The sequence below is a fragment of the Varanus komodoensis genome, unplaced genomic scaffold (assembly GCF_004798865.1).
Source record: "Varanus komodoensis strain SLA01 unplaced genomic scaffold, ASM479886v1 scaffold27, whole genome shotgun sequence".
Taxonomy (NCBI): domain Eukaryota; kingdom Metazoa; phylum Chordata; class Lepidosauria; order Squamata; family Varanidae; genus Varanus; species Varanus komodoensis.
The window spans coordinates 7,681,093-7,823,830 of NW_025335701.1; the positions used below are offsets into that span (position 1 = coordinate 7,681,093).

The window sequence follows — 142,738 nt, forward strand, 5'->3', positions numbered from 1 at the left end:
AATAAATAAAAGCTGCGAAGGATAAGGAGCCCACCGGCCCGGGACGACCCGCCTCCCCTGGAGGTGCCTGCTGGTGTGCAGGGCTGGCCCAGTGGCCTCCATGCCTGAGACGACCTCCAGGGGACCTCTCTGGGAACCCCACCAAAGGGAGCAGGGTAGGTGGGCAGCGGCCTTCCAAAAGGTAGCCTTTCTCTTGTGGCCCCTGATTGAGGGAAGAGCTTCCTGGAGAGGTCCACCTGGCGTCCACTTGGTGTCTTTCCTGATCCCAGCCTTCTCCTTTTCCCAGGTTATTTACTCTGTGTTACTATACTGTAAATCTCTGCATTGTTGCCAGGGTGTATGTGGGATTTTTCTTCCCTTTCATTGTGTAGTTTCAAACTTTTGTGCTGCATTTTATCATTTCAATTGCTGTGAACCGCCCAGACAGGTTTGATGCTTGGGTGGGACAGAAATGCAATAAATGCATTGATTAAATAAATAAACATGATCGGGTGAAGCAGCCAGTCCATGCCAGCGATGCTCAGCCCTTGCTCCTGGGAAGCAGGCTCAACGATCGGGGTGAGGGCCCACCAGCTGCATGCAGCCCCCCTCCTTTTCTGTGGCCCTCGACACACCAAGAATGCTCTCGGTTAGAGTGTGATCTAGCTGAAAACGTGGCTTCTTTTGCTGCTGCAGCACCAAAATCCAGCAGTAACTCAGCCGCAAGGAGCTGGTTTCAGTGGCAGAAGTGTGTGCAAATTCTTGTCCATGGTAGTTGGGCAGGGCGCCCCAGGAGTTGCCAAGTGTGCTCAAGATGGGGCAGAAAGTGTCCCGCATCTGCTGCCCCGGGTGACATCCTCCTCTGCCCACAGTGGCACGATACATTTCGCCCAGTGCTACTTAGGAGTGTCTGTCGCATGAGGGGACGCATCTATGCTCGGCAGGACATGCCTGGAAGAGCAGGCTGCTGCCTTAGGTAACCTTGGCTGAGTGGGATGGCAGGCTTTATACCCACGTTGCTTCATGCGTATATTTAGAAAGGTTTGTGCAGAGGCAGCAGCGGTGAGTCAAACCCTTCCCGATGTGGCAGGAGCCGAAGGCTGGGTGTGGGACATGCACTGTTCAAACTGCAGCTCCTGCTCAGGGCGTGGCCTTTGGACGGGACATTTTAATTCCTATCCTTGGAAACAGAGGACTAGGGCTGCCACCCGACCCATCAAACAGTGCCATCGCCTGCTGTTGAAACTGCGAGAACAACTGCATGCGGAGAAAGTATTTCATAGCATGGCAATAAGCTACTTTGCTGCTACGAGTCGGTAACTTTCTCCCCACAGCCTCTCTTTTCTCTTCCCAACAGATCACAACAAGAGAATAATGTGAGGTTGTTAGCAAGATGCTTCTATGAAGTTCACATCGTCCAACTGAGGGTTCCATGCCAAGACCAATTCCAAACCAAGTCCTCCCTTTCTCCTCCAAATGGAGCTGTCTCCATCCTCAGGGAGGTAACTGCAGCTTATGGACCAGATGGCAGGAGTGGTGGACATTACTGAACTGGCCTGAGGATCTGATTTCCCATCAGACCACAGAACTGATAAGGTCACGCCCCTCCCTCTCTGATCCTCCCTGTTCTACAGTGTCTTTCCCTGAACCAGGAGCAGTCCAGCTGGCTTATCTTGAAGTCCATTCACCTTGGCATTTCTGCAGTGTTCTGACTCCAGCTCTTCTTCCAGTCCATATTCAGAATCTGGCATTTTTACTTTGCAATGCTGTGTTTTGGGAGAAGCAGGTCCAATCCTTAGACTTTCCCAACATGGCATTCTCCAGCTGTGCTGGTCTGCAATGCATGTTCCCAGCCAGCATGGCCTCAGGGAACTGGACATGCTGATCTGGAATTATGCTGACCGGGGATTCAGGATTTGCAGCCCAACATGTCTGGAAGACATCAGGTTGGAGATGGCTGGCAATATAAATAATGGCTGACTAATGACTTCTTATGCTACTGTTAAAGGTGCAGCTCTAGAAGGTGGTTCAAGGCGTGAAGAAGGCAGACAGACGACGTGATAACCCCCACTGACAGTTCACAACCCAACAAGAAATCATGGGTTCTTTTGGTGGGTTGTTCATGGTGAAGAAAGCATGGTTTGTTAGTGCACCTGGGTTCCGACAACATGATATCCCACAGCTCAGCAACAACCCACACTCAACCCTTATTGTGTGCCCTGAGCCTCATCTTGCAGACCTTCAGATGTCCTGGCAACCAACTACCACCATCCCTGTCGGCTATGCTGGATAGGGATGATGGCAGTTGTAGCTGAAACATCTGAAGGATCCCTGGTGGCCCACCCCTTTTCTAAAGTGTAAGCACAGTTCTGCCACACCGCGAGGCATTTTGCTTTAAAGGAAGAACATGTATGCTATAGCCATTTTTCCAAACTTGACATCATCACAGTGACAAGAGCCTTAGTATGAAATAATAATGCCACCAGAATTGATGCTCACATGCTTTAGGGTGCTTTCTTGCTTTGATCCTGATTGCTGGAATCAAGGAGCACCTTCCCCCATTCCCCTAAGTAAATGATGTCCTAGATTCCTCTCTGATATCTTGGATTTTTCAGTGGCACCATCTCAGGTGCCAAGGAACTGGCAGAATGTCACCTTTAGGGCATCCACTGTCCATACTAGGTCTCAAGAACTCTGGGAAACTGCATTCCAGATCTTTCTTTCCTGAAGATAGGGCAACGTTGTGAGCATGCTCAGCAATCTTAGGTGCCCCTATCCCAATCTTAGGTGTATCTTAGGTGCAAGAAGCCCTGGGACATGTGGTTCCAAGGCACCTCGTATCTAAGCCTAAGACTTGGGCACCTTAGAAAAGTTCTTTTCCGAGGTCCCCTGGGAGCTGGGGTGCAGCATAACAGCATGGTTCAGTTTCAGAACTGGGCTCGGGAAAACACAATTTTCCAGTTTTGGGGATGCACCTCAGCTGGCCAAGACCAGTCCCAAACTGAGCGGAAAAACATTTGCCCACCAGTAGCACGAAGCACAGATGTGATGGACGACGCAGTTATGAGAGTTCCAGACTGGTGTCTTCTTGAGCTGGGAGTGGGGATGCACAGTGGCATGGAGAATGCACGTCCGACATCCGATCTAGTGCTCCCACACACAAACGTCTTCCTTACGCAGTTTACCAACCTTGTATGAGGAAAAGGCACCCACGAACAGATCTGTGCTGCAGAGTGCAAGCTGGATGTATTTGTGAAACAGGAATCAGCTCTGGATGCCTTGGCGGGAGACCAGTGGATCCGTCAAAGGCCAGCTCCAAGCCAGGTAGGGCCCCTGCCACGGGCCACGTCATCCTCAGTGACACCCTCTCACTGCCGCCGTCACCATTCCCTCCCGTATCTCGGCCACGGCTGCCACTTCACAGGCAGAGGGCCCGCTGCCACGCACACAAAGGCTGCCGCTGCTCTCCCTTCTCGCCACTTCTGCTGTCTGGGCCAGAATGGGAGTCGGATGAACAGGCAAGGTGGAACGGGGAAGAGGAGCAGCTACTCCAGGAAGCTTTTTGTCCGTGGGCCCCACCTGGACGTGGGCCCTAGCTGGCTCCACCCCTTCCCTGAGCCTGCCAAATTACTAGCAGGAGCACGGATAGGCTGCAGGCGGATGGGCAAACCTTGTGCTGTGCGGGTCTGGTGTTTCGCATGTCTTCTTCAGCTTCTGGGAAGATGCAGCTGGGGACTCTGGAATGGGCAGCGGGCCTCCTCCGGCCATAGCAGAGCCATTTCCAGAAAACCACCATGCTGCAGGTCCCTAGGGATCGTAAATTGAAGCAAAATTAGGCTATGCACACGGAGCACCTCAGGCAGTGTGCATCAATCAGCAGAGAGTTCTCTTGCCTCCATTATCCCTTCGTCGTTAGGGCTGGCCAATTGCCATGTTTTAGGCGGGAGCTCTTCAGCAGGCCCTCAATTATCAGCCTGCAGGGGCTGCCTTCGGGGCAGGACTTCGGGGAAAGCGGGCAGGCCCCACTCAGCAGAACCAGCAGCAGGGCCTGAGAGGGCTTATCACATTTTTAAAAAACCGGAGCCATATCCATGATCATCTCAATGGGGTGGGGGAGGACAAGATTCTTCAGGCCAGCAACTAAAATTCCACAACGGCCTCACTGTTCCCGCTGTTACAGAAAGCAAAAGGCAGTGCTAAAGCAGAAGAAAAAAGAGACAAGGCCAAACAGTGACAACCCAGTTGGATGAAGAACTTCCCAAGTAGGATTTTTTTTTGTCAGCTCATTAATTAAGGATCTAATGTATGTATTTAAAATTTTCATATACTGCTGTCATTGCAGCTCATGACACACATCCACCCATCAAGAGACCATAAAATACAGTAGCAAACATAAAACAACAAGAATTACACATTCAGAAATTCAGCTCATCAACAGAAAGTAAGCATCGGGAGGTTGGCCAAGGTGGCAACAACCACCAATTCAGCCCAAATGGTTGCGGTGCCCTGGAATGGTGGCACTTAGCCCCAGTGCTCAGAATCCCAGTGTGGTTCACAACTAAACCTCTTAACGTATCAAGGAAAACAACATCACTATATGATTCAGTCACAGTTTGATTTTTGGGCCATGCTGGAGGGGGGATGATAGAGCTGTGATCTTTCCCATTCTATGGCCATGGAGTGCTCTCCTAGTCCCATAGAATTTGACTTTCTGTTTGTTTCAACTGGTGCCATTGAGAAGGGCCATGAATTCTAGCCATGAAATCTCCTTAATATTGCCATTATAATGTTAGAGAATCCATATTTCTGAGAAAAGAGGAACTTTTATGTTGTGACTTCACTGGATACCCCTCCCCCCTTTTTGGCAACCATAAAAACATGCATGTGAAATAAACATTCTGCAATTCGGCCCTATAAGAAAAGGCTGCCATTTGCTTAAGGTTCCAACTGGCTGACTAATCCGATTTCCATCTCCTCCTGTTTTTCTGTCTGCCACGCTCACCTGGATAGTCAGCATTCCATGCTCACGGAGCATATTCTGAACCTTTTTGGGATCTTTGCCATGTTGCTCTCTCCCCTGGATCTTTCACGCGCAGCCCACTGCAGGGAAACGTAGCCAGCAGTTTTCCTGGCTTGAAAAGAAGCAGTGGGAGAAAGGTCTCCTTGCTACATCTCTGCGTGTCGCAGGTTCCTTTTTAAAGCACAGGCGAAAGGGCAGGAAGCCGCTTCCATGAGGTGTGTGCCAAACCTCACCTCCTCTCTCAGTCATTGCTCAACAGCTGGGTGCCTTTGATTCCCAGGATTTCCTACTGGTCTCCTCCAGTCCCTGCCCAGCGTGCAGGTTCATTCTTGACCCAGAACCATGCCTGCCATGCCCAAGATTATGCACTGGGATACTTCAGCCACACCCTCCAGCTCCAGCTCTGCGCCTGGAGGAAAGGACCAGAGAACTGAACGACAGCTTATAAAGCAACCAGCGCACTGACACCAAAAGGTTTCCATTTGGGAGAAGGGCTGTGGGCTGGGAGCAAAGGCTAGGGAATAACCCTAATGCAGGCAAATTTCACAATTCCCAGGTGGAGCTGCCAGCCTCTCCCTCTGCTCCTGCGTTGGGAGCAACAGGTGCATTTGTGGTGCCAAGTCCAGGTTTGCAGAGCAATTCAGAAAGCCCCTCCCTCAATGGATCTGTCTTCTTGCCATGGTTGTCTGCAGCGGCTGGTGCTCCACACCCTCGTTCTCCCCATCGCTCCTGTTCCTGGCCTTGGCGGGCAGAGAGCTGGCGGGCAGAGGCCAGGGCATCCCCTGCCGTGCCTTCTGTCTGGCCAGAGCGAGAGGCTGGCCAACAAGCCGGTTGTGAAGGTGAGGAGCTGCATCCACTTCTCTCCTGGTCCAGGCTGGCAGAAACCATCACCAGTGCCTGGCTGAAGAAGGGAAGCGTCTCCGTCAGGCCAAGCAACCTGGGAAGATGCTCTGCAGCCCTCCCTGCACCCAGCCAGCTTGCAAAATGGGCAAGGGATTCAGGGCACCCAGGCAGAAAGTCCCTTTTCTCCCCACGGGTGCCTCCTCATTGCTTTTGCCAGAAAACAAAAGGAAGAGCAAGTCGGAAGTGGCATCTGTGAGAACGGCAGTAGACTGATAGGAGAGTGCAGCACGGCCAGCTCTGAGATCACAGCCTGGGTGGATTCCAAAGAGGCTCAGACAAAGTTATGGAGGAGAAGGTATCAGTGGCCAAGAACGCCTCCACTTAGAGGAGAGTAGGAAAAGGGCTGGGAGCGAGGAGCAGCCTCTAGGGGCACCGCAGGTGGTGAGACGCCTCTTGTTAGACTGGACGGCTAGAGTGGCTCCTGCGCTTGCTGCACTTTCCAGAGGACTCTGTGGTAGTTGCATTCCTGGACCATGGAAACCACAATCCCAGGTTCAGACATGAAGAGAAGCCACCATGGTATGGAGAAACCATAGAACAAGTGGTTGATTCTCATCATGGGTTCTAGAGACCAAACACGCCATGCTAAAATACCACAACTAGATTTGGACAACATGACAAACTATACTAAAGAAAAGAAACATTGTGGCGTGTTGAGTCATGTGAACCCAGTTCATGTCTGCTACACTGTTTTTTATGGCAGCCTCTGAGATATTAGACGGCTGCTGCCATTTTCCCGTTCCTCCAGGCCAGCTCCTTCAACTCTTCCTCATAGTACTTGATGTCTCATCTTCCTGGTCACACTCCAAGCACTCTGGATTACATGCCCTTTTGATTTGAAAGGCGTTGCTAAATTTAGTCTTCCATACTTGCCCTTTGGAAAGGCTGGGCTCTGCACAGGGCCATTCAGTCTTGACCCATTTCCCAATCTTTGCCATGCATATGTTTGGCTCTTGTTTTGTTCTTAAAGAGACATACCCCAAAGGCTGTCAAATACCATGGGAATTGCAGTGGCCACTTGATTTCTGAGTGGCTTGCCAACACCTGGAATGAAGTACTCCGAGCAGGAGCACTGCACGCTGCAGCGTCTTGTTGCAGCCCTCCAGCAGTTTCCAAAGGGACTTGAAGGACGCCAGGGATGGTTACGCTTGGCGTTCACAATGCTGTCGCTCCACTGATGCCTCCGGCTGAACAGGTTCTGAGGACTGCGTGTTTTGAAGGCAAAAAGTGCAGCCCAGGAGAGCTGAGTGAATATGCACGCGGGTGAGGCAACAACCTGCCTTCAGGTTAGGGTGGAGTGGGAGGGAACGATCCACCCTTGACCACCTGCAACCTTACTCAGTCCTCATCTTCACGGAGCCTATAAAGAAAGAGCTAGGAAGGCAAATAGATATGATTTTTGAACATGCTTTCTCACCTGCAATTAGGGCGAGCACTTATGAAGCATCAGAAGGGAGGACAGAAGAGGATATGACATGCATCAAATGTTAATTTATATTCTAGATGCAGGCTGAGACATTCTTCTATAAATATGAGGGATCTTCCAAGTTTCAGCATTTTTCTTTTTTATAAATATATTTATACATTTTTCACTGATGGCATTAAAAAGGTGGTACAACGCTGGGAAAGATGCATTGCAAAGGACAGCAACTATGTACAAAAGTGATGTAATTTGTTTTTGAATTTTTTTTTTCCGATTTATATCCTGCCTTTTTCCCACAAAGGACTCAAGGCAGCTTACCTCATTCTCCTCCTCCATCTTATCCCCACAACGACAACCCTGTGAGGTAGGTTGGGGTGGGAGTCTGTGACTGGCCCAAAGTCACCCAGTTGGCTCCATGGCCGAGCGGGGACTAGAACCCAGATCATCTGAGTCCCAGTCCCATGCTCTTCACCACTACACCACACTGGCTCTCAATTCTTAATAAACAGTTACAAAACTTTTTGAAGAATGCTTGTAGAAATACGGAGCATCTCACTGCAGTGCCGGGAATCTCACAGTTTCCCCACCATGTGCCTCCTTGCTCAATTTGCACTTCAAGGGCTCAACCTTCCGTCCACTACAGTCCTTATAGCTCTTTACCTCTGTGCAGAATTTGACTGGACAGCTTTCAGAAGAGTGTCCTTTGAAGAGGCCAAGCTGGAGAAGAAGGGGCCGCCGGTTCTTTTAATCACATGCCTGCCCTGCTCACATGAAAACAGAGCGGTGATGAGCCTCTGTCAGGGAGCCTAGCGTGGCGTGGTGGTGAGCATGCTGGATGGGGAGGCGGGAGATTCAGGCGCTGCTCCTCACTCAAGTCATGACGTTTCCCGTCTTTGGGCCAGTCACATATTCTCAGCCCAGCCTACCTCACAGATTGTTGTGGGGATGAAATGCTGTAGAGGGGGAATTTGTAAGTGACCCTTTGTTACTTGCAAGAAGAAAAAAGGGCAGTGTATAAAGATAACAATAAATCAAATAAAATTTATATGTGCTTGGTTAGAGAGATAAATGTCCGCGGTGTTAGAAACTGATAAGGCCGTGGGCTGAGGGAGCAGAAAGGTTTATCTCTTTTTATTCTCCCTCTTGCACACTTTTTGTTGGAAGGGCTGGACTATTCGCCCTTTGCTATTGCATGTTAAAGGAAAACGCATAAAAGAAACAAACATGGCAGCTCCTGTTCCACGTGGCTTTGCCCCAAGTCACTGCTGAGCTGCAGAGATTTCCTAATCTGACCTATGGAAGTGGAGGTCAACGGGCCGTTGCTAACCCGGATCCTCAGGAAAGGTAAAAGGAGTAGCATCCCTGCTCTTCAAGTAGTTGTACCTGGAAATGTTCCCGCATAAAGACTTTTCCCTCTCTTTGGAAGGATCCACAGTAATCCCACGGTAGGAATCTGCTGACTTCCAGATGCTTTAGGCTTCAGCTCCCATAAACCCTCACGATTGCCGGGAGTGATGGGACCTGTTGTCCAGAACATCTGGAGGGCACCGGGTTGGTTACCCCAAAAGAGAGGGGGAAGCAGAGTTCTGTGATCTTCACTCAGAGTGTGACTGTTCAGTAGCAACACCTTCCTTACTGCACTTGCTGGAAGGAAAAGGTTGAGCCGATCCCTCCTGCCTGGGGCTTTTAGCTCAGAGGAGGGATCTGAAAGAGATGCATGCAATTACCCCTGGCGTGAGAAAGCTCTCCCAGTATGAGAGCGGGGCTCAGGGCCTGCATCCGGTTGTGGCAGAGTTGGGCACCTGCCAAGGGATTGCTCCCTTCACCTGCTTGCCCACCTGCCTCTCACTCTGGTCCAGCCAATGGTGTGTGTGTGTGGGGCGGGGGGGGGGGGGGAGAAGCAGAAGGTGCTGCCACTTGCCCCCTCTTTCAGGGGGTCTATCCCGAGCACCCTCAAAAACCTGGAAAAAGCCCTGGTGGGGATTTCTTTCTAAAATTGATAGGTGGGAGATTCAGGAGGTCTTTTATACACATGTTGTTAGGCTATAGAAGTTGCTGCTAGCGGGTAGAGTGATTGGTACCAACCTGGATGGTTCTCGAAGTGAGTCAGCGTGAATGTGAGAGTGCGTTGCCCTGATGTCCTGCGACGTGGGCCACCATGGGGACAGAATGCTGGACCAGAAGGGTCTTTGCTGGGGGCAGGCATGATGCTTTCTGTATTCTGAGGCCTCAGGGCCTTTTCTGTGTTGGCACCTCGCTTATGAAACATGCTCTTCAGGGAAGCGAGCCTGGCAGCATCATTGATCTCTTTCAGGCACCAGGTAAGGGCCTTTTTGTTCAAGCAGGTGTTTAGTAGCCAACTTGGCTTTTTAACAGTGTTAATATTTTTGCTGCTCATCTTTTTCATTTTTTCTTAGTACTGTACTGCCAGTTTTGTATTTCATTTCTGTATCTTATTTTTGTATCTCACATTGTTTTGTACTTTTTTACTGGTTTTATATGGTCTTAATGCATTAGCAGCATTAGTTGCTGCTTTAACTGACTTGATGTTATATTGTCAGCCACCCGGAGAGCCTTCAGACTGTGGGACGGCATATAAATGCAACCAACCAACCAATCAATAACACAGCAATGAGTTGGTGTAGCCAGCAGGATGGGGGAGAAGGCAGGAACTGAGGACGGAATGGGCAATCTGGCATTGCTTCCTTGTGAGAAAAAGCAAGGAATGCTCCTGTCATGTAGACAAACAGGTTGCACATTTTGTGCGAACTGACATTTGTTCAGATGTGACTCCGTACTGGGCCCAGAGAGACAGGCTTGAGCAAAAAGCCCGGAAGAGGCCGTGCAGCTGGTTCTCTCTCTAATGTAACTGCAAGCCCTGCGGGTTGCCCTGAAGGACTGGAAGCACCTGGTGGTTGGGTGGAACGTGCTGGGAGTTGGAGGACATTTTCCCAAACTGAGCCTGCAAGGGATGGCGCTCTGAACCGCTCTCGCCGTGGAACCGCAGAACAGGAGAGCTGGAAGGGGCCAGCAAGGCCGTCGGGCCCAGCCCCCTGCTGCTGCAGGCCACCCACGTCCACCTTCCCACTCAGACGCCCCCCTCCCTCTTCCCCATCCCGCTCCTTGTAACTCATGTGTGTTCAGAGCAGGAGCTTGCAGAATCTGGGGGCTGCCACGTGAGGGAGTCTTGCAATCCACTCCAGGCGCCTTCCGGCCAAAGGGCAAGATAAAATGCTTTGCAGGCGCAGATCCATAAAGGATAACCGGTGGGATTGTGCTCAGTGATGCTGGCCTCAGCGCTCCTTATCGGTGTCAGTGAAGGAGTCGGATCAATTGGCCAGCTCCTTGCCCTTGAGAAGCTTGTCCTAGCGCAGCTCTGGGGCGCAGAACCGCAGAGCATCCAGCAGGTAACTGACAATTGCATCCTCTCCCTGCATCTTCCTGCCATTCGTTCTACCCTGGAACTCCTCAAAGCAAGCATGGGCTAAGAATGAAAGAAGAACGAAACCTTTGCTATACATATTACAACAGTATCTCTGCATCAAAATGATGCTTACATTTGCCAAGCAAATCTTCTTGTAATCAGGAAGCAAAAAGAAATGCCAGTTTGATTGTCGGGTCCTGATATGGTGCCTCGGCAAGTTAAGTAAGCGCATTGCTGCACATGGTCAGTCATTCTTTTTTTCATTTGTGTGGGTCGCACCACATTTATTTTACGGTTCTGCCGCATGAGCAGTTGTGTTAAAAAAAGGATGTGGGTAACTGTGTTTCTTTCCCATGTCTCATCTTTGTTTGTGAAGGTTCGGGTTTCTGGGCTGTACTCTTGCTGTAAACGCTCATCTTGGAACGAGCTGTATTAGACACACCGGAATGGACTTCTGAATAAACAGCCACATGATGGGTAAGGTGATGCCACAGGAACGTAAACAGGCATTTCGGTCCAGCTGGAGCCAGGCTGGTGGTTTCTCACTGGGATTACGGTAAAGAGACCAAGGCGCCAGTCCTCTTGTCTCGCAAGCACAGGGGCCTTGGAGCAATCCAGGTATTTTGTGCAAATATCCCGGAATGGCTGCTTCTTTGGCAGATGGCTGGCCTTTCCCTTGGCAGGGTATTCTTCCTTGATCCTGTGATAGATAGCATGAGAATAAGCACCATATGCGGGTGCTGTGTGTGTGTGTGTGTGTTCAAGGGCTGTCAGTCAAAAACAACAGGCAGGACACAAGACCAAATCTAATCTGCATCTCATAGTTGAGTTGGAAGGGACCATGAAGGCCATCAAGTCCACCCCCTGCTGGTGCAGGATGCCAAGGTGCACCATCCCACTCAGATGGTTGTCCAGCTGCACCTTGACTGTCTCTTCTCCAATGTTAGAAGTAATCTTAAAGCTAAGGAACCCCAGTATTAGGGTTTGAATTCTGAATTTGGGTCTCCTCAGGACATCTAGGGAAAATAGAACGGGGAGGGGCAAGAATCAAGGAGGCAGGCTACTTTCTGCTCACCCCACTCCACAAAAATCTGTCCCCAAAGCAAGGAGTGACAATATCAGATTGGACAACCCTGAAATAATCCCAGTAGGGCAGCTAGATAGCTTTAGACACTGGATCCTGAAGCATAGCATTCATGCTTCGGTTCACACCCCAAACATGTTTCCCAGATAAGTTAGGATAAAAACAAAATGAACTGTTCGCCAACCCTGTTTTTGAGAAAAGAAAAGAAAGGAATAACCGCTTAAATCATGGCACACTATGGGAATAGAGTTCACATCTGCTGTCTTGATTATCTGCCACTGTCTTGGGAGTCATTTGGGAGCCTGCTGGACTTAAAAAAATGTTTTCATTTCTTTGATTGCAAGCCACTTAGAGTGAAACCCTTTACTGAAACCCTTTACTTTAGTGAAACCCTTTAGTGTTTCACTAACATCAGTGCTTCATGCTTCATATTTTAGATCATTGTGTAGGATCCTAAATTTATGCTCAGCCAGTTTTGTAGAGTTTCCCAGAAGCTGGGCTAATGATCTCCCCCCCCCACCCCACATTCCCCTCCTTTTCCCCTCCGTTCATATTCCAGCATGCCATGTTGTCCTACCATTTCATGGAACGTCCAAAAGGTGTTGCATGATTATTTGCGCCAAGAGACAGTTCCTTTAACCTGGCTGCAAAAAAAAAAAAAAAAAAAAAAGCTTCAGAGAGGAAGACCCCGCCTCACATGACTTCTTCTGTCCTGTCTTTAAGGATCAGCAGACAGAAGCCCCGACTGCTGACTCATCACTCAGATTTCCCTGTGTAATAAACACCTCAGCTAAAATTCCAAATGCATACAATGCATACATTTGTGGATTTTGAGATCTTCAGAGCATTTACCAGATTTGTCTCCAAGTAATAACTGGGTTTTCTGTTTTCAAAAATGGGGGAATCAGCCATTACTTACTTTTGTTTAGATCCCAACAGTCCTGAGTCAAACTTATGAACTATGATGCCTAGGAGAGCCTAGGATGGGCAAGAATTTTGTTTTGGTGGAGGGGTGTGAGGGACAATTTAAATAAGGATTTGCTAAAGTTGGCAAATGTCTTTGTAAACATGATGGAAGAGCATGAAAATTTAAACATATGACTGTGGGAGAAAAGGAAACAGAAACATCTGTCCATTCACAAGGCAGATGCTTTTTGTCTGGCGTTGAATTGCTATGTATTCAGCCATATTTGGGGCGTTGAATTACGGTTGCCAACTTTTCTCCCTGAAAGACTCCTCATCTGCATAAGACTAGTCTTTCCAGAATTGCCATATAGAACTCTGTCATGGGCTATGACTAAATTAGAACTAGAAAGAGCTTAAAATAAAATTCTGCAAGGACTTTGGGCAGTTCCTGTTTCTGCAAAACAAGAACTGATTCATAGAGAACCGGGTATAATGACTATTAAAGTAGAAGCTCTTAGATTAGCCTTGCTTTTCTCCTTTAAAATAAAGCATGGATCAGAATGTATTTTGGTTTCGTCGGAAGAGAGGGGCTCATGGAAGAAAAACATGCAACACGAGTGTAGGATTTTTTCTCCAGGATATGACAGAGCTAAAACAATATTGCTCTCAATGCAATCTCAGGTAACTGGGATTATGGTTTAATAATCTAACAGTTTTTATGCTTCCTTTATTCCATCATAGCTATCACTCCCAATCGTTAGACTTGCCAAATATTAAAATGAGGGTAGCCTTAACCCAGTCAAGATTAAACGTTCTCCTATCGGCCAATTACTTGGGTCAGAATGGAGAAGAATAAAAAATGTGGCTGCAATTTTGCATCAGCTGAATATGTTACTCATATACTTGCATACTAAATTATTATTCAGTACCCCGACTTTGGAATCAGCTCCCCAAAGCAACCCTCTACTGTTTCTGGCACCAGGCAAAAACCTTTTTATTTGCCCAACATTTCTATAGGAGCGTTATTATTTTAATTTCAAAATGTTATGATAATTTTAAATAAATAATAGTTCTAATAAAACAATTCTAATAAAATAAATAATAATTATAATAAAATGATTTTAGTAATTTTCAATAATTTAAAAAGAACTTTTTATCTTGTATTTACATGGCATATGTTGTATTTTAGTGCTACCATGCTCCTGGGTTAATCTGACTTGTGACTGCTGTGGGGTTTTACCATTTTATTGTTATTTTATCGATATGTTATGCAAGTTAGATTTAATGTTACTGATTTTATTATATATATATATGTTGTTGCTATGGCTTTCTAGACCACCTGAAGAACCATCTCGACTAATGTAGAAATCACATAGAAATGATTGGTGGTGTAGAAATCATGTACTTTCATATTCCTGGTGGTTTAGAAATCCAATAAACAAACAAACAAACAAACTTCTATAGCGTTCTACCTATAATGTTCTTGGGACTAAATGCATCCCTCTGTTGCTAAAACCATTGAAGGGAAGGTCATCTTTTCTAAAGGCTTGGCTTTTAGTGCCTAATGCTGACAAATCCCACTGTGGGATGCACACCTTGATGTGGTGAACAAGTTTGTGAGCATCAGGGAAGCCAAGAGCAGTGGTGAGAGGAACCCAGACTAACTCAGTACACCGGTCCCCTTGCAGGGTCCCTCCAGGTGGAAGAGTCAAAGCAGAGACACCAGAGACCAAGCTGCGGTAAAGAAGCCAGTCTGCAGACAATGGTCACTGCATTGTATTCCATTACATGAACCTTGAATTTGCTTTGGCATGTTTAAAAAGAGAAATACCTATTTAATGCATGCATGCTTACTTGCGTAAAAGAAATGCAGAATTAAATTGCCACTGCAGATGTCTTCTCTGCAGCTGCGGAACTGGCTTGGTTCGATGAAATCTTTGTGTGCAGCAGCTGTCCCGAAAAGTCCACACAAATGAGATACTGGGAAATTGCTGAATTGCAAGGTTGTTATTGATAGGCTGAAATAATAATAATTAAGGCTGTTGGGGAGTTTCTCTCCCACTCCTCTCCCACTGTGAACTGGGAGTTTAGTGTGAAGGTGGGCCAGGGCAGGGATGTCTCAGTTTCTTGCTCATGGTGCACGATAACCAATTGGGAGGTTTTGCTGATCTTTTTTCTGAGTTTGTTCTGTTGCAAGCACAGGACTGTAATCTTCCAGGCTCCTCAAGAGATGACTCATGTTTTCCAAGCCAGGCGAAAAGCTGTGCTGGAAACGTGGGTGATTGTGTGCCTTCTTTCTGCTCCATGACTTGTCTTCAGCAGGCCAAGAGTCCTTTGCACCATTCATGCCTCTGTTTTTGCTCTTCCATAATGCAGGAATGTTCAGCCGTGAGCCAAGCAGTGGCCAAATATGGGTGCTCACACTGGGAGTGCCAGACGGTTGGCCATCAATGCCCTTGTGGTCCACCAAGCAAATTCCACATCTGATAGCCTTGAGTGCTGCCGAAAGAAATGGCTTTGGGGTCCCTTCCAGGCACTGAGTGTTAGCAAAGGAATCCACCATAGAATCATAGGATAGTGGGGTTAGAAGGGGCCAGAGGGCCATTGGGTCAAACCCCCTGCTGAGTGCAGGGCTCCAAGATAAACCGTCCCTCCCAAATGGCTGGCCAGCTGCATCTTGAATGCTTCCAGTGTGGGAGAGCCCACAGTCTCCCTAGGCCATTGGTTCCATCGCTGCACTGCTCGAACAGTCAGGAATTTCTTCCGATGTTCAGCTGGAACCTGGCTCCCAGTTGCTTGAGCCCATTTTTCCATGTCCTGCACTCTGGAAGGATCAAGAAAAGATCCCGGCCTTCCTGTTCGTAACCTTTCACATACTTGAAGAGTGCTAGCCTGTCCCTTCAGTCTTCTCAGGGATGAACATGCCCAGTTCTTTCAATTTTTCCTCACAGGGCTTTGTTTCCAGTTGCCAGACCCCCCTGGCTGCCTTCCTCTGAATCCTTTCCAGCTTGTCTACATCTTTCTTGAAGTGTGGTGCTCAGAACTGACACAATACTCAAGATGGGGCCTAAGGAGAACCAGATAGAGGGGAACCAGCACCTCACTTGATTTGGAAACTATACTTCCATTAAAGCAACCTAAAATATTATTTATTTATTTATTTAATTTATTTGGAGTGCTTGTATGCCGCCCCATTCGCATAAGCTTCGGGGCGGCTTCCAGTCAAATAAATAACAATATACAAAAATATACAGAATTGGAACACATCCCGGAGTTAGATAAAAGCAATAAATAATTTAACAATTAATTAAAATAACATTTAAATAATAAGGTCTTGGCCTGGCGCCGAAAAGCAAATAATGAAGGCGCCAGGCGGACCTCTCTGGGGAGCGCATTCCACAGATGGGAATGCGCATTTGTCTTTTTTGCAGCCACATCACACTGATCAGTTTGTGATCTACAGCCATTCCAGGATCCTTCTCACTTGCAGAATAGTTGAGCTAAATATTCCCCATCTTGTAATGATGCATTTGGTTTCTTTATTTCACATGGTGGGCATGTCGTGAGCGGAGCCGGCTGGTGCCGGAGGTCAGACTAGATGGCCTGGGATACCCCTTCTGTTTCTATGTTTCTATGTTTTTCCTCAGTGCAGAACTTGGTGCTTGTTCCTGCTGAATTCCATTCTGTAGTTTTTAGCTCAAAGTTTTCAGCAGAGATCAAATGTAAAGGGAGGGTTTTGCTCCTGGGCTTGTGCGTGTGCACACATTCAAGGGTACGCATGTACCTGATTTGCTCCTCGGGGCTAAATGGTTGTGTAAACAGTTTACATTGGCTGGGAGTAGATCTCCAAGTTCTCAGGCATGGCCTTTCCCATCTCCATGGGGAGAAAGTAGAGCCGGCCCTGAGCCTGAGCAATGGTTCTCCTGTCCTAGCGGAGGGAGGGATGAGGTCTGGGATGGAGATGGCCAACAGTCTCTACTAGCACCACAGTCACTTTCCCAGGTGATTAGATTTCCACAAGGAATCCAAAGTCTGCAAGGCTCAGATTTCAGGTATTCACACTTTCAACTGTTAACGTTTCTGGTCCAAAGTAAATGTTCCAAAAAGGCAGGAAAGTAAAGCAGGAGGAATATAAGTTACAGATAAAAGCAAAGTAATGCTAAAGGGTATCCAGGTTTATCCAAAGTAATGCTAACACATATACAACTCATCATGCAAGGGTGTGGAATTTCAAGGATTGGGGGCTCCCAATCCAGCTGTTGTGCAGCTTCCGCCTATGTTAAAGACTGAAATGCCTCATCTATGGCCAGGCTCCCCACAGTAAGAGCTGTAAATTAAATGCGCTGTTATTTCGGTATTTCAGGCCCTATCCTTTTTGCCTTCAGGGCGCCACTGGAATGTGACCCCAAGAGATGCTCCAAAGTGGATTTCAGCCCTCCAGCTGAAGGAGTTTCTGCACCCCCCCGCCACCCCCCCAGCTCAAAAGCTAATGAACAGTAAATCCCCACCAAAGGATCCAAATGATTTTGGAATGAAAGGCGCTAAGTTCGAAGTTCCTGAACAGGCGAAGGCTGTTGCTTTGCACCTTTCCAGATCAGCTTCACAAGGATAGCCATGAACCGCCTCCACAGAGGACAGCGGCTTTTGGTTCTCCAGCCCAGTCTGGGTCTACTTTAAAAGAAAAATACTCTTTATTTTGTATTGTTATTGTATGAAATATACAAAAAAGCAGGGAGCACAAAGGCCATGAGGGTGCATAGAACCTGGAAAGAAAGCTCAGCCCAACAAGCCAGTTGATCTTCCCCATTAGGTAGGCTTTTATAAGGCGTTAATAGCATTTGATTAAGTGATGTGTAAGTTAGATGAAACACTAGCAACTTAGTATTAAGAAAATTTGTATAAAATCTATTATAGGTAGTAGTTGTCGCTAAATAGATTAGCTAAGATGTTTCTAAAAATGTTAAATGGATGTTGGGTATTTAAACATAAATTGGGTATTTTTATTATACAGAGTAGAGGAAGTGGTACAAAAATTCCTAGTTTCTTAAACTGGAAATTTCTTTTTTAGTAGGTATTATATTGGAACATTAGTAAATAAGAAATGTATTTGATTTTACTTGTAATCTTTGTGGTGAGGAGTCTATCTGTTTAATACTGGAAAAATGAAGAATTATCCTTTGACAAAATGATTGAAATGGTCAAATGAATTTACCAGTGATGCAGAAATGGATAGATTGACTTTATCACTGAAGGAGAAAGAAGATACCGACTTCTATCAAACTTGGGATTTTTCTTTTTATTATTGGCTGGAGAAATGGGACTTGGCTTAGAGTTAAAGATGTTTTTAAGTTACTATAAATGGATTTGAATATGACTATAGAATGTTAAAAGATATGTAGTAGGGGGCTGACCCAGTACATCTGATGTATTTGATGATTGATGTTTTTAGTATTAGTTTAAAAATTTTAATAAACAGCTTAAAAAAAATCTTTCTCAGTAAGTAAAAGAGAACACTTCTATTTGCAAGTAAAACTGTATTTTCTAAATTTGCACCCGTACATGTAGGTCAGTATCTGCACATTCTAGGTAATTTCTTTTTGCTTCTCCCCCTTTTTGACAATGCAAAATTACTCACAATGTAGATGATGAGCACCCTCTAGCATCTCGAACAATTCTCCACCCAGCAGGACAAAAGCAGGCAGATCTTTTGTGAGATTCATGCCCCCCCCCCCCCCCCGTTACCTGCCCTCCTGCAGCCAGTAGGACCAGGCCAGTAAATAAACTAAAAACCAACCAACCAATCTGCGTAGTGGTTAAATGGAAAACTACAGCAAAAATCCCGCCTGACACACAAAACTACCAAGTGGCCCAGCGCAGCTCGCCCAAACCCCTGCCCCAAAGGGGTAATTCACCTGGCTGAACCCAAGGGGCTGCCTCTGGAGTCACTGAGATAATGCCTATGGGCAGTGCAATTTCTTGGGACATACTGTCAAAATGCCAGGCAGTGTCAGGTTGGTTTATAGCATTATGCATAAAGCACAGCAGCACTTCGGCGGCGGCAGAATCATCTCGGGTTTAATTTGGCCCTGCAGCGCCTGCAGAATACCCTGATTAGAGCTCTTCTATTTCAGAGCATGGAGGGGGCAGGGAACATGCCAGGACAAGAGGGCTTAAATTAGGACTTGTCACATGATAGGACAAATAACCCTTGCCAAGGTTTGCGAGGCTTCGTGGTGGCCAAGTCGTCATTCCAGCAGCAAACTTGTTCCAGTGCTCCAGCCCCAGGGGGCTGCTCCGTGGCAGGGCAAGGGGAGCTCTCGCGTTCACGGGCGAGTCCCGCGATGCCCAGCTCTGTCTTGCTAGGGCGCCCACAGACCCACGCAACTGCCAAGGGCACGTGCAGCGCGCTCCGCACCTTGCTGCCCTCCAAATGCAATGCGAAGCAACACGCATCGCTCCACGGAGAGCCCGAGAAGCGTTACGGACACGGCCGCTGCTTCCACCGGTGCTCCAGCGTTCACGGGCAAACTACCCAGAAAACTTTGCATTACTTCGCCTTCGCCAGCTGCTGGCACAGCCACTCCTCCCCAGCCGCGGCGAGCACCGCGGCGAGGCTCGCAAGCCCCGGGGCAGCCCGGGTCGCACCTCGCTCAGGATCGGCTCGGATCGATCTGCGATTGGTTTGGCCCGGGCGTCCCGTCCTAGTCTGCCCATCGATGCACCGATTCTCAACTACCCGTGCTTGGAAGTGGAGAAGGCCGGGCCGGCACGCCTCTGCCGCTCCGTGATTGGCTGCAGGGTCGGGGACGAGAAACCCATTGGCCAGCGCTCCCTTTTTAACCCGGCGTGCCGGCTCCGCCGGGGGAGGAGCGGGCGTGGTTGTACCGCAGCCCCTGTGCGTGGTGTTCGGTCCTGCGGCGAAGAGTCGGGGGGCATGTGCTGAGAGGATGGCGGCGCCAGCCGGCCCCGGGCGGAGGGAGCGGCTCGCGCGGCCGCTGGCCCTTCTCGTCCTGGTCCTGGTCCTGGTCCTGCTCTGCTCGCTGCAGGGCGCCGGGGGCGGCCTGTTCCGGGGGCGCCCGCCCGGCGGCGGCCGCAGGTTCCCCGGCCCCCCGGTCCTGCTGGGTAAGGGGCCCGGGCGGGGGGAGCCGACGGGAGGAGGCCGGCAGGGCGCCCCGCCGTGGGTCGCTGCGGGGATGGGGAACCGCGGGGGAAGCCGAAGGGTGCTCCCGGGGGAGTCAGGGCCACCGTCGCCAGCCGTGGGGGCTGCTCTGCGCTGCTTGCACGCCCCCCCCCCCACACACACAGTGCTGCCCATGAGCGCGGTCTCGTCCCTAGTCCTGGAAACTTGGCGATGCGTTTCTGGAGGAGGACAACGCGCGCGCCTCGCCTGCTCCTGGTGGTCCCGATCCAGTCCCTTGGATTTGGTGAGGGGGAGGCCTTAGTCTCCTTTCCTCCCTCCCTCGAATTCATCCGCGGGTCGTTCACCTCCCGTCCAGCCTGTGATCAGCCCCCAGGCACCTGTTTGGAGGTTTGCGGCGCCCTGAATTGCAACGAAACTGTTGGGGGGGGGGGGACGACGACACACTTTTCCCTGGATTTCCAACACAGCTGTTGGGGGGACACACTTTTTCTTGAGTTTCCAATGCAGCTGTTGGGGGGCATGCACACACTTAGGCCTCCTTACAACCCTCCCAGATGGCTGACCGGTGGGTTGCCAAGAGCCCGACTGCATGGGCAGAACACGACTCGTTGAGTCTTCGAGGGTCTCTTGGAAGGAAGCTTGTCAGCTGAGGTTTGATGCTGGTGTGTTTTGGAAGTTCTCTAGAAGGCAGAGTGGTTTGAGGGGAGGGGAGGGACACAAAAGACAGGCTCTTCATGGCGTAGGTCCCCCCCCCAGTAGTTGGTAGAAGAACCTTGAGGAACAATTACAGCTGCAAGTCGTCTTGGGGAAGTAGCAATCAGCGGTGTACATCTGGATTCCGCAATGTTTGCCCAAGGTTTGCAAAACTGCACTAGCTCTGTTAGGTTGGATGGAGATTATTGGTGAACAGTGACTTTCAAGTCTTGCTACAGAGTTTCAGTGGGCAGTTCCAAGACATTCAGGTTCTTCTTTTGAAATCACTCCAGTGTTACTTTGGCTGTCATTCTTCTGCTGGAAGATGAACCTTACCCCAGTTCCAGGTCCCATGTAGATGGAAACAGGTTTTCCTCTAAATTTAGCCTGTATTTGGCCTTATCGGTCTTTCCCTCAGTTAGTAGACCTGCTTCCCAATTCCTGCTGGGGTAAAGCATCCCTGCAGCATGATGTTGCCACCGCAAGTCTCATGGGGTGGATGGCATTCCCAGGACTTTGCACTGCACATGGTACTTTTCAGCAGGGTGAAAATTTCTCTTTAGTCTCCTCAAACCAAAGAACGTTTTTCCAGGTGTGGGTGGTGTCTGCCACATGCTATTGTGCAAGCTCCAGATGGGCTTTGCCACCCTTCCCATAAAGCCCAGTTATGTGGAACATCTGGGCAGTTGTGCTCCAATGGGTGTTTTTCCCATTTCAGTTAAGGTTCTTTGGGGTTGTCATTGGCTTCTTGGTTGTTGCTCTAATGCCCTCCTTTAGGTGGAGTTGCAGTTGAGACATATTTCTGTTTTGTAACAGTGGTGCTCTAAGGAATGTGCCTATGTAAGTAGGATTTTTTTTAAATAACCCAGCCAAACTGGTGCTTCTGCACAATATTCTTCTGGAGTTGTTTTGATGGCTCCTTGGTCTCATGATATATAATGTTTGTTTAGATAGTTCTCCACATTGAGGTCTGGGTCCTTCCAGAAAGAAACATATTTAATGTGAGATCTAAAATTGTCCATAGATGGATGGATTCAATTTAATGACTTCCAGTAGGTGATCTCTGGAGGCAGTGAGTTTTGCTAGTGCAAATATCGGCATGTTGTGGCAAGGGGAAAGGGGTAGTTTGGTTGTTGAACTTTATGCCACAGTAAAGAATATTTTGCACCTTCACAGTGCTGAGTACCTTGTAGCAGTTAAAGCCAGTTCAATCTCATGTTGTAGAACAAGAAGTGGGAAAGTTAAAGGCACTGCAAATGTCTGGCTTGCAGGGGAGGGGAATAATTTTGCTTGCATGGAGTGGGACATGAAGTGGCTTTGCACATCTGTTTGGCCCTGGAGGAGCAACCTGTGGAAGGAATATTTGAAGGGAGAGAGGAGGGGAAAGGAGGGCACTTACTGGGGTTGAGAGAGCTTAAAAAATGGAGAGAGATTTCCTTGAGGAGCTTGAAAAGAAGATGGTCCTCGTGGAGCAGACCAAGTGCCTTGCATTCCCACCGGCTGGATTCACGCAATGGCAAGCTGTGGCAGGAGTAGCAGAAACGTGAAATGCGGCATGTTTACCACCTAGAGCCAGCAGTTTGTTGGAAGGGTTCCACATTTTGGCACTACTCACCATCATATGTGAAGCTGGTTAAAGTGTTTTTCTGCTGTTTCCCTGTTTTGCCCAGTGAGTTCGGTGGCAAGAGTGGCAGCCACGGGTGCTCCAGCAACCATTTTCCACCACCCTGCCTGCTGAGCTGAGCGATGGCTGAGCTGTCTTGCAAGGCGTGGGCCCTGTGAGGCTGGTGTCTCGCTCGCATGCAAACCTTGCAAGGCTGGCAAGGGGAGTGGCGGGCATGGCAGTGGCAGGCAGCCGAACACCGGGGAGGAAGGAAGGGTAGGAGCAGTTCATGACGGTGCTGCTTCCCAGCTGTGGGAGCTGAAGGGGTTCGTGCTGCCGTTTGGAGGGAACTTGGAGGCTTGTGGAACCTACTCATCAGTAATTACCTTGTGACCGTGTGACACAAGGTAAGAAAGGTAAATTTGTGGTATTCCCCAGCATTATGTGTGATCAGCCCCATTGTGTGAATCCAGAGTTTTCTTCATTTAATTTTTCTTTTCCAAATCAATTTCATCAGCCTTTTCCAAACATACACTGATTTGTGTCTTACCTTGTTGGTAAGGGTGCCTATGTGCATTGAGAGTGTTTCTGAAAGATTTGAAAGTCCATATTCTTTAGACTGGTGATTGTTTTTGCAGGCGTGACAGTATTTCCATTTTTTTTTGATGAGTAAAGCTAAATAGTGCAAAATCTCATCCCTGTAATAGCATGGGTTTGTGTCAGTGTTCAGAAAGTGTAATGAAATGTCTGAGCTCTCCAAACTCTGTCACAGCTGTTCTGAACAATCCAGGCTGCAGCTATTTGATTAGGAAATGGACACAGGAAAGGATATACTATGTACTTAGAACTGGGAAAATTTGTTTTCTCATTATACGCAGTGTTCCATATTGAAATCTGTATTTGCATGTTGCCTACTCCATTCAGACTGAAATCCAGCTTTGTAATTCTGTCCTTTGTGCTGAACATGATAACACGGAAGTTTAGGTAGTTTTCCACATTAGCGGTAACATTAATATTGCATATATGTATTACAACATCGCAGAACAAAATTATGGAAGTTCTTTGGCTAATCACAGTGTAATTTAAGCTTAGTTATTGCTGTGTTACTGGAGAGAAGTCTGCTCTGTTATTTATTGCATCACATTTTCATTTTTAAACGATGTTTTAAAGGAGGCTGGTGAACTGAGTTAAATGAACACATTAATCATAGAATAGTAGAGTTGGAAGAGTCCGAGAAGGTCATCGGGTCCAACCCCCTGCTGGTGCAGGATGCCAAGCCAAACCATCCCACTCAGATGGCTGCCCAGTTTTGCCTTGAAAGTCTCCAGTGTGGGAGAGCCCCCCACCTCCCCAGGCAGCTGGTCCCACTGTCATATTGCTCTGGCAGTGAGGAAGCTTTTCCTGATGTCCAGCCTGAATCTGGGTTGCTACAACTTGAATTGATTATTCCGTGTCCTGCACTCTTACATCAGCAAGAAGAGATCTTGAGCTTCCTCTTTGACAGCCTTTGAGGGACTTCATGTCCCCCCTCAGCCTTCTCTTCTCAAGGCTGAATGTGCCCAGTTCTCAGTCTCTCCTCACAGGGCAATGTTTCCAAACCCTGGATCATTTTTGTTGCCCTCCTCTGGACCTTTCCTAGTTTTTCTGCATCTTTCTTACATCTTGGTGCCCAGAACTGGAAGCAGTATTCTAGATAAAGTTCGGATGATACACATTTGAATTGCTGAGCTAGTAAAGCAGAAAATAATTTGTCTGCATGCCCCTTTATAAAGGTGAACTGTTTTCAGTTCACCTAGTTTATACTTCAACGCTGCAGGGAGCGGTCTTCTTTGGTATTTAATCCAGACCAGGAATCTGCTGAAAGAAGGCAGTTTGTGAAGTATCTGCTGATCTGTATTAGTTCAGTGAGTTGAGTTGGAGCACAGTCCTAGCTATGCATATCAAGGATTTTAGTTCTTGCAACTAAACTTTTCACTGCCAACAAAACAATCTAGCAAATTAACAGTAATGTTTAAAAATGTTCACAGTTAGAAACATGCTGGTTACAACCAAACTAGAGGACTGAAATGCTCTCCAGCCTGGAAACTGCGGTCTGGCAAAATTCTGCCAGAATGTTTGAGGAGTAGGTTCTTGGATCACATTATAATCTGAAGATGTAAACTGAGTAACAAATTAGAGAACTGCTGGGATAGAACACAGACAACACCTTTTGTTTTGCAAATGGGACATTATGGTGTTGATTTTGCCACAATGATTTAACAATATTCCTCATTCACTTCAAAGTGTAGTGGATCATTTTTCCCATGGAAATATTACATCAGCTTGTTCTGGGTGTATGCCAAGTTATGGTACAAATGTTGCCTGCTTCAGAACACAATATTTTGATCCCCATTGATATTTCGATCCCCATTGTTTAGCAAGAAAAGTAAATAAAGTGGACATTTCCTATATAACTTTCTACTGCTGGTAGTGCAAAGAAATTAATGGAAGTAAGCAGGGTTCAAGTAGTTCTCCATCTGTCCACTCTGCTTTCAGTGAATTATACCTCTCTTTGGTGGTCAGCTGCTGAGGACTTGTTGATAAGGTAGATGTTGATAAGGCTGTGACATCTCTGCCACCAGCATTGATATTTTTTTAAGCAACAAGCCATCTTCCACAGCCAAAGTAGCAAAAATTAAAGTGGATGGATTTTAAGAAAAATCTGTGACCACTAGGAGAATCTGATTCTTTTCACAGAAAAATGTGATGGCTGTCATGCCTTAGTGGCTCTTGAAATTAAATGAGCACTTTTATTTGGTTACTGCTTGCTTATAGAGACTATAGCATTCTCAAAAGTTTTCAAACTTACAAAAGAAATTCATTTATACTGTATATGGTAACAGACTGTGTTCACTTCCTGTAAAATACCGGTTCCTAGATTCAGTCAAACAGTGACAGAATGAACCTTTATTTACTCTGCCTTTCAGTTGAGACTGGTAAGAACTCAGCTCCTGCAAAACCCTCAAGCTTGGATCAGCCTCCTCTGAATTGCTTTGTGCTGAATTGGCACAGGTCAGAGAAAGCATTGCGAAGGTAAACATGAAACATGTGCAGGTGTGCAAACCGAGATGGAACCCCGCTACATGAGTGTTCAGTGGAAACTCAAGAGTGTGAGAGGATGGCCTTGCTCTGCTGGCAAGGAACCGCTTTTGAACTGCTTGGTTGCAGGGATATTGGTGTGTGTTGTTCCAGCGGCTCAGATTTAGACTATTGCATGCCTGGGCCATGTGCTACATTCCAGCATTAGGATTGGGAAGCATGCCTGCGGCATCACAGGGTTCAGCCTCGTAAGCAGGTGGGCAGTTCTGGCTCTTTTATAGACTTGGTCTTCAGGTGACTCGTGTTTGGCTTACAGTGCAGTGTGCTGTCCCAGTGAATGGGCATATGGCCACTGCACTGTGCGTAAGCAGTTACAGGCTGACTCCATCAGCTTTCACAACTGTCCTTTTTGAGATCCTGTGCCATCCAGTTGTGTCTGCTAGAATTCCTGAAAATCTGCCATGGAACACCAGTGTGTCAGAACTTTGGGACATTTATGCCTGGTCCTGGTCAATTCCTAACTACGGAAAGCAAAAGCTTTGCAATACTAAATCCCGAGCATTTCCAGGTAGGGCTGGGAAAGGGTTGTCTCTGAAACACGGGAGAGCCACTGCCTATTAGTGCGGGCAAGGCCGAGCCTTGGTCTTCATACCGGGCAGGATCCTTTATGTCCCGCTAGACCATGCTGGGGCGCATAGATAACTGAGCAACATAGATAACTGAGCAACAGCAGTCACCAAACAGGGAAGCGCCAGGATTGCCTTGAGCAGAGTTTGCAAAGTGAATCAAGCCAGAAGTCCAACAGTCTCACTTCCTATTTAAGAAAACTGAAGTGTTATAAAGCATCTTAAAGGTCAACTAACTTTAAAAAAGCATAGGCAATTTACAATGTTCTAGCCTCCAAAAAGTACATTACAGTAAATTTTTGAATTTTCAAAGTACTGTATCCACACTGGCCTTAGGCTTCCTCATATTTCTGGAATCTGCAGCAGAATTTCACTGAAATGCTACACATTCAAAAACTGAAATAGCTTCTAAGCCCAAAAACTGTAATACAAACCTTGGAATTTGAGTGATTGTGTAATGTTCAATTAAAAGTATGTGAGAAATATTTTAATATTCATTTTGGATCTATGTAAAACTCGAACCCAAGTTACACTGGTATTACAGGAGTGGATTTTCATTTATCACCGGTCCCTAGGTAGATGTAGCCTATGATCAACATTCCACTGAAGTTAGTAGGATTTATTTCTTGTGTCAGGTGCTGTATATGAAAACCCAACTGCTGAATGTCCCATTTCCCTCAAAATCATGTGTGCTGAATGTAGAATATATGCAGATTCAACCTATCTGATTTCAGAAAAAAAAAAGCTGGGACAATTTGTTTTGAACTACTAAAATATAAAATGGAGTATGGACAGTGCAGTAGCTTGACTTTTCTCCTCATTGAAAGATGACTATATTATCTTTGTTCACTGTAATAAAATAAAAATTGGTTATGTGCAAGTGGTAAAGTGATTCTATAGCAAATGCAAAGAGGGCTAGAGGGGCATAATTCCAGCATCTTGATCATGTCAACGGATAAGCTGTTGCACTCTCTCCTAGCTGAGGCAGCTGGAAAGTTACTGGGGCCAGCCGCAAGTGCTTTGTCTAAACCAGGGTCCTCAAACATTTTCAGCGGGGCCAGTTGAAAGGTGCTGGTGGGGGGCACGGGCCGGTGAGGAGGCGGGGGTGGGCACACACTGAGTTTTCTCTGAGCGAGTCCAAAAAGATCTCTGCGCAAGCAGGCTGCTGCCTCGCCACCCGCACGCAGCAAGTCCAGAACCTCCGAGGCGGGCTGGATTCGGCCCACAGGCCATAGTTTGCGGATCCATGGTCTAAACCAACAGATGACTATCCGCCTTAGAAGGCAGTCCTCATCTGAACACTTTAAAAATGTCCCTTAGTGCAATGCTATCTCTAGATACGATAACATCAGAAAACTGGCTGTTTGCTCCTTTGGCTGAGATGTTCATGAAATCCTGAAAGTCACGTGTATCGAATATCCCTCATGCATTTGCTGATAGCACTATTTGTGGAACAGATAACCAAAAAGGAAGTGCCAAATTACCAACATGGCAGAACATGTTTTATTTCCTAATATTTTGAACATGACGGTCTTCCGAGTTGGATAGAACATAAGAACCAAAACTAATTTCAAAGGGTTTAGGGGAGAGTTGGTATATGCAGGGCTGGAGAACTCTGTGCTAGCTTGGTCGAGCATCTAGATATTTGAAATAGTTGTATCTGTAAGCTCTAATATTAACCTTTGTAATATTTTTCTTTTATAGATGTAGACCTATAAGAAAGTTATTTTTTTGCACCTGCTTAAGTTTTCCTACAGCTTGTGGAAAGTCATTTGTCACTGTTGGCCAAGTTTGTAAAGCCACTTGTACAGCAAACATATCTTGGCTTATAAGAATCTTCTGAATTAATGTCAGGGCTAGAAAGGATGACTGCATGATGTACCAATCCCGTTGAAGATCAAGCATGAGAGCAATCTGTGCCCTGGACACCCAGCTGCCAAATTTGACCTAAGCCAATAACAGAAACGATCTGCATAAGGAAGTTAATTCCCCAAGGGCTTTGCTTAGGGCCAGACTGGACCAGTTCCAATTTTAATAAAGCATGTGTGTGTAAGAGAAAGGTGTTAAACACATTCGTAGGCATGTGGGAATAAATGCCGAACCCTTCTGTGCTCAAATTTCCCAACCAGACACCTAACTAGTGGTTTTGCTTGCAGTGAGAATCCAAGAACATAATGTGCTTCAAGAGCAAATGGGGGAGAGAAATATGTACACACAAATATATACATACATGAACTGGGCGCAATCTGACATGGATTGGACTTCTATTCACATAGTTTGTCGCTTTGGCTCTAGATTTTTGGAAAACTGAGCTCAGACTTCTTTAATGTAGTTATAAACACTGAACCTCCAACAAGTCCCAGACAACGTAGTTAACTGCTTGTCAGGAATCCATGAGAGATGGCGTATTAGGCCAGAATAATACGAACTTTGTAACAGAGACAGGAAATGTTATCTTTGTCTGTATGCTTGTAGTAGCTACCCTTGAAATTAACTGAAATGTTTAAGTTTAGTGTACTGGACTGCTGTTAGAGGCAAGGTGTAACTTGGAGAAGTATTGTTTGCATAATTAAGCTTTTCTGTTCTGCTTTGTGATGTATATAAATGGTGAGCTGGCAAGCAGGTGCAGCGTCGTGACCTGCTCTCTTGCGTACTGTTACAGGCATGTGTTTCTTGGTGCTACTCTAATAGAACCATCGCTTTTCTTTCACTTGTAGCATACATGTTTGTTTACCTAGGCTCTGACAATCCTTAAGTATTAGCTGAAAATCCACTTAAAATAAAAGAACAAAGACAAACCGCTTAAAAGGCATTGGAATTCTTTTCAAAAATTCTAGCCCATCTTCTAATCCAAGGGTAAAGTGGTCTGAACAAAGAGGAGTTGCAATTTGATGTATGTATATACACAGATGATGCATGAGTATACTACTTGCAGAAATTGGCTTTAATTGTGCCAATTTTCATCCACCGTAAGACACTGACAGAACAGGTTTGTATTTAAGATTGTCGCACTGTTGCAGAAAAAGTACTCAGGAACTTTTAAAAGCTTGAAATGTTGATGGGTCAACCATTTTTCCTTCTTGCTGAAAACACAGTGCTGCACTTTGCTTGGCACGGTGTCCAAAATTTGACCAAAACTAGGAGGAAATCAAGGGCCTGCAGATGTCTTCCAGGTCTCTTACTTTCCCTTGCCATGTTGTAAAAACTGCTTTCAGAACTGAAGAGGTGAAGTCAACCATGCTAGACTGGACCTTCAGTTCACAGAGGGGCAGCAGCTGAGATTGGGTTAGTGCCCTTGACGAACTCAGAAGACTTTCCAGTGAGTCCTTCTCATTAGGTGGCCAAAGTATTGAGTTTCATCTTCAGGATCTGGCCTTCTAAAGAGCAGTCAGGGCTGATCTCCTCTAGGACTGACTGGTTTGATCGCCTTGCGGTCCAAGGGACTCGCAGGAGTCACCTCCAGCACCACAATTCAAAGGCCTCAATCCTTTGGCGCTCAGCCTTTCTTATGGTCCGACGCTCATAGCCATGCATTACAACTGGGACCTCTTCAGTCTACACTTACAGCAGCATGAAGTACTGAAATTAAAATATAAATGAAGCTCAGGGATAATCTCAGGGTATTACTCAGAACAGTTAAGTGGTATTTTGGGGTCAGGATCAAGGGCGAGATGGATAGAGTCAAACACAAAGCAATTCCAAAAAGGAAAACCTGCTTCTGAGTTCGAGAGACCTGCAGTGAGGGACGGGTGTCCTTTCTGTCAGGACAGTGATGACGACACACGACTGGAGGTTCAGTCGGATTGAGAATTCATGGCAAGGCCTGGAAGTTGCCGTTCAGCGCACTCCATCCAACTTGACGGAGCGGAGCTGCAGCCCTCTTGCCACAAAGGACGAGCCAACACTGCCGCGTCCGGATACGCAAAACTGCCAGAGATGTTCCCAAGAAGGCTTGCAGCTGTTCCGTCAGCAACCAGGGACTGCCAGCTTGCTCACGTTTACTGAACTTCTGTGCCACAAAAATATTTTGTGCTGTTGCAGTGCTGAGTTTTTCCTCAACGTCAGGTGCTCACAATGCCAGTTAAATCTATTTCAGTTCTAGGTTGTAGCAAAACAACACGTGGAAAAGTTGAAGTGGGGTGAGCACTTACACAAGGCACTGTAACTGATATGACTGAGATAACCATGCCTGAGATAAGTCTGGCTGGAATGCTGAGCAAATTCCAGCTCCTTTGCAGTGTTTGTGCTGAAATCTCTTAGAAGTCCAGATTGCCCTAGAGAGTTGCAGCTTTTATGTAGGAATAAATAAGATTGTGGTGTATTCTGAAGTCTGTTAAATGTAGTGAAGTGGGGGTGGGTGTCTGAATTTGAACACCCAGAATTTGGTGTAACCCCACCTTTTCCTGTGTTGCTGCAGTGCCGGGCGATCTGGGTAACCAGTTGGAAGCAAAGTTGGACAAGCCTTCCGTGGTGCACTACCTCTGCTTCAAGAAGACCGACAGTTACTTCACATTGTGGCTGAATTTGGAACTGTTGCTTCCCGTTATCATCGACTGCTGGATAGATAATATCAGGTGGGTATGTAGGAATAAATAAGATTGTGGTGTATTCTGAAGTCTGTTAAATGTAGTGAAGTGGGGGTGGGTGTCTGAATTTGAACACCCAGAATTTGGTGTAACCCCACCTTTTCCTGTGTTGCTGCAGTGCCGGGCGATCTGGGTAACCAGTTGGAAGCAAAGTTGGACAAGCCTTCCGTGGTGCACTACCTCTGCTTCAAGAAGACCGACAGTTACTTCACATTGTGGCTGAATTTGGAACTGTTGCTTCCCGTTATCATCGACTGCTGGATAGATAATATCAGGTGGGCTACAGCATTGTTTTAAAAGTGTTGCAGAACTTGCAGCCGAATTATCTGCCGAGAGTAATGAGAACATGGGCTCAAATATCTAATCCTGCTTTGTTTTGCCTTCTTTGTTTTGAAGTTATTTGATGTTTTAGGACTTCAGTCATGGGCTTACATATTTGAATGCTTTGTGGATCAGTAAAATTGCTAAAATAACTCGACTCTAAATGAAAACTTGGCTTGTACCATTTTAATTCTTCTTTGTGTAGCTTCTGCATTGGCACTAGGAATGGTCTGAGAAGCAGAAGTGATCTGAAGATCTACGGGCAGTTTGTACAGACAATGTTTTGCAGTGGCTCCGAGGGAATCCTCATTCAAATCTTGGCTCAACTATTGATCCAGACTAGGGATGCAAAGATCTGGTCTGAATCAGACCGTCTTGTACTTGCTATACTTCTTTCTTGGCCATGAAGCAAGTCAAACAAAGATGCACTTTTTGTGCAAAGTACACAAAGTGTACTCAAGTGGTGTGTGCACAAGCCAGTCCTCGTGAACTCACTTGGACTCACTTCCTGCCGTAGGCCCACGTGAATACTCAGCGTGAGATGGGCTTGGGGCAAAGGGGAGATGGGCAGGAGTTTGGGTAGCTGAACTGAGGAAATCCGACGGATTTCATGCGTAATCACTAACATTTCCTATGTAACATTCAGTCTTGTATGAGGCATGTGATATACTCACCGAGAACAAACAAACAAGGTAGAGCATTTTTAACGTGCAATTCATTGTGGCAACGGTGAGTCATCATAGATGGAAATAACCCAGAGACTATTTAGTTCACACCCTTAAGGCAGCACTTTCCACAGAAGGATCAATTTCCAATTGCTCACATAGTTTGTGTCCTAACATTTGTTAGTGCAGACTTCTGTTGCGTAGCGTTGCTAACCTGAGCCAATGTAGGAAAAGGTACTCGTATTGAGCCATAAGATACTGCCTATTTAAAGGGAAGAAGGCTCTGTGCCAGATCTTAAACTGCTGTTGAAGAATATCAATAAATTGTTAATTTTGGCAGCAGTCAAGTAGTTTGGAGTTTTGCTTGTCACTCAACTTGTACGTATTTTACAGACAACCTCTGTTTTTCTTGCATTTCACAATGGTCTATGAGTTAATGGCATGCTAAGTTTTCCTGTGGAAATGGTAGCCTTCAGATGAGCAAGCTTTACGAAGAGTATGTTGGAGGCCCAAGTGTAGTTTCTCTCGTGCTCCTGAAAAGCAGGTGCAAAACTCAGTGGAGTTAAAAATCATACACATGGAAAAGGCACCAATTACATTGCTCCACTTACTTGCCAGAGTAGGTAATGTAGAGTCATTAATCAGTGGTAGAAGGTAGAAACAAATGTTGGGTGCGCAAGTTGTGAGATTTAATCCAAATGGTTAAAGATACTGGCATTTCATGGTTGGTGGTAACTCCGCTTGTACTTGTTTATATTATGTGGAGTGGAAGGAAGGGGAGTGTTAGTTGCCCAGCGAAACTGCAAAAGATTTGGCTTTCCTTATAACTGTTAACTTGACGGCAAAAGAAGAAGGGGATGGCAGAGGATGAGGTGCCTAGATGGAGTCACCGAAGCAGTCGGCGAGAGCTTAGGTGGACTCCAGGAGACGGTGGAGGACAGGAGGGCCTGGAGGAGTGTTGTCCATGGGGTTGCGATGGGTCGGACACGACTTCGCGGCTAGCAACAAATAACCATTATCGGGGCTTTGTTGAAATAGTCTATTTAACATTGTCTCTCAGTGTCTTAGCCCTTCTTGCTGGCTTTATTGTTTAGGTTTTTCACACTGCACCTTGGTCCCAATCACTGGGAAAAGGCAGGGTACAAATATAATAATTTACATTTACTTTTATTTGTATTATTTATTGTGTTTTCACGCCACTGCATCGCCTGGGGACTCTGGAAGGCTCACAAGAACATTATACTATATCATAATAAAATTTATATTTACTTTAATATTTATATTTATATAAATATTTATATTCAGCATTATAAATATTCACATTAGGAGTCAGTGTGGTGAAGTAGTTAAGAACACAGGGCTGGAACTCAGACGACCTGGGCTCTAGATCCCACTCAGCTGTGCAGCCAATTGTGTGACTTTGGGCTGGTCAGAAACACTCATCCCAACCTACCTCACTGGGTTGTTGTGGTGGTACAATTGAGAACAAGAGGAGAATGATGTGAGCCACTTTAAGCTCTTTAAAAAGGGAAAAGGTGGGATATAAATATAAAAATATAACGAATGCAGATCTCATCTCTATAGACCTGAAGCCAGTGTTTGGGCACTATGTTCTAATGCAGCAGATTGATGCTGCACCTTGTTGGTTTAACATGGGGTAGCTAGAAAAGGAATTTTCAGACCGTTGAGAGCACATATTTTGTGTACCTTGTTACTTCGATGCTGGAGTTACCTTTGCCGCAGGATGTGATTGCTCACCGTTGCCTTGATGTTCATCTTTCTCCTCAGGCTGGTATACAATCAAACTAGCAGAACCACTGGGCCTCCAGATGGGGTCGACATCAGAGTTCCTGGATTCGGACAGACGTTTCCTTTGGAATTCCTCGATCCCAGTAAAAGAAGTGTTGGTATGCATTTTACCCAGTCTTTTATTATCAGAGACTGGACTGCAGCAGCATTTGGAAGTGACATTCCAGAGACCTGCATGCAAAGCATGCAGAATAGCTTCTTTCTCTTAATAAATACGCTTGAACTCAAAACACCCACTTAAAAGTCCTGCTGTTGCTTTTGGGAAGAATCTTGCTTGGATCATTCTGGGTTTTATTTATGTATTTTTTACATTTATCTACAGCCTGACTGCTAAAAAGGCAGTTTGCAACCATTTAAAATGTTTCAAAGCAAGAAAATCTTTAAGGCTTAAAGGAAGAAAAAATAACAAAACCGAAGAAAAGCTCTCTCGAGACTTATTTGTATAATGCTTGCGCTTGATGGAAAGAGGCCCGTGCTTAGAACTTGGGTATGTGCCTTCTGGGGCTTCCTTTGAAAGGCGATGTCAAGCTGTGGCAGCTGGTGGGGGAACAGTGCTGTTCTGATGCTCACCAAGAGCCTGGCACACTTAAAGCTAGTGAACATGGCTCAGGTGTACACATGCCATGAGCACCAGCAGTGCACTGGCCGCCTTCTCTTCTCCAGCAGCCATGATCATGTAGGCCAGCCATGCCCAGCCTGATGCCCGCCAGAACTTGTGGACTACAACTGCCAGCATTCCTGGTTACTGGCTATGCTGGCTGGGGCTGATGGGGTTGAAGTCCGAAGCATCTGGTGTGTACCCAGGTTCTTCTTGCGCTCACTAAATCAGTCATGTGCACCAGCTTTGTGGAAGTCTGAGGCAGACACAACTTGCTTTGGTGTTTCGTTCCATCCTACCTCAGCAGGATGAGGTAGCTCTGACCGATTGCCATTAAACTTGGTTTATAGTGTTGGACTAATAAAGCTCGCTTAATGAACTCACCAGGTTGCAAAGATTCCGTGTCCTCTGTGTTGGTTTTTGATGTTGCATGGCACTTTTTTTTTAAACCAAAGTCCTACTCTAATGATGCTGTTTCATGGAAACGCTTTGAGCTGCTTCCTTTTTCCCAGCAGCAGCAATTCAGTCATTCTGGTTAGAAGAAAAGTTTCTTAACTAGTCTCCTAGTTTGAATAGCAGCTGGTTAAGGTGCTACAAGGCCCTCCCTTTGGTGTAGTCTCCATATGGTCTGGAGCCTTGGTGTCTTCCTAAGGCCATCGTTCATGGTGTGAGACCTTTTTCGTGGTTGGTTTCAGGCAGCTGGGCACAGCAGCTGTGCTCTCCCACCTCAGGGAGGTAAGAGAAGCCCTTTCCACAAATGGCTGAAGTTTGGCTCAGTCCTTTTCAGGTGAATAGCAAGTCATTAGGGTCATTCATTGTCCTTAGGAGGGGGAGGCCCACAGGAGCCAGGCTGACTAGGTGACCCCCTTTCAGGGTGGCTGTGTATGCAGACGTGAGTGTGGCTTGTGTGAGGCAGAACATCCTAAAACAGACCACGAGTCGTTTGCAGAGCCCGTGCTTGGCGAGTTTGCCGGGCGACCCCTGTGCGTGGTTGCATGCTCAGAAGGGTGGTTAAGGTGCACCTGTGGGTCAGGCCGTGCTGCCAGCCCAGTGCTGTCACCACCACATGCTTATTCAGGAACTGACGCAAAAGGATCCTGAACGCTTAAGATCACTCTGGGCAAAGGGCAGTGCTAGTGGCCTCCGGCATTCCTTGATACCCAGTTTCTCTTATCCACAGGTACCTATTTCTACATCCTGGTGCAGACCCTGGTAGACCTGGGCTATCAGCGTGATGAAGATATTAGAGGTGCTCCCTATGATTGGCGGAAAGCCCCAAGTAAATAAAACTTTATTGTGGGAATCGGAGTTACGTAAGCAGGAGGAATCGGACACGTAGTTTTAAAAGGCTTGGTGTAAACGGTGGCTCAGGATCATGCATTTTCTGGGGAGAATAGGGCTGCGCCAAAGGTTGAATTGTTGCCCCTCACATGCTGAGCATGAGCCAACCATGTGATACGGCTGCAAAAAAGCAAATGCTATTTTGGGCTGCAGTAGAGGTCTGACTTCCAAACCTCATGAAGTCCTGTTTCCCCTCTTATTTGGTACTAATTAGGCGCCATCTTGACTATTGTTTCCAGCTCTGGGTGCCAGTTTAAAAAAGATGCAGGAAAACTGGAAGAGGTTCAGAGGTGGTCAGCACAGACGATCAGATGGAAACAAAGCCCTGTGAGGAAAGATTGAAGGAACTCATCATGTATCGCGTGGAGAGAAAACTGAAGGGAGATATGATTGCACATTTCAAATATTTTAAGTTGAATATTTTGATTTGAAATCTAAACATCTGAGGGGAATCCTTTTTTTCAAAGACATTAATAGCCTTTTCTTTATTAAAAAAGACACTGCACCTGAAGAAATAACTATAGGGCTGCCTTGAGATGGTTTACACAAAAGTCCAGGGGGGAAAAAGTACTTGAAATAACCAAAATGGCTGTGCCACAATTTTGGAATGTCTTCTCCACAATGTCAGTTTGGGCTGGCCTTAGGAAATGGGCCTGGTCTAAGAGCTGGTTCTTAGGACCAGCCTCTGAAGGGTCCAGGCTGCCTGAGTGGGTGCCTGATCGGGAATGGCCCCATCAGTTGTTCCCTTTTTTCAGGAAAGTGTCAGTTCCTGTGTTCATTTTTGGGAAAGGATGTTGCCCCATCCCCCGGGCAACAGTTTCAGCTTCAGTTCTGTTCATGACGCAGAAGTGTGCTGGGGTTTTCTGCGAAGCCTGCAGGCAAGCTGGGAACATGAGGTCCTCTGCTATCTGCCCAAATATGTTTGCTGTCCTGATGCAATGGACTGTCACCTGAGAGTTAAAGAGTGGCAGGATCACTTATAAACAGGCCTCAGTGACCTTTATGCATCACAGGTGGCACCACAAGCCAAACAGCTCTGGCTGAGTCGGCGGGGGAGGGGAGGGGAGGGGAGGGGTGAAGGTTGATACCATGCATGTCACTCCGTATCAGCTCCACGCAGTCCTTTCTGTGGAGTCACTTCCCCCTTTAGCTGCCATTCATCAAGTGCTGGGAAGGCGAATGATGAGGGTCCTTTGGAAACCCGCGTTGTCCCTTTGCAGTCTCTCTGCATTGGATTATCTGGTCATGCTCATCATCTGTGCCAATGTGAAGAGAGGCTTTTTGCCTTGCATGGTGGAACTTTAGCCTAAAAGATTTAGGAGACCGAATGCAGCAGGGAGACCTTGCCAAATTGTTGGAGATGCTCTGGTGCAGCTTCTAATCTGCTTTTAATTAAAAAAAATCTATGTGGTCATGAAAGAACCAGTGTGGTGTAGTGGGTCTCGGAAGATCTGGGTTCCGCTCAGGCCATGAGGCTTACGCAGTGGCTTCGGCCCAGTTACCGGCTCTCAGCCTCACCTACCCCAGAGGGTTGTTGCGAGGACAGAATGGAGAGGAAGAGGGCCATGTAAGTTGCCTTGGGAACCTCACGAGAGGAAAACCGGGGATGTATATGTGAGATGATGATGATTCAAGTATAAGGAGGGAAATTGCTTGTATATTTTTATGGTTATACTCTAACATCCTATGACTAGGCTATCATTGAAAGGTATAATCTATAATTTACAGAAATGTAGGTAATGTAGTTAAAACATGTAGTGCTTTTTCTAATTTACAATCAATTCAAGCTGTTTAGATGTGTTATTAAATTAATTTAACACAATACTGTTCCACAAAGATTAAATTAAAATAGGAGGTACTGAACAAACTCATTCAGGTAATTGGATGAATTATTTGCCATGTTTCTTCCAGATGAGAACAAAGAGTACTTCTTGTCCCTCCGGAAGCTGATAGAGACCATGTATGAGGAGTACGGTGAGCCAGTGGTCCTGATTGCACACAGCATGGGGAATATGTACATCCTCTACTTCCTCAGCCATCAGCCTCAAGACTGGAAGGACAGATACATCCGGGACTTTATATCCCTGGGCGCTCCCTGGGGAGGCGTGGCTAAAACTCTCCGTGTGCTGGCATCAGGTATGAATGCGGATGGCTGAGGGCGAGTCACTGAATCGACAGGTGTTTGTGATACCCCCAGTGCACTTTTCTGCACCGCTAGTACATTTTGATCCACGGGGTGTGGGCTGTTGGTGTACGTCCCAGCTCCTGAGCACACTAAGCGTTCCTCGATCATGATCAGTTTCTGTTCCACCCAACAGCTAAAGCTCTCTGGGCAGTTTACAGTACTGGACAGATTGGTAGAAGCACATTTTGTCCTGTTAGAAGTGGACCTTGCAAGCCTAGGCTTAGCTAAACAATAAATATTTTTGCCCCTGTCATTAAGTTAAAAAAATCTTGGAAATGTCCTGCACTGCTCTCTGCTTTCAGGTTCCTCTCCCTCCAACATTTCAAGGTAGTTCTCTTTGTGCAGATATTCTAAGGAATCTATTTAAAGAGCTTTCAGACTCCTTGAAAATAGCCAAGTTTCCTCTCAACAGAAACATGCATAGCCCTGATTGTTGTGGAAAACAACTATAACTCAATATGCCAAATTAAAAAAAAGGACTTGAGAGCAAATAAAAGCAAATACTGCTTTTCACAGAAGTAGCAAACCAGGTGGGAAATTGGTTAGAGCATTTAGATTAAGGTCTAAGACAGGGAGAGACCCCTCTTCAGAGGAGTGTAGCTGAGGAGCGGTATCAAAGAGGTACCTAAGGAAGAAATTTCTGAGCTGACACGTCAGAAATCAATATATCACCAGAGCTGGCATTTCAGTATGAAGCTGCGATGGGAGATGTTAGACCTGCTGTTGGAATCTGCCTGCTTTCTGCTTTTCGCTTTCCACCACGCTTTCTTATTGACAGAATTCCAGTTCACGTGAGCTTGTTCTTTTCAAGTCGATAGGCAGGGTGTGTGTGTAGAGAAGCACTTGTCCCACTGGGTAGCTGCAGCGGAGCTGCTCTTTTGCACACACCTCAGAGAGAAGCCAGGAAGAAATGCTGTTTCCTCAGCCGGGTGAAAGCGATATTGTTGTTGTTAGTTGCGAAGTCGTGTCCGACCCATCGCAACGCCATGGACAGCATTCCTCCAGGCCTTCCTGTCCCCCACCATCCCCCAGAGTCCACTCAGGCTCACACCAACTGCTTCAGTGACTCCATCTAACCACCGCATTCTCTGCCGTCCCCTTCTTCTTTTGCCGTCAATCGTTCCCAGCATTAGGCTCTTCTCCCGGGAGTCCTTCCTTCTCATTAGGTGGCCAAAGTATTTGAGTTTCATCTTCAGGATCTGGCCTTCTAATGAACAGTCAGGGTTGATCTCCTCTAGGACTGACTGGTTTGATCGCCTTGCTGTCCAAGGGACTCGCAGGAGTCTCCTCCAGCACCACAATTCAAAGGCCTCAGTTCTTCGGTGCTCAGCCTTCCTTATGGTCCAACTTTCACAGCCATACATTGCAACTGGGAAAACCATAGCTTTGACTATATGCACTTTTGTTGGCAGGGTGATGTCTCTGCTTTTTAGTATGCTATCTAGATTTGCCATAGCTTTCCTCCCCAGGAGCAAGCGTCTTTTAATGTCTTGGCTGCAGTCCCCATCTGCGGTGATCTTGGAGCCCAGGAAAATAAAATCTGTCACTTCCTCCATTTCTTCCCCATCTATTTGCCAGAAAGTGAGAGGACCGGATGCCATGATCTTAGTTTTCTTAACGTTGAGTTTCAAGCCAACTTTTGCACTCTCCTCCTTCACCCGCATCAAGAGGCTCTTTAGTTCCTCTTCACTTTCTGCCATGAGAGTGGTATCATCTGCATATCTGAGGCTGTTGATATTTCTCCCAGCAATCTTAATTCCAACTTGTGATTCATCTAGGCCCACCTTTCTCATGATGTGCTCTGCATATAAGTTAAATAGACAGGTCGACAGTATACAGCCTTGCCAAACTGGTCTCAATTTTGAACCAATCAGTGGTTCCGTGCCCAGTTCTCACTGTTGCTTCTTGACCCACATATAGGTTTCTCAAGAGACAAATAAGATGGTCAGGTACTCCCATCTCTTTAAGAACTTGCCACAGTTTGTTGTGATCCACACAATCAAAGGCTTTGGCATAGTCAATGAAGCAGAAGTAGATGTTTTTCTGGAACTCCCTAGCTTTCTCCATGATCCAGCGTATGTTGGCAATTTGATCTCTAGTTCCTCTCCCTCTTTGAAACCCTGCCTGTACTTCTGGTAGTTCTCGGTCCACATACTGCTGGAGCCTAGCTTGTAGGATTTTGAGCATAACTCTGCTAGCATGTGAAATGAGTGCAATGGTGCGGTAGTTTGAACATTCTTTGGCATTGCCCTTCTTTGGGATGGGAATGTAAACTGACCTTTTCCTATCCTGTGGCCACTGTTGAGTTTTCCAAATTTGCTGGCATATTGAGTGTAGCACTTTCACTGCATCATCTTTTAAGATTTTGAAGAGCTCAGCTGGAATACTGTCACCTCCACTAGCTTTGCCGTTGCTCAGTCTTCCTAAGGCCCATTTGACTTCACATTCCAGGATGTCTGGCTCTAGGTCAGAGACCACTCTATCATGGTTTTCAGGGACGTTAGGATCTTTCTTGTATAGTTCCTCTGTGTAATCTTGCCACCTCTTCTTAATCTCTTCTGCCTCAGTTAGGTCCCTGCCATTTTGGTCCTTTATCATGCCCATCTTTGCATGAAACGTTTCCTTCATATCTCCAATTTTCTTGCAGAGATCTCTGGTCCTCCCTATTCTATTGTTTTCTTCTGTTTCTTTGCACTGTTCATTTAAGAAGGCATTCTTATCTCTTCTAGCTGTTCTCTGGAATTCTGCATTCAATTGAGTGTATCTTTCTCTTTCTCCCTTGCCTTTCGCTTCCCTTCTTTCCTCAGCTATTTGTAAAGCTTCCTCGGACAGCCATTTTGCTTTCTTGCATTTCTTTTTCTTTGGGATCGTTTTAGTTGCTACCTCTTGTACAATGTTGCAAACCTCCATCCATAGTTCTTCAGGCACTCTGTCTGTCAGATCTAATTCCTTAAATCTATTTGTCACCTCTACTGTATATTCATCAGGGATATGAAAGCGATGTAAAGAAGTAGTAATCCTTGAGGAGGTGATGAGTTTAGAATATTGCAGCAGTAAATGTTTTGAAGCAGGGTGGACAGTTCATATTGGTATATTTCCTTATTTTAAAAAAACCTTGTGAAAAGAACTACTTTAAAAAGGAAACCCTTTCTTTTTACAGCTGTCAAAATTTCCATGCTCTCAAAATAGGGAGTATTTTTCCTTTTTTCCTGAGTACTTAAGAGTCTAGGGAAAGGATGGAAGACACTGGGAACTTTCAGGTTTACACTTCAAAACGGGAAGATCTCACAGTGAAGTGGGTGATATACTCACCTTGTTGTTGTTGTTGTTGTTCAGTAATTCATTCATGTCTGACTATAAGCCATCCCATGGGCTAAATCTCGCTACACTTTCCCATCCGGTGCCACCTCTTTCAGCTGAACTATGCTCTGGCCCGCATCCTTTTTGATTGAGTCTAACTCACCATACCCTTTGGCAAACAAAGGTATTTGTACAGCTCTGATTTTTGGTGACAGCTCACCATTTGACAGCTGTCGAGTGAGAAGCAAAGTAATAGCCTTTTTTCAGCTTTGCTTGTTTGATGGTCGCAACTTGTTCCCGGAGGGCTTCGGCAGCAGTCACCTAGTATGACATGGAGCAGGCAAGAAGATGGTGTTTTGGTCATCCACGTTTTGGTCGTGCATACCCACGAAAGTCTGACGTGAAGTGTTACAAATAACTGCGGCTGTTGAGCTGCATAGCAATTAAAAGCATACAAATAAAAAGCAATGGAAATGTTTATGTTCAAAAAATAAAGGAGGTGACGATGCTTCAGAGGACCTGTTCCATCGTGCCGCTTTGGTCCTTGGAGAGGGTGTCAGTGGCAGAAAGTGTGAAAAGGTGGCGGCAGAGGGGAAAAAAAGTGAAGTGATAGAAAATGGGTTGTAAGCAGAGCCGGGGGAAGATGCGTCCTTGGGATACCCGGTGGAGGACCAAAGGGGAAGGAGTTGGGGGCAGCCCACTGTGTGCGGGATTGTCCAATGCTCTGCGGGTTGTTCCACAAGCAACCCAGCCTCCCAGCCCTCTTTAGGGAAGGCAAGACTTGGATTACAGGAAGCGCTGGAAGTTAGATGACAATTTTTGTAGGAAGGTAGCTTTCCCCTAGTTAATGCCAGCTTGGGTATCAAATATGTGTCCCTAAATCCTTAGGAATGCCAAGAGCTGTTTTCTCAGACATGCCAGTTCTGCTGGCTTGGACACCGTGGCGGAATGCGATGCCTTACTATTTTGACGGCACACTAGAGGAATGTTATGAGAATGTTACATATGAATTTCCACTAAATCCACATGTTCTTGTTATAGTTTTTTAAAGTAATACCAACAGGGGACCCATTATGTCCCGCATTTGGCGGTTCCTGCCCCCATTCACGTTCTGCTTAATTTACAACTTTTGCAGCTGGACAATTTATGACAAATCAGGCACATTAACAAGACGTGCTTTTAATGCCACAGGTGACAACAACCGGATCTCGGTCATCAGCTCCCTGAAGATCAGAGGGCAGCAGAGATCTGCCGTGTCAACCAATTGGTTGCTCCCGTACAACTACACGTGGTCTCCAGACAAGATCTTTGTCAGCACATCGACGGCTAACTATACCCTCCGGGATTACCGCAAGTTCTACACTGACATAGGCTTTGAGGATGGGTGGCTTATGAGGGAGGAGACAGAAGCCTTGGTCTATGAGATGGCTCCTCCGGGCGTCCGCATACACTGTCTCTTTGGCACAGGGGTCGACACGCCCGACTCCTTCTTCTATGACGCCTTCCCGGACAAGGAGCCCAAGACCTTCTACGGCGACGGCGACGGGACAGTGAACTTGCAAAGTGCCTTGCAGTGTAAGAAGTGGGTGGGTCAGCAGGAGCAGGAGGTGCTCCTGTACGAGCTCCCAGGAAGTGAGCATATTGACATGCTCTACAATCCCCTTACCATTTCCTACGTGAAAAAGGTTCTTTTCGGCTCCTGACCACCTTTCCTCCATGGCATCTGGAAGTCTCTTTCAGATTGGGGGAGGACGGTTTTACTGTCTTTGGCCTCTTCTTTTTAAAGCCTGTTTATTTGGCTTGTTGGGCCTTGTCGGAAATCCATTCGATGTCCATTAATGATCACTTGGCTCCTTGATTAGTGCTCATAACACACTGTGATGTCCTGTATCTAAAAGGCTGATTCCAGCCACGTTTAGCTATCTCTAGTGCCACGCCTGGTGTCCATCTGTGTGAAGAGTCTCTTGTGCTCACTCTCCAGGTTGTAGGAAGGTTTTCTCTTTCCGTACTTACTAAGCTGTAACATAAAATGGAGAAAACGTTAGGATTTAACATGCTTGTTCTGAAGGCTTGGGAATACTGGATCATTGCTCCCACTAGAGAAGAAGGCATTAAGAGAAGTCCCAGTAGCAGCTGCTGCAATGACACAGATTTAATAGCACCTTAAGTTGCTGGCATCCAGCCAGGTATGCATGGTTCTCAAGAAGGTAGAGTGCACCTGGGAATTCCTGCTAACCTCTTCTAGCCTTAGGCTGAGTCTGTAAACGCAGGCCTTGCTGGAGCGAGACGGCAGTGACAATGCTAAGGCATTCTTCACTGCGACTTGTCTGTATTGCTAAATTTTGCCCTGCTAGGTAAGAATGACCTTTTTAAGGGTGTGATGTCCATGAATTGTTGCGATCAGTTGGCGGTCACTGGAATAGTTGGCATGCCATTCCTTTTAGCTAAGGCCGGTGCCTGGTCAAGTATTGATTTTAGCCAGACGCATTTGTCCTGGAGTGGCCTTCTGACAGCATTTTGCCTGGAGCATCGCGATGCCAGCCATGCCGCTGCTGTTCCTACAGCCTCTGTTTTGGAGAGAGTTGAATTAGGTTTGCGGTAAGGCGAGCTCTGCCTGGGAATCTTAGCAATTACCGGGTTGCAGGATCACGTCAAGCTCTGCTTTTCTGGCACTGTGGCCTCCTCCTGTATTTCACTGATGCTTTTTCTATGCTGGGAAGATTGAGCCTTGTTGCATACAGCACAATGACAGGCATGGATTTGCTCGTAAGCCAGGTGTCATCGCGTGACTTTGTGTCCATAATTGCAGGAATGTCCCCTGGAAAGAGGCTTGACCTTCCCATGGGAAACCTCTGCAGTGAAGCCCCATTTGACCCCACAACTCTCCCTCTGTTCAGGTGTTGGGGCAGGCATAAACTGACTGCTCCTTTCAGAGCAAATGGATTAAGGTGTTTGCACACGCTGCTTCTTGTCACCCAGGTAAGAGTTTCCTGGTTAGCTTAGCAGAGGAGAAAGCGCAAGGAGGTCCAGCAGTTAATTACATGGTGCAGCCACGCCTTCGAGTTCAGTATGTTGTGAGTACGAGTTACTTCCTAGTCATCTGTCTCCAGTTAGTGAGCCAGTCCATGTGATCCTGTCGCTTCCAGTCCCACTCCAGCTGCATTTGCGCCATCACCCTTGCCCACACGGCCTCCTGTGTTGTCAGACCTGGCTGGCATGGCTTGTAGGGCTGGGTAACTCCTCGTCCAGAACCCACGGACTGTTGTCGGGTCACGGAGCAGCTTGTTAGCCATCCAGCAAGCCACCTTTGCCAGGTTTGGTTGACACGAGAAGCTGTGCCAGTGATGGTCATTATGGCAGTCCTGCTAACATGTGATTGATACATGCAAAATGGCTGGCAAGCTGTGGTGGTGTACACCAGTGCAGAAGGTGGGGCCCCTGTGCACGCTTGGTGTGAGCTGCCTAGTGAGTGTAATCGCCCCTTTTGCGATGTCGGAACTTGACGGTTGGTTGGGCCGACCCTCGGATTGATCGTACAAGTGGATCAAAGGCTGGGAGCCCTCAAACGGGCCGCGGAGTCTGAGTGTTTTGCTAACCCTCCTGGGCCGCGTGTGCCTATAAGATGCCTTGGTGCACTCCTGCAGCACTGTTGGCATTTTTTAAATGGTGGCTGGCAGCGTTGGGGATGGTAACCCATCATAACTCGTGGCATACGGGGCAGGGCATTCCAAACATAGGGCTTCCTTGAGATTTATGCCAAATGCCCAAGTTCAGAGGTCAGGCTGATTGGGTGGTCATAGTGTCATTCCGCTGAAGCGCCTGTTCTTTAACTTAACATTTTTCTCCCAAACTTAAAAACATCTAGATCAATGCTTTACATTTCAAGCATTTTTGCATAATCTTGGTCCTTTGGGGAAAACAAATGCCATCCTCCCCACCCCATTTAAAGTATTCCCCGCCTTTTGGAATATGAAATTTTGGTCACTCAGCTTCCTGTTTTTCAGCAGTGCCAGGAGGCACTTTAAATGCTGTGCACAGGCAGGACCCCTGAAAATTTCCTCCAGACATCCTTTCACGCCATGTACCTGGATGCTGCCTCCTTAAGCCGCATCTTTGAACTGTCAGCGTAACTCTTTTCCTTTAGCTGTAGTTGCACCTATAGTTTTGTCTAGATCTCGTTGCAGCTGCAACCCGCTAAACTGCCCTAATTATAGCCCTGATTTTGGCCACCAATCTGGTTTTACCTGGTCTGTCAAGATACCCTCTACGCTCCCCTTGCCTTTACAATAACTGCAAAGTTCCATCATTCTGGGTGCCATGTGGGTGGCTGGAGCTAACATTCTCCTGAGGGCAAAGCAGAGCTTGGTTGTTGGTTTTGCAGATCCAGAGGAAAGATCCACAAGAGGAACATCCACTTCAAAGCAGCTTCCAAAAGTTGCTGCTTGCCGAAGTGGACTATATGACAGAACTGAGTGAGGAGAATCCATCCGTGGAAACAAGTACGTGATCTTTATTCAATAACCTGATAATGGATACGTTGCAATTTATGCAGGGTCACCCATGCGCTGGGCATTTGATGGGATAACAGGAAGTTCTGGCCCATGGAGCTTCCCATCTTAACTTTCAACAGAATGAGGGGAGAGAGGAGGAGGTTGGGCTAAGAAAAGAAGGTGCTCAGCTGGCCTGCGTTCTGCAGCCTTTCAGCACCGTTGACTCCTGCCATTGTGCCCTGCTGAATGCTTAACAGTGCAGCAACTAATTCCCAGTCCCGTTTCACAGGGCTGCCTGCATTTCTTTTCTCCAGCTTGCTGAATGTCTCAGCGGGCCTCCGCAGGTGGCTTGGCTGGGCAGGGAGAGTTTTGCTCCCTTCTTAATACTCGCTTTAGGATCATGTCATGCCTGCTTTGTTTTATAGCAGTGTATGCAAAGATGTTCAGCTGCTTTTTGCCCTTTGCTGTCAGCCTTCTTTGGACTCCAGGTCCTGAACCCTTTGTGACAGTGCAAGACGAGAGGAAAACCTTTAACACTCGCCATTCAATACTGTGAATGATGCCTGTCCAGAAACGCAATAGGCACACTTGATGCTTTGCAGTGCCCCCAAGCTTTTTGTAGATCTGGGCGAGGATCCCGCAAATTGTGCCACTACTTGGATGGAACCTGGTTTTGTTCCTGCGTCCTGCCATGCTGGTTTTGAAACTTTAGATCAATTTGTTTGGGCATCAGCTGTTCAAAGCATCAGATTTCCAGCCGCCCTCACGAGTTTTGTTGATGATCTTACAATATCATTTTGGTGCTGCTAACTAGGAGAACTCGAGAGGAAAACATTCCCCTTTCCTCTTAAGGGCATCTCATCCAATTCCCGGGAGTTACACATTTGTCTTGTCTGCATATCCATGCAGCATTCTTCCCAGGTGTTTTTCAAAAACCAAAATGCTTTCTGAGGACCAAATATATTGTTTCTGGTGCAGCGTGGAGAGACAATGCTGGATGGAATTTCAGCTTTTTTGTTGGTTTGTTTTTATAAATATAGTGCTACTGCATAGAATCAGGGTCACTGTGTGATTCTGCTAGGAAGGGTGGACTTCACCACTGAGCAATAAGTGCAAAGGAGTTTGTAGGCCAAAGTCGAGAACTCTTGCCATTAAGCTTGTTTGTGAAATGCATAGTATTTGAGATACTCCAAAATTCAGGGACTGCATGATTACTTTGTTGTTCTCTGCTTAACAGTATTTTGTATTGAACACTGCCTGGTAAGGCCTGTTCTTTTTATATGCACTTTCCTCCTTTGTGTATGAATATAAAGTTCAGCAGATTTGTTGCATATTTGATTGTCATACTTTGATAACATAATAAAGTTGATCAAAAGCTACATGTTTCCTGTGTCAGCAGGCAGTCTTACCTTGTTTGGTTACTTTCGGTTATTGCAAAACAGCATCATAATAGGCTGCAACCCTGAATGACAGTTTCTGCTTGTTTATCCTGTTTCCTGTTAAGGGGTTTAGGGCTTCCCTCTTTCTCATTTGTCACAGTGAGAGGTAGGTTAATCTGGGATACGTGACTGGCTGACTGGTTGCTCAGAATCGACATGTCTGAGCAAGCATTAAAATGTGGGCACTTCAGCAGTGCAGTACCGCAAGTTTGGATTCAGCAGATTCGAAGAGTGCTGGCCACATCAAAGCTGCTGTTGGGCGGGAGACAGTTTGACTGCCCCTTTATTATTTATTTGCTATGTTTGTATCTTGCCTGTGTTCCTGTAAGCAATGCAAGATGGCTGACAAAATCCTCTCCATTTTGTCTTCTCAACCATCCTGTGAGGTAGGCTAGGCCAAGAGTCAGCAACTGGGCCATAGTCCCCCAGTGAGCCTCATGACTGAGCGGGGATTCAGGCCTGCATTTCCAGGGTCCCTAGCCAGCCATTCTAACCATTATGCTGCACTGCCTCTCCCTTGTCCCTGTGTCTAAGACCAGCCTTGTGAAGACACTAAAGTCGCTAGCCTGAGTCTCTGTTTAACCAGCTAAGAGGGTGCGTCACTGTAGATAGACTCAAGATTAAAGAATAGCCATGCGTAACAGTGCTTGGCACAAATACTGGGTTTTCTGCATCTTGCTGTGTTGCAGCCTGAAACTGAGTTAACCGGTATCATTTCTACTTCATGTATACAAGTTACGCAACACAGTGAAGGTACAAAATATTTATTGAGACACAAAATGTAAAGGAAAAAACTGAAAAAACACTTTTTATGTATGCACAGGCTGCAAACACTTGCCACACAAAGCACCATCTTTGATTACCTTAGTAATGGGGAGTTTCTAAAATCCAATGAGCTTCCTTGGCAATACGCCCCGGTTGCCTCTTCCGGACTGTTGGCCTTGGACAGTCTCGTCCTCCATGGCCCTGGCACTTCGAAAGTGTTATTCAGTGACGCCCTCCACCTTCCCAGGGCTAGCTAACTTGGAATCTGATTGGCCATTTTGTCACCCTAGTGGTATTGCGGATGATACCAAGGTGAGGCAGTGGCCACAACTGAGGAGCAGGTGATCCAGATGCAGAAGGATCTGGACAGGCTGCGGAAGTGGGCGGGGGACAACAGGATGGCCTTCAATGCGGATAAGTGCAAGGTCTTGCCCTTGGGACACAGGAATAGGTGCCAGAGGTACAGGATGGGGGACAAGTGGCTGGAGAGCAGCACTTGTGAACAGGAGCTGGTTGGCAGCAGGCTGAACATGAGCCGGCAGTGTGATGTGATGGCTGAGAAGGCACTCTCACGGTAGGGTTGGTAGAAGCGGTAGGCCAAAACCATCTGGTGGGAGACAAGGCATTGTGCTTGGTCACTTCTTGCGTCAACGGAACTGCTGGGAAGGCGTTAGCCAAAGGAAATAGTTGAGCTATCTGTGGCAAAGATGAGGACCTGCGCTAATCCAGCTGGTGGGGGCTCGGCGGTGCGGCTTTGTGAAATCGGGGAGCTTCTTTCCAGCGTTTTGGCAGGGCAGGGTCAGCCTCCCCAGAACACACAAGTCCAAGTGCCAAGTTCCGCCTCTTGGACTCTTCAGTGGCTCAGAATAAGCTCCTGTGCCAGGGCAGAGGGAGAAGGGGCCTCCCGCATTTGAGTGATCCATCGATTGATTTACATGCCACCCCCTAGCCATAAGGCTCTCTGGGTAGTTCATCATATGAAAATGCATAGATTACATAAAACAGTACAAAGCACAACATGTGCCACCCCCTAGCCATAAGGCTCTCTGGGTAGTTCATCATATGAAAATGCATAGATTACATAAAACAGTACAAAGCACAACATGTCAATGCACAATTACAAAGGACCAGTAACGGTAAAAACCAACATTCGACAGGCAAGGCCAGTCCTTTGTTTCTTCAGGCTTGAGGTTGATGTAACACATGTTTGGAACAGAATGTAATCGGTCTTAGAGCAGCAGCATTGCCAAGGCATTGCAACAGGCCTCTTGTCAGGCGGCAGCTGTTGTGTTCTGTGTTTCCAGGAAAGAGCTGGTCATAAGATGTTCCTTGTGCCCAGAGATTCTGGGTCAATGCTTCCTAGTGGCGCCTTATTTAGCAGCACTTCGTCTGGCCGATCATCCCAGAGCTCAGGGCACAGAATAACCTAAGAAAACTTCCTCAAGTTTCAGGAAGCTGGATTCAGGCTAGATGTCAGGGAAAAGTTCCTGACTTGGAGCAGTACGACAATGGAGCCAGAGACCTAGGGAGGTGGTGGGCTCTCCTACACTGGAGGCAACTGGGCAGCCATCCAAGAGGATGGTCTAACTGGGAGTCCTGCACTGAGCTGGGGGTGGCACCTGATGGCCCCTTCCAGCTCTCCTAGGATTCTTGATTTTATGACTGGTGAATGTTAACTTTTAAGGACCACGTTAGATGCCATATTACTTGAGTGGGTGCCATGAATGTGGCATGTTTTTAAAGTTTGTAAATAGTACATGGGTGGGTGGAAATCCCATCTTCCTGAAAGGTATTTCTGCCACCCTTCGTGGAGAAAATGTGCATATGCTAATCCACATGTGCTCCACATGGGTCTCTTTAAAGGGTCTTGTCTCCTGAGGACGTGCCTATTTGTAAAAAGGGACAGATGCACAGGGAAGGGCACTTGGCTTCATGGGGGGACTGCAAGCCGGACGATTCAAGGGTGAGGGAGCCACATGAGCAAAGAGCCAGCTAATCTGGGGGCATCAGGTGTGTGAGTGGAATTACACGTCCTCTTTCTCACCTAAATTCCCCCTGCTGCTCAGGTCCCCCTTTAGCAATTACCATTTTTTAAAAACCCTGTATTTGCATAATTAACCTTGCACCTCCATGATGATGGTGCCCAACTTGTGGGATTCCCTTTTTAGATATACTGACCCCATACCATTTTTGTCTCCTTTTAGGTACCAGCCAAAGCTATTCTCTAATGGATTTTAGTGATATTTGTCTCTCTTTGTTGCCCTTTGCTATAGCAACAACAGGTGTTAGTAATTTTAATCTGCAGGATGGCAGTTTTACTTATTTATCATATCTCTGCTGTTTTTGTAATTTTCATTATGTTTGCATTCTTTGTTGAAAGCTGCTTGAAGGTGATCTTGTGAAGATGGAACACAAATATTTATTTGTGACACTTGTCTGCAGCTTCGTTAACATCCTTGACATGGTTTACAATAGACAACGATTTAGCAACGTAAATATACATAAAAGACCTCACACCCGTAAAATCAAAAGCCACATGCAACATGAGAGCAAAAACAGGCTCACAATGCTCCAAAATTAAATGCACACATTTTAAGAAGGAGAAGCCTGGGCTGCATGGGCAGTGGGACATTAAGTGGGTTCATGAGCCCTTCTTCTCCATATCCTCTCGCACGGCACGGCTCCCACCATTTTGCAGTCATAAATGCATGTGTACTTACACCAAGCATCACTTCGTAACCCACGCCCACCCATCGTACCCAAGACTCCAGAAGGTAATTGGGTTGTATTCAAAGGGTGCTTATAGGTATACTCTTCCCGGCTTCATCCATGGAATTGTGCGGGGGACCTGTTCACACCTTCTCTGCTTGAACCCCCACTCCCGTGAGCCATGAGATCCATCAGTGGGAATCAGGTACAATCAGTGGTTGGGATCAGAATGGAGACAGATGCAAAATGGAGGCCAACTCAGTTTGCAGCTGGATGTCAACACATCTGGAAGGCACCAGGCCGGGGAAGGTTGCTTCACCAGCTTAGTTTAAGCAGGGTTATTATTATTATTATTATTATTATTATTATTATTATTATTATTATTATTATAACATTTCTATGCCGCCCCTTGCCGAAACCTTAAATTCACATTCGCATTCCCCAACACAACACATTCTTACAGGTCTTGGTTGTTTGCTTTACTCGCAAATACGCACTCTAACGCTGGGGCTTGTTTCAGGGTTGTGGGTCACTTCCACTGGCCCTCTTCTGCAGCGGGGAGGCTAGCTGGGACCCTCCTGAGGGCAGATTTGCCCCAGCACTTCCGCTTGGTGGTCCCCGTCCATCGAATTCACCCGTGCCATCTCAGCTTCATGCAGACTTCCACACTGCCGGCTTTCCCCACCTCCCTCCCTCCTTTTTTGGAAGGTTTTGCTTGATGAACAGCTATGGAAATCTCCAAAGCTTGCTGAGATTTTTGTGCACAGGTGGCTGGTCCTCATAAAGGCATTGCCTGGCTTTAGATTTTGGATTTTTTTTCTTATGGGCATCAGCACTGATGACTTTGTTTTATAAGGTAATTTGGAATGTACTGAATTTTTCAGTTCAAAAGCAGAATTCCACAATGGTAGAATAATGGTATGCCCCACCCAAAGATGGGACTTTATTCTTTGAACTACCAAGTACAGCTGCATCTATTTAAATTGGTGGCCCCTCCTCCACTCCACTGTAGGATTCTGACCCAAAGTTCATCATCACATGTTCTCCTCCTCTCCCCCTCCTCCCTCCTCCCCGGTGAAGAATTCTGTAAGATCCTGACAACCCACAATTTTGTAGATTTTGGCTTGTCCTAATACAGCCATTGCCCAACTGTGGATCTCTTCTTCCAATGGACCAATTTGACTTCCTTTGTTTAATCCGTAAACGTACTTGGGTGGCTGAGTCAAACTTCCTTCTGCACCCAGCAGAGTGCAGCACTTCACCTGAAACGCGGGAATATTGAAGATCTAAGATGGGCGCCACCTACAATGAAAGGTGAGGAAAGACGCCAAGGGAATGTCTGACGGAGGCTACAGCTACCTGTGTGTATTATTTATATGGTGTGTGCTTACACCCGAGTCTTGGAAAATTGATAAGAAGCAAAGACACTGCCCACAGACTCGCAGCCTTTCGAGTCGGCTGAGAAGAGGATGGCGGGGAGGGCGAGCAGCAAGCGGCCGGGAGCGCGTGGGCGAAGAGGGAGGCGGACGGGGGTGCTTCGGGTGGGCGAGCGGAGAGGGGAAGGGCGGCAAGGGGGCGAACGCTCCTGAGCTGCGTGGCACGAGTCAGTCGTTAGCAGCGGGCCTGTTCTTGTTGCTTTTTGCAAACGAAAGTTGAGCTACGAAAGGGACCGCAAAAGGTTAAGGTGATTCCTTTAATTCAGTTTAACTAGACGAACGGAATGGGAGAGGGCAGCCTTCCCCAGCCAGGCACCCTCCAGATGCTTGGGACTAAAGTCTGAGCTGTCCGTGGAGCGGGGACGGGAAGGGCTTCTCTCGGCCCCCCAGGCCGGAGGTGTCCCTCGCTGCCTCCTCCTCCTCCCCCCGGGCCGAAGCGGAAAGCGGCCGCGTCGCAGGCCGCTCGGGCACTTTGCGGGCGGCAGCCCAGCGCTGTCCCTCCGGCGCGGGAGCTTTGCAGCCTTTCAGGGCGGCGTCGAGCGTCCTCTGCCAATACGCGGAACCCGCAGGCGCTGAGTGGGGCGGTGTGTAAGCCGGGAGGCCGAGGGGATCCAGGGACCCCCACCCCCACCCCACGGCTTGCTGCTTTTGAGACTCTGCGTTGCCGGTTCCAGTCGCCCTGAGCAGGGGCTGGTAACTGAGGGAGGACGAGCATCCTGGGGGCACAGGGGGTCCCCCCAGACCCTGTCCGAGCTTGGGCACAGTCCTCCGTGCACAGAATCGGGCCTCGGAGGAGGGATCCCCCGCCCTTCCCGGTCGGCCTGGAGGAACCGCAGCAGCTGCCTCTCCGAGACGCGAGAGCGACCTTGGGCGAAGCGGCGCGGAGTCAGAATCGCGCCTCGGCTGCGCCGCTTTGCGTCTGGCTGGACATTCAGCCGGTGCGCAGGAGCGGCGGGGGCTTTCCACGGAGGAGCCTGCGCGGCGGGGCCAGTGCGAGGCCTGCTTTGTGGGCCTTCGTCAGGGTGCCGTCGGGGCAGCGGATGCCCCGGGCCCGCTCAGAGAGTGAGCGCGCCCTGGCAACTTCCAGGTTGGGCTCTCGGAGCCCGCTCGGCACGGGGCGGCCCTTGAGGACGGTCTGGATGGTTCAGGACAGAGCTGCCGCGAACGGGGATCAGCCAGTTTGTTTGTTTGTTGATTGATCGCAAACACTTGTATCCCGTCCTTCTGCACAAGCATTGTATAAAATTACAAAAATACTATAATAAAACCAGAATGATGAAAAGCATATAAAATTGAACATTATAAACTAAAAAATAAGAAGGGAAAATAAAATAGGAAGTGCGACTGTGAAAACAGAAAAGAGAACAAAAAATCTTAAAACATCTAAAGCCCTTGATTATTAAAATGATGGCTGAATAAAAAGGTCTTTACCTGGCGCCAGAAGGAGTACAACGCCGGCAGCAGGCAGACCTCTCTGGGGAGCGCATTTCGTAGTCTGGGCGCCACTGCGGAGAAGGTTTTCACATGTAACACCAGTCCTCTCTCACTTACACTGGCTGCCAATTGAAGTCCGGGCCCAATTTAAGGTGCTGGTGATGATCTATAAAGCCCTAAAGGGCTTGGGTCCGGGATGCCTGAAGGCGCGCCTTCTCCCCGATGTGCCCTCCTGCCCCTTGAGATCTGAGGCGGAGGCCCTGCTCCAGGAGCCCTCCTCGAAGGAGATCAGGACGGTGGCTACTCGGGGAAGGGCCTTCTCTGTGGTGGTGCCCAACTGGGGAATACACTCCCCAGAGAGGTCTGCCTGATGCCCACATTATATTCTTTTCAGTGTCAGGTGGAAACCTTTTTATTTTCCAGTCATTTTAATGTTTAATTGATTTTAACTGAGGTTTTAATATTTCACGGGTCAGATGCTGTGGTGTTTTGTTTTATTCTACTCGTTTTTATTGTAAGCCATCCCAAGGTGCTAGTGGGGGACAGGGTAGAAAAGCTTTTCATAAATAAACGAATAAATAAATGAGCAGGAGCCCCCCAAATGCAGCTGGGCCGGCTTGGCAGATTGGGAAGGGAGGGAGGAAGCGGAGTGTCCTGCCCCCATCCCAGAGGGCCATGTGTGCCCAGCAGTCCGTCCAGCCTGGAGTCCAATGCACAGGCGGGCAACCTGCAGTCCACGGGCTGCCAGCAACCATGGCTGCTTGTCATGTGGCCCCAGAGGGACCTGGGCACCTTCTCACACCGTCCCGCTCCACACCACCACCTGAGTGCAGGGGAGCAAGAGAGCAAGAGGGGAAGAGGGGAGCCTGGGACACCTCGCCTCGCCACATCCTCTGCGGGCTCAACTGCTGTTTCCGTACTGCTTTTGGAAGAGGCCTTTCATTTGCCCTTGTCACCTGCCATTTCCGCCAGTGCATCTTTCTCGCTGGCGGTCGGCAAGCAGACGTTACCCCCCCGGCATCCCTTCCTTGCCTTCCATGGCTAGGCCTTTTGGAACAACTCGCCTTCCATCTCTAGGCCCTTCGCTGCATCCCGTCGCCGTGGCGCTTAGCCGTGGGGGAGCACTGCGTTTCGGTTTTGCCTTCACCTCCGCCATGCGGCGTGGCTTGCTGGACCCCATGGGCGTTGACGCACCAGAAGGCTGATCCAATATTGACTCTGCCCTTTCAAATCCATGGGAGCAGAGCGGCATTTGCCTTGGGAGAGGACTAGCACCGTTTGATTGATCATCACAGTGGCGCAGTAGAAAGCGCTGATGTCAACAGCCGGGGGGCAAAGGGCCAGGGCTGCATCCTGCAGGGCGCTGGCCTGGTCCCTGGCAAACAGGAGGAGGGGGCAAAGGAACCCAAAGAGCCTGCCAGGAAGACAAGAGGGGGCCAGGCCAATGTGGGGATTGGAGCCAAGCTTGGGAACTGAGGTTCAAGGTGGATGCCAGGAGGTTCTTCCTGTGGTTAGGTCCCCCTGTGTATGGAACGGGCTTCCACAGGTTTTGGTTGGGGCCCCCTCGGCGAGGGTGTCCAAGGATAGGCTGGACACGCACATGGTGGGCATGTCGTGAGTGGAGCTGGCTGGAGCCGGGGGTCAGACTAGATGGCCCGGGAGACCCCTTCCAACTCACTGTTGCTATGGGTCCGCAGGACTTGACAAGCAAGGGGGCTTGCCACCTGCCTCCTATCCAAAAGCTGTTCCCCGGGCAGGACCAGCCCCGCTGCAGGGTCACCAACTCCCGGCTCCTGCCTGTGTGGCTTAGTCATAGGGTGGGGTCAAATGCCGAGGGGTTGGGCACTCTGCCTCCTGGTGGTCTCCCCAGGAGCAGGAGGCCCAGGCAGCTCCCCCAGGCACCCCCCGACTCCCTTCTGCGCTTTGGGCTCAAGCCCATTTGTGCAGCCGAGACTGTGTTTATTTAGTTAAAACATTTGTATGCACCCGAATGTGCCACAACACCTCTGGGTGGCTCACAACCATGAGATAACTACACAATAAAAACACAATAAAGCCATAACACATTAAATGAATGTGTAACATATACAAAACAAAGGTCTGTGGCAGCTAGTTATTAAAATGTCCTTTAAAGAGGAAGGTCTTTGCCTGGCACCACAGAGAAAGTGAGGGAGGCGCCAGGTGAGTCTCCTCGGGGAGAGCACTCCAAACAGCCGCACAAGCCCGGCCCGGCCCGGCCCGGCCCGGCTCAGCCGCCCGTCTGGCCGCTGCCGAGAGGGGCCTCCTTGCTCCTCGCAGCACCTCCCGTGATGCCCCCGGGGAGGAGGGGGCAGGCAGGGAGCGCAGCAGTGGGCGTGGCTCATCATGGGTGCTCGGCACGTCCCAGCAGCCGATCGTGCTGGTTCCATGATGGGTTAGCGTTGTGTGCAAGCCCACCCACGATCTGGCTTGCTGCAAACCCGCACTGGAGATGCAGCCTGGCTTCAGTGTTGGAGCACCTGCTTTGCACCCAGAGCCTCCAAGATGCAACCCCCCGTCTCTGATTAAGGTGATCACGTACCTACCAGGTGCTGGGAAAGACCTTCTGTGTGAGCCCCTGGAAAGCCGCTGTCAGACTAGAAAGTGTCAGGCAAGGTCAATGGCTGTTCCAGCTGGCCCTGCGAAATCCTTCCCTTTGGCATTTCTTAGATCATCATTCTCCTGTCTGCTTTCGACTAGAATTGGATTTTATGTAAAGGTATTCAGATACATTTGCATGCACTGGAAAAAGTGCAGCTCCCCCACAATGCATTTCCTTGGCTTTAGAAAGTGGGAAAAATGAACACTCTTAGTTACTGATCTTTTTAGTCTTCGTATTTTTCTATGATTAAATTTGCTTAAAATTATGGAACATTTAAAAAAAACTGGCTTGCAAAACTGTGGATTCTGCACTTCCTAGGAAATGCCAGTCTGGTGTGGAATACGCAGGATTCTAGAAATACAAACCCATTTAAATCAGTGGCAAATTTCTCCAATAGCTTTAAATATGTTATATTTATATTCACCCTTTGAGCAAGATCTCCAGCAGAATGCGAGGAGTGGGATAGTATTTACATAGCAGAGGTTCCCAAAGAAGCTTTAACAACAACAGAGATACCAAAAAACTTACAGCAGAGGATATCAAAAATACACACGCGAGCACGTTCTTCGAGACAGTGGATGCAATTGGAAGCCAGTCCCGCGCAAATGCTTTCTGCAGGAAAAGAGGGTGAGCCCTTTTCCATTTGGTGCCTTTTCGTTTTCACAGGCATCTTAAGAGAGGGCCTCTGACCGCAGCAGCATCGTTGCCGTCTTTAGCACTGCTTTGGTCTTGTTAAGCTTTTTAAAAATGTTTCCACTGGGTCTGTAAGCTGCCTTAAGAAATGTTTGAAAATCTAGAGTATAAATTTAGAAATTATTTTAGAACCCTTTGCAGTGGCTTCACCTATGAATCAGTCTTGGGTAGGGGTCTTTGCCGGCTGTCGGAGGTTGTGGAGGCAATTATGCCCCTGTTGTGCACATTTGGAAAGACCTGCATGTTTGCACTAGATTCAGAATGCCCACTGCCCCGCGGCTGCTGCCCCAAACCATGTGAGCCTGAGAACGGGAGTGGGGGGCCTTACTAAGGGCCTCTGGACTCCATTTCCCAGCCTCCACTGCTGGCTCCGCTCCAGGCTATCGGTACCATTGAAGCCGCCTTGCCCTGTCTTCAGCGATGAAGCTGATGAGGGACCTGGGTCCAGGCTGGGCAAGGCAGACGGCTCGATGCCCTGCCTGTCCCAACTGGCCGCATCACGCTGAGCAAACGGGAAAGCCGCCTCCGTTACTCTGCCCACTTTTTACTCTGTTCCCACCTGTTGCTGCTCCAGCCATTGGCACCGCTGGGAAGCCAACCTTGACGGGTTGCTGCTGAGGAAATCCAGGCCTCAAAAGGGAAGCGTTTTCCTCCACCGAGGAAAGAGGAGGCTTCCCGGGGCAAGTCCAGCCCCTTGCACAAAACCCCGTGGAGGAACAAGGCAAGCCCCCCTTTTCCTCTTGCAAGGATTGGGAGGCAGCTTATGTCATCCTCCTCGTCCCCCCTGGTTTTCCTCACAACGGTCCTGTGAGGTAGGTTAGGCTGAGGGTCAGCGACTGGCCCAGAGTTGTGCCGGAAGTTCCATGGCTGAGCGTGGACTAGAAGCCACTTTCCTTCCTCAGTGGATCTCCTATAGTGAGGAGGAAGATGGAGGAAAGGGTGAGAAAACGCAGTCGGGTTGTGATCGGAAGGCAGCATCCCCCGGCGCCCGTGAAATTGAATGAGGCGGGTCGAGGGCATGAGAGCAGCTGCACCTGGGAGGAGTGGGTCTGTGGAGCGCCAGTCACCGGCCCAGCACCTCCGCTTGCATGGGATGCAGGAAACGGGCTGAGCTGAGGCTGTGCCAACACTGGCTCTGAAAAACACAGGGAAAAGGCCACGAAGGGCAGGGTGGGGGGACACCTGGGCGGCCGTGGTGCTGAACGCATCCCCAGATGATGTGAGCAGAGCGCAAGGATGTGTATGAAATTCGTGCGGGCTCATTTACACACAGATTCGGAGCCCTGGGATGAGCAAACAGCCTGGAAGTTCCCCGAAAGGGAATTGGGAATAAGTTCTGGTGGATGTAAATTGGCTCATGACAAAGTTCCTTTTTTTCTGTAATACAGCCCTGTAAGGTAATTTTTTCACCACCACGGTGATCCTTTTTTTAAAAAACAAACCTGTGTATCTAATCCTGTCTATGTTTTAGTGATTTTATTGTCTTGTTTGTACTGTTTTGGTGGGTCTTGGATGGCACAATAAATATTAATGGATTGAGATGCAGTTTCTGAAATAAGGGCTCTCCGTTCAACAGAGATGTGATGTGTCCCACCAGTGAGGGGCAGGCTTTGTACAAGCCCTCGATAGTCAGCTTCCAGAGCCCTGCTGCTCAGCTTCCTCATGGTTCTTCATCTTCCAAATGGACTTGGACCAAACAGAGGATACCTCCGAATAGATGAGAGATTCCAAGGCCAGTGGAATGCCTTTTGGCAGAAAGCGAAGTCTGTAAAGGAGGTCGGGGTGGAAGAGCCCTGCCTGGTGGCTTCTCCTTTGTTTTTGTGTTTCTGTTCACACGCCTGGGCCCACCCAGCAGTGCCAGATGCAAAATACTGAGCATCAATGGGCAGAGTGCCTCTTCGGCACAAGAATTTGGGGACAGTGCAGCACCTCGCTCCATGAGGTTTGAAAAGGCTGCTGCTGGCATGATCGAGCTTGTGCTGCCACTTGAGGTATTTTGAGGGTGGAGCTATGCCTTCCTAAGAGATATCTGCAGTTGTTACGTGCTCCTCCAGGTAATTCTGCAGCTAGCATTTTAAAACCAGTTTCGAGAAGAAACTTCAAGCAGAGGTTAAGACCAAGTCAAGCATTCTACCTGCAACGTTTCCATTCCCAAAGCATGGGTGGAGCAGTGCTCCAAAACAGAAATGGGGAACAGTTCACAGTTAGGATCTTGTCGGGCCCCCTCTTCATCATGTCTATGCTATGTGTGAGCAAAGAGAAGCATATCTGTTTTCATTCTCCTCCAGGAAGCTCCTACTGAATCTGCAGTCCTCTAGAGCAGTGGTGGCGAACCCATGGCACACGTGCCGCAGCCGGCACACAGAGCCCTCTCTGTCGGCACGCGAGCCAAGTCGCCCCAGCAGCCGACCATCGGATAACAGCGCACTCAGGGGCCATGCGCATGCTCAGAAAAGAGTAGTGGCGCCAGGCGATGACATCACGAGCTGCGACTCATTAGCTGCAACTTGTCCGAGCTTTCACATGGCCGGTTAGTGCACTGCCAAGGATATATATATATATATATTTGCTTGGACTGGCTGTGAGTCGTTTTTTCTAAACTAAAACCTCAGTCTTCAGGTTTTATTGCAGTGTTGGCACTTTGTGATAAATAAGTGGGTTTGGGATTGCACTTTGGGCACTCGGTCTCTAAAAGGTTCGCCATCACTGCTCTAGAGACATGCATAAACATATTCTCAAGGAAAAAATGTGCTAAAGTAACATATCTTTAGACATCACTTGCAGAGCGATCATAGCTAAGAAGGCACTGTGCAAGAATCTATATGCACACAAGGTTGGGGGAAATCCACCTGGTGCATGTATGGCTTCCAAACTTGGATTTAAAATGAATAAGCTCATTAGGGGGAAACTAACTGGGTGTCACACCATCACTTTAAACAGCAGCATCATGTTAATAATGAAGCCTCAAGCTTTCCTTGAGAACGAAGCTCTGAATGAGCAACAGACAGTGCCTGCAACCCAAAATGAGTTTCCCAGTGGGAAATGTGACCTCCCACCCTCCTCCAAGCAGCTGTTTGGCTTGGGGGGAAAGTCCAGGTCTAGGATCAGCAGAACCACCACCTAAAGGAGCCATTGCCTCCACACAGGATGGACAGAGCAGGATGCTGGAGGTCATAGGCACTGGAGAAGGATTGGTCTGAAGACTGGGCCTGAAGAGCGGATTCATGAGAGACCCACACAGGTTTGCCTGTGGCAAAAGCAGGTGGTTTGCTGTCTACTGGCTTGGCACCCATCAACATCTAGCTGTTGGAAACCTGATTGGTCCCTTTTAGACAAGGTTGAGATATCCTGCCCAGCAATACTTGCAAGAAAAAGGTCGGCCGAAGAGCGTAAGCATGCGTTGGAGGTGAGCTGCTTGCCTTTGCAGAAATGAGCATGAAGGCGACCAGTTCCTTGACAAAAGACGTACTTCACACTGAAAGGTTTCTCCAGTTATGCTCCTTGGAGACTCTCTTTGGAAGATATACTATGCCTTGGAGAGAGGTCCCTCCATACAGCAGACATAGAAACATAGAAACAGAGCAAGTCAGAAGGGGTCTCCTGGGCCATCTAGTATGACCCCCGGCTCCAGCCAGCTCCACTCATGACATGCCCACCATGTGCATGTCCAGCCTATCCTTGAACACCTGCACCGACGGGGCCTCAACCACCTCCCGGGGAAGCATGAAGAAGACATTCATGCTTTGCTCCATTTCTCCTGCTTGGGGACATATGCAGATTGGCCATTTGCTCCAAGACGGGTGCTGCCTGATCTCGCCTTGCAGCCATGATTGGAGAGGTGCAGCTTTGTCTGCTTCCTGCCATAGCTGAGGTCCTGATGAAGGACAGCAGGTCCACTTTGCTCTGGCCAAGACAGGGCTTGCTTGGTTTGCTCTGAAATCATACAAATATTGACCTCCACAGTATTGACCTACACGAAGCTAATACCAGGGTATATATTACTCAGTTACACAAATGACAATTCACATTCTTTCAAAGCCAAGTTAAAATATATGTATATATAACCAAACACAGCGATGTCTCCTTTATCCCAAGTGGCACCACCCAAGGTTTGGTGTGAAAAGTGCATGCCATCAAACCAAGTGGAAGTACTGAATGCAGTGTTATCAGATTCCACAGAACCATAGAAGAGTAGAAACAGAGAAACAGAGCGAATCAACAGGGGTCTCCCGGGCCATCTAGTCTGACCCCCAGCTCCAGCTGGCTCTGCTCACGACATGCCCACCATGTGCATGTCCAGCCTATCTTTGAACACGCGTACCGATGGGGCCTCAACAACCTCCTGTGGAAGCCCATTCCACACCCTCGGGGTCCTGACTGTCAGGAAGTGCTTCCTGGCACCCAAATTGAACCTTGGGTCCCTGAGCTTTGGTCCATTGGAGTGAGTCCTGCCCTCCTCTGCAGGGCAGAACAGGTCTCTACCTGTGTGACACCCCCTGATGTACCTGCATGTCTCCAACAGATCCCCGCTGAGTCTCCTCTTCTCCAGGCTGAAGAGACCCGGCTCCCCCAGTCTTGCCTAATACGGCTTTCCCTGCAATCGGATTCTTGGAATTGGCCAAGAGGCCACTGGGTGCAACCGCCTGCTCAGTGCAGGCCTCCCAGTTAAACCATCCGTCCTGGGTAGCTGTTCAGGCGTGGGGGAGCCCATCACCTCCCGAGGTCATTGATTCCATTGTCCTACTGCTCTAACAGCCAGGATGTTCTTCCTGATGTTCAGCCAGAACCTGGCTTATTTTTATTTATTTTATTTATCTTAATATTTAGATATGGCCCCATTCCCATAGGCTCTGGGCGGTTTACAAGAAATTAAACCAACCGTGAGTAATATTGACTAATAAAACATATTAATTAAAATTGACATGCGAACTAATCTGAGGTTTGTTGGAAGACATACGTTTTTAACTCCTTAAAGGTGGGAATGGGGGACATCAGACCATTCCACAGTTTAGGGGCCACCATGGAAAAAGTCTTCTAGGTGGTTGACAGTAATCTTACAGAAGCAAACTTCAGAAGATTATCCCCAGAGGACCTTAGCTGGCGAGGCTGAGTGTATGGGCAAAGGTGTTCCTGAAGGTATTTCCCCCCAGAGGCTTTAAAGGCAATTACCAACACCCTGTACTTTATCTGGAAACATGTTGGCAACCAGCACAAAGACTGAAATAGGTACTATGCGGTCTCTCCAAGCTGTCCCTGGCTGCCATATTTTGTACTAGCTGCAGTTTCTGGAGTGGCTTCCTATAACTTGAACCCTTTATTCCATTCCTGGTCAAAGAGAAATCCAGCAGAGTTCCAAAGCTGAAACTTCTCTAAAAGGCAGGAAATGGTAAAAGTAACTTGAAAAGGAGAGGGGGAGCCAAGAGGATTAAATCTGCCCAAAGAGCTCGGAGGTCACTCAAATCCACAATAATAGAAGAATGTATACTGCAAGCTAGGAAAGGGAGCACCAGGTCCAAGTGGTCACCAGGATGGTGAATGAGTCCTGCCAATGAAGCTGTTAGGGAAAAGAAGGCTTTATTCGGAGGAAGGAAGTCTTGCCCAGAGCAGGAAAATGGAAAGGAGGACCAAGCAGCAGACAATAAGAGATGCCATACTGAATTTTGATGAGCACGTGGCTAATAGCATCCAGGTCAACAACGAGGAATGCTTTGAATATGTAACAAACTGGCTAGGGAGTATTTGTCTCACTGCTGACAACAGTGCTGAAGGAGCATTGAAGAAGGAAAAGCAGTTTGAGGGAATAGGGGTGAATCCTGCCAATAATACTTTGCTTCAGAAGGTAGACCTAAACTGATGTTTTCAGAAAGTGAGTTGGAAGAACTGAGGCATGCAGCTGTGATCGGAGATGATGTTCTTGACCTAATTGACAAATGGGTATCCATCCTAGCCTCCTTAAAAACTCTCAGGTATGAAAGTTCTGATCTTCTACAAATATATATGTAAGGTTCTTCTGCATACCAGAGACTGGAGAACGGCCCTAGTTGCACCAATGTGTAAACAGGGATCAAGAGACATCCCTTACAGTCCAGGTAATTTAATGTATGTTCCCAATTAATTGGTTGGGAGCATTACTAAAGACAAAGGACATATTGAAGGATACATCGTATGGAAAAAGAATCATGATGGCTTCCTTGAAGCTTACTCCTGTCTCACTGTTTAGAGTTATTTGAGAGTATTAATACATATATGGACAGGGATATGTTGTTCATTTGGTCCTCCAAAAGGCTTTTGACAAAGTCTTTTATCAAGGTTTCCTGAGCAAACTTAAAAGACATGGGATAAGAGGAGAGGTCATCTTAAGGATTGATAATGGACAAAAAAAAGAAAGACAGACAGAGAACTGGACATGTTCAGCTTTGAGTAGAAAAGGCTGAGCGGGGACATGATATCCCTCTGGATGTCCCTCAAAGGCTGCCACAGAGAGGAAGGTCAAGATCTCTTCTTGCTGGTGCCAGAGTGCAGGGCACGGAAGAATCAAGTCAAGTTGCAGCAACCGAGATTCAGGCTGGACATCGGGAAAAGCTTCCTCACTGCCAGAGCAACACGACAGTGGGACCAGCTGCCTGGAGGGGTGGGGGGCTCTCCCTCACTGGAGACATTCAAAGCGAAACTGGACAGCCATCTGAATGGGATGGTGTAACTTGCAACAGCAGGGGGTTGGACCCGGTGGCCTTCATGACCCCTTCCAACTCTACTATTCTGTGATTCTATAACCTGTTCTGGTGTAACTTCTCCCAGCAGAGGGCTGTAAAAAGTTGGGTCCCACAGACACCCACCTAAGCAAATTTTTAACTTGTTCATAAACACTCTGGAATTAGCAGTGAGCTGGACAAGCTTCCAATGGCACCAAATTATTTTGGATGGTTAAAACAAAGAGATTGCAAAGAGCTTCAAAAGGATTTTTCCTAATAGGGAGAATGAGCAGCAAAATTGCAAATGTGGTTCAAGGTAAGCATGTGTGTAGTGATGCACGGTGGGGTGGAATATTCCAGAGTGACAGATCCGTGGATGGGGTTTGACTAAGGAAGACTTCTTGAGTTGCAATGAACAGTGTGGAGGAACCGTCAACTCAGTTTGTGGCTGCTGTGGAAAAGGCCAATTCCACGTTAAGCATGATTAGGAAAGGCACTGGAAGTAAAACTGCAAAGATGATACTTGTACAAATCTTTTGTACACACTTGGAACGCTGTGTATGGTATTACTGTAGCCAAAAGAAATAATAAAAAATTGAGTTGGAAAAGGTGCAAGAAAGACAACCAACTTGATCAAGAGGCCGGGATGGTGCCCCTTTGGAGAAAGGTTACAGAGATGGAGCTAAGCCACCCTCAGAATAAGCCTCCGTGGGTTGGTTGTTGACGTGCTTACATGACAGATGACCGGTGCTGCGTGGCTTGCCATGGCTTGCTTCCCCTCGGTCCTCCACCCACCTCTGGCACATGGCCCTGGCGCCTTTGCAGCCAGCACCTTGTTTCCTCAATCCCTACGTCAGCACCCTTTCTGCAGGCGTCCGCTGGCCTGTATATATACACACATGAATGCTCAAGTTCTCCTGGCGAGAGAGAGGCTGCAGTTCCATACGACGACCATTCCAGCATCCAGAAAGATGTTGAAATTCCTGATTTTGCTTGGAGCACGTAAGAACATCCCCCTCCTCCTGGCTCTCTTTCCCACTGCGAAGGGTCTTTGGGAAAATGCTGTGAAATGAGAAAGATTATCAAGCTGGCAGGATCTAGTTTGATTTTTATTGGGACCCTTGACATTTATCAGCTGTAGCATGAATACAATATTCTTAGATTTAGATGATCTGAACCCAAGAATACTGGGACTGGTGGCAGGCCTTCTGGGCACAAATCCTCTTCTGCAGTGCCAGCTCCGGGGTTTTGTGGGAAAGGCCCTCCAGAGCTGCCTCCAGGCCACCTCCCAGGCCTGGGCCAGAGGCAGAAGCAGGAGGCAAAGAGCAGGTCACAATGCGAGGGATGGCATCTGCCAGGGCGCCCCTGCCGGGAACGCTGGCCTTGCCCTCTGGCCCACTCCCCACCTCCCACCGCGTGTCAGCCGGATAATTCAGGGCCTGCAAATGCCACTTCCGACGTGGAATTGGCATCCTTTCCTGTTGCTTGTGTTTAAAATGAGGAGCCAGATATCCTTGCCAATCTATCTCAGATCACCCAGACAGCTGCAAGGACATACTCTGTCCACCCCGGGGTAGAGTGTCAGTCAGGCTTTTGGTGAAATTCTAGCTCAAGGTGAAACTCCAGTTCTCGTCCTGCCAAGGGACTAGACGATTCCTTATACACGCTTACTCTGCATTTAGCCAAAATCTAGACTTGGTTTCCATTTGTACCCGGATGGAAGACTCCATGCATGCTGTGTATTGCCTTGGCCATCACGGGAAAAGAAAGGTGGTATAGAAATGGATGCATAATCCAGGTTATACCACATTGATCTCAAAATAATATTTCTTGATGCCAACACACACACACACCTCTGAGGCTTTCTGAGAATGGAGGTAGAAGGCAAACTTCCCAGTCAGGTAACTATATTACAGGTTGGACTGGGCAGTGCTTTCTCTTTACAGGGCGGAGGTATGGGAGACACCTTGGTGGGTCCCTGTTTTTCTTTGATACGTGAGGTCAAAATCCTGTAGGCCAGTTTTTCTTGAATGGGGGCTTCCAGGTGTGTTGGACTGCAACCTTCATCCAACCAGCAAGGATGGTGGGTGCTGTGGTCCCATATCTGGGACGTGTCAGGTTGCAGGAAACTTTATACACATGTGTCCAGGAGCATGGAATGAAATAAGATTTAGTTCTGAACAGGGATGTATGGAACTGGACTGCCACATCTGAACAGGATGAGAGCGTTTCGGTATTATCCATACAATGTGTTGCACTGGATTACTTAAGATGTGTATCAGTCTTGTTTTGAAATATCTACTCTGCACTCCATCTAGAACTGTAAGGATAGGAGACAAAGCATTGAGAGTGAATGTACAATGCTGTTTTAAAATCCAGTTTAATGAATTAAAACCACAACCCAGTCCCTCCAGGCTCAGCCTCAGTTCCCCATGTTAACCTGAGATAACGGGCCCCTCAACATCTCTGAACGATGCCAACACCGGCCTTGTCTGGAGATACTGAGAAGCCGTGGCAAATTTCCATGTGGTGCTTCTTATTATGGCAACTGCCAGTTTGCAGACGTGGGCCACGGTGGGGGCATGGTGTGTCTTCGTGTTATGGACAAACCTAGTGGGTTGCTGCGGTGGCGGCAACCCCCGGACAGCCCACAGGTCCCAAGTAGCTTGTCCAGTTGCTGCAGCAAGCTATCCTCATCAGGTTCTTGCGCAATCAGAAGCCCCGGGGCGGGGAGGCTTGGACCAGCAACCTGGGGCCAAAGCCTACCACCGATCAGCCGCAGGAGTCCCAGTGTGCCACAGCTGCGCACCAGGTCACTCAGATTTGCATGAGTGCCCAGAAAGAGAGCATTGTCCTGGGCTCAACAGGCATTCACTGCATCTGGGGGATGCTCGAATTGGAGGAAGGTGGTGTGTGCGTGAGTCATAGGAGATATATTTATATGGGTAGGTGGGTGGATGGATGGGTATCTGAGAGAGGGAGGGATGGGAATCTGCCTTCTTATGAGTCAGTGTACTAGCAACACTGACAAGCTCTCCAGAGTTCCTCTGCCCTGGCCAGATTGAACCCAGAAACTTTTGCATACCAAACTGGGGCTCTGCCACTAAACTGAGGCTCCCCCTTGAATCCAAGACAGCTGGAGGGTACCAGGTTGAGGGAGACTGTGCTGCAGTTAAGGCAGGAGCGGCCAACTTGTGGCCCTTCAGATGTCTTGCCCCACAACTTCCCTGGCACCCAACGGTTGGCCAAGCCCGATAGGCTGGTGGAAGTTGTAGTTAAAGCCCCGGAAGGGTCACAAATTGCCCATCCTGAGTTCAGATTTCTCTCCAGAAAGCATCATAGCTAGCAATGAGAAGCAGCTCTTTTCCTTGTATGCATTTGCCCTGCAGACACATGCTTTGGATAAGCCGAATAAGCAATAAGCAGCTATTCAGAGGTAATGGACACTGCGCACGATTAATTTGGTGGGGCAGCTATGCGCCACTCCCACTGTCTGCTACAGCCTCCCGCTACTCTGCGATGCGGGTTCGGGTTCGGGTTCGGGTTGGGCTACCCAGTGGAACAGGCCCCCAAGGAAGAGGGCTCCTGTTGGGACGAGCACCACGGCCCTGTGCACTGACGGTAAGCGAGAGCCATACTTACCGGCGTGTATCTCAGGACATCTGGCCAGGCCAGGTGCCTTCTCGCTGAAGGACTTCTCATGTGCCGTCCTGCTGTTTCCAGTCAGCACCGTCACACCCGCCCGTGTGCCGAGGGCCCTGTGGCAGTTCCGGTCACTGATTGAATGCGCCATTCCCGGCAGCTCTCCATACTCCGAGTTCAACCATTACGGATGCTACTGCGGCTTCGGAGGCTCCGGAAATCCAGTGGACGATCTCGACAAGTGAGTGACAACTGAACGTTGCATTATGCTCAGCCTTACACTGCCTGGGAGATCTGGGGACATTTAGAAGGAGCCCCAAAAGCGGGCCAGGCTGGCAAGGGCTGAGCGCCGAAGGGCCATGTTTACACTGGGGGCTCTTTCTTGAGTTCTTCTGGTGGTGCTTGTTCCAAGAAGGATTGGGCAAGTGCTTGGGCATTGCACAGCAAGCTGCTCTTCTGTTACCAGAAAGGGGAAGTGGTGGGTATCAAAATGCTCTGAGATTCAGGCCAGCAGGACAAAAAAGCACTAATTCTCTTACACCGATTTACATACTCATATGCTTTAAAGTATCTTTGGGTATTTGCATCTTAAAATAACCCTGTCTCCCAAGGACAGCCCTTTCTGTAAAAAGTGATATATGGAGAGGGGGGAGAAGGGCTTTTGCATACAGGAGAAAGGAAGGAAGGAAGGAAGGAAGGAAGGAAGGAAGGAAGGAAGGAAGGAAGGGGAGCTGAAGCACATGTGGGCCAAAATCCAGGTAAACCAGGTGGGATCAGGTATTCCAGAGAACTTCAGAGCCCCTGTACCTGTGTTTCAGCAAGCGTCCCTGGATAGCATTGGCCTCTCAGAAATTTGGGGCTCCAAATAAAAGATGCAAGGCCATCCCCTGACATCACCTCTGGATGGAAGAGAGAAACATAAACTGCAGAAAGGAATTCAGTGGCTTGTTGCTGGTCCTGTTTTTATGTGATGATGTGACTTTGTTACAACCGCAGTAGAAGATGCTGGACTTTTGTTTTTCTTATTTATTCCATCTTTCAAACTGCAGTGGGCAGGATGCATGTCTCAAAGAACACAGGGCTGGGAGAAAGTTGTCTGGCATATGTGTTTTGATGGATCAAGTGCAGAGCGAGGCAACTGCAGTCTGGATTTGTCTAGAATTAATTAAACCTGAACTTCAATAAGGCTGCGTCCCTTGGGAATTCGACAGAACTGATACCTTAAGGGGGAAATGTGTTCAAAGCTCCAAACCCATTTGAAATTGCGAAGTTTCTCCCAGCTCTGCTTTGTATACCTGACAACCTTGTCTCACCCGTTAGCTCCAAATGGAAGCTTACTGTGCCGGAAACTCAGCTGGCATGTTCAGAAAATTTCAGTGTGATTAAAAATGAACGGGAATAGAAATGAATGCCACTGCCGTCCTGGTGCGACAGCTGAACCTACCCGAGCGTCAAAGATAGGCATGCAAAGGTGAAACATTTCTTGTAGGGAGCTGTCAAGTGCTTGTGCAGTTGGACCTTGAGTGGATCATCGTCTTCCAGATGAGCTGCTTCAACAGGCGTTGGAATTTATGCTGCTCGGTTGACAAGGAGAACATTATTGCTAGGAAAAGCAGGCCGGAGTTCAGCACACTTCGGGAGTGCTGATGTTGAGCATTTTTGCAGAATTCTTTCCAATTACTCAAATCTTGCTGAATATTCATGAAATAAGCAAGAATTATGTTCAGCACGATGCTGCAGGAAATCTGATTTTGTGGCAATAGTTGGAACCTGGCATGGAGTGTTGCTCCAGGTTTGAAAGCACTTGAAGGCTAACAGGCCCCAGGAGAGTGACAGCCAGGGTGGCATAGTGGTTAAGAGTGCGGGACTGGGGCAGGCAATCCGGGTTCAAGTCCCCGCTCAGCCATGGAACTCACTGGGTTGCCTTAGGCCAGTCACAGACACTCAACCCAACCTACTTCGCAGGGTTGTTGTTGTGATATAAGCTGCTTTGAGTTTCTTGAAAGGAAGAAAGATAGGATATAAATATAGTAAATAAATATAGAAATGGATAGAATCCCTCAAGGCAGTTCAATGTATTGCTTATAGCCATAGGTCATCACAAACCGAAAACCAGACCAAGAAAAATTAGGTAGAGTTAGAAATCAATGGGCTCACTTTAAGTATGACTATGACTGTCTTGAAGCCATAGCATTTGTGTATTGATAGGAGAGGCAAAGTAAAAATAGCATGCAAAAACCATTTGTTCAACACTTGGGGAATGCAAATGGGGTGTTTTAGCAAATGTTGCATCGATACTCCGAAAACCACGTCCACCCTAGGAGTCCTTCCCTTACTGTAGCCTCCTCACCTGGCCTAAGGTGCTGAGGAAGCCTTGTGCAGAAGGGCGTCCATCCAGCTCCTGCCAGACCAGGAGCAGAGGCAAGGCAGAGGGCGAGGCAAGCGCAGGCGGGACAGATCAGGCCAGGCACGGCAGGGGCTGTGGCGATGGAGGCAGCAGTGATGCATCTGGCTGCAGAGGCCAGGGAAGCCTCATCCCTGGAGACCCTTTTAAGACCTCCCCTTGCTGTACAACCTCCTCTGGCAAACTGCAGCTCAGGGAGGTCCATAGCAAAACTGCTAGCCGCCCTGCAGCAGGACCCTCCGGAACACAATTTATTTCCAGGCCAGAGGTGATGTGCATCTTGCTAAGCACGATGAAGGGGCTGCAGCAGTACTTCTATCAGGAACGGTGTTCTTTAGCCTCGGAAAAAGGGAGTATGAGGGGGAACGGGAATAGACATGCATAAAATCATCCATGGCGTGGAAAAAGTGGAGGATCGGAAAACTTTCCTGCCCCTCTCAGGACATGGAAGCCTGGGCCATCCCGCAAAGCGTAGCAGCAGGACACTCAGCACCAAGCCGAAGATGCCCTTCCCACAGCGCACAGTTAAGTGATGGAACGTACGGTCACAAGATGTACAAATGGCCACCAGATTGGCCGGCTTTAGACGGAGGTCAGGCAAATCTATCACGGGCAAGACGACCAGTGCTTGCCAGCTATGATGGATATCTGTGACCACCGGGATCGGTGGAAGGCCGCTTTGCAGCACCAGAGGTGAAGAGTAGGAGGAAGAAGGTGCTGTTGCGTTCCTGCCTTGCGGTGGATTTCCTATAGGTGTCTGGTTGACATGAGCAGAAACCTGAACTAGATCTGTTTGGATCTTGCAGGACTCCCAAATGTTCTCACCAGCTGATACTTGAAATGCTCTTGTTGATCCACAGCGATTGTGCCCCTTGTGAGCATCTCTCCATCCTCCTGCTGTAAATGGAATGTCTGATTTAGAAGGAGCACTGCTTAAAGACATGGCTTTAGGAAGGGGGTGCAGAATCTCTTTCAGCCCATGGGTCAAATCTGGCTGAACGCAAATCAGGTGGGACCAAACCTCATAAAATACCAGCACAGCTTAAAGCACTTTCTGCTAGTTGCCAAGTCTAAGGAGAAGTATTTCAAGCTTTCAGAATGGGGGGAAATCTGTAAAAAACCTGGTGGCGGGGGCACCGAATGATTGGTGGCCAGGGAAAGGGACAAAGAGTTCTGGAGAACCTGAAAGCACAGAGCCTTCTTTACACTGAAAGGAAAAATGGAATCTATCTGGAGGTGGGCACCAGATCTACCTCCAAATGTGCAAGAAATGGAGAACTGACCGTTCAGAGCACTGACCCTTTCTTTGCAGGTGCTGCCAAACACACGACGCATGCTATGATGCTTCCGTAAACATTCCAAACTGCCACACGTTTTTTCACAATCCGTACACCCAGACCTACCACTACAAGTGTGATGGGACCAAAATAACCTGTGAAAGTAAGTGAGCGGGATGCACTGGCATCTTCCTTCCTGAGCCTCAAAGGTCTGCTGTTGCTTTCTGGTGGGACACATCATGCCTGCAAACAGCCCCGCTCCCAGGGGTGCCGGCTGGGGAAGGGAAGGGGTGGCTTGCCACCCTGGTGGAACTTCAGATCCATTCTGAGAATGAGCCCTTGGGAGCATCTGAGTCTTCAGCCAGCATATCATTGCCGCAAACCACCCTTGCTGGATGCACATGGCATCTCTTTATTTATTTTTCGATTTATATCCTGCCTTTTTCCTGCAAAGGGCTCAAGGCAGCTTACATCATTCTCCTCCTCCATCTTATCCCCACAACAACAACCCTGTGAGGTAGGCTGGGCTGAGAGCCTGTGACTGGCCCAAAGCCACCCAGTGGGCTCCATGGCCGAGCGGGGACTCGAACCCGGATCGCCTGAGTCCCAGTCCCAGGCTCTTAACCACTACGCCACACTGGCCCTCATGGCAAGCTGTCCCGGTGGGGGCGATTATGCGATCCCCAGCACATGACTGGCACATGTGGAGCGGGACAGAATCCACTGTGGCTTCTTTCTCCCACTGTGCTTCTGTACACTGGGTCCCAGTGCACGTTATAAGCTGGCCTTGTATCATTTGCATGCCAGCAAAGACTGCCTGCAAAGCAAACCATGCAAAGCACCTCTTCCTCCTGCTAATAGCTATCCGAGTTGATTAGCCTGCCCGTTCTTCCCCCAGATGTCGCCTGCCACAGGACTCTCAGTTTTGCCTCCAGCTTCTCTATTTCGATAAAACAACAAAGAGCCTCATGGCTCCTTGAAAACCAACAGATTCCTTCCTGCGCAAAGGAAGTGGCTGGGCGTCCATGCCGTTAAGCAAGGGGTTCGGTTGATGCTGCGGACCACCTAGCTTTCCCCTCTGCCTCACGAGAGGGGAGCGATAGAGCGCAGTGCAAACTCCTACGACTTATTGATGCCTGGTGAGGAATATCATTTATGCGCTTCGCTCGGATCTGCATGGGTTCCTTCCATTGCCGCACTCCTGCATTTCAGTCCCTGGATTGCACTGCCCCAGCAGGCACCAGGGCAAAAGTATAGGAAACACCCTGCTGACTTTCGCTCCTAAGGTTGTTCTTTGCAACCAAGCTCTTCGGATGCTGTTTCAAATCAGTGCAGAATGCTTGGATGTGCTGCTAACCAGCTTCCTCCTTCCAAAAATAGCAGCAGCACCTGCGGATGGCTGCAGGGGGAATGCCAGAAAGCCAGGTCCCTTCCATGGACTGATAAAAGGCACGGGAGTGACAGTCCATGATCCAAGCCCTCCTTGCCACAAGGGAAAGCTCTGGGACTTTCTGCCTCTGTCAGCATTGCTGCTGCAGCAAAACTGGCCTCAGGTTCTAAACTAAATGGGGCAGAAACAGGCTGTAGGCTTGTAATGTGATATGAATGGGACAGTGGCCCAGAGCTCTCCACTGTGTTCGGTTCAGCCCACCCACTGCGCTTCCTTTCCAGTTTTGAATGCTTCTACGTTCATTTCATCGATCCTGAAGTTCTCCAGGATCTGGGGAAGCTGGAGAGCAGGTTCCCTTTCCTATCAGCTCAGCTTGATCCCGCTTTGGCACTGAGGGCCCCTGCACCTGGCAGAGAATATGGACTAGAAAAAGCTTGCATTTTTCTAGCACACTAAGAGTGCCTTGCAGGAAGACGTCTAGTCATTGCAATAGGTTCCTCACTGCTCACTGCAGCCTCACCCCCGAGGCCATCTGTTGTGCTGCAGTGAAGCTGCAACTCTCAGGAAGAAGTGCGGGGACTCCTGAGTTGCAAAGATGCTGGTTGGCCAAGCTGCTCAGGCTCCGAGCTGCCACCCCCATCCCGAGCTGGGGAACTGGCTTTCCCAGCAGCAATATACTGTGAGCTATTCCTGTTGTTACAGGGAGCTTGGGGTGGGTTGGATGAGCAAAGAAGAGGACCAGGGAGCTTTGCAAAAGGTGTTGCTGATATATATACCTGCATGGGGGGGGGGGGAGCGGGGCGGAGGGGGCTCCTGCTTTTGGGATTCTCACTCAGGGGGTAGCTGTGGGGACTTTTAGGGTGGGTGCCTGCAATTAGGAATTGATGGTTATACCTCTGCTCAGAAGAGAAGGGACGGGACGGGACGGGGTGGGGCAGGATGGGGTTGGGGGCGGGGGCTGCAAAAGGCGAGAGAGAGCAGGACAACTTGTCCTCTGGGCTCCTGCACAACTGTTTCCAGGATGAGGGCGGGGGAGGCTGCTAGGGCTCGCATCCTGGACTCCTCCCCACGTGGTGGGCGCAAGCATCTCCCGTGCCAGCAGGGTGCGGTATCCGCTCTGGGTTTCTGAATGTCTAAGGGGCTGTCTGGGATAATGAAGCTATTTTGGGGACAGGTTTCAGCACCATGGAAAGCTTCGTTAAAGTTTATTTATTTATTTGTTTGTTTTTCGATTTATATCCTGCCTTTTTCCTACAAAGGGCTCCAGGCAGCTTACATCATTCTCCTCCTCCATCTAATCCCCACAACAACAACCCTGTGAGGCAGGCTGGGCTGAGAGTCTGCGACTGGCCCAAAGCCACCCAGTGGGCTCCATGGCCGAGCGGGGACTCGAACCCGGATCACCCGCGTCCCAGTCCCGCGCTCGTCACCATGACGCCACACCGGCTCTCATGTTCAGGCGAAAATCTGGAGGGGACGTGAGGACTGCCCCCTTCTGGGGCGGGAGGGCTTGCTTCCCGCAGCAAGACGTCCCTGAATTGCTGCGTGTCCACCTCTCCTGCTCTTTTCCAGGTACCAACAATCCCTGCCAAATGCACGTGTGTCAGTGTGACAGAGCGGCGGCGATGTGTTTTGCTGCGGCGAAGTATCATCCCGAGAACAAGGACCTGGACAAGAAGAAAGTCTGCTCATGACCTGGGCACTGCGGGAGCCCTAAAAGATGCCGCGTCCAGGGCTCAAATCGGCATAAGATGTGCTCAGGCTGATTCATGCAGGCACATTTCCTCATTTATCTACATTTCACTGAAGGAAAACGCTGCAATGCATCTCCCTTTCTTCACTCCTGCGCTGTCATGACTCTCACAAGCCACTAGGGCTGAAATAACTAATCCTTCTTGTCAGATGATTAATAAAATGATTGCAAAACTCCAACCTCTGAGCTGGTTTGGCACTTCTTCCAGGCTCTGCTGCCTCCATAGAGACATTTCCTGGGACCTTCGCTGCCATCTGGGAATCTCTCCTGCGTGGTGGTCTCTCCCTTGCCCCACATTCTGCCATATTGGTAGTAGAGATGGATGCCATCTCTTCATTCACTCCTGGTGGGGTCTGTGCTTCTTGCTGTGCAGTTCCATATTCTTGGGGGTTTCACATCCCTTTACACTTTGCTCACCGAGGCCTCACATTCCCACAGCTCTGCCCATGCTGACAAAGATGAACTGTTTCAGACATGTTGCATTCTGCAATGCTTTAATTTTAAAAATATATTTTATATATACATTTTATTTATTTAAAGGTTTTATATACTGTCCACTACTAGTGTCTCAGGATGGTTTTACAATAAAAGCAACACAGGATATTACATATAGCATATTATATAAAACAATTTATATTATTTAGTTTTTTCTTTATATTTATATTTAATTTTAGAGATATAAATAAATTTTATTAAATTAAATTAAAATAAACTAAAGTCATATAAATAAAGTTCAATTTATTTATATTTAATTTAGAATTTATATGATTTAAAATATTTATTTTGATAAATATTATAAAATAATTGATCTTTAAAAATTAAGTCCAAAATAATTTAACTTATTTTACTCATTTAATTTAAAATTAATTAAATATAGTTCATGAAAATAACTGATTTTTAATTTTTAAAATAGTAATATGAAGATCCAGGGGCAAGTTCACATCTGTTTCAAGGGCCTTCTCTTTAGCAGCAGTAACTGAATGGAGGGGCATGAAAGTGCTTCTTCTGCAGGCTGCAGGTCCCTGGGTTAAAGGAGCGTCTTTCATAAGTGGAGTTGACATCTTTGGATTTGGGGTGGGAGATCTCCCAGGAGTTTTAGCCTAATAAAACTAGCAAGGGTTTCAGATACATCCGCATATTGAATTTTAACCCCATCAAAGGAGAACCGAGGCATTCATGGGTTCATGTAACTGCCAGTACTTGCGCTAACATCCTTCTGTGTCGGCAAGAAATGTAGCTCTACCTCAGACCGACCCTCCCACCTCTGGCTTGGACCTGTGTAAGCCCAGACTTCTACTCCGCCTGAGGATGCACCCGCCACTACTGTGGTTGAGCCAGTCTCGGAATATTATGCCCAAACTGGGGGAAGAAACATTCATGGCCATTTCTGAGAGGGCCCCCTGCTCTGCATGGCACTGGGTTCACAGGGCCACCCTCCATGCCAACCCTGGAAACACCCTGTGACAGCTAAGTAAGATTTTAAAAAATCCCATGCGCTTGCCTTCCCATAGACTATCCTATGGCAGCTGCATCTTGAGCTTCAAGCAAGTTTAAAGGTGGATTCACTTTGTTGGGATCAGGCAGAATTCCCTGACTGCGGTGGGACCTTTCCCAAATTCTCATTCTGTGCGAGCCGCACCTGCGCACCTGTGCCAGCTTGCACAAAGGTTCCAATGGGTGCCGTTCCTGCACTTCCTTTCCAATATCAGCACATCACCTGCACAGCCGAGAACACCTGGAAATCCAGGCGCAGCTTGAAAAATTCCCACTTGGAGCTGTTCAGAGGCAGACAAAGGCCAAATGCAAGCCAACCGAAGCATTATCTTGCAAAGGGGATAATGGAACTGGTCTAGGCACACGTTCCTCCGAAAAGAGGATTTGCTGAAAACTGGCAGCACTGGGAATTTCATTCTGTGATGCCTGATGAGGTTACGCTATGTGGAGTAATTTGTGGGCCTGTAAGTGAGGGAGGCCACAGCCAAGAATGGCTGAGAATTCCTTTTCCAATCATTTTTTTTACAAGTTATCCAACTTCACATGCTTTTTCATGTTCAGGATAGAAAGAGCTAAGTTGCTTTTTGTAAAGGAATGCTGTGGAAACCAAAGTGGGCAGATTCACCCTTCCAGGTGACTCTTTGCTTCTTGGGTCTGTGTATTCAGCCGGAGGGTCTGCAGACATATTGGCCTGATTCCTGCACCGGATGAGTTGCTGCCTCATTTCTTTTTCCTGACAGGTTCCTTGCCTTGACTGGCAAACCAGCAGGCAGGGCAAGGTGGGCTTCTCCATGCTGCAAAGACCTGTCCTTGCACCCATCACGTTTGGCTTTTGCACAGGGCGAGCATCACAGTTGGGCAAGGTATGGCTCCTTCCGGAGGTCTGCCTGCCGGCGGGGGCCCACTGCCAAGAGCCCTTTGAACTTGCCCCCATGGGGGGGGGCAGGGATTGGCAAAAGCCAGCCACCCATCAGCCTTGCCCATCGTTCTTGTGCATCCAGGGCATTGCATGCCCGTGGCAGCCCTGACTCGACCTGCAAAAAAACGGGATGACTGCACAGCACAGGGCAGGCAGACTCATTCCATGGAAGAGCCACAAACTGGAAGCGTCAGGTGCTTCAGAGGTGCAAGACATGAGGAAATGCGTATTTAGTTGTTGTTTTTGTTATGATGATGACGATGCATTTATTTATTTATTGTGACCGAACAGGACTTGCTACAATGATCAGGCAAGCTACTGCTAGTAGAGGTCTTTTTTTTAAAAAAAAAATTCTTAACATATACAAATGCATTAAAACTGTAGACTAGAGAAAAAAAACTAGTATAAACAGATCAAACTAAAGTGAACAAGACAGGTAAAATAGACAAGATTGCCAAAGAAATTTTAAACAGATACCGCCTATGTTACAACCCCCCAAACTGACTCTCCTTCTATCTTCCCGTGATTTATGAGAGGCTAGTAGAGGTTTTGGGAGTCTGCATTCTGGTTGTGAGTCATTGGAAATCCATCTGAAATGTTGTCCAGCTGCGCTGAAGTCAGTGATTGAAGTCCCACAATCGGCTCTCACGGTGCCTCGCTCCCTGCCTTTGTCCGTGCGACTGGGTTGCTCAGGAAAGAAGCTGCACCTGGCCTTTTCTGCTCTCTGCCAGCTGCAGAATGAACTCAAGAACTGCATGCAGCCTCGGTTTGGCAACCCCTGTTATATGCCGTTTTCCTCCTGATTTTCTCTCTCTCTCTGTGTGTGCTAAACTTGCTGCCTTGATCCCTGGCCAAGCTCCGGCAGGCTGCTGGGGAAGGGAAGGGAAGGGAAGGGAAGGGAAGGGAAGGGCTCCCATCAGGGCTGTGGCGAAGCAAGAGCAGGCTCGGTCGGGCCCCCCAGCACAGCAGAAGCAGGGCTGGGATGAGGCCTTGTGCAGCCCATCCCCTAGGCGTCCTCTTGTGCCGAGCCAGGAGGAAGTTGCCAACGCTCTGGAGGGAAGGTCGTGTGACCGGCAGCCTTCTTGGGTCGGGCACAGCTGCCCAAAAGCAGCTGCAGGGCATGGGGGAGGGGCTCTGGGGGAGGCCGAGCCAGGCACCATGCCGGGTGACCACCCTTCTCCCCTGCCTGGGGCAGCGGCAGCTCCGGGTGTGTGGGGCTTAATTCTGCGAAGGCACACAAGAGCGCTCGGACTTGGAAAGGGGACTGGAGGAAGGATCCCCGCCTCAAAACGGATTCCTTGCACACCCCAAGCACAAATCTCCAGGGCCCAATCCCTTGGACTGCTCCTTGAATTCACAAAGGCTTGTGCATGAAGCTCACAGGGACGTTGCACTGGGACGATTTACCAGCCGGGCGCTGGCCTCTTGGCCACCCTCCTCAGCCCTCCTGTCCTGCCAAGCTTGGCTGCCACCCTCTCAGTGGCGGGAGCGGGTGTGGGACGCGTCCCCCAGCCCCCACAGTCGCTCCTCGTTGCAATGCAAGCCGCGTGGTGTGGCTCGGGCTTGAACGGGTGATCGAGACCCATTGACTTGACAGAAGACCTGCTTTGGCGAGAGGAGTGATGCGAGGGCTGTTTTCCTGACACGGATCAGCACATGTCCCTTGACGCTTGCACTCTTCTCAAAGATTCGTCACTGGAGACTGCCATAAAGTGCTTCCATGCTCCGAAATTTGCCTCTTAACCACTCTTCACGCGGTAGATGGGAAACCAGGAGGAAGAGGCCTCTTTCAGAATTTACAGGACAGATTCTCTTCCCCCTCGACTTTTCTCTTTGCATCAACATCAGCTCCAGCTCAACAGCAGTAAATGCTTTTGACAAAGTGTAAAATCGCCCATTTGTGAGCTACACCTGTTGCTGGGAACTTAGGAAGCCTGTGCATCAAATGATGGGCCCTTGATGGGCCCGCATCTGCTGCGAGGGAGGGCTCTGCAAGTCAATACTCTGCCCACCCTCTGGGAATACCTCAGCTGGTCTCAGCACCTTCTTTGGAGACTGGCTCTTCTCTCCTCTAGCACCAAAGTGATGAATCGGCAGGTTTGCGTATGAGCTACGGGGGACATAGCAGGGGCTGGACCACATCGTCCTGTGCCCAGAGCAATTCTTGTGTTTTTCGGGGTTAGCTAATTGCATTGTTCTTGTTCCAGCACACCAGGAATGCAGAAGCAGCAGGAGGGATGAAATGGATGGGGGACGGGTAGAAATGTTAGCAGTCTGCCTCACAATTAAGGGAAGGCCTGCCCGTCAGAATTTATTTTCCTCCCAAGGCTTTTTAACAAGGGATGTGGAATATTCTTGGGACGCCATGCTTCTCCCGCTGTTCAGAGGCTCCCAGCTAGAGACAGGGCGGACCCCGTTGGGATCTGCCCCTCCAAACACTCGGCCCGGTCTTCCAAAGAGAGCTGAGCCAAGAGGGAGTCTGTGGATGTTCCCCACAACCAGATTCCGCAACCAGCAGCTGCCTTCTGCATTGCTGAAGCAGCGAGCAGCATGCTCTCCTGGTGGGCTATCTTGCAACCAAGTGCCCCCGGTTGGCCTTCTTCTGCAGGCGGGCGACCGATGCTTAAGCAGATGCTCTGGTGAGCAAGCAGAGTGCTTTTGCTTTGTTATTTGTTTCATGCATTCTGGAGAGCTCAAAGGATACAACGGGGTGTGTGTGTGTGGGGGGGGGGAGCTGGAACACAGCAGAGGAAATCAGGCAGGCTGCCAGCTACAGCTTGCATGCAACCCACTCAATTTTCGCCATGGCTTCAGTCAAGCTAGAGCAGCAGGGATCTGCCTTTATGATGGTCTTTTCTCTGAAGGGCAACCACAGGACATTCCTCTGCAGAATCGTAGCAAAAGTGAGTCCAAAGTGCCACAAACACCTTGCCCAGCCCTGTGCTTGCCGCCGGCTTTGCACCGGAGACTGCGGTGTCCAACAGATGCGAAACAAAAGCTTCTGCTGAATAAGGAGGACCCGGAGATTCAGGGATAAGGCTTCTAACATGTTTTCCCCTACAGTTCTGCACTAGTTGGTCTTTGTTGTTAACCTTCAGGGAAGCCTGGACAAAGCCCAGGCTGTTCCGATACAACCCGGAAGGCACAATCAAAAGGGGAGCAGAGGCTGTGGAGGGAAAGGGCCGTCCAGCGGGGGTGACGTCCAAGGTTGTTTTCTCGCCTGAGATCTGCACCACCCCCTGTGTGGTTACCGTGTTTCACTTTTTTCTTTTTTTTTTGAACCATGACCTCCCTCACAATCAAGTAGTTTCCATTTTGCTGGTTTACACCCTCCCTGCTCAGTCCTCCCACTGTTGGCACATATCCCATCAGCCACTGAGCCTGAAATTCCAAAGTACATCATTCCTTTCCTATACTGCCTGCCTCTTCCTGATTGGTCTGCACATAGAGGCTGGCTGGCTGGAGTGGCTCCTGCAGTTGCCACTCTTTCCAGAAGACTCTGTGGTAACTGCATGCCAGGATTGTGGAAACCATGATCCTGGGTTCAGACGCGACAAAACATGGTGATATGGAAAAATCATAGGAGCTGGTCTTCTGGGAAGATGAGTGCGGGGAATCTGATGGATTTCCACCTGTAAAACAGATTCCTCACACGTCCCTACCTCAAGTCCCATCACCCCAGCAAACGCTCTGCTGGCTGGGGAAGATAAAGCTTGTAGACCAATACACCTGAATGACAGCAGGTTGGAAAAAGTCAAATTGGGATGTTAATTAGCTGCCTTCACCAGTGCCTTACAAAACCTTTCCTCCGAAGCACGGGTGACTGCAGCTTTTGCATCTTTTTTTTTAAGCTTCCAAAGAAATTACAGATTACTTCTTTTATGCTGAATAATTCTTTTGTGCCAACTCACAGATTGATTCTGCCCATGCTATTATTTTCATGGCCTATGCAGAAAGACGCAGACAATGGATTGGTTTTGCATGGGGCCACTGCCGACTGCCAAAGAAAGCTGCAATCTGACATGTTGATCTCTCTGTCATTGTCTGCCTGGAATGGGAAATTAAAAGCTGCACATCTATTGATTCCCCCGCCCCTTCCTCGGATTAGCATAGCCCATCAAGGAGGAGCGGGCAAATTTATTTTGATAGCGTGGTGGCCAGACAAGCGGCGCGATCACATTTGGCTCTTAAGGAAATGTTTACCCAGGGAAGCCCTCCTCAGGGCAGGAACTGGCGAGCGGGGATGGCCATGAAGGGGCCAGGGAAAGCCTGACCGAGATGGGGCAAAGGTGGAGTGGGAATGGGCAGCGTGAACGCCTAGGAGACTGAAATATGTGCAGCCGTAATTGCTGAGCAAAGCGGGCAGAAAGGCCGGGGTTGGTGAGTCGAAGACTTGGCCCCACGTTTGGACTGCTCTGTTTGGCGCCCACGTGTTCCTTCCTCTGGATCTGCATGTGGTGGACACTGCCACTGGCCTTGATGGTCACAGAGACACATTTGTTCTTGTCATCCTGGTCACCTGGGTTGTCCGGTGTGGCTTTTGGGATCAGCTTGTCATCTCGGGCCAGAGGGAAAGCCGTTCTCTTTTGGCACGTCCTCCCTCCTCCCCCTGCCCCCAACGGGCCCACAGGGAATGAAGGCGCACCAGCTGGGGCAGGGTGCCCGCCCAGGAAGTGCAGGAGACCCAGAGCGACATGGCCCGGAGGCAGCTCGCCCGGTTCCTCGGTTGCAAATAGCAGAATGGGGTGGGCCGCGCGTTACACGCCCATGTCGCCCAGCTCGGGGAGGCTCACAGCAATTAAGCCCACAAAGGCAGTGCAATGCGAGGCACAGTGGGCACCCCCAGCACCCACCCTGGGGCCGTTTCGGGCATCGCCTGCGGAGTACGGGAAGCAAGTGCTGCCTCCTTGCGGCCTCCACTCTGCCGTTCAGCTAGACGGCTGATTTCAGATTGAAAACAGAGCCCGAAATGCTAAAATGCCTGGGGGAATTAGGCAGTCTTCCCCTGGTGCTGAAACAACCGTAAGAGCAGGGCTTTTTTGGTCATAGGACGCACTGGAACGGTGTTCCGGCACCCTTTTTTCAATGGATTTTACAAAGTGATTTTGGCGTAGCAAATCAGCAGCAAACATCATTAACATAGTGCCCGCAGGCTGCTCTTGTGTCTGTGATCTGCTATCTGATAGTGAGAGACAGCTGCTCCAGATGCTGCTCAGCTGCTCGGCTTGGGATTGGTGTGTGTGCTTTCTGCCGGCGGCGACGTGAATTTACTTATTCTTTATTTATTTGGAAGGCTTCTATGCCGCCCCATTCGCTGAAGCTTCGGGGCAGCTCACGATAATAAATAAATAAGAGCAGTATAAAACAATATAATATGAGTCGACCTGGCCCGAAAAATAAAATAAATAAATAATATTAACAATTAAAATAGCATTTGAATAAAAAGGTCTTGGCCTGGCGCCGAAAAGCAAAGAACAACGGCACCAGGCAGACCTCTCTGGGGAGCGCATTCCATAGATGGGGTGCCACCGCAGAGAAGGCCCTCCTCCGGGTGCTCACCCTCCTAATTTCCTTCACGGAGGGCTCCCAGAGAAGGGCCTCTGCCGCCGATCTCAAGGGGCGGGCGGGCATGTATGGGCATAAGCGCTCCTTCAGGTAACCAGTTCCGGCACCTTTTTTTTTACAAAAAAATCACAGCGCAAGCGTGTACATGGGGGGGGGGGGGGCAGCAAGGGACTGAGACCTCAAGTGGATCCATAACTCAAACAACCATTTTTTGCAGTGGCAAAAGAAGCCGTTTCGACTTAAAACCAGTTCTGTGCAAGGAAGGAGCATTAGAAAGGAATGAAGAAGAAAGGAATGTTCACAAGAACGGAGCACGAGATACCAGCCCTGTCTCATCTCTTTTACCATGAGAAGCATGGATTGCTTGGACTCCTGGCTACGCGTGACTTTCCAACAGGGTTTGCTGTGCTGCCCTTGAATGATATCTGAATGCAGGTACCGGCTTTGAAGAGGGAAGTGGAAATAATAATAAAACGGATCTCACAGATCTGCCCATGCTGGTTGGGTAGCATCCAGCAGTCCTACGTTGTCATGGCAACGCAGCCACGGCTCCCATGAAAGCGCATCCACTCTCCCTCTAATCTGCATCTCGGTGAGCCAGTGGGATTCTGGGTCCACGTCTTTAAGTTATTTCCAGCGTAACCTTTGCAATGCATATCAGTCCCCGCAGCTCATCATACGACCATATAGAATAATCAAACTGTGGATTATTTATTTATTTATTATTGTTATTGGTTTCACATTCTGTTCATTACTGTTAGGAACGGTATATCTATATTTTATTGGTCGCAACTGTAAATTGTTCATGGTTTTATCTTATTGTGATGTTTGGTTTAGTTTTATATTTTAACTGCTTGTTAGCCATCCTGAGAGCTGACTGGCACAGTATAGAAAATGCTTTAAATTAAATAAACAAGGTTTTCTGGCCAAGGTGGAGTCATTCCACAAGGATTTATTTATTGTTTGTCTATTTATGTATTTATGTGTATCTTTATTTATTTATTTAAAATCACATTTGACTGGATGTTCTCCAGATCCCCCAGATGCTCCACCTTTCACTTATAGGACACTTGCAAAACAGAGAACGGTCCACCGGCGGCCCTTCAAAAGAGGGACTGCCCTCTGGAAAGGACACCTGGCCACCCTGTGCCACCCCCAGCCTGGGACCCAGGCCCAGGATCTTTGCTCCCTGGATCCTCAGATGCATGCCAGCACTCAGAAACTTGGTTTCCCTTCTTGAACCTCTCACTGCTTCTCCCAAAATGCCTCAAAGGTTTCCCCTGGTCATGAAGCTCCTGTTCTGACTCACTCTTGTCAAACGTCAAGACAGCCTTGCCCAAGAAAAGCCCAACTTCCCCTGCTAAGCAGAGAGATCAACTTCCAGTACCATGAGAAGCTACTGACCAGGATGTCTTTGTCTGCAGCCTGAGCGCCCCCTTTAGACGCAGGGGGGAATAGATGTGCGTGGGATATCGGTGACTGGAAATGAGCTCGAAGCCACCGCCCTGTGCTGGTCCGGTATTGCTGGGAGCAAGTAAGGGGGCAGCCCTGGGCACCATTCTCCATGGCTGCTGGCTGGACTGCAGAGGACCTGGAAGGAGAAGGGCCAGAGGGGCTGAGAGGGCTGGGAATGCACAGACACTGAGGTGGAGAAGCGGAGATGCTCATCTCAAGGCCAGGCTCTGGAGCAACCAAGATGTGCAGTTGGGACAGGAGAATTTCTTAGTGGCACAGTGGCTCGTGACCCCATGGCACAGTGTCAGCAGAGGAGGGCTGTCCAATTGGAGGGTCAGCACGCAGAGAGGGGGCACGCTCACCTTCAGAAGGCCCCTCCGGAAGGGGAGGGGCCCAGGCATGCTCCTAAGGAGTTCCTGGAGACCGCATCCCATAAACTGCTCTGTGCATGCTCAGAGACTCATTCTGGGTGCTTTGTGCTTTTGGTCCACAAAAGAATGCTTTGCAAGGCAACTGTCTGTGGCTTTGAATGCTTTAATGCTCATCTTCAGGCTTTCAATATGTGTGCTTCAGAATGCTTCAGAACAGACTAGGCTCACATAAACCAGGTGATTAGCAAGAAATCTCAGGAGATTTTAAAACAGGTCAGTGTTAAATTGAGTGGATTCTAAAGGAGTTGAAAATGGCTAAACTGCTCCTCTCCGATTCATGATGTAGGAGGCAGTCACCAAAGTGGGTGGATGAGTGGAGCGGAATGCGTGTTAATTATAGCCTGAATTCATTAAACTCACCTTCCTTTACCCTGTTCCGTTGATGAGAAGCACCATCCAAGAATCATAGAATAATAGAACAGCAGAGTTGGAAAGGGCCATGAAGGCCATCTGGTCCAGCCCCCTGCTGGTGCAGGATACCACGTTACACCATCCCATTCAGAGAAAGTGGCCAACTGAGTACATTTTAAATGAGCTGCATGCAAAACTCACACTGTGCCACAAAATTCTCCCAGTTTTGACAGCTCTCATTCAATTTGGCAGAACATGAATGGCTTTTAAAGGAAACATGTTGGTGACAACCATTTCAGGCAATTCCCATCGCCTGGATCTGAGCTTCTTGTTGACTTTATTTAGGAAGTAACCTCTGCATAGCAGTTGCTGGAGAACTTGGGCAGAAGTCATGAAGCGTGGTAGCCCGGGAGGCTACAGAATGATGGTGAGATGCAGAACAGAGAGGGAGGAGAAAGGAGACACGCACAGTATCCGGATTGCAGAGCGGGACCAGCTTCCAGCGCGTCGCGGAAACGAATGGCAGAGCGCTCAGTGAGTGACGCAAAGCAACTGAAGCTGTATTGATCCGGGAAGAAAATATTCAGAGAAACCCACTGGAGGAGAGATCCAGCCCGCAGCAGGCGCCGCATCCCTCGCAGCTGAAGAGGGCCAAGCTCCCTGCATTTTTGCCAGCTGCTGCTTGCAGAACGGGGACTGCCTGCCAGCTCTGCCAACGCTGCTGCACGGTGCCCGACCGAACCCCGAGCCCCTGCAGAAAAGGGAGAAGCAGCCCTACAGCCACTCCCAGTGGTGAACTCCGCCTGCGAGGCAATTTCGTCTCTGTGATAAGTTAAAAAATGGAAAAGCACCTGGGACAACGAGTTAGTTGGCCAGCGGGGGCCCAGGCCGCCCTTGGACGGGTCTAGCAGGGTGAAGTCTCATATTGGCCCTGCCATTGAGACAGCTGAGCTGGTGCACTGGAGGAAACGCTCCGAGCCTTGAGAGAGTTAGGAAGCGAATTCCCAGCCCCTTGAAAAGCGAACCAACGAACGAACCGCAGCAACCGTTTTTCAAACTTTCATTTGTTCCAAACCAATATTAAGAAATTATTTATTGGTGCATTTGAAAGGCATTCTATACTGCAGGTGCTCCCCAGGGCCCTCAAAAAGGTGCCTAATCGAATCGGGGTGTGGGGGGAAACCCAGGATAAGCATGAGCTGAGAATGTTTGCCCCAGCGGGGATTTGCTGGGAAGGACCCCCAACCGCTCCTCGTCTTCCCCTCTGCACCCGGAGTTTGCTTGCCGCCAGACAACGGCCTCCAGCAGTGGGCGGCCAGGATCAGCGCGAAGGTGAGGGGAGGTGTGGTTGGTGACAGTGATGGAGAGAAGGGAGCCTGCTGAAGGAGGGGGCACTGGGGGTGCCTTGTCCAAGCCCCCCCAACCCCCTCGGCCTTGACACCGAATAAAAGGCACGTTAAATTGAGCAGGGCCACCGACGGCGAAGCGATTCGCTGGGGACACAGAGCAGGCAGCTTGGATTCTCCGGGATACCAAGAACCACGGACTCGCCTTCAGCGCTTTGCTCCACACCTGCCATAAGAGAGGTCTGCAGAGTGAGGCATAAATATGTGGATGTCCTGAAATTCTCCCACACCAGGCAATCTTGTAAGAAGGTGTAAGTTAATTAGGAGTGCAACCGGGGAGAGCGACTTCACCGTGCCATTTTATTTTATTTCTTTGCCTGGCACGCGAAGAAAGCGTGCGTCATGCTTCGCTGAGCAAAACAGACGACGTCTGCACTGGCTGGAAGGCAATTATTTTTTATCAAGAACTCCCCCCACTCCAACCCCCCCCCCCCTTCATTTGCTTCTGTAGCACTCAAGGAGCACAAATGGAAAGGTCTGTTGTGCGGAAAGCACTGCCCGCGACTTGCAAGCGCTCACCTTCTGGCTGACATAGTTTCACTAAAGAAACAATGAATAATGGAGCTGACAGAAGGAAAGGAAAAGCCACAGAGCTGAGGGCCCTTGTCCTGGGGCTCCTCAGCTGGCCAAAGGCGGGTGCCCATCAAGGCCTCGATTCCTGCCCATGCTTCTCTTCCGTGTGTGGCATCTTCCGACGCCACCCAGGGCACCCCAGCCTCGCTGTTTTCTGGGTGCATCACTGTTTTCTCCAGCAGCAAAATAAGGTGTTGGGTGCCAACAGATCCATTCCCAGAGTTGCACTGCCAGGCAAAAGGGAGAAGTCTCAGTGTGCGCAGAGCTGCGCAGGTGCGCGTGCTCAAGGGCATGTCTGTGTGCGAGGGACAAACTCCACAAATGGTGGAAAGGCCACAGAACGCTTTGCGTCTGTTTGGGGGTGGATGGCAAACCAGGGGAGATGGAATAGATTATACTGGAAGAGGGGAGGCCGGGCTGCATACCCAAACACTCCGGAGTGCAACATTTCATCCATGTTCCACGTGATTTGATTCTGTTGCGCATGTGATTTCAGTAAGTTTGAGAAGCATGGGTTGGATGGCTGGGGGGAAATGTTTATCAGGGAGCCAAGCTTCTGAGTCACCAAACAAGAGGGCAAGAAAGGACAGCAACTGGGATAAAATGTGCCTATGTTTCTATGTTCCCATGCACGTTGAGAAATAATTGTTATCGTTTGCATAGAAAATAAATTATTATTACGGCCTGCATCCTTGTGAAGTTCCAGCCAGGCTTGGAACAGAGCAGTCCTGCATGGCCATCATGCCTTCCAAACTGGGGATATCCTTCAAATGGAGGAACGTTCTTTGTAAAATAAGACACCTGGCCACCCTTACCTGGCTGTTGCTCCTGAATGAAAATGATGGCAAAACTGTATTGGTCTTGTGCCAGTGAAATTGTACACTGTACATTTTTCCATTCCCTGAAGAAGGAAGACTGAAGAGTTTAGCCATTCCTCTTGCTACCAGAACATGCAGGTATACCTTGAAGGGAGAACACTAACAGCAGATAGTGTTTTTTTCCCCAAAATATATTTTTTTAGCAAGGGGATTTATTCCACTTTATAGTAACAGATGGTGACAGCACTTAATGGTGATTTCAGTGATTTTAACAATTCAACTGCATGGTTGCTGAAATTCAACACTACCAGTAATAATCTGCATTTGAAACCATCTGCTGTGTATCCATCAGAGTTTTTTTATTATTATTAAAAATGTCACATACAGCTAATTATAACATTAGCTAACAGTTTCAAGTATTCTAGCTGTTAGCTCTCCACAGGTAAATATTTAGGCATGTTTCTTCTTCAGGTGTTGCCCTGAAGGCAGGAGGAGATGCACGGGTCTTTTCTCCCCAGACGGAGAGGTATGCGTTCATCTAAACATGGAGCAGGCTGATCATAACAGAGCCTTGTCAGCTGCAGGCAACTCTGGTACCAGAGGTAGGCCTTCCAGGGCAAGTGCTGAGAGCCCACATCCTGGGGGGAGGGGGGCAACAAACAAGAGCCCGCTTCCTCATTGCAACCTGCTTGCTTACCTGCCCCTTTCTCCGTTCCAGGCGACAGAGGGAAAGCAGGTCTTCCTATCGGATTGCTCCGTGCCCGTCAATCAAGTTGCAATAATGACGAGGAAGAAGCGGATGCATCTGGTGACCGTGGTGTGAGCAGGCCTGGAGGGGGGGGCTGGTGTGGGTGTCTTGCCCAGGCCCCTCCCAAGCCTGGTGGGACACAGGCTGCGGGCCCTGGAGATGAGAAGAAGGTTTGGCTGGCAGGTCCGTTTTCTGATTGCAACACAGGACAGACCTGGCGGCCAGTCCACACGCGTGCAGACGTGGCCCCACCTAACAGTCACCGAAAAAAGCAGGGCGCTTGGGTCATTCCAGTCCTTGCGTGCCCCACGCATTCCTCCAAAAACGATTAGTCCAAAGCAATAGGAGAACTAAACAAGGAGCGGGGGGGGTGGGGTGGGGGCTGGAATAAAATGTTCTGGCATGGCATTGCTTCCTGCTTGGGCTTCTAGGCACTGCATTCCTTCCCCTTGTCCCCAGCGGTCCTTCCTGCTGCGCCCCCACCCCCATCTGGGGGTTCACCCCTTGGCTTTGTGGACTGCTGCACACCCTGGGGTTCCTCCAAGCCAGTGTCATCCCCCCCTCTTGTCTGTCTTGCTTTCCCGGCTACAGCAGCAGCAGCGCTCACAGCCTGATCATCTGAGACATGACTAATTCTTCTAAACAACGTCCACACATCTTCAAGAACATTCAGCCCACAGGGCTTTAAAGCCCAAAGGAGCACGTTGAATGGAGACCAGGAAGAAGGGTGAGGATGGCCCAAAGGGGGAGTCGCTACCACCCAAAAGGCCAGCTCGGCCGAACAGCCTTCGAGGTCCAGTGCAGGGAGTGAGCAGGTCGGCCGTTTGCAGCAGTGGTTCCCACGTCCTGCTGGCTACATTCCAAGCGATGACTCTGAATTGGGGTGTGAAACAAAGTACAGTAGGATGGAGGAAGAAGGGCTTGGCCAAGATCCTGAGATGAAGGAGGCAGAGGTGATCATCTCAAGGCCAGGTGCTTCGCTGAGCCAGGAGGTTCCTGGGAACAAGCAAGATGTGCAGCCAGGGGAGGGGTCTCCGAGGAGGAGGATTTCTCAGACTCTGACCAGCCCCCCCCCGCCCTGAGCTTGACCCCATGCATAAGCAGAGGCAAGAAGCCCAGTTGAATGAGCAGCTGAGCAGCGCTGGGAGAGGAGGCATGTTCGCCTTCAGAGAGCCCCTGCCAAGTGGATGGGGCCCAGGCATGCTCATAAGGACAGCTCCTGGAGGCAGACACTGGACTGGGGTCGACAGACCGCTCTGTGCATGCTCAGAGATCCATTCTGGGTGACTTGTCCTTGGGAGCAATAAAGAACATTTATTGGCGAATGGTCTGTGCATTATGATTGCTCGACGGAGGAACCTTGGCTAGCAGCCTGTAGTGCTTGATCTTGGGCAGCCCACTGGCCATAATTCCTCGCTGTTGCATTTACCTAGGGAGGAAGCAGGCGTGCGCTGGTGAGGCAGCCCTTGGGTCGCTCTCACCAGTGCAATGCATGTTTGCTTGTAGTACCTCTGAAGCTGAGGGCGTGGGACACATACAACTTGTGGCTCAGCCGAGTCCAATAAAAATGACAGCGCTTTTAAAATACACACTTATATGCATATTTATGAGTCACCTTTCAACCCAGTTAGGGGCCCTAAAGCAACCTAATTTGCAACCTAATGTTGGCAATTTGATCTCTAGAGGAACTAGAGATCAAATTGCCAACATACGCTGGATCATGGAGAAAGCTAGGGAGTTCCAGAAAAACATCTACTTTTGCGTCATTGACTATGCTAAAGCCTTTGATTGTGTGGATCACAACAAATTGTGGCAAGTTCTTAAAGAGATGGGAGTACCTGACCATCTTATTTGTCTCTTGAGAAACCTATATGTGGGTCAAGAAGCAACAGTGAGAACTGGACACGGAACCACTGATTGGTTCAAAATTGAGAAAGGAGTTCGGCAAGGCTGTATACTGTCGCCCTGTCTATTTAACTTATATGCAGAGCACATCATGAGAAAGGTGGACCTAGATGAATCACCAGTTTGAATTAAGATTGCTGGGAGAAATATCAACAACTGCAGATATGCAGATAATACCACTCTCATGGCAGAAAGTGAAGAGGAAGTAAAGAGCCTCTTGATGCGGGTGAAGGAGGAGAGCGCAAAAGTTGGCTTGAAACTCAACATTAAGAAAACTAAGATCATGGCATCCGGTCCTCTCACTTCCTGGCAAATAGATGGGGAAGAAATGGAGGTAGTGAGAGATTTTATTTTCCTGGGCTCCAAGATCACCGCAGATGGGGACTGCAGCCAAGACATTAAAAGACGCTTGCTCCTGGGGAGGAGAGCTATGGCAAATCTAGACAGCATACTAAAAAGCAGAGACATCACCCTGCCAACAAAAGTGCGTATAGTCAAGGCTATGGTTTTCCCAGGTGTAATGTATGGCTGTGAGAATTGGAGCAAAGGAAGGCTGAGCGCAGAAGAATTGAGGCCTTTGAATTGTGGTGCTGGAGGAGACTCCTGCGAGTCCCTTGGACTGCAAGGCAATCAAACCGGTCAATCTCAGAGGAGATCAACCCTGACTGCTCTTTAGAAGGCCAGATACTAAAGATGAAACTCGAAGACTTTGGCCATCTAATGAGAGGGAAGGACTCACTGGAGAAGAGCCTAATGCTGGGAACAATAGATGGCAAAAGAAGAAGGGGACGGCAGAGGATGAGGTGGCTAGATGGAGTCACTGAAGCAGTCAGCGTGAGCTTAGGTGGACTCCGGGGGATGGTGGGGGACAGGAAGGCCTGGAGGAATGTTGTCCATGGGGTCGTGATGGGTCGGACATGACTTCGCGACTAACAACAACGACAACAGCAAAGCAACCTACAGTAAAAACATTGCAAGGATTTTAAATTTTTAAAAATCACAAACAGATGGCATGGAGAGGAGAAAATTGTAGAAGCGGAGAGCTGAGCTGTTCAGGGCACAGGCTATCCATGTGAGGCAAGGAAAGGTCTGCAACCCTGCATTCCCTGGGAAGGTCTGTTAGCCGGCGAATGCTGGACATTATGTGTTTTTCAGTCTAAACATACATAGGATCGTGCCCTTAGAATACAATGGGCCACAAAGAACAGCAGCAAAAATGTCGCAACAGACTGCACTGAGCGGAACAAAAAGCTCCTAGAGACGCGTCTATTTAAGTCTGATCCATTTGCTCAATAAGGAGAAGAATAAATAGAAATCCTTTTTTATTTCCCCATAGTGTATCGCTTTGCTTCCCACAAGCTATTTGCATATTTCTTCTAAAGCGGAGTGCAGAACAGTGTTGGACCCGCTCTCCGATCAGGCCCAGCGAGGTGAGAGCTATCGTCTCTGGGGCCGGAGAATCCGGCCTTAACCCACGGGCCATGAAAGCAAGGGCCATGGGGAGGCGGCTCCCCGAGCCTCCCAGGAAGAAGACCGTGGCAAGGGGGAGGTCCTTGTAACCCCACACCCCTGCCCGACTCCTAGAAGAGTAGTGTTGGAAGGGACCTCTAAGGCCATCAAGTCCAACTCCAACGCAGGACTCCACGTTGAAACATCCCTGACAAATGCTTCTTCCACTAACTCCTGAATTCCACCATGGTGGGGGAGCCCACAACTTCCCCAGATATTTGATTTGGTTGCCACACTCCCCTAACGGTCAGGAAGTGTATGACCTGCTGTTAAACCATCCCTTTCAGGTGGCCGTCCAGTTGCATCTTGAGTGCCTCCAGTAGGGGAGAGCCCACTACCTTCCTTGGTCACTGGTTCCATTGCTGTGCTGCTCCAACGGTCAGGAAATATTTCCTGATGTCCAACTGGAATCTGGCTTCTTCGAACTTGAGCCTGATATTCCGTTTTCTGCACTCAGGGATGACCAAGAAGAGAACCTGGCCCTCCTCTCTGTGGCAGCCTTTCAAGAGAGCTAATGCATCTCCCCTTGGTTTTCTCTTCTCAAACGTAACATTTAAAATGTCCATACATCTACATCCTATGAAATTGCCTTGCAAGACAGACGAGGATTTTAAGCAGAAAGTGGAATAAAGGCTGAATGGGAACTGTTGGTGTTCTCACTCTCAGGCTTGAAAACAGAATTTTAACCCATTTCTAAAATTCAATAGGGAAGCCAAAACTTTCAGAGTTGCAAAAATATTTTTTCTGGGATTTTTTCTGGACAAAGGCATTTTCAGCTTCCAAAGAAGGAATGGGTACCTAATCTGTTTTATCAAAATTTAACCTGACCAAGTCAAGAATTAGTTTGAGATCATGAACCTCTTGCCAATGTTTACTAAATCCTGCTTATCTGGTTGGGCCAGTATAGAAGTGATGTATCAGCCAAAATTTCAACCAGTCTTTTATTTATTTATTTAATGTTTTTATATGCCATCCCCTTGCTACATTTATTATTTATTTTATTTATTTAGGAAGCTTCTATGCCATACATAGCCCCTTTAATAGGTATGTCAGGCCACATCACATCAATACAAGCATCATTCATGATGCACAGAGAGAGCACAATAGAGGAACGCGATGAAGCTGTTTTGGCACGAAGAAGCCAGCAAGTGTTTTGTGCCACTCCACGGGAAGCTGATTTGCACTGGGTGATCTCCTGGTATTCAGATCCACATGCACTTCTTTATTTATTCCATTTTCACAGGGGTGAAAAGAAATGCTCATGGCCAGGAAACTACATGGAAAATGAACCTGGGAAAATACATTCACATCCTGCTCCCATATTTTATTACCCCTACCATACTGACCTGAACAAAACGTGTTCAAATTTATATCTGTAGGAGAGGTGTATATCTTATCCACTTTTAATTGCTACACTGACATTTTGGTGTTTCTCCTCTCTTAGACAGCATGTTAAATCTTGTGGGGACACCCCCCTTTTCCCAATAGCCTGCCAAAAACAGGTTAAAGCAAATTCCATCTGCTGTGAAAGACTATTCTACTTGTGTTTAAAGTTCTGCAACAATTGACAAAGCTGTGTGGATGGGGAAAGTGCAAACCAAGTTACAAGCGCAGCCAATTCCTCTTTTAGCAATATTTGTGACTTTTTAAATTCTTCTTCTACAAAGCATAAGCACCGATTCCTCCCAGCACGAAAGCTTTCCTGATGTCCCTCTAAGTGGAGTACAAATCCACAGCACCCTGTCCCTCATTGTGTTTGAAATGCTCCTGGAGTTCGGCAAAGATGTGATCTTTAAATGCCCTGTCATTAAGAAGCAAAACATAAAGGGTCCAAAGGGTTGTGGGGAGTGACACGTGTCTGAAAACTAGACGTCAAAGCAGGTAGAGGAACTGTCTGAAATTATCGGTGGGTCAGTCTTGCAAGAATTATCAAAGATGTGGGGAACAAGAAATGATTGACTCAAAAGTGGTCCTGACGGAGAGGTGAAGTTAATGTGAATGGCACTTGCTCATGACAAAGGCACTTGTGCAGAGGTGAGGGGTGACTCCTTCGTCCTCTTGCGGCAGCCTTCTTCAGTCTGGTGACATCCGGGTGAGTCGGACTGCAGCTGCCACTGTTCCCAGCCAGCACTGAAGGTTGGGGCTCGAAATCCTCTCCCTCCCAGGTGGTGATTCCCGTGGCAGCACTGCTCTCTCTCCCACTCCGAGCTCAGTGGCTGTCAACAGGGCAGGAGGGGATGGATCAGCTGATGAGGAGAGATTAGTGGCATTTTTCTGACATAGATAACACAAAGGCTTATTGTAGGGAAGGCCCCTGCTGGGTGATGGGGAAGTTTAAGCAGGAATTGGTTGGTTTAGGGGATGTTCCAGCGACAAGGGAGGGGGAGTGGCTTGCATTCCCAGGCTGATTGCACAAGATGGGCCCAAGGACTCCTGGCTAGAGTGCTTACTTGGGCAGCACAGTGAGAACGCTCCGAAGCTGGGGCAGACGCTTCCCAGCCCTGGATCGGTGGCTGGCACCACTCCATTGCCAGGAGAATGGGGCTAAAAGCCCCTGACGTTGGAGTCTTTGTCTCCCGCTGGATCCTGTCCAACTGCTGAAGCCTTCTCCGCAAGGAGGCCTAGGTGATGTTAACTCAAGGAGTAGGGCTGGCCCTATTTTGTTATTCCTCTGGCACAACAAGGAGTCCAGGTACTTGCATTAGGCATGTTTGGTGCTGCTGCTGTCAACTCCCCACTGGGTGAGATTCTTCCTCTAGGTGGGAGATGAACAGAAAAAGAGCTTCTTCACACAGCACACCATTCAACAAGCATTGGAAGGCCACCACACAGGATGGCTTTGAGAGGGGACTAGGCACTTCCCTGGAGAACGAGGATCTCCACGGTCCTGGCCCTCCTGCCTGTGCACCACCTGCAGCATCAGAGGCGGGTGCCTCCGCACATCGGTTGCTGGGGAACCAGGCGGGAGGGTGCTGTCCTGGCCATCTCCTGCTTGCAGGACCCTCTGGGTGGCTGGGCAAGGTGGACCCCTCTTGATCCAGCAGGGCTCCTCTTCTGCTTTTCTGCTCTCACGGTCTTAGCATTCGCTGCTTTTGTTTTTAACAATATGCTAAAACTGGCGTGCTTTGCTCCTGCAGAGCTGCCAGGCAGCCCCAAGGAGCCCGAAGAAACTGAGGATGCCCTTTTGCTTTTGTAGACGCAGTGATGGCCTCAGGGGGAAGTTCCTGCTCAGATTCCAGACTTCTGGTGGTTCATGGGAAACGGCACTTCTCGATTTACTTGTGAGGTGCTGCGTTCAGCGGTGCTGCTGCAAGAGATATTGGCAGGCTCAGGAAAGGGGGTGCAGAATTCCCCTACAATTTTCAAGCCCTTCCCCATCAGTTTGCAATTTTTTCCAAACCCCACGTGAAAATCAGCGTGTACTTTGTTTGCAGTTTGCCCAAATATTCACATTTCCCGAAAGCATGATGTATTCCATTTTGTATTCTACTTATTTTTATTTTATTTAAAAATGTTGTATGTCATCCCCCATGCAAGGCATCTTGGGATGGCTCACAGTCAAAACATTAAAACAATCAATAAAATTGCATACATTAAAACAATCCAAGTGGTAAAAGCAATAAAACGTGACTGTTACATTAATATTAGTTTTTAAAGTACCGGTTAAATAAAAATAGTATTTCCCCACAAGTGCAGATTTTTCACTGCAATCCTCCCTAATGCATGAATTAAAAAAAAAAAAAAAAAATAGAAGGGAGCATTGCAACATGGAAAGGAAGGTATTCACCAAAGGATAATTTTATTCCAGAATATGTATTCATTCAGGAATAATAAATTGGGTTGGTTTCTATTAAAATTGTATTCAGTTACTTAAAAAAAATCTATACCACCTTCCTTCCTTTCTTCTTTCCTTTCTTAAAATGCCCAAAACAGTTCACAATACGCTACCATGATAAAATTCAATGAAACCAATAATTAAAACAATTAAACCATTTTAAAACCAGCAACCCTTCAATGAGCCTATTTAGGATTTCCCAGGAGCAGATAGCTGGCCACTGAATGAACAGAACTCTGGACAAAATGGGCCCTGAGTGATGCACGCCTCATTCTCACGCGTTTCTATTTTCACTCTTAGCATTCATTTGTCATCTATTTATCTACGCAGGATTGCACATCTAGGTGATATCATGAGCATGAGAATCAATATTTCCAAATGTGGCTACGAGCATATAAATCAGCAGAAGTCTGTTTGATATAGATCTTTGTCTTCCTCGTTTCAGGGATGTCACATGTCTTTTTTTCTGAGGGGAAGCGTGTTGTGTGAATGGCCACCCTATGGAAAACCCATTTCTGTGGGTTTGCAGCATGCTTTGCAGCACATGCATGAACTCAACACTAGAGGGGGTGACAGACTGCAACATGTAAATTAAAACAAAGGCGAGGATTTCCAAGGCCTAGTCTTGCCAGTCCTTGAAGGAATTGCCTTCCCCCGCACAAAACTGCTTTTTACTCTCCATTCTCCACCGCTTTTCATCTATATTTTTACAGAAGAATAAGCTGTCATGCAATTTTTGGGGGGAAAAACATGCCCCCAAGTCACTAAAAAAAGCGGGGAAACAACCACAACACCAAAGACCCATGTGAGCTGAGTATGCAGATCTATAATTTCAGATTGTATGAATTTTCTTTGAAATCCTGTTGGCCGTGCTGAAGGCGTGGGCGTCCCACTTTGGGGTCATGGGGGCTTGGGCAAAGCACAATATTAAAAGGTAATTCTCCCAACACCATCTCCCCAGATGCAGAGGGCTGGCAAGGAGGGCCGATCTAACATTACAGTGTCCAAAAAAGACACCATTTTGCCTGGTGTCTGAATCCGGCCCAATACACTCAGCTCAGACAAGAAAGTTGCACAGGTCTTCTCGAAAATGTTCATATTGGTGAGCCTTCTTGGAAGGATGGCAGAGAACAGGGATGGGGAAGCTTCATGGCCAGTGCTTAGAGGACGGAACTGCGAGATGCTGTGGGTACGTTGCAGTCCCAGCAAGACCTTCCATGGGCATTTCCTCACTGCATCCACCTTCTTGCCACCACCATCTTCCCTCGGAGATCCTCCAGGGTTTTTCCACCATTTTTGCTACCCTTTTCCTTTCCGTAGAAACCCTGTTAGGCTGCCTTGGCTTAGACTAGGGGTTGGTAAAATGGTGGCCTTCAAGATGTTCTTGCACTATGAGTCTCATCACTGCCAGCCTCGGCAGCTTCCTGGCACAGCTTTGGCTTTGACGAGCAACTCAAGAAGTTGTGCTGCATCTCCTTTCTTGCTCGCGGTCTTCTTCCACACGCGTGGCCAGCGCTGTGGTCCAGGCCTTTGCGGAGGCACCAGCCTGGGGAAGGTTGCTCAGCAGAGTTTTTGATGCCTTTGTTCCAACTGGAATTTCTGTTTGTTAAACAGCATCACAACAGGGACGCGGTTAGCCTTTCCAAGCAAGACACCGACTGGCACTGATGCATCGGTCCCTCCACTGCATGGAACAGTAACTGCCCCCTGGTCCCCCTGGTGAAAAGGTCAGGACTCTTGCTGTTGGCAGGCAGTGAGAACCAAAGTTCAGGCTGAATACCAGCCCTCCATCAAACACAGACCCACAATCCGTTGTACATTCGTTCCAGGCTTTTCCGTCTCTATTTGGCTTCTGCAATCAAAAGATACCAGGCTCCTCCAAAAACAACTCCCAGCATCCCCCAGACAGCTCTGATGGTCTGGGAGGTGCTGGGAGTTTTAGTTCAGCACAGACTGGGAAAGGCTGGCCTGTATTCTGGCCATATTCTAAAGTCAGTAGGGGAGGTGAGCGCCAGGCCTGTTCGTCCGCCAAGGCAGGGACTGGGAGGGGCTCGGGGGCTTACTTTCCCCCATGGCTAGAAAAGCAACACTGTTCTGCTCCATCTACATGCTGCAGCAGGAAGGGAAGCAGGCGCTCGAAGGCCCAGGGCTCTTTGTGCACATGTACGTAAAGGCTCACTTGTCCAGTCTGATGATAATCCTGAAATTCTGTAACTTCAAAAATCGTGCCTGAACTTGCTGGCTTGTCCTTCTAAGTAAGGCACTTCTGCTGAACTTCCAAAGAAGCCCTGGATACCAGGAAGCCAGTTTGTTAAGCTATGATGCACCAGTTGATTTCCTGTGTTCAGTGATTTGCATTCTTTAGTGCTGAGGGGCTGATATGTGCTGATATGCATTCTTTAGTGATGATATGCAATGGCTGAGGGGCCTTCTCAGCAGTGGCCCCATGCCACAATTGCAATGGCAGTTCCTTGATTACGTCCTGACAGTCAGGACCCTGAGGGCATGGGATGGGCTTCCACGGGAGGTGGCTGAAGCCCCATGGGTGAGGGTGTCCAAGGACAGGCTGGATGTGCACATGGTAGGCGTGTCATGGGTGGAGCCAGCTGGAGCCGGGGGTCAGACTAGATGGTCCAGGAGGCCCCTTCTGACTCGCTCTCTTTCTATGTTTCTAACCTGATGAACAGAAGGACCCGAATCCTTCCTTTGAACTTCCACCTTACCCCATGCCATGGGCAGGAATGTCACTTGATTCCTCCAGGGAATTGCATGTGGAGGAAGACATACGAGAAGGCCCTGAGTTGACTTCTGGGGGTGCCTGACCCCCAGCCATGGACTTAGCCTCAGGACCCCAATCTAGTCCTTCAGCAAGTGGGACAAAAGTGCTGGACCTGGTCTACTCAACAGGGCAGAGCGAAGAGTTCAGCAGGCAAGTCCTGACCTTGGATCCTCTGTTCCACAGGTCTTGCCACCGTGGCTGTTGGCTTTACTTCTATGTTTCTGTGCTTCTGCATTTCTGTATCCTGTGTGTGCTGAGATTTCCACAGGCAAGGGTGCAATCCGACGTGTGCTCAGGCAGAGTAAGTCCTGAAGCACCCAGTACGCGCGGGGCAAGCAGGAGCTGCAGGGCTTCTTCCAGTCTGCATCAGCACAAGATGGCGTCTCGCAGGCATTAAAGGGGATGGAGAGGGGGAACAGAAGAAATGGCGCGGGGATGGCAGCTCCGTGGCGGAACCTTGTTCTGCACGCGCACCATGCCTGGTTCATCCCCACCAAGGCCAGGTGAAAGCGCCGTGGGCAGCTCTACGGGAAATGTTGCTTCCCTGGAGGCCCCGGCGGAGCATCCCGGAGAGGGCGGAGTGAGGGCTACAGGGACTGCAGCTCCAGGACCTTTCAGACGACTGCGTGACTCGTGGGGCAGGCTGGAGAACTGCCTCTCCGCTCCCTCCCATGCTGAGCGATGGCGGCAAGGCCAAACCACCAACCCGCTAGAAAGAACGCTCCGAGCACAAGCCGGTTTACATTTTAAATCCCCCCAAAGCACAGCGCTGTCACGGCCACGGGAGTAGAACGGCCCTTTCTTCTACACCTGCTTCTCTCTGGGAGGGGAATCCACCTGTGCGCACACGCACATGGGTTGTGAGGCATCACCGCACCCTGTCCCGTGGAATCCTAAAATGCGGTCCTTTGCAGTGGGGAGCTGCCCTGCGCTCTTCAGCAAGCCATTCCGCACGGAGCGCAGCTGCACGCGGGCGCACAGAGCGTCTGCTGCACATGCGCTGGGCTGTCACCCCGGCGGTCGCTTCCAGCCTCTTTCCTCCTCCCCTCTCCCTACCCTGCTTTCCTTCTGGGTTGCGCCTTTTTAGACGGTCTGACTGCAGGCAGGGGCGGCCTTTTCCTACCGATGAGAAGGGCCACCTCTGGCTGAGGAATGGCACAAATGCTGCCAATGAAGAATGAACACTCAGTCAGCCAGTCACGAAATACATAGTGCTGCCATGTTTCTCACGCCAGCATCCCTTCCTTCCTCCAGTGCGTTTAGGGTAGCTTGCCTGGAGGAGGACTTTCGGTAGGCACGGTCCGCTGCATCCTTAGAATAGCCCTACCAGGCGGGCTTGGTCCAGCCTCTCACCTGCGTACGGGCACCTGGCAACCTCCGTGGCTGATCAGAACTGCAAAGCTAGCTTCCCGAGCAGTCTAAGTCCGGCGTGATCAAGTACAGCGCCCTTTCCACGGTCACTATCCTGTGACTGTTGGGTGCATCGCATATTCGGTTTGGTCCTGCTTTCGGAGGACAGCTACACTTTATGAGCGGGGCTGAGGCGATTCCAAGAGGAACGGCAGTCATAAACCAGGCCAGTATATGCAAATTTATTTGTGCAGCTGCACAGCAGATGTCAGAGTTTGGACTGCAGGTATAATTCTAATCACTAAGCTATGTTGAATCCCCACTGTTGCTGCTTTGCAAGCTTTACTACGCAGCTTTGAAGCTTTTCAGATTGTTGAGATATATATATATATTATTTTTATGGGCAGATGCTGGGTAAATATTTATTTTATATTCACAAATAAATATCAGAGATTTATCTGCTGCAATGTGAAGTGTGTTCATCACCAAGAACCTGTGAATCATGATCTTCTCAAAGAACCCACTCGACACCGCAAGAGGTTTTAAGCTCTTTCAGGGGACGCCAAGCGCTTCCCTCTGCCAGGGTGGAGCGTCGGCCTTCAACAGCATATTGCACCCAGTGAAAAATCGGGCAGAGCTCGCAAATTTGGATCAAGCCTGCCACACTTCATCTCAAGCGGTACTTTATAACAACAACCCTGTTCCAATGCACTGCTCTACATGCCCACTCATAAGTAAACCCTGCTATGTCTGATGGGATTTACTTCCCAGTCAGTGTGCACTGATGTACTTGGGGACAACCTGGGGATAATGGGAGCTGAACTCCAACGTGTCTTGAAGGCACTATGTTGAGAAAGGTGAATGTTTTCCGTTGGCTCTACAGAAGTTGAAGCCTGGGGAACTTTGTTGCTGCATTTGGCATGCCAAAAGATAATTTTGGATTCTGCATGTGCCAGGTCAGCCCTGGCTCTGACACCCAGGGCATTCTGACACAAAGGCAGAGGGGACGTGCTGCACTGCCACGAGCAGTTGTGTGTTCTTCCACACTGCAGTCTTTCAGGAAGCAATCGGACAGTTACCTGATGGGGATGGTGGACCTGGCGTCCTGAACCAGCAGGGGGTTGGACTCCATGGCCTCCTGACCCGGCTGTTCTGTGATGCACACGCACATGGTGGGCACGTCATGAGCGGAGCCGGCTGGAGACGGGGGTCGAACTAGATGGCCTGGGAGGCCCCCTCTGACTCGCTCTGTTTCTATGTTTCGGTGTGGTTCTGTGATTCCTCATTGTTCAGTTCCATGGATGGAACTTGGCCTTGGAGGGCTCATCAGGCTCACTTTCAGAAGGTGCAAAGAACGAGCTTGGAGGACGTGCTGCTTTCTACACGGCTGCTCCATGTAGTAAGCCTCTTGTGCTACAAGCTGGAGAAACTTTTCCCAACGCGGTGTCTCCAGCTCCCAGCACCAGGACCCCTTGTGGGCCATACTGGCTCGGACTGATGGTAAGTGTAGTCCTAAACATCTGGAGGTCCCCTGGTGGGGAAGAATGGGTCAGAGGGTATCCCCGGGCAGAGGAGACTTCCATGCAGGGCTGAGGGAAGGGGACCTGCCAGAGGCTGTCTAATAACGCTTCCCTACTCTAACTGGCAACTTTTCTTTATGCTTTTTGGTAACCTCAACCTCGCTGAGAAACAGCATCCTATCTGTCTGGAGGGTATCAAATATAACGCTTTCTTTCCATCTTTCTTTCCTGAATGCTTAACGGTGCTGAATGTGCTCCCAGTTAAGGTGGCGCCATTTGCAGTTGTGTCCTCACTGGGAAACTGGGGCAGGGCTGTGTCTATTGCAGTTTGATTCGGCTGTTCCTGCCCCCGAGGGTGACTGGGGGGCGGCAAACCCAAGTCCACACTGGGGTTTCCAAATACGTCTTGGATGGTCAAACAAAAGAGGGTGCAGAGTAATGGGCTCAAGTTAGTGGAAGCCCAGGTTTGGGCTGGACATCTGGAAGGACTTCCTGACTGGGGGAGCACTACAGCAATGGGCCCAGGGACCTGGGGAGGTGGTGGCTCTCCCACGCTGGCGGCCTTCTGGATGCGGCTGGGCGGCCGCCCGAGGGGGACAGTTTGACTTGCAGTCCTGCACTGCGCAGAGGGGTGAGCTTGATGGCCCCTTCCAACTTACTCTCCTAGGGTTCCCTGAGTGCAGCAACGGAAGGCATGTTCCCAGGCAAAAGCCGCCTGTGGCCAAGATGGGAACCAGGCCAAGATGGGAACCAGGCCAGAATCACGTCACCAGAAGACTGGCAGCTGCAAGAAAAAAACAGCTGAGTTCAGACACCGCAATAAGCCATACTCAAAGGTTCATTGTGAGTTGTTGCTGAACCATGGGTTGTCACTAAACCACAGGATGCTTATTATCTTCTCCCTAACCTTGAACCAGCTGCATAAACAAACCATGGTTTGTGAACTGTGAACAAATCATGTAGAGAATCCATAGTTTGTTGTTGGGATGTGAAGTGTGGGTTGTTGTTTTTCGTTATTTGTTGTGGGTTGTTCATTGTTTGTCTTGGCTGGGTTCAGGCCGCACGATCATCCGCATTTGAACAACAATCCACAGTTCAGTGGCAACCCTTTATTGCATTATGGGAAGCCAGTCAGTCTTCCAGAGCAAAATGAGTCGTGTGTAGCAGGAGAAGGGCAACTTCACACTTTCAGGACGGATCTACTTCATTTTTTAAACTTAGACCAAGTGTCACCAAGTGTCACCAGAACCGAGATGCCTGCACATAACAGGAAAGACTTCTGGGCCCTGGCGTTTGTTCTGGGTACCAAAATCGGAATGGCCCTTCCACTCAAAACCTCACTCCTTATAGCAACGTTTCTCCATTGTGGCAGCATGATTCTGTTGCAGGTGTGTGGGAAGGGGGCAGAGGAACTCAGCTACCTTGGCTGAGCAGCAGATCTGAAATCTACTTTGCATCTCCCGCTGCTGCTTGTTGTTGTTAGGAGCTACCGCAGGTCATGGATAGTGGCTCTCACGAAAGGGGAATAGTAGTTTTATTATTGCAGATTTAAAAAATCTTCCTTCCTTCCTTCCTTCCTTCCTTCCTTCCTTCCTTCCTTCCTTCCTTCCTTCCTCTTTTACATGCAGGGAGGTGGATTTTCTGGCTCAGTTGCAAAAATAACTTGGCCAGCCTTGGATAGTATGTACCTTGACTTGGACATATGCAGGGAGCGTCATAATTAGCTGTTCTGCCTCAAGCAGCCAAGCATCTGGGCCTGGATTCGCACTGGGGGCTGCCTTAACACCCCTTCCTCGTAAAGGACAACTGCCTCACTGGCCTTGCTGGGGTGTGGAATTGACTGAGCCTCCAACAGCAACAGTCCTTGAGGGTCAAGCTACATGTTATATTAATTAAGCTGCACATAGCTGAGGATAATCTTTTTTCTTTTACTCTAGAGTAATCCATCTAGAGATCCTGTTTGGTTATAGGTTGGGATACAAATGTTTCAAATAAAATAAATGAATCAATAGACACTTGCACACAGCCTGCATTCCGACTGGCACTGCCTCGCCTCCTCCGCCAGCGTTTCCTCCCCATATTCTGCAGAAAGAAAAATCTGTTGCCTCTGACCTGGGAGTGAATGTAGAATCGTGGAAAGATGACTCTGGCCATAATGCACAACAGAATCCTATGCATTACAAGGGACTAAGGCCTTAATTTCAAATGAAAAATGACTGTTTCATGCTAGGTCAATGTTGCTAAAATTCCACGGAGGAAAACAGTGTGCCCTTTCCTTTTGGAGGGTTTTGGAATGCATACGAGAGCTTTACCCTTTGCTGAGAACCAGGTCCCTGCTTAAACTGTTTTGCCCTGAAACGTGAAACGGAGGCCCCGCTGGCCCATCGGCCCTGGGCCTTTGAGGGCTGACTCAAGCAAGCAGGACTTCTCCCAGCTGTTGAGAAGACGCTTTCCCCAGGACCTGGTTCTCTGTCCAAAGACCACACAGTCTGCAGGAGCAGAAAAAGGCACCAGTGTTAGGAGTGCTGGATCAGACCAATGCCCCTCCCTTCTCAAAATACGTGCGCGCATGTTTAAAAGAAAAGCTGAAAAATAAAAATTCCCCATAGCTAACAGAAATGCTCGGCTAAACATAGTCTTAGCAAAAGGCCAAAAATCCTTCCAGCTTGTCCTCAGCTGATGTTTAACCACAGTGTGGACCACATTTAAGGTGAACCGGGGCCCCTTAGCGTGGCTGCGGCGTTGCTCTTCACAGGCTAGATTTTTCCACTGGCGATCGGGTAACCAGCCCAAGTCATGCAAAGTTATTTCTGTCCTGCTCATTTCTTCGAAGTGCAAATCAGGTTATTTTGCCACCTTAACAAGGCTCTCTTATATTTAAAGTTTCTCAACCATTAGATAAAATAAAGCACACACTCTCTGGGTATGCGTAAGGAATATTTTTTTATTGCCTTCTCCGCCAGCAATAAATATATTTTTTATATATTTTTATTATATTGTTTTTCAGCTCCAGGCTAAGACCTTTTTATTTCAACCATATTTTAATAACTTTTAATATTAGCTATTTATGTTTTAATCTGCAGCCAGGGTGGATCTGGAATTTATCTGTATTATGTTTTTATTACTATTTTTATTTATTTATGTAAGCTGTCCTGAGCTCTGCGGAAGGGGCGGCATATAAATAATCTAAATAAATAAATATTTTGTGCAAAAGTTTCTGCATTGTGCCTGTGGCATTTTCTTTAAAAAAGAAAACAACCACGACAATGCAAAACCCTCTTTTCAATTTAAGGTGTTACGGGGATATTGTTGAGTTGAAAAGCTGCAGAGGCAGTGCTGGCACACTCAGACTTACCACTGAAATACAGAGAGAATATAATACACATTGTCATGTAACCAAGCAATATCTCTCATGTCCCCTCTAAAAATTTCTTTTTGCAGATTTGGATCCCGGCTGGAGCAAAACAGCAAATTAAATGGCCCATTGCCACCCATGTTCTCACCAAGGGAGGTTTTCATCAGCACCAGAGTCTCCCGGGCTCCCCTTTCCTTTTATTTCATTTCTGAACTGCCCAGGGCTCTTCTGAGAACGGCTCGGGCCGAGGGTTGTCGGAAGGAGGAAACGCAGCGCTCGGCACCGCGGTGCCAGGAAAGGTTGTGCACCCCGTGCACAAGCTTTCCAGCACCAGTCTAGGTGAAAACAGAGCAGGGTGGTCACAGGGGGGAGACCAAAAGCTGAACAACCAGAAGTTCCGCACCTGGGCAGCAGGGGGACCTGGCAGGCACCCGTGTCCCCTGCTCGCAGTGTTCCCATTATTATGGCATGCCCTGTATTTTTAGTCCCAGCGCAGTAGCCATTTCCAAATTGGCATCTCTTCATAGCGAAGGAGACATGGCACGTTTATGCAGCTCTTGCCCTCTTTTTCAGGAGGATGCCGAGCATCCTAGAGATAACCCGCCGTACTTTCAGTCCGTGCACCATTTTGCTCGGGCAATTGGGTTAATGGCAACGACCTTAATGAAAACTCAGCCACACAGGACGCTGGGCTGGCTCTGGGCTATTATCTTTATAAACTGATATTCTGAAGTTAGTGATGTTCCATGCAAGAGTTCTGGTTTTCTGCCATATGTTGTTATGGAGAGGCATCCAATCGCTCGTTCCTTCCGCACATTTCAGATTAGCTTCATCTGAGTATAATTAGCTGCATAATTAATGGCCGTGTTTCAGCCATCAGTTCGGCTGCTGGCACCAGGCCCCCGCTCTGCTGGCTGCCTCAAACGGAGCAGGGTGTCGTTAAGGTCTGAGCTCCGCAGGTTCTTGAGGTGCAGCTGGGAAGCTTCTGCCTGGGAGCCCCAGGGTGGCTGCCTGTCAAAGTCTGGCTCCACTGTTTGCTCATCATGGCATCTGCACCAAAGCCTCTCCACTCCTGGCCCAGCCGATCACCCCCTCTTGCTCTTCTCAGGTCGGGAGTGAGAAAGGGCTGCTTTGGGCACACGTTCCCAAGCGCTGCTGGCTGGGCTGCAGAGGAATCGGAATTCTAGATGGGGTTCAACAAACCTCTCCGTGCTTGCTCAGAGATGCCTTCTGGGCGCTTTGTGCTTTCTGGTCAATAAAGGATGCTTTGCAAGGAAAATGGTCTCTCGCTTTGAATGCAGGAAGGAATCCCGCTTGTGCCAGCTTGAGCCCAGTCCAGCACTCACCTCCAGGACCCCTCCTTAGGGGCGTGCCTGGCCTTCTGAAAGCGAGCGTGCCTCCTCTCTGCCTGCTGATCCTCTAACTGGGCCCAGCTCCGCTGCTGATACCATGTCAGGGGCACAAGAGCCGGGCCGCCTCAACTGTGCCTGAGAAACTCTTCCCCCGCCAACGGTGCGTTTTGGCTGTCCCCAGAGACCGCCTGCCCACCCGGGAGCCTGGCCTTGGGAGAAGCGCCTCCGCTTCTCTCCTCCCAAAGGTTCAACTTGGCCCCCTTCCCAGGCTCCCCCAGTCCTGCTTCCCTTCCCAGTTCCTCTGCAGCCCAACCAGCCATCCTGGGGATCACGGGCCCAAAGTAGTCATCTTTCCCATTGCCAGAAGGAGCTTGGGAGCCCCAGCTGAGCTCCACCCCAAGGACATCCCTGCTCCTACTGAGAGTCAGCTGCTCCGGCGGGAACGCTGGCTGGGATCGGCAACCGCCATAGTGACTTACTCGCAGAAGTGGGAGCCACCCACCCGTTCTGTTGCCCACCTGCTGAGCGGCAGCCGGGCTCCACTCCCGTTCCTCCCCATTGTCCTTCAGGACCTGAACCTCTCTGAGCTGTGGAGACATTTGACGTCCGTGGTGGCTTTGTGATTGTGGCTGTTGGGCAGAGGAGCCTTGTTCCTCTCATGGTGCGCCCTGGGAGGCAGGGGACAGTGGAAGGAGCAGAGCCACCATGGGGAGCCCAAGTGTCTGCCGTGCTCAACGTGGGTTCCGGGCATCTCCTGTTCGCTGGGCAATACAGGGCTACATGGACCAAGATCACTTCCTGTGTTCCTCTGCCAGTGCACCGTGGGAGGGAGCTGCCCTTCCGTTCTGTGGAGTCTGTGCTGAGGAATGTCTCCAGGGATCGTGTCCCCGGGGCTCCACTCCGGGTCAGCTTTGGCCGCTTCCGCGCAGAGTCGCAACGAAGGTCACACCTTGGCTCCAGCCAGCCCACCTGCTGATTCTGGTGGGAACGCTTTTGGTTGTCCGCACTGGGAAAATGTATCTGTTCCGTAACCTCCGCTTATCGCCAAGTTTTGAAACAAACTTTGGCAGCTCATTTACCTTTGGTGATTATTTTGGGCTGCCAGTGTAATCAAACCATTTCTATCAAAGTTCTAAATAATCAGATTAGTTAATTAATGTGTGGGCTTAATAGATTTGCCTGCTCTTTTTGCGGAGGCCCAATTCTTCGCCTCCCTTTCATTTTTTCCCTGCCCCCCCACAGTGCAAAAATGAAATCACTTTCTCATGACATGGATGACGTCTGTCGGCTCGTCGGCCTGCTGCTGCTCAGCATCAGCGCGAAGGGGGAGAGCCGGCAGGCCATGCGAGGGGCACCTCTTGCGGCCTCGCTCCCACCTGCTGGCTTTGCACTCTCGGGAGTGGGTTGCAGGCAGAGGGATGCCGCTGGAAAGCAGGAGCTGTAGGCGGAAGAGGACCGTGAGCATGTGCGGCGCCATGTGCCCCAACGAGGTCAGCCCAGCCCAGCCGGCACAGGACCCCGTGGTCCTGAAGTCCAGCGCCTCACTCCGCCGCCTCCCCAGCCTCGCCCATGCCAGGGACTGGGTTGCCTGACGGGGGCTGATGTCCAGCCCATCGAGGTTGGAGGTGGAACCAGGTGACCTGCAGGCCCCTCGGGATCCCGGGATCGCAAATCCTGCACAGCTGTGCCAAGCACGTCTCCTTGCTGTGGCGCTGAGGTGCGAGGCATCTGCTAGTTCTCGCCGCTCCGGCCACGCAGGCACACATTTCCTCGTGGGAATCGTGAGCCCCCTGCAGAGCTCGGATCTGGGAGCTCGTTTCCCTCCCTGCCTCCCTTGCCTGTCTGTCTCCTTGCAAACGGGTGAGGAAGGGGCGCGGCGGACGACAGATGTGCAAACTGTGGGCGAGTCTCCCCAGCACAGTGTAACTGGGAACCCCCCCCGCCTGGCCGAAGCTGAGGGTCTGGCATGGTTTCTCTTTCTTGCTTTCTGTTTGTCTGTGTTTGTCTGATATATAGACTGATGAAACCGAGTCTGGTTTCTATAGTAACGTGAGTGACAGTATAGAGCCTAACCTTAAGAAGGCAGAATGTGGCCATTTCTGTTTTTAGCTGTTGTGCTTGGAACAGAGGAGTGATTTGTAGACAAAACCGCCTTTAAAATTCAGTTGTGGTTGTATACTGGTGATTAAATATTGGAAGCAACAGCAGATGCCAATGATGGGTGAACAGGGAAGGCATATCAGGCAAAGAATTGCAATGTATAAAAGGCACTTGCTGTCAGCGATTATAAGCTAGAAATAAATCTATCAGCAATTCTCTGGAAAGCTATTGTAGATCTTTACAGAACATTAGAATAGGTGTAATACTTATAAAAATAAGATGGTTTATTGAAGTAGTTGAATTTGGTGTCAGACCCTAAGTATGAATCCTATGTTGGATTTTCATGCATTCTGGATCTTTGATCCCTTATCTTTATTTTAAAAGTTTTCCAATGAAAAATAGATTAAATCCAGTCATAAAAGGGTATACACCAGGGATGAGGAAAGAAAAGCAAATGGCAGAAGTGTCAAATATATATAATTTTTAATACAATGCCTACCATTTGCACTTTTAAAGCATTATTCTTGTACCACTTTAAGGGGGTACTTTCTAAAAATGCTGATATACAGCATATGCAAAAGATTTTGACATGATTTGCTCAGAAATACACAAGGCGTTAGTGTGCACACACCTTTCATGTTATATACTACCTTTCCACAAAAGTGACCAAGGAGGTTCACAAGGGGAAAGAAAAATAAGAGGCATGTGTGTAGCCCTGAAAACCCCACCGAAGCAGCGTCTGAGCAAGTGGAGGGTGTCAGGCAGGTGGGTCCAGGATGCTCAACGCACTGCAGAGCGGTCCCCACCGTCTTGAGGGAGGCCATGTGGCACCTGCCCCCAAATCCTACGACCCCCGAGTATTTGGAGCATTATTGACCGGTTGCCAAATGACTTTAGACCTGGGAAGCCCCTTGTCCCCGCATACCTTTCTTCAGGGGATCAATGTTTGCTGTATTTTCCCCTGCCCACCCCCCCCCCAGCTTTCCTTGCAGGTTTGCAAATGTTGGTCTAGCATAACAGCGAACAAGTCCCCCCGTCCCACCCAACAAGAACCATTCTCTGCCTACAAAAAATGCAACATTTATGACATGCCATCTGGCCTTTGGCAAAGCTGCCATAAGAATTTGCAGCAGCTGTTCCTTACATGCGCGAAGCCTGCATATAAATCTGTCTGGATATGCAAATGCAGTCAAATTGGTTCTTCCACAGGATGCAGCCTGGGATAAAGACCCACACGTGAACAAGCACGCACATGCAAAAGGCCCACCCGGTACATTTAGTACTGGAGGATGCTAAATGATAGTAACATCCTTATCGAAAAGCCGAACAGTGCGGTGGAAGCAGGGCTTGTGGGGACACAGCGCCTGTGCAGGATGCGTCCCTCGTTTGCCACCCCCTGCCCAGTCTTTCCTGATCCTCCTGAGCTCACATTTACCAGACATTTTAAGAACAGTTGAACTAACGGATTATATTACCAAGAAATCTTTCTGATTGTTTTATCAGCACTACACCTGGGGTAATTGCATTGACTGGTTCAGCTATCTGTCAAGTATATCGCATTTTATCTTAAGGATTTTCATTGGATTTTATCCTATGAAATGCTTGGTTTTTATTGTGCTATACTGTACACCGCCCAGAGAGCCCCAAAGGGCTATGGGAGCAATTCATAAATGAACAAGTGAATAAATACAAGAACTATTATGTTGCGAGGGGAAGGATGACTTTTCCCAGCCACAAGATGCCTTGCCTGTTGGAATACCACGTCTTTTGGGGTAGCTGGTTTTGAACAGGCAATAGACCCCTCAGCTCGACCAAAGAGCTGGTGGAGAGTGAAGCTCCTAGAATTGGTCTCTCGATGCAGCAACTTGTGTTTTTGGCCTGCCTGGGGGAAGTGGCCGGGGGCGCGGTGAGGATGGGGCCTGACTTCAAAGGCAGGGCTGTGCCACCGGGCTGCAGTGGCCGGACAGCCCATGCCGACGGGCGGCTGACGGGATGCCATGAGCAGTACGCTGGTGGCTTGCCTCTGACCCTCGCAATGCCAGTGGGGCCATGGGTGGCTTGCTCGAGCACCGCGACACATGCAGAAGCCACAGCATGTTGCAGCCATGCGCTGGAGCGACAGCCACAGGGCTGATGAAGCAGGCGTGTTCTTCGGGTAAGGAAAATCCCAGAATCATAGAATGGTAGAGTCGGAAGGGGCCAGGAAGGCCATCGGCTCCAGCCCCCCGCTGCTGCAGGACACCAAGTCGCACCCTCCCACCCAGAGGGCTGCCCAGGTCCTTTCGGAATGCCCCCAGTGTGGGAGAGCCCCCACCCCTCCAGGCGGCCGGTCCCACTGCCGTGTTGCTCTGACAGCAAGGAAGCTTTCCTTTTAAGCTTTCCTTAAAACAAAGCAAATATGGTAGTGTATATGTAAAGACAGAAATTTAGACATGGTCATTATAATTCGGATAGAAATAGAGGATATCCCATGATAGGGTGGAGGGCCGTGAGCCCGTGTGCCTCCCCGTTTAACCTGCAGTCAAGGTGCTGAGCAGGTATAGGCAGGAATTCTTCTGGTCCTTCATCTTTAAAGTGGAATTGGAGCAGAAGCCCTTCAGATAACAGGTACCTTCAAATAATGCCTTGCATAATGTCCAAAATATCCGTTTTTGCCAAATAGCCTGCACAGGTGGGTCTGCAGTGACATGTGTGAAATTCCCTCCTCGGGGAAACACGCTCAACAGAATAGCTTGTTTCACTGTGGCCAGTTTAGATTTTCCCAGTCCACAACAGAGCTCTCTGGGTGACCTCTCGGAATCTCTCGATCAGGAATCATCCTTCAGCCAGGAATCATCCCTCGGTCTGATCTACCTCATAGGGTTGTTGTGAAGATAAATGAGGCAGGGGGGAGAAGAACCAGGTCTGCGCCCCCTGAGCTCCTTTGATATAAATAGGAAAAATAGATCGATAAGTCCCGATGTGACATGCTGCCACTAAGGACCTTTCGTGATAACACGTTCAAGATTTTTCAGAATTTTTGTATACATTAACGAAGGGCAGACAAAAGTGCTTACACAAACTGAAGTGCACCTGCAGAAATGCACGTCCGTGTCAGAAGACTCAGAGCATGTGTGTGCATGAAGCAGAGTCCGGCAGAAATGAAATGCGGCACGGATGCCACGTCCCAAGCAGACGGCGTTTAGTGCAGCTTCGCGGCAGCGTCCAAAGCTGACTTCTGTGATATTGGTTGACCAGGAATGTGTCTGTGTATATTTTAAAGCTGCTAATATATACTCCAGCAAGAAACCACCCTGTTTCTTCAAAGGAGTAAAAACCGATCTGTGTTTTAAAAATAAAAAAGCCAAAACACCAACTCGGCAATATATTTTAAGATAAAATTATGCTTAATTATAGATTTGTTTGGGCAAGCCATCTGAAATGCAGAGCTGCCTGAAGAATTCCACGGAACCACTGAATGTTTACAGCTGGAGCAAGCGCTGGGGCCAACCAATGGCTTATGCCCCCTCCAGCTTTCTGACACAGAAAAGAGACGCTTGTAGCATTCCAGCATTTCGCATGGGAGGCTTAAGGAAGCCTTCTAGCCCCATCTGTTCCACACTGTTGCAGGCTGGCTGTCTTGTGAGTTGTGCACTGTGTTGCTTATTGTTGCTTACACCACTGCCCGCTGAGTTAGACCGCTGGGCTGCCTCTCCAGCCCCCCCCCCCCGCCCCCCATGGCTACCGGCGAACGGTGGATATGGCGACCCTGGGCTTGCTTGGCAGGAGCAGTGGGCTGAGCCGCCCCGCATTCCTTTGTCATTTCAAATGCTCCATCAGCAGCGGGAGGCCAGAGTCCGGGAAGCCGGTTCTAAAACCACACTTGTGGTTGTTGTTTTACTTCAAATTCTTCTTACCCTGTTCTACAAAAAATGAGTGCTTGTCCCAGGCAGTGTGGACCACAGAAGCAAATTCCGCTTGATCTAGCAGTCATGCTGGTCCTAGAATTCAAGGGATGTTAAGTGGCTGAAACAACACAGAGGATGATCGGAGAGGGAAATGGGAGAGCAGGTGGTCAGGCAGGGCTGGGATGGCACAGAGAGTTCCGCACATGTCCCGGAAAACAGAAGCCGGGCTGCGTTTCCACAGGGCGAGGTCTGAACTGAGGGAGGCGGGATGCTCCACACACCTGGAGCTGCAGGGGGGGAGTTCAGTGCTCATCACCCACTTCAAGCCTCCGCACCTGGCAAGGGCTTCTGCAGGTAGAACCACCCAGTCCAAGGGCCACGATGCCACAGCTGCAGCACGGCGATCGCCTGCTTTCCAGTGATTTAGCAGCCAGACTGGATTGTTCCTTGGATTAAAGAAAAACAGAATGGTCCTGACCTCTGTTCCCAGCCCTGTTGCTTCTGGCTGAGTTTCATAATTCAGCTGTTTGGCTGGAACTTGGCTGTTTGCAATGCTCAGCTTTGTAGCATCTCTGGATGGATGCATTATGCATTCTTTGCTCAGTCTGGAATTGATCGTGAGCTTCCAAGCAGGCACAATAAAGTGGCGCGCAGGTGCGTTTCCCGTCGTCCCACCACCCAGGGGCTTCTCCAGGCTCGCTCAGAGCAGTCTCATTCGCCACCTCCCTCGCTGTTGCCGCCCACGTTGCTCCGGCTCGGCAGAGGAGGACTCTGTGGGTCCACCTTCAGGCCCGTGATCGGCCTCAGCAAGTGAAGGCATGTGTCATTGCCACGCAAGGAGACCACAGGAAAGCAAGCGAGCAAACGCGGGTGCCTGGCCTGGTGATGCATGATGCCAGCGCCACGCGGGTCCAAACTGCAGCTGCCCGGATGCACAGAAGCGGGCTGCACAGAGCAAGGGTTTGCATTAAAGCGGCATTCTCATCTGAGCTCACCTGCGTGATGAATTTGCCGCTTCCCAAGTAAATAGCAGCTTCGCTTGGGCACGCTCCCCCGGTACTCACTATCAGGGATCCAAAATATACCTGAGCAGTCACAGTTTGTGAACTGACAGGTCATATACTCTGGGAGATGCTTCTGAGCCATGCTCAGTAAGGAGAGCCAGGGTGGTGCAGTGGTTAAGAGCACTGATCTTACTTACTTAAGAGCACTGATCTTACTTACTTAAGAGCACTCAGGAGGCCCGGGTTCAAGTCCCCGCTCGGCCATGGAGCCCACTGGGCGTCTTGGGGCCAGTGACAGACCCTCAGCCCAGCCCACCTCTCAGGTTGTGGGGATAAGATGGCAAAGAACAGGAGGAGAATGATGTAAGCTGCTTTGAGTTCTTTGTAAGAAAAAGGCGGGATATAAATCTAATCAATGAATAAAGTGGTGTGAAAGCAATTAATATGCACAAGTTTTAAATACTAAATTGGTGTGTGTAAGCAGAAGTGGGACCATAGTGTGTGTGTGTGTGTGTGTGTGTGTGTGTGTGTGTGTGCACACATGTAAGACCCTCCTTAGAAGACATTCCTAAAGAATTCTCTCACCTGCAGGGGCAGTGTAAAAAGTGAAGCACAAACACTCAACAGCAACTGTTTGTGGAAACATTTAGAGTTGAAGCAAAGTGACAGAATTCTCTTCCTTTGCTTGGGGAGATCATCCTTGAAGCATCCAGACCATATTCTGCCCCCATACTCCAGTCGCTTGCTTTCCGACTACGTCGTGCGCAAAGCAAATGTGGTGAGGGAAAGGGCAGCGCGCCAGGGCCACGGGAGGCGTGCAGCATCTCTAGACGAACGACAGGGAAGGCGCAAAGCACAGCGTGTGCTTCTTGACCGGGGACGAAGCTGCACAGAGCAAGGGGGCCTGGCAGAGAAGGACCCGCAGCCGTTCTGCATATGCCTAGCGTGGGGCTGCGGCTGCAGTGCTGTGTGTGGCTCAGGGGGGCCGGGTTCCACTCCCTGCTGCGCCATGGAGCCCACGGGGTGACTTTGGCCTAGCCACCACCTCTCAGCTGAGCCTACCTCGCAGGGCTGTTGTGGGGATGAGACTGAGCGTAGGAGGACAGTGATGCAAGCTGCTCCGGGTGGTGCGATGGTTGGAGCACTGGCCTGGTTTTGGTCCCACCACTCAGCCTTTGAGCTCTGAGTGATGCTGGGCTGGTCAATGGCTCTCAGCTGAGCCTACCTCGCAGGGCTGCTGTGTGGAAAAATGGTGGGGAGGCGTGTGAGTTGCCTTGCTTTCTTTGCAGCAGGAAACAAGGTCGACGTCACCACCATCTTCCAGTCAAATGCTGCCCTATGCCTTGGAGGTACTTTTAAAAAACAATACTGGGGAGTCCAGCCGAGTCTCCCGGGAGTCTTGGGCATGTCTCGGAGAGTTTCCCCGTCAGCCCTGGTGCGGCAGCAGCTTCTCTCAGTCATTCTGGCTCGTGGCTGATGACACCCCACTCCCATTGAGCCCTGCCAAAAAGCCAGACCCAGGCCCCACGGAGGCTGAGGAATGGACCTGCCTGCATGGGTGCAAAACGGCGTTTTCAGACGCGTGGGATCAGATTCGGCGGCAGCGACCTGCGAATGGGGACGGGGTGTCTGCGGCCCTGCCGGCTCTTGAAGGCTGCAGAGGCTGGAGGAATACCATAAATGGGAACAAATCCTGGTTCGGACAGAGGCACACCTTAGCTGTGGACAGTAGGCACTTCCAGTTTGTGAAGGGGCCAAATGTCCCTCCAAGAAGCAGGTACACCTTGATTCACCTTTGTCAATGGAAGCACAAGTGATCTGGGTGGCTAGGGGCACCTTTTACCTGTTTCGGTTGGCATGCTATGAGAGACAGCCTGGTCACAGCTGGTCACAGTGGCTCAGGTGTTTGCAGGATCCAGGTGGGACAACGGCTGCGCTCTCTGCGTGGTATAACCCCAGCAGGCAATTTGGGAGCTGCTGCGACTGCAAAAGCAAGTCTGAGACACTTGGTGGAACAAGGCAACGGAGGAATCGCCCTGGCTGCTTATCCACTGCTTGAAGTTTTGTTGCTGACATTAAAGGCTTGGACAGTGTGAAGTCCAGTCGTCTGAAAGCATCTGAAAGTTATTCTGACACCTGGAAGGGCTTAACAGGTGAGGGGACCTTTCCTTGAATCTTTGCTGGAGGGAGGGATGGAATTCTTCCCCAGCTTGGTGAAGCAAGAGGGGATTGTTGGAAAAATCTCTTCTGAGAAATATTCCAGGGCAAATGGATCCCAGGTCCGTTGCTTCCTTCAGCCACGTTACACTGATCAACAATATGAACATTGGCTCTGCAGTGGCACCCACGCACAAAAAAATCTGTTCTTCTTTTTCTGAGAAATGTCAGCTCAGGCTTTGGGAAAGAGGGAAGCGGGGGGTGCCCTTGTCTGAATGCAGGTTGCCTTTTGGTGTCTGGGTGGAGAGCTATCTGGGAAGTCCGAAGTTGGCTTCTCTAGGGACCCCGGTGCGTGACACAACACCACACTGCAAGCAGAAATCAATGCTCATGTCTATACCAGGATCGCTGTTCACACTCTCCCTTCTGTGCAGTCATGCCAGTGTAAATGCTTCTGGGAAATGCAAAATGTTCCAGCTGGGTATTTGCAACTCTCTTAGCAGAAAATGAAATGCAGAACAGAGAGAGTTTGCTCAAGGACGATGCTTGATCTTACAATGAGGCATCTTGGAAAGAAGCAGTGCTTTTCAGTAGAGGAGAAATCTAGGCACAAGTTGGATGAGTTGGCTAATTACAGTTTTTCCTTTTTCCAATCTTAAATTCATTCTGACCCGTTGCAGCATCAGTTTGGATGTGGCGGGGGGGGGGGGGGGGGAGGGGAGGAGATGCTGTGAAAAGTCTGTGTGCAAATCTGCATGTGCAAAATGTCACCTAACAATGCTTTATTGATTTGTTTGTCTATTTTGCAAGACCTTCCCCTGAATATGTGGGTGGACAAGGACAGGAGAACCCCGTGTTCTTCTACCCGCTGGACCCCCACTGCACAGCCTGCAATCCATGGGGTGCTCTTTACTCCATGTGGCTTCCCCCCACAAATGTAGGGAAACCAACCTCAGATGACCACTCTGAAATTAAGCAGAGTGCCACAGAGGTTAAATTCAACTTGTTTCCAAGGCACATTTAAGCCACATTTTTGGGATGCTGTAGCCATATTTGGGTTTAATTGGGGGGGGGGGGGGGGGTGCACTGGGGATGGCAGGCGATGCAGAAGCAGAAAATCTGGTATTATCTTTGCAAATACCGAAGAATAACTGAATGCTGGGGAATGTGACTGGTTGTTATTAAGATGCAAACAGAATGACCAGCACAAATGGCCTCGCTGTGCTTGCAAGGGCTGGGCATTTTGGGGGGCGTCCGATTCTCAAGGCTGCAAGAAACCATTGGATGGCAGGTAACAAGAGCGCAAGACCCACTGGTTTCAATTAGCCTGCTCAGCGTGGCTAAGTCTGCGCATGACACAGGGAGTGAAACCAACTTGCTATTCCAGTAGCAAAATGCTTCTCCAACTTTTAGTTGCTTTGCTGGATCAAACCAAAGTCCATCGGGTCCAGAGTTCTTTTTATAGTCCTGCAGAACAGCTGCTCCTGGGGAATCTCAAGTAGGTTGTGAAGATGGTGAACTGCAGCTGTTGCATGTCCCCAGCATCTGGTGTGAGCAGATATATTGCTCCTGAAGATGGAGGTTCTATAAGAGGCTCATGCTTAATACCCATTGATAGAAATTTGCCATGAAGTTGCCACACCTTTTACAGTATATTCACCGCAAGTTCATTCTCTTGAGTTTGGATGTTTCTGTAGTACAAACAGAAATGTGAACAGGAAACCTTGACATGTTGTTGGGGCAGGGGGGAGACACACCCCAAATTAGCCCATCAAGGACTGACTATGCAGATTGACATGAAATGGTAAAAAAAAGTATGAAATAGCATCTTCAGAAAGAAGGCATTGGCTGGCTGGAAAAACTCACACTGCAATACTTCAGTCCAGGTCTTGCTTGTCCAATTTAGAAACCATCTAAAATAGTGACCATCCCCATAACACATGGCAGAGAATTCTTCCCCTCCTCACCCTTTTTAATAAAAAAATTGAGATGCTTCATGCTATCACCCCACAGAAGCTGTCGTGTCCTTCCTGCTGCCAAAGAAGGCATAGCTGCACAAAAGACCGGGTCGTTTTACTTTTTAGGACAAATCCAGGTAAAATGACTGCTTTTTTTCTTGTGTGTATTCAAGGGTCAGGTTTATTTGATTTACATTTATCTTTTGCAGGGCACTACTTTTTGTGGTTTCTTCTGTAAGCAATTCGGAGGAGAGGGGAGAAAGAACAAGGGAAATAAGAATGGGAAAGGGCTCAGGTGGACGCAGTATTTGGGCAGAGTTTCCTTTGGAATCACAGCCATTTTAGCTTTTGACCTAATCTGAAAGCTGTGCTCCAAAAATAAGATCTTTCACTTTGGTTCCACCCAGAAAAGGGATCCATACATCTGTTTATTGGCTGGAACTGGTAAACCAACTGGCCATGGTGTGTCATTTAAAGATATAATCACACTGCTTTCTCTGGTGAAATTATATTTATGGCTTTCTCGCCATGGAAAGAAACTGTTGATAAGATGACATTTGGGTTTAGCCTGCCTGCCCCTCCTTGAGAGTCTAAATCGGTCCTTTTTAGTTCTTCTTGGTCTCAAAAATTATACTTAATTTCAAAAGGGATCATCAGTGTTTGCTTTCAAATGATTATATATATTTTCCACAAAAATGCCCTCTGAGATTTAGGGTTCTCTTTACAATTTCAGCAAAAGGGCACATCAATTCAATTTGCATCTCAAATCGCAGCTTCTGGATCTGTACAAAGCCCACGACACATCCAGCAGTGCACACCCTCACAAAGCATGATTTTGACTGCCTTTGTGGAGCACCCAGATGAGCCAAATTCCATAGTGAAAAGAATGTATATTTTGTGCATACGTTATACATTTCAAGCAAATATGCAATTGCTCCTCAGAGATTTTGCCTGGCATATGCTGCAGTCTTTGCTCTTCCATAATTTGCTTTCATACTTTATTCTGGTTTTGCTATACAACGGAGGAAATGACCTTATGCCAGACTAAAACATTAGTTCATTGAGCTCAGCATTGGCTATGCTAGAGGGGGGACCCTAAATTGGGTGGGTGCAGGGAGCCCCCCTCCGTCCAGCCCTCTAAAGTGTGGGTGAAGTAGGAACTGGTGCCGTGTAACCCAGCATCCTTCTGTCCCCTCCAGTCCGATGGAAGAACCGCTCGCGGGAGCTCCATGAATGTCGTGCTGAATCCAGTGGTGGAGGAAAGACAGACTGTCAAGGTACCCAAAACGATACGCACACGCTGTGTGTGCTCAGGGCTGCCTGGACTGGTTTGGGAGCTCAGCACTGGCCACAATTCCAAAGGATTCTTCGCTTGTCTTTTAATGTGCCGTCTTTCCGCTTATCCTGCTTCTGTAAGCTGACCTGGTAACCCCAAAGAAGAGCAGTACATAGAAATCTCTCAGGTATAAAGGAATGCCCAAAAGGGTTCTGTGCAATTGTGCTGTGCTTGCACTTGCACTGCACTCATGTTCTGTCTTGCGAAATAAAGGACATCACAAGCAGAAAATGACCCCCCTGGTGAACAAACGAGCGTCCAGTTCAGAAGTCCCGCCTTGCTCTCTGTCCTCAGGACTTCAAGCCAAGAACAACTTTCGGAGGTCACAAAAGTCACACTGAGGATTGTGTTATTCTACCAGTGTGTTTTTCACAGAGGAAGCAGACAGGCAAAGTATCCGCTTCTGGACTTTATATTATTGGGGATTTGGTGTAGACATTTTTTCCACACAAAACAATCAGCTAGAATGATGAAAGAGGGAGAGATGGGGGAGGGAAGAATATTATTGATGACCAAAAAAAGAAATGAGAAAATGTGTTAAGCATGTCCAGAACTGCAGATTTTTATTTGGTCGTGGAAGACATGAGGCAGGCGGCAGTCTTCCTCCGGAGTGTGGTGGAAGAGGGAAGGATCCAGCCTCCCTGCCTTGCATGCGATTGCCTGGCATTCTTCTCGCTCCCTTGGCAGGTGCCCTTCGCTGATTCGGTTTCAAAAATGGATGTGAGGGCCAATGAAGCATTTCGACTCTCATCTCATGCTTAGCCCACCGATATAAACCCTTCTCCTGATGCATGAAATGTGAGGACTGTGACTTTTGCAGGCTGCTTGGCCTGGGGTCAGGAAATCTTTCGCATGGAGGAAGCGCTCCGGGCAAGCGATGCTTTGCAGGATCAGCAGAGAAGCATGAAAATAGGCAATGTAGTCTGAAAACAGGCGTATGTTACATTTCTCCAAGCATTAGCAAGTATTACATTTAATACACATCAAGGCTGCGTATTAAGAGGTTGCATTTTGCAGAAGAATTTCACATAGAACCTGGAATCTTAGTATTCATTGTGTAGGTGGGCGACCTTTCTGGCCAAGCACTGCACTCCCCATGTGGATGAGGATGAAGGGACTTGGGACAGCCAGGGACAAAATGAGTGGGCAGGCCCGTTTTGCTTTGCTTTGCTTTCTCTCACACTCAGCCACGTTTTTACAAAACTTAGGAGGACTGCTTTTCACACCAGGCCCCGGAGCCCTGCAGCTGCCTTCTTAAAGGCAAGCCAGGTGTGAGAACCAGAAGGGTGGGCAAGTCTCGAGAGAGCAGTCTTTAAACCTGGTGGGCACTCCTTTAGCATTACAGCATTGGTAATTTCCAGACGTCCCGCTATCCCGAAGATCCATAGGCATATAGGCTGTTGTACAAGAGGTTTTTGCATGGTCTTTAAAATAAAGTTCCATTCCTCATTCCTTTAGACTGAATTGAATCCCAAAAGGCAAAGGCAGATTTAAACATACAGAGGAGGGATTTAAACATCTCCCTCCCACGGTCAAGTATTTGGGGAAACAGTGGGAAAAGGAAACAAAAACAGAGCGAGTCAGAAGGGGTCTCCCGGGCCATCTAGTCTGACCCCCGGCTCCAGCTGGCTCCGCTCATGACATCCCTCCATATGCCTGTCCAGCCTATCCTTGAACACCTTCCCCGATGGGGCCTCAGCCACCTCCCGGGGAAGCCCATTCTACACCCTTTGGGCCCTAACCGTCAGCAACCCAAACTGACCCTGGGTTCCCTGAGCTTGGCTCCACTGGAATGCGTCCTGTCCTCCACCTCTGCGTGGCACCCCAGAGTCTTGGGAGATGTGGAGCAAGGCAGAGAAGCTATAGGGAATGGCACTTTCTTCTCCATGGATCCCCACTTCAGGAAGAGGGAAGGGCCGAAGTCAAACTTCAGCAAGTGAGGTCTGGAACATCAGCCGGGCGTGCGTGCCCCGTGGAGCTCCCCCACCACAAACGGCAGGGTTCACAGGATGTGGGTCCCACAGCGTACAGTGAGCCTCACTCCCAGGCGGGGGGTGCATGGGATTGCGGCCTTGAACCAAGGCTGAGGTGACAAGCCTAAGATCGAAGGAGCGCGTTCTTTAAAATGCCTTTCCCTTGCCCCACCTGAGGGAAAGTGGCCCATAGGCGGGAATGAGATGTTCTGGCGGGAATGAGATGGGGTGGTACTGAATTCTCCTCCCAGACAAGGGAGTTCTAAAATTTCTTCACTCCACTGAAATGCTTTTAGATAACAAATGGAAATTATTATCTAAAATGTGTCCCACCAGACTTTCCATACTTTAGGGAGCTAAACTCTCTCTAGTTTGGAAATGCAATTGAACTTTGAATCGCTTGCTGGATTTGTTTTGTTGCTCTTTTTTCTCATGGTTTTGATTAAATTCCTTTTATGAGGTTTTCTCTATTGATATGCTTTATTCCAGGAAGTTGTAGCCCCACGTGGTGAAAAAACAGACTGGAGACATAGTATAGACCCTAATAAATAAAATATGTGATCACAGAAATTTAATCAGTAGTTAAAAAAAACCCTAACCCGCCTCATCATATCATAGAGCAGATATTGAATTACTGTAATAAAACAAACCAATTATGCTGGGATTCATTTTTATCATATCGAATCTCATTACGTTCTGACTTTTGGATCATTCTACATATAGAATATTAATCAGATTCTCAGTTGTCACTGTACTTCCCTATCGTACCAGCGATTCCATGGGTTCAAATGCAAGTGGGGAAAGCTTTGCATTTATTCCCACTCTGCAGACCTGCCCGTTCTTTTAACCACAGGCTTCCTGTGAAACACAGAGAGGATAAAATCCCCATCAAGAGGCCAGTGATCTTTCTTGGCTAGGCCAAATCTACTCCAGTTTTATCCCAGTCTGATGTGACTCTCCATATCCCTCCACAGAATGGACTGAAAGCTAAGTTTTCAAATGCAGATGTAGCTTTCAACAAAACTGGTCAGAGGAAAGGGGAGGCTTTGAGGACAATAGAAAATGGAGTGCCTTTAGCTACAGTATTTATTTATTTAAAATATTTATATCCCATCCAATACCAAGGATCTCAAGATGGTGATTCAATAAGCAGCACACATAAATCTGGGTAAATAGAATGTAGATAAATAGAATGTAGAATGTAGAAACAGTAAAACTAATCATTAAAACAACATTAGTCCTTAAAATAAAGGGAAAATAGAAAGGTTTTGGCCTGGTACCAAAATGAATAATGCATTGGTACCTGGAACACCTCTCTGGAGAGTGTGTTCCATAACAAGGTGCCACCACAGAGAAGGCCCTTCTCCGGGTAGCCACTCTTCTGATCTCCTTCTAAGAGGGCTCCCAGAGAAGAACCTCCGACACAGATTTTAGGGGTTGGACAAATATATATGGAAGCAGACACTCCTTCAGATACCCAGGCCCTAAACTATTTAGGGCTATATATGTCATCGTTAGCACCTTAAATTGAGCCCAGACTTCAACTGGTGGCCAGTGCAAATGACAGAGGACTGGGGTTATGGGATTACACCCACCAGTCCCCATCCATAGCCTGGCTGATGTTTGGGACCAGCTGAAGTATCTGGCCCCTCTTCAAGGGCAGCTCCACCATCTCAATCACAGTATTGAAGCGATAAGTTGGACAGGACTAGAAACTGAAAGGCGTCCCTTGTTGGATCACCATCCCTGGTAGAGCCCTGTGTGATTGCAAAGACTCTTGGCAGGCTCTGCAGAACCTCAATGGGCAGCAAGCTGGAAACAGGACCACTTTGTGGTGTTGCCCAAATTATGGGATGCTCTCCCTATGGTGTTAGGGTAGCACCAATAGTAGCACCTTTAAGCCACCCACCTTTTTAGTCAGGCCTTCCCAGAACACTTGCGCCACCTTGTCGTGTCTGTTTATTATTTATTAGGTAGTTATTGTGCTTTTAGCTTTGGCTTTAAACAATTTAACTGATGAGCTTTTGTATTTGTAATTAAGATTTTAAGCTGTTCCTATAAACTATTTAGACATGTCTTCTGATTAAATAAATATCTATAGTTCTCTTTCTGAACACATTGGCTGATTCTCAACTTTGCAGATGTGGTAAAACTGTACTGAAACTACTTCTCATTCATTTCTCATGTGAAGCAAGTCCAGACTGGATAATGTAAGCTAAATCACAGGATTGGGATGTCCGTTGGTAAAGGTGTTGTTATCTGACCTTAATTTATTATTTATCTATTTATTAAAAGCTTTTATATGCCATCCTATTATAAAAAAATCTCAGGACGGCTTACAATTTCCTAATGAAAATGAATCTGCAACATTACAGAAATGTGCCAATAAAGAGTTGGCTAGACCCCTATTTTGAAGACCAAATCTTTCATTTAAACCACTTTTGAGGCCCACATCATGGAGAGAGGTAGATTTTTTTCAACATTTAGTTCCAGAATTACATGCAGAAGAAGACTTGAATGTAGAAAACAGTTTAGAAATATGGATATGGGGGAAAGGCATGCTTCATGGCATCTTTGTGTTATCACATCTATTATAGCCGAATGCAGACAACTGCTTCTTAATAATGAATAAGTATATCCAGAAAGAAAAGATACTGAACCAGCAAAAGATGGCAGCCAAGATCTTGGGCTAAATCAATCATAAAAAAACAAGTTTAGTCAGCAGACTTAACACGAAGTCTTAACATTTTGGAAAAAGCCAACAGGAGCTGGAAAGCATTTGGTTCAGGTTAAATCTACCCCAGGGGATAAAGCAGAAAAGGTTTCTGATTGCTCAAACATATGAGGGAAGGAAATAAACCATGAACACATGGCAAGACACAATAACCAGTTGGAGAGAGATGCCTAAACTGCACATGAATGGAGATGGACACTGTGTTTGGGTGTTTCTATGCAAATCCATTTCTTTGCCGAGCCTGGTTTTAAAGGAGAAGGGTGATATAGTGGGGATGGAATGGAGAAAGCCAGTGGATATGGGCATCACTGGATATAAACACCACAGCAAGAAGTAATCAAGAGGTGTTTCTCTGAACATCGCAAGCTGGAAGGGGCAGATTTCTCCGCAGAAGCACTTGGGTGACAATGCCTGGCTCCAAAGCTGGCTTAGTTCTAGAAATAGCTGTTGCCCCCAACCCAGAAGGCTCAGGGTGACCTTGAGATGGGGAATGACATCAGAGAGACCTCAGAAAAGATGGTTCTGCAATGGTAATTTCAACTATGCACGCATTGCCTGGATAAATGTCTCTGAATAGTTGGTTGTGGAACCTACCAGAGAGGAGGCTGTCCTGGATTTCATCTGGCAGGTGCCCTAGGTGAGAGCCGAATCCTGTTGAACCCATTGGAAACAGTGAGTGCAACACACCCAGATTTTAATGTACAATGTCCTAACATTGCTAAAGAGGGATAATTGATTCAGACTTGATCACAAAAGAGGAAACTTGATCCGCACTTGATTACAAAAGAGGAAACTCTAGAACTTCTCATTTTAGAGAACTGGTAAAAAGGAAGCTGGAAAGGTAGTCAAGAGGGTTAAATCCCTTCAAATGCTTGGAGATTACTAAAAATCACAATAATCGAAGCTCAGGCAAGAGGTCTACCAATAGTTAGGAAAGCTTCACAAACTTCAAGAGGTCATCGAGTAGCTTTGAGGAAGCTGTTACAGCTTTGGACTGACAATGAATGTCTTGGCCAAATGAGGAAAACAAAAGGGAGTTCAAACTTGCGCAAGGGAGAAGAAACAGACAATACAGAATGCAATGAATAAACATAACAATAAATGGAAGCGCATATTCCTAACAACATCAAGGCCAACAATGAAGACTTATTCAAATATATCAGAGGAAACAAACCAGCTAGAGAGCAACTGAACCATTCCATTATGATGGAATTAAAGGTGCTCTAACAGAGGACAGGTAAGTGCAGAAGAATTGAATGAATTAATGTCAACTGTCTTCACCACAGAGGAGAGGGGACAGGTGCCTGTTCTGAGGTTATGTATTCAGGAAGGGTGTCTGAGCAATTCAAGCAGACGGGGTGACAAAGATGAAATTCTCAACCTTATTGACAAGTTGCAAGTTAATCAATCAATCACCAAGCTCAGATGGTATCTATCCTAGAATGTGGAAAGAGTTCCAATATGAACCTGCAGAAATATCTCACATGTCCCTAATTTCAGACAAAGGACTAGGGAATGGTTAATGTGACACCAATTTTTAAAATGGAATCCAGAGGGAATCCAGGAAATTACTGACTGATTAGCTTAACATTTGGTCTGGGTAAATTGGTTGAAAGCAGGATTAAAGATGGAACTAGTAAGCACACAGAGAGATGAACCTTGGTAAAAACGAATCAACCTGTCTTACTAACCTATTAAAGTTCTTTGAGAGTTTCAGTAAGCACATGGATGGGCCACTCTGGTAGACATTATTTAACTGGATTTCCAAAAGCCTTTTGAGAAAGTTCTGCATGCAATTATGGAATAAAAGGGAGGGGTGTCCTTTTATGGACCAGTAACTGGTTAACAAACAGAAAGAAGAGAGTGGGAAGAAACTGTAAGTTTTCCCAGTGGAGGAGTATAAACAGTGGTGTCTATGGGAATTTCATTAGGACCAAAGCCTTGCAAACTATTCCTACATTATCTGAAATTAGGAATGAGCAGTGAAGTGACCAAGGTTGCTGATGACTCCAGACTGCAGGAAGGTTAAAACCAAAAAGAATGGGAAAGAGCTGCAAAAAGAATCTCTCCAGAGTGGGAGAAGGGACATAAAAGTGGCAAACACAGTTCAGTTTAAGCAAATGTAAACAGATGCATTTGGGGGCAAAAAATAAAAATAAAATAGAATAGAATAAAGAATAGGTTGATGAGATTTTTGCTAGCAGGGACAGATTAAGAAAGGGATCTTGGGGTTCTGGTGGACAGCTCGATGGAAACATTGCCCTGGCATGTGGCTGCTGTGGAAAAGGCGATCTCCGCACTAGGCATAATTGGGAGGAACTGAAAATAAAATTGCCATGCTTGGACTCCTCTGATATATTCCTTTGGCACAAACACCCTTGGAAGATGGCATGCATTTGTGGCCACTACAGCAGAAAAAAGGACATTACTGCATTGAAAAAAATGCAGAGAAGGGCAACTAAAATGGCCAAGGGGTAGAAATGACTCCCTTGTGAGGAATGTTTGGGCTGCTTGGACTAGAAAAAGGATGAGTGAGGGGAGACTGGAGGAGGCGCTCTGAACTACGCATGGTGTGGAGAAAGTGTGGAGGGAGGCATTTCTTTCCCTTGCCCATCATCCTGGAGCTGAGGAGCATCCCATGAAGCTGTTTAGTGGGAGACTGAGGACTGAAAAAGGGAGCACTTCTTCATACAGTGTGTCCATCATCTGCAGAATTCCTTGGCACGGGAAGCAGTGATTGCCAGCAACTTGAAGGCTTTAGAAGGGGATTGGAGGAGGAGGCTATCAATAATTTCTCATCTTGATGGCTATGAGGCACATCCTGTAGGAGGGGCCGAATCCTGTGCAAACCAAATGCCAGGGAGCTTGGAAAGTTGGGAGGGCATCCTGTAGGAAGCTGGTTTGACACCGGGTGTGGGGAATGCTGCACTTGGCTTTGCTTAGGGCCTAAGGCCCTCACGTTTTCAGACTGGCTTTCTTAACGCATTGATCCACCTCTTGGTCAAGTGCTTAGGCCTGGCGTCGTCGCTGCAGCGGCAAATCTGGTTGGCCTAATTACCACCCTTGAGTGCTGGGGAGTCGTATTTCTCTCGGATAAGCGGGCATTGTGCTTGCCGTCATGGTAACTAGCGCAGGATGAGTTGATCAAAGAAGGAAGGTTGTGCAGTTGCTTGTACGAATTAATGCATGATCAGCAGACATCCTGAACCATCTGTGGGGAAGTATTTCTTACCCTTTTCTTTGGCTCTTCGTTTGGACAGTGCTTTTCAAACACCGACACAAGTTGGGGGTAAATCCCAAACGTTGCTGATGTCTATGCAGGATGTGATTGCAGGGGCAGCATAAATACATGGTTTCCTTTGTGACAAAGGAACGAGGGACCTGAATGAACTGCCTGGTGCTGCGCATTTGATGAGCCGCTCAGCCCTCCATGAAGTGCGTCAAAGATCAGGCGCTGGAGAGCTGGACCTATGGAGGAAGGAGGGGTACCTGTCGAGGTCAGGGCCACCTTTGGTGCCTGGCCTCACCTGAGGAGCAGCACCCCCACTTCAGCTAGCCCCTCTTTGGCAGTATCTGCACCCGGACAAGCAACAAACTCTCCTGCTTATCAGGACAATGGATGGCATCTAATATCAGAGACTGATAAATCCAGTGGCAAACATTTTCTTAATATAATTAATTTCTATACCACCCGAGAGCCAAAACTGTCGCTACAAGTTTACAACAGCACTTGTAGCAACAATGAAGCATACTGTTTTTTGAGTATATTATGAGGAGTCTCCAAAAAGTTTTCACACTTTTATATTTTATAAATATATATTAGATATTTTTTGCTGATGGCATTAAAACGCTGGTACGACACTGGGGAAAATGGAAGGTGACTATGTAGAAAAGTGATGTAATTTGTTTTTGAAATTCTTAATAAATAGAGTTTTAATAAGTGTAGAAACTTGGAAGAACCCTCATGTTCAATGCTTATGCTTAATAAAAGAGAGCCAGGGTGGCATATGTTGAGTGTTGCACTGGCAGATCTGGGCTCCAGTCCCTGCTCACCTCTGGGTGACTTTGCTCCAGTCGCACATTCTCAGCCTAACCTACTTCACAGGGCTGTTGTGCAGGACTGTGGAAGCTGCCTTGGGTTCCTCGTAAGAAGGAAAAAGGCAGGATATAAATGTAACACAATCATAAAGATGAATTATTTTAACATCAATTTAAGATGTTTTTGTTTAGTTGCAAAGTCGTGTCCGATCCATCATGACCCCATGGACACCACTCCTCCAGGCCTTCCTGTCCTCCACCATCCCCAACCCCACACCCACCACCCCAGTGACCCCTTCCAGCCACCTCATCCTCTGCCGTCCCCTTCTCCTTTTGCCGTCAATTGTTCCCAGCATTAGGCTCTTCTCCAGGGAGTCCTTCCTTCTCATTAGGTGGCCAAGGCATTTGAGCTTCAGCTTCAGTATCTGGCCTTCTAAAGAGCAGTCAGGGCTGATCTCCTCTAGGACTGACTGGTTTGGTCTTTTTGGCCCTACCACAATCTGCTTGGCCATCCGCAGACTTACTGTGTTTCTACTTAAATTATTTCTGAACTTCCACCCTTGCATTTAATTAGCATGTGCAAATAGTGCGCAAAGGTCTTTGCCCAAGGGGTCTGTCCCTTTGCAACTGCTGCCTCTGGCTCCAGGACACATCCTGCTCTTCGATGGCACAACTGGCAGCTTCCCCCACCAACGGTCTGGGGAGTTTTGGAAGCCCTAAGTGAGAGAGAGAGAGAGAGAGAGAGAGAGAGAAGTGGACGACGTTTCTTATTGTCCCTGTTGCTCTTGAGATATTGAACAATGTGTCTGGGAAGACGTCATTTATTCATTCCATTTCTTGGCTGCCCAATAGCTGAAGCACAACAAGCAATGCAAAGCAGCATTCAAAAAATTGAAAATTATATATTATATCTGATTTTTAAAAAGTTGTGTTCCTGCAAACAGATGCTGCATCTGGAGAACCACACGTCTCTAAACAATGTTAAACAGTCAGGAGTAAGAAAAATCCAAGACTTGATTTAAACTTCATCATATGCCTAGAGGGAAATCTAGGAAAGTGTTGACCTGATGCTAAAAGATAACAAGGTGGACCCTGGGCAGGTCTCACTGGGAGATCTTTTGGCAATGGGGAGGCCATCGCTGGGAAATCTCCCCCACCCCTGTTGCCGGAGAACATTGTGAATGATAAACTGTGGGGGGTGGGAAAGGGTTTCATTTCTCCCGCACGTGCTTTCGCGGACTCTTGCCCACTTCCTTGGAGCGCAGGATGCAAGCTTCTGGAGTTGCCTACAGAGCGTGCGGCAGCAGCGGTGAAGAACTGCCAGCCGTGAGGTGCGCAGGAAGTGCCGAGAGGGTCGCTTGGAAGATGGCAATTGTGCTGCAAGTGGGACAAATGGCGGCACGGAGCTGCGGCTGAGAGCCAGTGTCCCAGGCTGGGCGATCGCACGTCGTGCGATGCGGTTTGATCTCTGACGGAAACCTCAAGACGGGAGCATGGGTACTGCTGGGGGGCTTCTCATTCGCCAGGAGCGGGGTGCATGTGACCTGCGGGACACAGGCTGCCTGAAGCTCAGCCTTGGGGCATGCAACCTCCCCCTGCTGGGCTGCAGTCCCACCCTCCCCAGCCAGCACGGCCTTGCGTGAAGCGGGGCTTCACCGGGAGCCCCACAGTCGATTTGCCGGTTCATTTTGAATCGGGGAGACAATGAGAATCAGCCCTTGTGGGGTTCTTCCTTCCCCCGGTTGCTCTGGGCATGCAACCTGGCCCAGGTGACAAGAATTCTCTGGGCGAGGCCCCTACCCCCATCACCACCATCCGTGGCGGCCTGGGGAGAAGGGTGGGGCATGCCAGAGTGGCCATGTGCCTTTCTCTGCAGAGAACTGTAAACACTGAGGCCATTCCGTCTTCCGCATCGTGGCAGGATGCCCCGTACTCCTGTCTAAATGCTAACCATGTTCTCTAAATCAGAATCCATTCCTTTAAATTCACACTGGTAGATTTTAAGAAACCCACCAAGCTCTTCTTTTGCTTGTCCTCTGTGGACAACATGTGCTTTGCAAGGGGCTACGTGGGTGCCACAGATTCTGCCGGTTTCCCACAGGGTCTCTTTGGTGCCGCCTGCACACTGCCACCCTGATGACTCTGGAGTCACAGGTATCGTCAGACTGGCCCAACGATGGGGAATGCCAAGCAGTGCTGCCTACTGACCTCACAGTTCGTTGTCCCGGCATCTCTCCTGCATTGGCCATAAATCGTTACACCCTCCTTGTAAGGTCCAGCTTTGGACTTTCGGGCTTGAATTCGTTGGCCTTTTCTGCTAGCCAAAGCAATATCCTTGCTGAATGACGCGTCGTGGTACATATTAAACCTCCCTCTCTAATAGCACCTTATTTTGGCTTCAGGGTGGTAGGAGGAAACAGTGCAAAGCGCTAACTACAATGCCCCAAATCACACTTCCACTACTTTTAAACATATATATACAGCCATACACTTAATGGTCTGGTTTTTCAGAGGTGTCTTTCCTACACAAGATCCCCTTGTGAAGACATATTTGTACCACAGTGGATAAAGGAATGCTGTTCCTTGCATTCATTTTACTCTCCTTGAAAAGATGATCGATTAAGAGAAGCATATTCTCAGATTCCACGTAATCCTCTAAACATTTTTACACCGTTCCACCTCCCCAACTGGCTTGATACATTCCAAGCTCAGTGCTAGCTTGCTGGATGATTTTAAGGCAATGAAGAATTTTGTACCAGCTAAAAACGATGGAAGTTCTGTGGTGCATTTCAAGGATTCAGGACTCTTTACATATATACATTATCACTGGGCCCATCACAGCAACCCTGTAAGGTAGGTCTGAGGAGGCATTTGAGCCCGAAGATGGTGCACAAGCTGCAGAGCATGGCAGCCAGTGTGTGAAATTGAGCAGCTTGACCCTAATGCTTAAAGCACCGCAGTGGCTGCGCTTGCACAACCAGGTCTAATTCAAAAGGTTGGTACTTTTGTACAAAGCCCTAAATCAATGAGGAGCCAGGTACTGAAAAGACCACCTTCCACAGTGCTGGCAAACCTGGGCCTTAAGACTGGCCGCAGAGGTCTGCCCTTCATCCCACGGAGGTGCTGTGTCTGATGACAGGCCCTTTTCAGTGGCAGCCCCCAGTTATATGAATCCAGTGTGGAAGTTGCCCCTCACATTGTTGAGCCAAGAGCCAAGAGCATATTCGCTCACCCAGGCTTTTGAGAAACAACTTGACCTTGGAGTTGTGTTCCATTTTCATTATGGATAGCTCATTCATATTTATTAAGTTATATACCACCCTAGCTCACTTGGGCAGTAAATAAAATAAGTAATGCTGAATAGCCGGGGTTACTTGAAAATGAAAGCAAACATTTCCAATGTTTCATTGTCTAGTAAGTGTAGCTATTTAATTCAAGATGAGAATTGTGGCTAGTGTTATTTATGGATTAGGTTAGATTATCATTAAGCACAGTTTGAAGCCAGCTTGCTTCCTAAACCATAGTTAACACTAGGCAAAGTTTGTCCAAATTTGTCATGGATCAAGTTCGTGGTCTCTCATTCTCAGAAGGAGAGTTCCAGAGTTAACCCTTCAGGTGGCAGATCTTGGTACTTAATCATATCATGAGGCTTAACACATCCTGGGAGTTAACTCTGCTCCCTCCAGAGGAGGTCACCTGGCCATCTCCAGGCTCTGAGGATGACACTCCCATGCTGCTCTCTCTGCCCTGTCATCGCAGCTCCAGGCCAGCCCTTTCGACGGAGTCAGAATCTCTGTCAGTGTAGAAGCAGAGTTCACTGGCCTGAAGGGGGCAAACTCCTACTTAAGGCTCAGTCTTGCTCTGCTTCTCGTTGGAGGAAACGACGCCAGCCCGAACTCCCCTTGCCACTTTCTGTGGTTCAGATTGCTTCCCCCCTTCCTTCCCTAACAAACCAGCCCTAACCTGACCCCAAAACAGACCGGACCCATGGCAGAACACTGCTGCAGTGGATCAATGGAACCCACAGCATGCATGATGCACGACTCAGATATTATGAGAGCAATCCTGCGGAGCTGAAAATGGAAGCAAAAGCTTCCACACTCCTCGTGGCCATGTTAGAGGCAGAGTACAAGCCTAAGAACAATGGGGTTCCCATACACCCCCACTAAACCAGAGTTCCATGTTCTGTGCAAAGCAGGGGAAGGAATCCTGGTCAGAGATAAGAGGTGGACCACGGGCTTCACCTCCTGCATTGCTGCTCAGTTTCTAAGCAGCTCCTCAGTGCTACACAAGCTTGTCTGAATAGCTTAAGTTTAAGAAAGGCTTTATTAGCTGTAATTCATCTTCTGGATTTGGAAAGGATGTGCATGACACGTTGCCCACTGCAATTTGTGAACACATTTGTCCACCTTCCTTTTGCATCATAGCTGCCTGACAATCCACAAGAGAACTTTAAATCAAGACTCCTCTTAAACAACCGGCCTCCCTTTCTTCGGCAGAAGTTCCATGTGCCAGTTTGCTCTCAAAAGCCTGCTGAAGTCATCACACCCAGATCAGTTGCTGCCTAATGGATCTCAGTCACTTTCTGTATTTAGAAAGGGTGATTAAGATCAGTTTTTTTTTTTAATGTTCCTGATCTTTGCTTTCACAGGGACACAGAAAGGATTCTAACTGAGATTTATATTTGTGAGGACCAAGACTTGGGTGTCAGTGATGCTGATTTGGTCAGAGTTAAAACAAAAGGGGAATGAAAGCTCAGCATTTGCTAATTGCCCGGTGGGAATGCCAGTGAACGCCCTGATCTTACTGGATGGCCAATTCAGGTAATCCTCGGTCACAGAAATTTATGCATTTGGATCAGTCTGAAATTACATTCAAGATTAACTTCTTTGTCATTGATGAAGAGTTTCCAGAACTTGCTCTGCCTGTTCCTATTCTCTCTGAGCCCCCAGATGTTCTCACATGTGCCGGTAAACTTCCAAGGGCTCATTTTGACAGCATTCAAGCCAAGTGAGATAAGAAATGTGATCAGAAGGCCAGAAAAATGTTACGGGGGTTCCAATTTGTTTTTGGAAATATTGTTAAGCAGCTCTTTGGTAAATGACATCCTACAGAGGCAGGATTCATGCTACAGTCAGGACCCAAAATGAAAATAAAAGCACAAACAAGCTCAACATAAAAATTGGATGGGAGACAAAGAGGAATGGGCAGCAATTCTGGCGCTGCAAAGTCAGAGCTTTGGGATGATATATAGAGGGAGAGGGGAGGGGAGGGGAACCGGCTATCGTGGTCCAAGCACCATTCTTTAAGTAGCAAGAGCAATAGGCTTCTGGCCACTCAGACTCGCCATCTTCGTCAATTTGTTTTCTTGCTGCCAGGATATTCCTGTCGCTCTCATTCACACACGAGAGATGTGTCTGGCACTAGTAGTCTCAAGCCATCAGAAGCCGTTCCGCTCCTGAACTTCAGCTGCTGTATTCACATGCTAAGGATCCCAAACTTTGCAAACGGCCTTGTAAGACCATGGGGCAGCTCAACAAAACTTCATTCATCAGAAAGTTGCCATGGCACACATACCCTGAAGGGAAGGCATCCTGTTCCTACAGAACAACTTTCCAGGGTCTGATGGATGCATCCCATTCAAATTAGGGCTACAGTTGAAAAGAGAGGAATGGTCCTTCTATGGATGGTTCTCCTGTGATGGAACTCAAGATATATTGTGCGGGGAACCTGTGCTCACCTTGCATCCAGCACAGACCCAACTTATGCCTTACATGCTTTGCTCTAGCCAGTTCCAAAGTCACAAATTAAATATTTGTTTCTTTTCAACTGAAAAGGGCATGTTATTCCCTGGAGGATCATTTAGAAGTTGTCAAAGGAGTCCTCCCAATCCTTGCTACTTCTTTTTTACAGATAAAGATGTCTGTCAATCAATAAAGATGCAGCTGGTACTTGACTGAGAATATGGAAATATTTGGCAAGCTGGCGCATTAAAAGAAAGAAACCCCACTATGTCATTTAATAGACTTGACAGGAGATATGGAATCAAAGCTATTCTGCTAATACCACTGTGTAAGCTCAGAGCTTGCCAAGTAAAGTATTTGACATTTTGGAATTCAAACAGCTTCAAAGGACTTTTCTAAACTTCCAGTCGAAGTGCAGTCATATCTAATAGAACAATTCTGTGTAATCCATGGATTAAAGGGAATATTTTCTTAGATCTCGACAAGCTAGAATACTGCAGGCAAGCGAGCATGTCCTCCTTTTCATAACCTTCAGAAAATAACAGGGGGAAGGGGAGAAGAGAACAGAATAAAAAATGATTGCATCATGAAACCGATATTCTCTACCTTAGAAGCCTGGGAAGAAAACGCATTTCTTCAACATGCATGTTTATCCAGAAGGGCATCCCACTAAGTTCAAGGGGACTTAGCGCCAGGTAAGTGTCTATTGGACTGCAATCTAAAACTAGAGGATTTCCCCACCATTATGGATAGGTGAAGGTCTGAGCCATTGGTGGGTCTTCTGAAAAGGAGGTAACAAGTCTCTGTTTGGAGACCTTGCCTCCTCCCTATTCTCTGAGCTCTACTGGAATCAAGCTTCGTCCCCCTACTTTTGCCCTCTCTAGTATACGACTGTGCGGAAGTGCTCAGCATTCCCTTGCTTCCATTCTTAATGCAATGCTGGCTTGCTGTGAAGTTCAAGAGGAGCAAAGTACAGTTTAAATCAGCTTCCCCACCGCTGTTGCATGTGGTCCTTGGGTTCCATGAGCTACTCCAGGCAATTTCACAGCCTCCCACCTCACAGACCATCATGACATCACACGACTTCTGCAAGCCTTTAAGCCAAGAAATTGGTGGTCCAGACTAGCATGGTTTGTTGAAAGAACCTAGGATCAGATAAGGTTTTCAGATCCTGCCTTCTGTCAGCCAACCATGGTTGAAATGAACCAGAGTTCTTGTTCAAATTAACAAGAATTCTAGACAGTTTAACTCAGGAAGTGGATGCTTTGAATCTGCTTTCTGTAGCTGTACCAGAAGAACAGAGAGAAAAGGACAGTCCCGGAGCCCACGGTGCACATGGGGCTGTCCCCATAGGGCTGAACTCTGTGACATGGCCCTTTTCTTCTCTGTTTCATCCTCACAATGACCCTGTGAGGTAGGTTAATCTGAAAGTCAGTGAGTGGCCCAAAGTCACCCAGCGAACATCACGAAGTGGGGACTCTAACTCAGCTCTCCTGACTCCCAGTCCAGTGCTCCCGGCACTGTGCCACACTGCCTTTTAATGGCCTTACCAACAACCCAGACAGGGAGAGCAGTGGCCTGACGCTGTGCATGGGCTACCAGATGCCACTGCTCGATTGCTTTTGCTCTGGAGAGCAAGCATTGATCTCACAGTTCTGCAAGGCAGTTAGTGCTCATCATTTTACACATCTACAGTTCAGGCCCAGACTAACCCCTGCTGCTGTGCTCCTACACAGAGGGGGAGTGACAGCATTTGATCCCAGCACACTGTCTCTGGAATTTGTGTGATGCTTGTTGGCACGCCCCTCAGGGAAAAACCACGTGTGCTCTGGATTCGCGCTGCCTGGGTGGGGATGTGCCTGAATGCAGAGCTCACTGCTGTGGCACGGTGTTTAAAAGGACTTGCGGATGCAGAAGGGCCCAGACCTGGCTGGGAGGGCTCCCTCTGGGATAGTCAGGGGCTCCCACCCTGGCCTCCCTCACAGGGTTGTTGGAGAGGAGGAAGACCCTGTGGGGCACCTTGTTCTCCTTGAGGGAAACAGGTGTGATATACCTGTAACAGGGACGATGAGGATGATAAAGGTAACAGGTTCATAAGATTCAGGCCCCATTTGACCTGAAGGATGTGCCGAGTGAAGCCTGGCCTTGCACACCGCGTGGTGAGAGGGGACAGACCGCGCAGTCAGCGTCGCTCTCTCCGCACCTCCGGGGCCTTCTTTTCCCACCCCTCTGCTCCAGCTCGCGTTTGCACTTCCTGTGTCAGGGCACTGCAGCTGCTCTTGCCTTGCCTGTTATGTCCCTCCAAGGAAACAGGGCAGCATGGACGCACTGGCTGCCCCTATTTTATCTGCACAAGCACCCTGCGAGGTGGAGCAAGAGGGGAAGAGAGAGAATAACTAGCCAAAGTTCATAATGTTGGTCCGACCTGCAGGGCTGGGCTGGAACCCGCATCTCACGAACATCAGAATGTGAGAAAGGCCACGCTGGATCAGGCTAAGGGCCCACCCAGCCCAGCTCTCGGGCCACACGGTGGCAAACCAGGTGCTCACGGGATCCCCAAGCAGGAGCGGTGCAGGACCTCCCTATTCCCGAGCTCCTCAGCAACTGGTGTGGGCAGGCAGGCCCCCCTCTGGTTAAAGAGGTAGCCCCAGCCAGCAAGGCTAGTGGCCACAGAGCGCCTCCTCCACCATGAACCTGTCCAGCCCCCTTTGAATCCATCCCGACTGGCGGCCATCGCCACTTCCCTTGGCAGCAAATTCCATTACCTCACTATATGCTTTGTGAAGAAGTCCTTCCTGTATCTCTTCTAAACCTCCCGCTAATCAACTTCACGTGATGGCCCCAGGTCCAAGTGTTGTGGGAGAGGAAGACAAATGTCTCCTTCTCTGCTTTCTCCACACTGTGAATTACCTTGAACATCTTCATCATGCCTCCTCTTCCTCACCCCTTTTCTAAGCTGAACAGGTGCCATCGTGACAGCTGCTCCTCACAGGTTTGATGCTCCAGCCCCCGGGTCATTTTCGTCGCCCTTCTCTATACTCTTTCCAACTCTTCAATGCCCCTTTTCAAGGAAGGCAACCAGAACTGAACACAATACTCCAAGGGTGTTCACGGAAAAGATTTATATAAAGGAAGTAACATTTTGTCAGTTCTATTTTCTGTTCTGTTCCTAATTATGCCTAGCATGGAGTTTGCCTTCTTCACAGCAGTTTCACACCAGGCCAACATTTTCATCAAGTTGTCCACTATTACCCCAAGATCCCTTCTTGCTCAGTCACTGCCAGTTCAGATCCCATCAGCCTGTGCTTGAACTCTGTATTTATGCTTATTTTTTGCTTCGGCACGCGCTGCTCTACGCCTGCATCCATTGAACTGCATGTGCCACGCTGATGCCTGCTCTCCCAGCTCAGAGAGATCCCTCTGGAGCCCCTCTCAATCCCTTTGGGTTTTATCCACCCTGAAAGGTTTAGTGCCATCAGCAAACCTGGCCACTTCGCTTCTTACTCCTGACTCCAGACCTTCTTGCTGCAAGTCCAGCCTTCTCCAACTTGGTACTCTCCAAATGTGACGGGATAGTTTGGGACGGCTTCCCTCATCATGCCAGACTGGCTCGTGTGAGGTCACTGCCCCTCTTCTGTGCAGTGTATACAGACATCTTTCTAAGCATCTCTTTTCTTGCGCCTTTGAACACTCCCAGCCTACCAGTCCCATTGATTTCTGCTCTCTGCTCTTCCCGCAGCTTTGTGTGCATTCAGGATCACCGCAAGACCGATTTGGGGGACTGTGTTTATCTGTCCTCACCTGTCATTCCTCCCTGAGGTTTCTTTAGTCCAAAGCCTCTCATGCTAGCGATAAGTTGAAGGAGACAAGGTCCTCTGCCTGCCGGTGTTTGCGCTCAGAGCTTTTTTCACACTCCTCAATACGCCTCTGAGTATGTTTAGGTAAAGAGATGTTAACATTCCTTGAATGTAAAATATCTTCAGTTCCTTCCCACACGGAGGGGAGAGTGGTGGCGGCTGTGTCTCCGAGGATGCTTTGGCAACAAGGATCGTCATGGGGACCAGATGCATGACGAATGCGACACGTCGCCAAGACAACCTTATTAAATGGCTCCTTGCTGGGGAAGCGCACAGAGGCAGCCAGGAGGGCTGGCTTTCATAAGGGATGTGGCAGGCTTCTCCTGCGGTCCTATGGCTGAAGGCACTGAAGCCAGCCGCCATGCTGAAGCTAAGCAGGTCTGGGCCTGGCCTTGGCTTAGAGGGGAGACCGCCGGGGAACCACAGGTTGCCTCCTGGAGTTCCACAATGGGAGGAAGCTGGGGCATCCATAAAATAAACAAGTAACTAAAACTGATGCCTTGCGTTAGTCTGCAAGAGCCCTTCTGGAGGCCATGGACCTTTTCCCTCCAGTCACATCTGCACTGCAACACTCCGAATTCCCACAATGGCTCTGCTAGGTAGGAACTCTGGGAGTCGTGTTGTCCCAAGACACAGACATTTTATGCAGATCAGTATTTTATGCAGTGCCTTCTTTTACCCCCCCCCACCCTTTTTTTAACACAGGGAGGTGCATTTCCTCTCTTTGGTGAAGTACACCTGGCCACCCAGCTGCCCATTGCGTCTCTCAAGCTGCAACCTGAAGAGGGCCAGGCTGGATTTCAGGACACGAGCAGGTTTTTATGAAGCACCTGACTGCAGGCAGCCTCAGCCTAGCTTCCAAAGCCCCCCACGAGCAACTGGCGCACACCTCCGGCAAGAGAGACCTGTCCCTCCCGTGCCAGCGCCCTGCATGGGGACACAGAGGGAGAGAAAGCGAGCGAGAAGCTGGCTCTCACACCTTTGCCTGTAGCCCTGCCAGGTGGCCCCTGACAGAGGACACCTGAGCAGGGCCAAGGCAAGGCTTCCGAGCACCTGAGCTGAGGAGGAACCTCCCCCTGCCTCCTCTCGCCCTCACCGGGTGGCCAGCACCCGCCTTCGCATCAGTGCCTGGCTCTGAGGAGGGCTGGCCCCTGCCACGTCTGTGCAGGTAATCCCCAGGGCCATCTCACCCAGGAGGCCTCATGCTGAGGAATAACCTACAGAGCCGAGCAGCTGAGCTGGGCAGGACCTGCAAAGAGGAATACTTTGCCCCCACCTCCACCTGGAGAGCCAGGCAGCTGCTTTCTCGCAGAGGCATCTGGCCATCGCTGTGGCCCTCGGAAGCAGCTGCCTTGCCCTGCACCTTAGTTTGGGAAGCCCCCAGTGTGCGGCTTGGGTCAGCAGGGGGGCATCCTGCCCTCGCAGGCAGGGTGCTGTCCCTCCTGGTTCCCCACCTGAGACATGGGAGAATACCTGAGACATTCCCCCGAGGAAATACAGCAGCTGGGAGGTAAAGCCATATCTCTTCACCATACTCTCCCTGTAAGGTCTTAATCAGCTCAGGAAGTTAATGCTGTATTTGAATATTAAACAGAAGGCTATTTCCTGAAAGATGGAGCAGGTGGTCAGCTGCCTCTATCCGGAAGAACTGTCAGAATGCTCCCCTGTGCTTTTTCTCTCTTGTTATGGAAATAAGCAGGCCGCTTTTGCAGCTCCTGCGGACTACAGACTACGGCTAAATGCTTAAAAACAGAGTCAAACCTTGAATTAGAATGTTAATCAAGTCTGCAGTCTTTAAACAGACAGACTTGGCTGTGTATCTTTTTGAAAGCTGTGTGAAATACTTCTGAGAAATATGTTTCAGACCTGGATCCCGGTGAGAAAGAAGGAGGTGCTTCTTTTGGGAAGGCTGACTTCACCTAGAGAGTCCCAAGGGACTATTAGTGTGGAATAGAAGTTCAAGACATAAAGGAATAGGGTCTAATAGATGGATGGGGAATGCGGGCACTTCCTGAAACAACACTTCCTGGGCCATGCTGGCTGGGACAGATGGGTTTGGCAATCCACAAGAACTGGCTAAAGACGTGAAAAAGACTTTGTCTGTGTATCTGCATCTACTCTGCCTGCCTGTGCAACATGCTGTTCTCTCTGGTGCCACTATTAACTATACTTATAATGCTTAGGCAGCTGAAGGGCCAGTAAGTTTGCTGAATGGAGAAAGGCTTTGGGAAGCTTTGGGGAAGCTGTCCCTGGGGGCGGGGGTGGGGGGTTCCATCTGCAAGTGAGCACTTACACGCTTGCGTGGTACGAAAAGGAGACTGAGGAAGAGGCACATTCAGTTGGTGGCGCTGGGATCTCGGCTGCAATTCGCCCCAAGAGAGAGGCGCTCCAAAGGCTCCGTTTCTTCTCGCAGCTTTCGAGGTGGAACGCTGTGAATTGACCGCCTGGGTGTTTGGCGGGAGCTTTGGGTGCAAAGAGGATGGTGGTGGGGAACAGGTAGGGTATGATGCCTGGCAGTGTGGTGCAACGAACGAGCTTTGCTTCTGAATTTGGTTCCTTGTAGATATCACGCCAGCTGTGGTTAACGGTTTGTACGCTTTTTACTGCCAAATGATGTTCGCTTTGCCAAGCTCTTCGGTCGCGCAGGCTAATGTTGGCGCAGGGGTGTGTATGTGTGTGTGTGAGGGGGCTCAGGGTCCAGAGTAACACAGGAGAAGCCGTTTCATTTTCCCGCTATGCCCAACAGAGGAAGAAAAGAGAAAAAAGGCGCAGCATGGCGTTTTTCAGTGGAAAACATTTGAAATATTTCACACAGGGATTACGAAAGCTTAACGTGATTAAAACTTTTAACAATATCGGCCATATAAGGGTTTTGAGTTTTGTGAGATTAAGTTCCAGTGCACCGTGCAGCACAAACCAAGTTGGGGTTTCCCAGTCAGGGACCAGAGGAGGTTCTTTGGATCGCTGGGGCTGGGCACGGCCCGCAACAATGAAGGCACCGAGGCTCTCATTTGCAACTGATCACGCTTTCTGCGTTTCACTGGGGACAGAGTTTATTCTTATTTATTTACTGACTTATTAAAAGCTTTTCTAGGCCGTTTGCTACAGGCGTATCGGGATGGCTTACAAGAAGAAGAAAAGAAGGAAAAAAAGTTACTTCCTCTTCAGTTTTCTGAAGCTCGATGAGAAACAGAGAGGGCAGTTCTTCCTCAACATTTCAGAATTGTGGTGTGAGAAGCTACACCTGTGGAACTGCTGCCTCCCTCTGAAGGACCATGGCGCAGGTAGCACACCAGCTTGCTGTGCATGTCATCACCAGGGGGCGTTGAGAACAACGCTGTCCGAAGCCCTGAAGAGCTGCCGTCTGCCAGTGTATAAACCACCATTCCCCGCAATATGTTGGATTGCAACCTATGCACACTGGGGATTCTGGGAGTTGGTAGTCCAGCACAGCTGGAAAGCATGAGGTTGTGGGAAACTGATGTAGAGAGTATTGAGCTGGAGGGGCCAATGGTCTGCCTGAGTATGGGGCAGGCCCTGCCTTTATGCCAGTGGGCCCAGCTGGACTCTGGAGAGAGAATTGGGGGAGCTCTCACAAGACGGCTGCCCTGGGTTGTCTCCTCATAAAATGGCTGCCGTGGTGGGCACAGCAGGTGCCGAAACACTCATTCTTCCAAGGGAAACTGGTAAGCCTAAAAGAAAAGGACTGAAGAACCAATAACCTCAGTACAAGGCGAGGTTAAGTCTAAGATCAAAACACAACAACCCTTTGCCTTGTGACATGCCGGACTCCCTATATTGTTCTTTTAAATCTCAAGAAATAAATTCAGGAGCCCTGTGGATGCCACACCAGAGATCCGAAGCCCAGCTTGTTTCTTGGAGTCTGGAGTTTTCAAACTTGGAGGAGCAATGGGGCATCGACTGTCTTCTGGTTTCTGATGTCACAAAAGACCCAACTTCCATTTTTTGCTCTCCCATCTCTCAGACCGCCTTCTGTTGGTCCAGGGGTAGATCACCCATAACCCATAGCCCACGGGTATGTACCCCCTGGCCTGTTTTGTGCCCCCTTCCACAAGCCTCTTCCTAAAGAGGAATACAGATCTTGGCTGCTGCTGCTGTACTTCTGAGATGCAGCCACAGCTGCTCTCTCCGTCCTCCAGAGCTGCCCATCCCTGAGCTAGGCCAACATCCACATCACTGGATGAGCGAGTTGCTAGTCCATAAATGCCTTTTGCAGGTGGAGCACCAAGCCGAGAGACAGGTGGCTGGATTCCCATCACACGAGGCGCCAGGGAACTTGCAAAGGACCCCACCACGTGCTGGATGTCCTTCCACAAGTGGCTGGGGCACGTCGAAGGGACTGCTGGCAGCTCTCAGACGAGGGGTGGGGGAAGCTGCTTGACAGTTGCCTTTCACAGTCTCTGGGGAGAAGAAGTTGAACGGAAAAGGGGCCATTGTGAGCCTAAAACATCTTGCAGCTCTAGTGGAAGCCAGGGGAGGAAAGCCCCTGCCAGCTGCCCCCCCCCGCCCCCAGTGCTGCTCGGGGTGGTGGGCAATGATGAGATCTGTGGAGATCTTTGCCACTCTTGCCAGGGGGCTCGCTGGGGCCGGCTGGCAATGGCCCCCATCCTCTGAGGCTGAGTGCGCCACTGTGGCTGAAACAGCTCCTACATGCACTGGGCTGCCAGGGTGGCTTGCAACCAAAACCCGAAGCCACTCCAGCAAACTTGGGAAGGCTTTGCGCAACATTTTAACCCACGGTGGGTTGCCTTGTCATGTGAACCAGCCAGAGAAAGAGAGATGCAAGGAGAGAGGCAGGCGTGGAGGAGGTGCCCGGCGGACCATTTGGACGGTCACCTCCCGTTGCGCACAGCCGTGGTCGCAAGGGCCGCGTCAGCATTTCTGCTCCTTCCAAGTCGGCGGCTGCTGAGGGCAGGAACAGCTGCCTTGCCCCAGGTCATCACCCAGGATTAGAGAAGGAACCACATTCTTAGTACATTCCCAGATTAAAGCCGAACAGTGAGGAAAGCACTTTAATTACAATTAGTCGATAAGGTTACCCTGGGACAATTCTGGTGTTTTCTAGCAATAATTCTAGCAGGACTTTCAGCTAGTTTCTGTCAAGGTTTCGGCTACTTTCTGGGGGCTCCTAGCAAAGGCTTCCATGCATCCAAGAGCTCACGTGCCAACCATTTAAGAGTGACATGGCTAATGCAAAGCCATCTGCCGTAAATATAAGTCACAGATGGCCAAGGAGACTCCTCCCCTCTTCAGGTCCAAAGAAATGACTTGCCCTTGGCCATCAGCAGGCCTCCGGTATTTGCAAAACAGCAGACGCTTCTGACAGCTTGCTGCTGATATTTTTCATGAGAGGCAGTGTGGTGCAGTGGTTAGGAGTGTGGGCCTGGGAGTCACACAACCTGAGTTCTAGTCTGCTCAGCCATGGAACCCACTGGGTAACTTTGGGCCAGGCACAGAGTCTCAGCCCAGCCTATCTCCCAGGGTTGTTTTTTGGGAAGGTAAGATTGAGAGTAGAAGGAGAATGATGTAAGCTGCTTTGTGTTTGTTGAAAGGAAAAAGTGGGATAGAAATCTAATAAATATATATTTTATATATAAAAAACCCTATATAGCAGTTTCTGTCTCAAGGGAGCACTTCTGCCATTGTCTGGGTTCAGACAACACAATAACCTGCATTGAAGGGTTCAGTGTGGGTTGCAACTGAATCATGGTTTGCTGTTGAATTGTGGGTTAACATGTTATTTCAACACGGCTCAGACAACATATCAAGGCTTGTCAACTATGAAGAGAACCATGGTTTGTTGTTGAGTTGTGAACTGTGGATTGTTCAATGTTTATTGGTGTGGCTGAGTTTGGACAACTGATGTTTCAGCAACAACCCACAGTTCAATGACAACCCATAACCAGCCCATACTTAACCCTTGAAACATGTCTGAACCAGACACTGACCTTTGCCAGGAACTCTAAGACTCTGCCACGGAATCTCAACATATTGCTGAACTTTCTACAGCATATTCCAGAGCAAAATTAAGTAGAAATTAGGCCTGGATATGCCAGTAGCTCCACCTGGAACTGCCCTTGAAGCTATTCAGAACACTGCAGCCAGACGGTTGTTGTCGAGAACCGGCAATTTGTCTGGTGCAACTATTGCATTGAGTAGCCTTCCGTTTCCAGACACAATTTGAAATCGGATTATGACCTATCATGCCATGTTTAGCTTGGGCCCAGGCCACCTGAAGAGCCACTTTCTTGTCCATGAATCCACCCAGCTTTCATAATCGTCAGTAGAGGCCCTTCTTTTGGTAATGCCACCTGCCGACCTGTGCCAGGGAGCAGGAGAAGGGCCCTTCTTGCCGGTTACTGCAGCATCCCTGCTTCAGTGGGCGGCGTTGGTTCCCTCTCCGCTGTCCTCCTGTGGGCAGAAAGGCTTTTTTCAGCAGAAAAAGGATTTCTTTATTCAAAGAAGTGCTCGGCATGCGACCTGCTGGACTGGATTCTGTTTTCATCCTGGAGCTGCGTTTTCAACTGCGATTTCATGTCTTTGTTTTACTCTTGCTTTCATCAAGCTTTGTTGTCGTTGTTGTTTCAGAATACAAAACACTGATGGATATTTGCAGCCAAACGCCAAGAACGCTTGGTTACCGATGTTTTAATAATCACATCACTAGAAACAGTGGGGTACCAATTCCAGATATGGCCCTTTTACTGTGAACAAAGCATTCTTGAACTCTGCTCTGGCTAGTCTTGGGCAGTCCAGGGGGCTGAAGAGCTGGACAAGCCCTGGCTAGGAGCACATGCACAGTTGGAGAAACAGGTGCTGATTCGGCACTTACTGTTTTGCATAACACATGTGTGTGCACTTCGGTTTGCGACAAAGGCAGACCAGCTTGACGTCTTGGCAGGAAGGTTGTGCAGTGCTGTGTTTGCTGAAGGCCAGACACCTCCTGCAGGCCAGACACCTGCCGAGTGCGCACGCAGCCCCCGGAAGCTACGGCTATTTCACATGTGCTGTCGCTCCACACGGCGGGTTTGGAGGGTCCCTGGCACATGGACCTTTGCTGAGTCCAGTCTTCCTGTATGTCTGCGCACCTGCTGGGTGGGCTTCCCCGGGTAGCCGTGTTGGGAACAGCGGCTCC

General features: G+C 48.7%; 2 protein-coding genes and 1 long non-coding RNA gene across 4 annotated transcripts; 2 read left to right on the forward strand and 1 right to left on the reverse strand.

Annotated features, from left to right (window-relative positions):
• Positions 1-11,026: 11,026 nt before the first annotated feature.
• On the reverse strand, positions 11,027-19,215 carry LOC123025403. Its single transcript, XR_006415117.1, has 3 exons — positions 19,155-19,215; positions 12,411-12,477; positions 11,027-11,449 (listed from the first exon to the last, which is right to left on the reverse strand). It is a non-coding gene; the product is annotated as an uncharacterized LOC123025403 (long non-coding RNA).
• A 427-nt stretch (positions 19,216-19,642) lies between these two features.
• On the forward strand, positions 19,643-46,554 carry PLA2G15 (phospholipase A2 group XV). The gene is made up of 6 exons (XM_044434079.1): positions 19,643-19,861; positions 30,298-30,454; positions 33,241-33,359; positions 35,040-35,138; positions 37,112-37,336; positions 41,877-46,554. Exons 1-6 carry the CDS (start codon positions 19,687-19,689, stop codon positions 42,386-42,388), a joined length of 1,287 nt encoding a protein of 428 aa, XP_044290014.1. The 5' UTR covers positions 19,643-19,686; the 3' UTR covers positions 42,389-46,554.
• Positions 46,555-51,358: 4,804 nt separating this feature from the next.
• Positions 51,359-73,539, forward strand: LOC123025419 (phospholipase A2, minor isoenzyme-like). 2 transcript variants are annotated; one of them, XM_044434108.1, is made up of 4 exons: positions 51,359-51,402; positions 66,766-66,846; positions 70,322-70,449; positions 73,249-73,539. In XM_044434108.1, exons 1-4 carry the CDS (start codon positions 51,380-51,382, stop codon positions 73,368-73,370), a joined length of 354 nt encoding a protein of 117 aa, XP_044290043.1. In that variant the 5' UTR covers positions 51,359-51,379; the 3' UTR covers positions 73,371-73,539. The 2 variants fall into 2 exon arrangements, with proteins under 2 accessions (XP_044290043.1, XP_044290042.1); XM_044434107.1 differs by having other exon boundaries at positions 51,368-51,402; positions 66,687-66,846.
• Positions 73,540-142,738: the final 69,199 nt, after the last annotated feature.

What these genes read in the sequence shown, in the direction of transcription:
- PLA2G15 (XM_044434079.1), top strand. Translation starts at nt 19,687, where the DNA reads ATGGCGGCGCCAGCCGGCCCCGGGCGGAGGGAGCGGCTCGCGCGGCCG. An exon ending in TGCTGGATAGATAATATCAG is followed by an intron (nt 30,455 to 33,240) that starts GTGGGTATGTAG and finishes CTTTCTCCTCAG; the next exon opens with GCTGGTATACAATCAAACTA. An exon ending in TCCCAGTAAAAGAAGTGTTG is followed by an intron (nt 33,360 to 35,039) that starts GTATGCATTTTA and finishes TCTTATCCACAG; the next exon opens with GTACCTATTTCTACATCCTG.
- LOC123025419 (XM_044434107.1), top strand. An exon ending in CCAGTGGACGATCTCGACAA is followed by an intron (nt 66,847 to 70,321) that starts GTGAGTGACAAC and finishes CTTTCTTTGCAG; the next exon opens with GTGCTGCCAAACACACGACG. An exon ending in GACCAAAATAACCTGTGAAA is followed by an intron (nt 70,450 to 73,248) that starts GTAAGTGAGCGG and finishes GCTCTTTTCCAG; the next exon opens with GTACCAACAATCCCTGCCAA.